Source organism: Candoia aspera, chromosome 2 (assembly GCF_035149785.1).
Source record: "Candoia aspera isolate rCanAsp1 chromosome 2, rCanAsp1.hap2, whole genome shotgun sequence".
NCBI lineage: Eukaryota > Metazoa > Chordata > Lepidosauria > Squamata > Boidae > Candoia > Candoia aspera.
This window is the reverse complement of record NC_086154.1, coordinates 71,316,186-71,460,364: the sequence shown is the minus strand read 5'-3', so window position 1 is coordinate 71,460,364 and position 144,179 is coordinate 71,316,186. Positions and strand designations below refer to the sequence as shown.

Sequence of the window (144,179 nt, the reverse complement as noted above, 5' to 3'; positions counted from 1 at the left end):
TGGCGGGCTATCTAGCCACGCCTCCGCGGCATCTCTCTCCTAATAATGAAGGGAGCGTCGTCTCGTTGGTCTCCGCTTGAATCTATTACTTCTATTCCTGCCTTAATACGCCTTTCGTCGGCAATTATTGGTTATTGCAGGCATCAATCCTGCTCATCGGACTCATGCTTCCCGTAACGCAATTGGGCTATTTCCTTGCCTTTCTGGAAGCTCTCCGCCCTCTTTTTTCTTCTGACCTATCGGTTTCCGAATTGGGAACTTGGCCGAAGGCTGATTGGATATGGGTATGCAATGGGGTTAGGCTGCGCGACGGGTATATTTACCCGGCGGCTGAGCACGCTGTTGCGTGAGGTGCTTCCCGTCTCTCGTCGTGCCCGTGTGTCTGGTTCGGAGTGAAATCTCCTTTCGTCCAGCTCCGCCTCGCCCTCAGGTTGGTTTGGGAGGGTAGGCCGGGTCACGTCCTTCAGGGGGCTGTAAATCCCTCCATCGTCACCGTCGCCATAGACGCGCGGGGCCCGAGCGGCGGTGGCTGCGGTCCTCCTCGCCCTTCCTCGCTCCCGGTTCGGGCTCTCTCAAACTCTGCGGCCTTATTTCGGTTCCAGAGCGGGGCGGCGGAGGGAGATTCCGCAGACTGCTTCGGCCGTCCGCTCAAAGCGGGTAGGAGGCTTGTGCGGTGGCGGCTGACGGCCAAAGGGTATCAAAGTCTGCCTGTCGGCGTTGGACTTCATGAGTGGCGGAATCGTGGGGTGGGAGGGCCGGCAGCGAGCGAGCCTTCTGTATCTTCCCTTTTGTAGTGGGGGAATACATGCCTGGGGTAGTGGATTGGCGGCGTTAACAGGCCCTGCCGACCAAGGGATGTGAAGGACGGGAGGGTCGGCCTGACGCACGCGCGCGGCTGGGAGGACCGTGCTTTTATGCTGATGGGGGCGACTGTAAGGCCGCCCGGAGCGGTGGTTATCAGTGCCAAATCTCGCTTCTCCCTGCTCCCTTCTTGCGCCCTGAGAGAGAGAAAGGTGGCCCCGCGCTCTGAATAGCTCAGTAAGAAGGTACCTGAGCGTGTCTGAAAAGCGCGGCGGGCCTGCCAGGGGAGGAAACGGGACGCCAAAGCCTCCGCGGCCCTTCTCGTGCGCCTTCCGATAAAATGGACTAAAATCCGCGACTCCTTGCCGCCTTCGGCGATGGAGGGGCTGGAGAGTACTAAAGTGAAAGAGGCGTGAGGAGCCGCTCCTTTTATCGTAGCAGAAATAACTGCATACAGAGGACAATGGTGTCCTTCAATTCCGAAGAAAAAAAAGGAGGCATTGGTAAAGCGAGCTGCGCTACAAAGTGAGCTGAGGTTGCAGCTTTATTGTCCTCCTCAGGCATACAGCCGCGAGCTTTGTCTATCGTCTTGCGGGTGATACTTTAATTGCACGAGCAGCAGAACTAGGCTGGAAAATAAAAACTCACAATTTTGTTGAAGTGGTAATAACCAGTCCTCCCCCTTCTCTTGGGAAATGTTCGTTAGGGCTGTTTGTGTGCAGATATGTATTCATTGAGACATGCACAAAATATGTGCATATTAAGCTTTAAATCATATGCATGAATTTTCAAGTACTTTTGAGCCTTTCATCTTTTCCCTGTCAGTGAGTTCTACTCTTATACAAAAAGTCTTAATAGGAATTGTTTACATATTCACCTGGCAATAGAAATATGTGGTGAACATTGTAACTAATATGTAAACTGTGTCAAGTGGGACTTTTACAATCTATTGCTGAGTATTTTAGGGTAGCCATGTTTCCAGTCAGGGCTATTTTTGTCAGCAGCAGCATTACATTTAGGAAGTGTAGATGAATCTACTAAGTTTTAGGTACATGACTGCTTCATAACTTGCTGTTAGGACATTATTTGGAAGCCACAAAGGTTGTGCATTGAATGTAGTTCTACTATTAAAGTCAATTGCACAGTTTCTTTTGGGAATGTTAGTTATGCTACCCTAAGTTAAAGACTCGATGAAATGTCCTAATGGCTATTTTGATCTTTGTGCTGATGTTACATACTAGTAACACAAGTGATTCTTGGAGCTTGACATGACAGTACTTCTACATCCTCTTCTAAACAACTGTGCTCGAGTAGAATTTTATTCTAACTGCATATGGAAAATTGAGTCTTTTCTTTGCTTTTCATGCCTTATAATATTCCTGTTATAAGGCATGTTCTAAATATTATTGTGCCATACAACTTTTTTTCACAGAAAAGTTCCTGTGAAGCTTAAAAAGACTTTTTTTTTTAAACGATGAGAAGGCTAAATTTTATAGGCAATTAAGATAGGCAGCCAAGGGGAAAAAAATCTAGCTTGACTTTCTCTTGCTGGGTTTGGCAAAATGATTTTAGTAGTGACAAGCATTGCGCAGCAAACTATCTTTTTCTTACCCTTCCTAACTTGAAACCACGGAATAATTAGTATGAAGGGAACAGAAGAAAAGTTTTCATGCATCTCCTTGTGATGCAGTGCTTTCTAAGTGTACCTCATTTAGCTTTCCACTGAGAACAAGTTTTAAAAGAGCAATGATGCTCTAAATTATCCTTTATTAACTTGCAGTAGAAAAATGTTGGGTTAAAATTTCCATCTCCAGCTGGTTTAGGACCTGCTCTAAACTAACACTTTTTTTTCCCCTTGAATGTTTAAGATAGGGGCCTATGTAGTAGCTTCTTTAGGAGTATCCGTGGAAAGCTAGCAGTACCAAATGGTATGGAATTTATATCCCTCTCCATGCTAGCAAGGAGTTTTACTGTGAATTTCTAAATGTTGGAGTGTGTTGCTAAATCACATTCTCTTATTTGTGTATGTATTGTATATATAACCAAGGGAAGGCCATGGACAGGCCATTTCTATGGAGACAGTGACCGTGTGTGTAGTGGGAGTAGAAGAGTTCATGGTGGAGAAACTGCCATTTCTTAGATCATGTTGAGTTTATTCTACTGAGGATGTAAAGGAAAGAGCTTTTCCTTTCCTGACATTTCTCTTCCTTTGATAGCAGGTAGAAGGAGCAGCTTCAGTAATTTCTTCCTTTCTGGGGTTATATTGCAAAATTTTTATCAGAGCAGTGACTGCAGAGATGGAGACTTCTGCTTCCAGTCTAAGGACTTCCATAGCAGATTTGCCTCACCAGTGGTTTAACCCTATAGCTGTTGATAACTCCTAAGATCTCAGAGTAAAAATTAGCTGAATTTACCTTAATAATGCATTTTAAGAATATCCCCATTTGCAAAAAGGAGGGTGTTTCACAGGGATGGAATATATTCTCCAGACATAACTCTTAGCACCCCGGTGGTCAGTGGAGAAGGATGCTGGGAGTTTGATACAGGTTGCTAAGGTTGCTCAATTCATAGTTAAACACAGACTGGATATTAAGCGGTGATGTAAGAGGTTATGCACAAATATAATCATAGTTGAATAAAATCCAGAAAGTACTAGAGAGTGTAAGTTAGATTGTCATCCATGTATAAGTACTGGCTATTTGAAAAGGCTAAAATTAATTGGTGTTACCTAAAATGGAAAAGGGTATTATCATTGGTATCAGATGTTAACATTACTCTGGAATATCTGTATGTTAACTGTGCACTTTTAGTGGTAAATATAAAAAGTCATAAGAATGAACACATTGTACCTTGAAAACATGCTAATAGTAGTTGTGATTTGCTAGACTTTGAATTAGCTCATCAGTGTTACTGTCTAATTCACAGATATCAGCATGAATTCTTTGTGGGGGTCCCACAGGGTTCGGTGTTCTTCTCCTATTCAAAAACTACACAAAGCTGTTGGGTGCGATCATCCATTGCCATGGGGTGAGGCATCATCAGTATGCTGATGATACCCAGTTATACCTTTCTGCCCCTGATGAATTAAGCAATGCTGTTGATGTCCTGTCCCAGTGCCTGGAGGCTATAGGGGCCTGGTTGGGGAAAAAACGGGCTTCAACTGAATCCTGGAAAGACTGAATGGCTCTGGTTTCGGGGACCTCCAATTCAGGGACTATGCCATCTTTGGCACAGGGTGGGATTGCACTGGCCCACACAGACTCCGTCTGCAATCTGGGTGTCCTAGACTCGCGACTCCTGCTCAAAGAGCAGGTGGCAGTCGTGGCTAGGAGGGCCTTTGCACAGCTTCATGTTGTGTGCAGTTGTGCCCATTCCTGGATTGGGAGGCTCCACTCATGGTCACTCATGTGGTCACCTCCCAGATGGATTACTGTAATGTACTCTACAAGGGGCTGCCCTTGAAGAGTATCCTGAAGCTTCAGCTGATGCAAATGTGGTAGTGTGGGTGTTATGCATGCCCATAGAACAGCACACGTTATACCTCTGCTCTGCAAGCTGTATTGGTTGCCATTTGCTTCCTATTCAAGGTGCTGGTTTTGACCTTTAAAGCCCTTCATGCCATGGAGCTGGGCTATTTGAATCCCTGGTTACCTCTGCCTGTCCCATCAGGTCCAACAGAAGAGGTATGTTGCAGGTCCTGTTTACAAAAGAATTACATCTGGCAGGACCCAGGAGGTGGGCCTTTTCTGCTGTGGCACCCACCTTGTGGAACATAATTTCCCCCAAGGTGAGACTGGCCCCATCCTTAATATCCTTCTGGAAGTTGTGTCAACAGGCTTGGGGATCTCCAGGAAATGGCAAATTAGTGAGGTAGCTGCATTGTCTATAACACCAAACCCTCTGTTAATAGTAACACCGATCAATGTTTTTAATTACAGATTTTTAAAAAATATTTATTTTATGCTTTGTCTTTACAATGCCCAGAGTCACGTTTTGTGAGATGGATGGCTATATAAATATGATGAAATAAATAAATGAGGCAATTAATGCTGGTTATGCAAGTTTTATTCTTTATTTCTATGTCCTGCACTCTTCCTTTTGAGTTCCCTGCATGCTATTGAGAATTCTTATGCTGAGGAAGGAACAGATATAGGACTCAATCCATTTCCATCAGTCCTTGTAGGGAACACAAATCTTCTACAGTTTGCTTCATCAAAAAAATCATTGCATGTATGATGGTTTCCTTTATAATAGCTCAGAGACCTATAAGTTTGAATAGGTTGGGTGATGATATTGATAACTGTAATGCACTCTACAAGGGGCTGCCCTTGAAGAGTATCGTGATTGATACAGGCTCATCCATGAATTTAGTAGCTTAATAAGTATTTGAAGCTAACTTTTCAAATATCTTACTAGCTATAACTTTTCTCACATAAAAGGTTTTATATGAATACCTAGTAATAAAAGCAAAATCAGGATAAAAACAGACATACACACTGTACTTCTCAGTTTAGTAAAACTTTCAAGGAAAATTATGCTAGCTTTCACAGCACAATTTCATATTTTCTCATACTATCTGAATCCAAGTTTCAGAAGTTGTCAACGGCTAAGAATAGGGTCTCTTAAAGAGCGAGGTGATGTGAAATTGTAGAAATGGACAGATTTGTAGTAGTTATATAGTAATCCCAATCCCCTTCATGCCTCCAAAATTAGAAGAAAAACTGTGGGTTGTTAAACATCTGTGAAGTCAGTGTTCAGGAACAGTATTGACCATATGGAGCAATGCTGACAAATCCTATCATAAAGTGATTCCATATACTGCTTAGCTATGACAATCTTCAATTGGAAGCTGGTCTTCCCTTTTCACAGAGTTCTTTCTGTAAGGTCAAGATGCAATGCCACCATTAGGGAAATAGGCTAAAAATTATGAGAGAGTTCATGGAGCTCTTGAAGATTTCTTTTAAAAAGTTGAGATTTGTTCGCTGGTTCAATTGCGGGTCAAGCATACAGCTTGGTTGTCTGTTAAAAAGTGCAAACATGTGCCTACTACATTGGATTTTCTTTTGTAATTTTCAGTGAAAATGTAACTTAAGTATGAGGATCAGAGTACTTAACTCTTCTGCTTTGGCCATCAATATACCAGCTGAACAGCATTTTTTATTTGAGTCTGACATTCAGAGATATATATGTGCTTTAATACCTTTCATTAAATGAGATTCCAAATAGGGTTAGGAACTCCTGTATTCAACTTTAGGGTTTGTGCACTTCTTTTAATAGTTATAGACCATGAAGGCAGAGAGAAGCTCCTTTTGGTTATGCATTGTGAAAGACGTTGTAGGAAGAGGGCCATGTTAATCTACAGTAGCCAAAACCAGAAGCATGGTAGCACCTTTTCAAGCCTATTGGTGATATTTTTTTGTCATCTGGACCCAATGGAAAACAATCTCTGACCAAATTCCATCAGAACTCGACAATTTCACCCCATCACCTCAGCCTTAACCTATCTTCAGAAAAGCTTAACTACCTTTATGTCTTAGCAAAACTACACAATGGACACATAAACACCATGTTATACAGAAAACATGTAGATTGCCATGTATATCAACATGTTTCTGGCTTCCATGCAAAATATACTACAAAATAGATAGAGTATATGCTACAACCACATTTGTTCTGACCCACTTGACAGAGATGCTCAACTGATGGAATTAAATCAAATGTTCAGAATTATCCAACCAATGAGATCAATAGGCAAAGCCAAATTGATTCTGAGGGGGGACTGTTAAAAGACAAAATGGAACACTGTTGGTTATTGCCTACAGCACACAGCTCAAGCCATTCAAATGCATTATTAATAGGCTACAATTCATACCAGACAATGAAACTGCACTTTCTTAGGCACCGGGAAACAGGCCCATACTTGTATACAGACAACCATCCAACCAACCAATTTGAAGCAGATTATCACAAGCAACAGGTAAAATAGAACAGTGGTGCTAACATGGGAGTCAGACCTTGCAACCAATACAGATGTCTGCCTTGCTCCCACATTGACACCAACGGTGCTATCGTAGGCCCCAGCAACTTCACACATAAGATTAGAGGAATCTTTACATGCTCTTCCTCCAAGGTGATACATGCCATCATCTCCTAGGAACGTTTCTCTGGATTCTGTGTCAGACAAGCAGGCCAGACTATCCACAATTAATGAGCAAAAGTTTGGCATCGGGACTTAAAACAAGGATAAAGTTTTATCAGATTATTTTAACCTCTGAGGACACTCCATTGCAGATCTCAAAGTAGTGTTTTGGTACAAAGAAACTACCAGCACAACAGAACAGGATGCTGAACTCACAAATGTCAAAAGGTTTCAGGCCATCTCCGAAGGTCTCAACAAACACAGTAGGTTTTGAACACAGTACAATCTGCCTCATATATAACCTGCATCTGAATAACAAGCCTGTCTTTGCTCCTGCCTCCCTGCCTGCTACCTACTGCATCCCAGTTTAAACCCTACATCAGTCTAACCACCGCATACATCTGAAAAAGCTGTAGTTCATGAAAATTTGTTCCTTTTTACAAAATGTATTGGTCTGGAAAAAGTGCAACTAGATTCTGACATTGTGAAAAAGAGAACAACCTTTGAATGAAGTTGAAGAAAATGCAGGGTCAGGTTTATTGCGATCTTCCATTTTTCTCTCCTGCTGTTGGCAAATGTATTATACAGCATGCATCACATTCCTCCTTGCTGGATGATAAAATCTCTTAGCAGCTTATGAAAACTATTTCACAGTTTTAAAAATGTGACAACAAAAAAACATTGCATGCCAGACTGAAATAAGTTCTTTCTATTAATCTGCTGGCTTGAAGAATAATAATGTTTCAAATGACCTTCTATTGGGAGACAGTTTACAGTAAGATGTTACAGGTAAAAGAATTATCTATTTAGTCACCCCTCATCTAGTGATGAGAATACCTGCAGATTATGTGTATGAAGCTGAATTCCCTGGAATCTTCTGGAACATTTTACTCTAGATGTAAAAGGCAGATGATCCATTTCTTCTAGTTCCTAGATAGTTGGTGCCTGAGTATGGTCTTATTTTTATTATACTGTTAAGGTAATAAGCTTATACTTATTTTCCAGTTACAAATATTGGAATTTCTGATAGATTTGTCAATTTCATGGTTCTGTGTTAATAATTCTTTGATAATAGCTGGCATCTGGACTACCCGTGGGTGAGACTATAGATTTTCTTGCTGAAGGGAAAGAATCAGATTTTGTTTTTATGCCCATGCAGTACTGAGTTATGAAGCACTAAGGAAAATAGTGCTAGAAGCTGAAGACAAGATGTGTGAAAGCTACCATGTCCCATTTTCCCTCTCAGTAATGTTCCTGATTATTGAGGGGGAGAATGGGACAAGGTAGCTTTCACAAAATGGAGATTGGGCAAAGTAGCTTTCATCTACTCTGTCCCTTCCACAAATAGAAACAGTAGATTGGTTCTGACCTGATTAATTTTAAGTGTCCTAATTGGTTTGGAAAGTGACATGAAATATATTGCTTCAAATAAATGAAAAACCAAGCATAAAGAAAGGCACTTTTCCCCAGGATAGCTTCAGTTGCCAATACTGAATGTGTGTTATAGTGGCTTTTCAACATTTCTGTTAAGAGGCATTCTAGAATCATTCTAATTCGACCAAGTGGGAAGCAGGTAGATGAATTCTCAGTAACCTTGTTGGCTGCACTGCCTCAAAGACATGCAACTCCTGGTCCTCGTTGTCAATCATTTTGTGAGAGTGCCCACAATATGCTCTTCACTTTCCAGAGAGACTCCCTTCCCCCCAAAATCAGCATTAACGTTTACCATGAAACACTTGCTTTCATTTCTTTAGGAGCTCAGCAGCCTGGTGGTCTCCAGGTCTGCTGAGTTACAATTGATAAGTTGCAATAGGTAAAGCTGGGATAAAGTATGATGCAAATCCTCTTCTGTGGTAGGTAACCAATATCCAGATCAGAAGTCTTTGTACTGAATGGTAGTATAGTGCCCTTGTTTCCAAATTGTTTATAAATCAATTTAGATATTTTAGAGATGATGGATCCTGCAGCCCAACTTTAGATAAACTTATCTCTTAAGTTGATGAAATAGGTTAGAATTCTGTTTACTAAGTTGAACATAGCATTATGCTGTAGAAATGTTTAAGGTGATAGAGTTTGATTTAGTTCATAAACCTTTCAATTATATGGATTCCATTCTCACAGCACAGTTTATATACTAGATACCATGTATTTCCTTCCTGCATGTGTTTAAATTCCCCAAAGTGGATTTATATGTAAACAGGAAGTGTCACTGGTGGGGCCACCACTTATTAAGCTTTGAAGTTCTGCCACTGTTCAACCATAGTACAGGTGGTCCTTGCTTGACGACCACTTGTTCAGCAACTGTCCTGTTCAGACTAAGCCCCAGACAGGGTCTCAAATAATATTCTTTATTAATAACTATTTACAATAAGTAAGTCCTTGATATGTGAGACTGGGTTAAGCAAGCCCAACTGCTCTACTTGGTCCAACTGGAACACACAGGCTGGAGGCAACAGTTCTCGAACTGGAACAGTACTGGAACAACGCTGACACTGAATCTCTGACTCACTGGATCTGGGATCAGGACTACGAACAACAGGGAGGGATGAATGGAAGACTTGGATCAGGACTTGAACTCAGAGCAAGGTTAGACTTGGCTGGGGGTTCTAGGCTAGGCTGGGTACTCTGATCTGAAGGCTGGAAGACAAGGCTTGAAACTGGAGCAAGGCTGGACTCGTCTGGAAGCCCCGGACTAGGCTGGATTCTCTGGACTGGAGACTTGGAGCGAGGCTTGGAACTTGGAACTAGGCTGGACTTGGCTGGAAGCCCCGGACTAAGCTGGCAACCAGATCCTGAACACTATAGGCATGAAATTCCTGAATACAACGGAGCATACGAGGTACGGGTGTGAAGGACTGAAGGCAAATGGCGGTGCTGGAATGTCAAGGCTTGCCCACGCTGCTGAGGAGATCATGGAGTTTCACGGCTGGAAGCAAGGCAAAGGCTGCTGGGCACGGCTGACGCTGGTTCCTTGCTGGCAGCAGATGCAGGACTCAATTCGTCTTCGGAGTGGAGCTTGAACACTGGTTCCTCTTCGGCCACAGACGCTGATTCCGACACTGTAAGGACTCTTTTCCCGAAGCTGCAGGCTTAGAGGGTCGGTTCTCTCCGGCAGCTCACTCTCTGCACAGCTGCCTTTTATCCTGATCTTTGGCACGCTTCATTCAATGAAGTTAAATACCATAGCAAAGGCAGACTTGTCTACATTAACTATTTATTCTGGTCAACATTGCCTTGTTTGGGCCTTTGATAATAGGTCTGGACTTCTTTGTTTACACACAATAACAGACTGCATCAGATCAGTTCAGACATAGAAGCCAGATCCAGCAGCAGATCCAGTTTTCAGCTTGTCCTATCCAAATCTGTTCTTGTAATATTGTTACAGGACCTAGTAATACAAGTATCAGGGACTGAAATATTTTCTCATTTTCTAAGATGATAATGTTTCTGTATTGCTGCTGAAAATACTGCATGTATACAGTATGTAGTTCAACCAGGCTTGAGGAAGTATTATTTTATATTGTAAGAACTGTCTGGTTTCTACACAAAAGAGTAAATGGATAACAGCTTGAAATGGCACTATCCAAAAACAAAGGAATAATACTTCAGCTCTTTAGAATGCTATCATTGACTTCAGGATTGACGCCCTTAAGATAGCTAATACAGAATTCATTTGGAATATTAATGTTTCTCCTGCATTGTTTGTTTATTCAATTTATATGGCCTGCCCATCTCACTTGTGTGACCCTGGGTGGCTCATGAAGTTAAAAACAAGCATACTTACATACATGTATGCAGACACACAATAGTAACAGAAACTAGCAAAAAAAATTAAAGCAATTAAAAGCAATTAACCATAAATTGTAAAATGCAGGAGAGTACCAACCAACAGTTTATGAACAATATAGCCATCTCACCAACTCCATACCCCTATGGGATCCCCAGGCCTGATGACAGAACCATGTCTTCAGGGTCCTCTGAAAGGCCAAAGGGGTGGGGCCAATCTAATCTCGGGGTGGGGGGGGGAATGATGTTCCAGAAGGTGGGTGCTATGGCAGAAAAGGCTCTCCGCCTGGGTCCTGTCAGATGAAACTCCCTAAGAGATGGGACCCATAGTATATCCCTTCTGCTGTACCTGATGAGATGGGTAGATGTAACCAGGGAGAGGTGGTCCCTCAAGTAACCTGGCTCCAAGGTATTCAAAAGAATGCTATGTTGTTTTCTTATACTACTTATATTAATCAGCTTATCTGTGGATGAATACCTGTAGCTGTTTCACTCACTGGTATAATAGGCAATTTTCTTACACTCACCTGCTTGTATTTCATTACCCCTTGACTTTTGCTAGTTCTTTTGCAGCTGTGTATGTGTTCTATAGGCAAAATCATCAGGTTGATCTTTCCTGTGACTGATGAAGTAATTGTGGTTCACAAAAGTTTATGGAATGAGAAATGTATTGGTGTTTGAGTTGCCACAAGAGTTTAAGTGTTTTTGATGTAGCTGTTTCACATAGTTATCCCTCTAATATTTTATCCAGATTAATAAACATGTAAATGTTTAAGTCTTTTCATCTGAGCAGATTATATTTTACAAAGGATATTTTTGTTCTGGTGACAACCATTTCCATGTGATTTTGAGATTGGCTAACCTATTGCAGATAGTCCTTGCCTGTCTGCAATAGATTATTGCTCGTTTAAAGACAGTTCAGAGATACGATGGGGCTAAAAAGAGTTACTTATGATTCGTCCTCGAAGTTACAACCCCCACAGTCATGTGATCACGATTTGGGCGCTTGGCAACCAGCTCGCATTTATGACTGTTTGCAATATCCCGTGGTCACATGATTGCAATTTGTGACCTTCCCAGCCGGCTTCCAACTTGAAAAATCAATCGGAAACAATGGATTTGTTTTACAACTGTCACAATTTGCTTTATGACCACAGTGATTTGCTTTACGGCCACCACAAAAATGGTTGTAAAATCAGGTCCGGTCATGTGGTGCCTTGCTTAATGACCGCATCGCTTAGGGACTGAAATTCTGGTCCCTACTGTGATTGTTGAGTGAGGACTACCTGTATGTTAGTAGCATATCTGTTCAACCTCATGAACAATGTTTTATATCTGCTAGAGCAGCCTTTCTCAACCTTTTGACCCTGGAGGAACCCTTGAAATATTTTTCAGGCCTTGGGGAACCCCTGCACATTCAGGCTCAAATATTGGCTAGAAGTTACCAAATTATTATATTTGTTTCATGGGTAGTCCAGTATATATGCATTAACAGTGTTCTTAAACTAAAAATAAAGAATGAGATGTACCTCTTTAGTGTGGAGTTGCCCGAATTTGATTTTTTTTTAAAAAAAATAAACCATGATCTCCCGGGGAACCCCTAGTGACCTCTCGCGGAACCCTAGGGCTCCATAGAACCCTGGTCGAGAAACCTTGTGCTAGAGGTATATTAATATTTTAAGTAGATAATGTTTGGCAAGCTGGATCAGATACAAGTTTAATGAAACCATATTTCAAAGAATAAGCCTGATTACTTACATTTTGATTTAGTGAGTAGGCATTAAAGAAATGAGTAACTTACAAGTTTGGTGACAGTACTGAGGCAGAATTTTGCTATAGTTTTTTATTTTTCATTTTTTAATTCTTACTTAAATTTATTATAACCACTCAACTCCAATGGACTCTGGGCGATGTACAATCCCACTCTCCAAAATTCATGAAAACAGCTAAAACATCTTGTTGATAGAAGGGTCCTGCAGATAGAAGTGTAGAAAACAGTAAAGGCCAGCAGAGTGATCACTTTGGCAAGGCTTGGCTACCTCAGGTCTCTGATAGATACTAGGCACTGTTTTACTTCTTCGGCAAGGTAACTTCGATCAAGATATTGATAGAAGTGAAGCATCTGTCCAGGTCTTTTCATAAGGCTTTATTTTGTGTGTTCCACAGTTGGGATTGATGAGACAATTCTAGTTCCTCTTGAAGGAAGAGGAAAAAATTGAAATAAGGATTTGGGTTATTGCTTGTAGGTAAAGGTAAAATGAGACCTTTTGTCACTTTCATACATATGCCGTTGAGTGTATTGGAAGAACTTGGAGGGTGGTGACTTTTTCCTTTCATATGAGATCTTTCTGGAAGCTAGACATAACATATCTCTCATGCTGAATCTGCAAAGCCAGTACAGGCTGAGCCTTTTTGCGTGCTTAGGGATCCTAAGGATTGCCTGAGAGGAAGGAAATCAAATAAATACGTTTGTATGCCTGGATGACACTGAGTTTTTGGATAATTTATAATGTATGAAATAAAGTAATGAATTAGTTTAGGTAAACTTCACTTGCAAGATATTGGGGGCGGTGTTCAGATTTTCTTGAAGATTTTGGCCTTCAGTTTTCAGTTGACCAAAGAAATGGTGATGGAGAAGCCAAGTCCCCTGCTGGTTGGGCGGGAGTTCGTGAGACAGTATTATACTCTGCTGAATCAAGCACCAGACTACTTGCACAGGTACTGTTTTTGACTTGTTCTCCTGTTTGGTATTGGCACATGCCCATACACCCTTAATGCTTCATTCCTCTTTTTCTTAAACCAGCTCCTCACCCTTACCCTTACATTACCTTTTAGCAATTTGCCTGCTATATTAAATTACCCCTTGAAATTTGGTGTTATGCAAGCAGATTTCTTAACTACATTCCTTCATCTGTGGCACCTCAAAATACGCTCTGAACGATTGTATAATTCTTTGAGATAGGTTTTGAAAGGAACACAAACTGCCCTACTCCCTTCTATCACTTCCATCAAGAAAGATACTATATTGCATTTTAGACCCACAGTTTTAAGTAGTAAGATGCCTTTTTAGAAACTCCATATTCCTGAATTCCCCCCAGCATTATACCAAGGTAGGGATGGGGAGAAATTGTTTTCATATTTGAATACTAACCAGCCTATTTTGCATTTTCTTAACCAACCAACCAACCAACCAACCAACCAACCAACCAACCAACCATTCATTCATTCATTCATTCATTCATTCATTCATTCATTCATTCATTCATTCTGTCCCTGCCCATCTCCTCCCATTGGGGGACTCTCGGTGGAATATAGAGATCAGAAGGAAGCTATCCCTTGGTTTTTTGCATCTCTGTTTTTGATGAACTTGATGAAAAATACATTAGGAGAAACTCATAAATAATAATTGCATATGTTAGGAAATATGTATACAGTCATGTCATTTACATGCATTTCTTCATGTCAGGATAAAACCATATCAATTTTTTTAGCCATTTTCAATAGCTTATTTGAAATTGAAGTGGTATCTGGATGAAGCAAACTTGCAGCTTGCTTTTTGAAGTCTGGCTGTGTTTTGACAGAGCAAAACTTGAAATAGGTGTTCTAGTGGAACAAAACTCAAGATGTGCCAAGAGTTCTGGCCATATGAAACAATGGGAACTTGAAAAAATCCCTTTCTTTGTTTTTCATTTCAGTCACAAAATAGGTGGAATGGCAGACCATGCTGCCCAATTGACTAATTATGTTTTAAAAAACATTTTTGAAAATAGACTAATCCCTATTTAAAACAAACAAAGAGAAATGTCATTGTGCTCTCACCTGATGATGAAAAATCAGTTAATTAAGATTAGAATCTGTTACCAGAGACCCTGGAGCTTCTTTTCTTTTCATTAAAGAAACCTTGAGGTACACAGGACAAAGAAAAGAAACTCTAGTGTAGCATTCCTTTCAATTAGTAGCTCTCTTAGTCTGAAGGTTTCCCTTCCATTCCTATGAAGTATGTATGTATATATTAATTTGTTTTAAATTCATCACCTTATGGGCAGTATTCCCCACTGACTTCAGCAAGATTAAGCTACAGAGTTTTGGGTAGGTTGGGAATTGCACTCTGTTTCCTTGGCACAAGCCAAGGAAAACTAAACTATGTTGCTCTGTGCTGATGTTTTTGTTTACACATGCAAGTGGCTGTTGAATTTTTTTTTTAAAAGAATGGTGGCTGCTATTGCCTCTTAATTAGGTGACTACATTACAACACATAATAGCAAGTTACAGGAACTTGAAAAGAATGCTCATGTAACTGAAAACCAGGAAACCAGCCCAAACTAACAGATTGCATTTATAAATACATCCCCATTATTTTAGACTACAATTCCCACAACTCCTTTCTATTAGCTTTGCTAGAGTTGATGAGATTTGTAAGCTACTGCATTTTAAATTATATAAATAGTATTCAGACAAATTTTCTGCAGAAGAACTGGAGACTTTAGATGCTAAACAACTTAAATGAGAGCAGTTAACTGAACATATATAGAGGAGATATACTTATAGTGAAACTAGTGATTTAAATAAAACCTGGTTTCCCCCAAGTTTTAGTCTGTTCATCTTTCTATCTGTCTGTTTATATTTTTAGTCTTTTACTGTGACAAGCCTGAAATAATACCAAAATTCCTTCTGTATTTCTTACATCTGGGAGGTGAAGGATTGATCCTTACTAATACCCATTGCAGAAATTGGTTTGGTAAATTATTGTTTATCCATGGATCCAAATTAAACAGAAGCCTAAATCTCTTGTTTAAGGCCTATAGATAAAATGTTGTGAAAATGCATATGGTAGATTGAAATTGTATGTAAGTACACCGTTAATAAATTGTTGTCTCACAGATTTTATGGAAAGAATTCTTCATATGTTCATGGTGGCTTGGATTCAAATGGAAAACCAGCAGATGCCGTTCATGGACAATCTGTAAGCATTTGTAAAACCATTATGTAAAATGTCTAGAAAAAGTACTTCAAACCTGGAAATGGATTTTTAGAGTGGGATAGGGGGATCAGGAACTCCTGTTTGATTACTGTGCCCGCCAATAACAAGATGATACAAATTATTCTGCATTCTTAGGCTTAAAGTAACAGTATAGTCCCTGTGTATCTCTTAATTTTTGTTATGTTACTCTAATTAGGTACTGTGTACTTTTCAGGGAGCCAGTTGTACTTTACACTGCTGTAGAGAATGAATTTTGGATATGGTGCCAGAAATACTTAAATGTTTAAATAGGAAAGCTTAGTGAAACTAGATTTTTTTGTAAAAGAGGCTTGGGTTAACAAAAAGATAAATTGGATTTATTACTCCTTTTTTTTTAAAAAAAAATACTCTTTATTGTGTCCTATGATACTTGAATCTAAGATGCATAAAATCTTCTGTTTAGTTTTAGAAGTTTTGTTTGGTCCATATATGGAACAAAATGGGGCAGGAGTGATTGGGAGGGGATAGGAGCAGGAAAAAGCCAAAGTTTAGAGTCTTCCTTGAAAAGTATATGGGCCTTGGAAGTGGCTGTAGAAGAGGAAGGAAGTGGTGAAGGGAAGGTGCTGGGAGCTTGTTTCTTAGTGCAGAGGCTATCACAATAAGGAACGAGCGCACAGGACAGTACACTAGTTGTGATGCCTAAGGGGTGGGAGGGAGAGGAAGATGCTGGGAAAATGCACAGGAGGAGGAGAGAGTAGGGGTGATGTGTCTAGTTTTCCAGTGTTTGCTTTACTGCTCTCTGAGATTTTTTATCGATTTTGTTTCACGTGAAACCTGGAATATCAAAATGCGCTGCATTTTTTCTGCTGGGCTACTATGAATCTAAATGGTTCAGCAGAACTTCCAGAGCTCGATGGTTTGTTTTCGATTTGCAGCAAAACATATTTCCTGTTATGCGCATATCCCTACTTGCATTTCCTTTCTGAGAATCTCTTATTTACTATCCCAGTGTATTTTTCATTCTCTCCATTTTATTCTTCAGGATATCCACAAGAAGGTGTTGTCACTGAACTTTAAGGATTGCCGCACAAAGATCCGCCACGTGGATGCTCATGCCACTATTAATGACGGCGTTGTTGTACAGGTCATGGGTGAGCTCTCCAATAACACTCAGCCAATGCGGAGATTCATGCAGACTTTTGTCCTTGCTCCTGAGGTATGTAGCCGAGGAAATACTTATCTATATATTTGTGTATTGAAGACAGTTCTGGGTTATTGTAAGACTTTTTTGCCACAAAATCTGGCTCTAATATGTTGTAGATAAGACATCTCAGTATCTGGCTTTTGCTGGCCAAACCAAAAACATACAGTGACCCCAGGACACCTTTTACAGGGTGAAGTACAAGAGAGAAGTAGGGAATGAAAGAAATTAGAGGCATGATTTAGGGAAAAAGGAAATAAAATTAACTAACTCTGGTTAATTCTACTGTTCACTGGATGCCTTCATACTTTATCCTTGAAAATCATCTTTGCATTCTTCCATCAAGTCTGTATACCAATTCACACACTACCTTTTGTTCTTTATATTATTGGTACGTCTTTCTGAGTATTTCATCAATTCATTAGTTGAACTCTAACATTCTTGTTCTTTCTTTTCTACTCAGGTAGTCTTTGTATATATGTTTTGCACTTGATACCCATTCAATTCTTTTTCCAAACATCCATTCCTTGAAACAGACTGCATACCATTGCTACTTTTCTGCTAGCATCTGCAAGTCTTAAAATTTCTGTTTTCCCATCTTTAGTAAACATTACCTTAAGGTACATAAGTTTAGTTATTCTAACTTTTAACATGTACATATAACTTGTAGCTACTATTTTTATTCAGAAATACATGAAACAACCAAAGGACATCACATACCCTTATTTTATTCAGCTATGTAATTGGCAGTTGCCTGGTTGCGATTTGTAGCTGGAGTCAAAGTGACAAATTATCTAGCCAGTTCCCTCTGCCAAATTTTAGGACAGAATTGCTGTACCGCCAAGCTGAATACTGTGGTGGTGGTGTTTGCTCACTGCTCTGGTACCCCTTCCCCATCCTGCCTGATGTGATCTTCTGTCATTCACATGCCAAATCCACACATCTGACTCAGCCATCTCACATGCACTGTCCCCCAAATATGAGGTGTAGATCCTCAGAAATGAAGTGCATAGCTCCCTCTAGGACCAACCTTGGAAATGTCTAGCTTTTATCTCCTCTTCAGGAAAGAGTTCCTTCCTGTTCTGGTGCTGGGAACCTGGTGATCCTAGTGGCAGCATTCTTGCATAGTCAGGTGCAGGTGAAGTATCTGCACATAGATGAAGCAGATTGCTCAGTCGTTTCATGAGCACATGGCACCCATATTTTAACGTTTTTCTAGTTACACCATCTAACTAGACCCCCCCCCCCTTTAATATACTATTTGATTTCCTGCAGAAGTTTTTTTTAATGCATTTTAACTCATTCAGCCTTTTCCCTTCATTCCACAATCCTTTTTCATACCTCCCATTGTTATGAAATTCCATATACTTTTATAGCTCTCTGTGATATAATTCTTTTTAGTCTGTTCCAAACAGCTTCCGCAAATCTTTTTTCCTTTCGTCTGCTTCAATTCTGTTGGGAGATAAATCTGTCATCTAATACTTTTTCATACTTTCTCTTACTCATACTTCTAGTCATCTTTCTTTCATTTTGTTTCTTTTTTTCACTTACTCCTTTTCTTCCATATTCAGTTTTTCCCAAGATCCACTCCTGACATTACAAAATAATGATCTGCCCCACATTCAGAACCTCTCTAGCTCTTCTGTCTTTCAGCACTGAGATAATTATCTCAGTGTTTTATCATAAAAAGCCAACCATGTTTTTAGATTTTGATTCCTTTATTTGCCATGTGAATGCACAAATAAACTTGTGCTTAAACTATGTGTTTGAAACAAAGAGTCCTATTACTATTCATTCAGGAAAAACATAGAACTATCACCAACTTAGAAATTCTTATTTTCATATGCATCCAGAAAAAAATGCTTTGACATTAATTCATACTTCCTGATGTATATTTGAGCCTTTTCATTCATAGTTAAATCTATAGGTTCATGCCCATGCATGTATTCACAGCCCTGCTTCACAAGATTGCACCACCTTCATTTAGACCTACTTCCTTGTTGTTTCTCTTAGTTTCACATGCTTTTTTCTTTATTTCTTAGTTCATGATGTTGTTTATTTTTCAGCATGCAATCTTTCTTATGCCTCAGTTGTCACCAGATGGACCCATAAATATTGATCTCCACTCCCATTATGTTGTTGATCAGTTGAACTTTTCCCAACACGTTTTAGTAAGAAAAGAATAGACTAGGTTATTAACCTTAGTTGTATCCCTGCCACATACAGCTTTCCCTGCTATTGGTCATTTTGGGCACATTTTGTCCATATGTCAGGTATAACAAGAACTTGATTCTGTACATGTTATGACTGTTTAGGGACTGTATTGTAACCTAACATACTATTGGTCACATCTCATCAACCAAGAATGTCCTGACCACTCAAGATGCCTCCTTTTCAGCACAGTCCTACAAATCTTGAAGGAAGTACTGTTATATTCAACAGTTGCAGTTCTTGAGATTTTGTTAATTTCTTACCATGTGTGATCTGTAGGTCAGGACTGAGTTATCTTCCCTTTCCAGCTGCAGACCTTAGGTGTTAGTACAAAATAATTGTACTATCTAGCTGACATGCTTGGAACACTTTGGCTGACTACTGTATATGTGGAGTCAATCTTCTTTAATGAGGCAGGTATATCACTATCATCACAAGAGGTCAAAAACATATTTGCCATAATAAAGACAATTAGCAGAAATCTCTCTGCTCTGAACTTGCTATGAAGCTGAAAATATTCAAGTATTAAAGAGATAAAATACATATTTGGTTCCTTTTCCAGGTGAAATAGGCACTAATGTTTTAGTTTGTAATTTTTTTTCTGTGATGCTTGTGTAGACTTCAGTGTTAGATTGGTATTTAATTGCCTTTATATCCTGGTTTTTCTCCAGAAGCCTAAGGTCCCCGGGAGGGTTCTTTCCTTTCCAAGGACTGGACACACCACAGCGTAGAAGATAACTGTACTTTATTGTAGCGCACACCTTCTCCAACAATAGGCTGTTCCCCTGGGTTAACTCCACCCTCCTAGACTTTAAAAGGTGATGTAGTCATGTAAATAAGTCTTTGATGCTCAGTTCTTACAACAGGTAAAAGTCTTATGGTTTGTGAAGTGGCATACAGCCTTTTCCTTCCTCCAAAAGTTCTTGCATTTGTTGGGATTAGGTGCTGCCTCAGTGTGGTTGCTCTTTTTCTGATTGCTAGCGAGCTCCAGGCTCTGCTCTTAAGCAGTGTTCCTTTTAAACACTCCAGCTGAGCTCCCAAGACAAGCTCCAGGCAGGATTCAAACCACAATGGGATGCTTTTTGTAGTTTGTGGTGCTGGCCTATAATAGTTGTAAATGCCGAGATGCTTCCTTGTCTGCTTGCTGTTTTCTCCTTATCTTCTTTTCTCCTACACCCCACCCCCGTGCTACCTTTTCCTTTTGTGGGCTAAGGGTACGGGTGAGGTGAGACTGCCTATGGATGTTGGCTGTTGGGCTGTAACTGGTACACAAGCTGAAGCTGGGCAAAGGCCCTCCTGGACCCAGCTTCCACCTGTTGTTCCAGCCGGAGCTGCAAATTCAGGAGGACCCCCCAAGTTTCAGACTTGTTCTTGCATGGGCACTATTTTCCCATCTAGAGGCTGGAGCCACCTATGTCTTGTTACAATCCAATTTTAGCTTAATTTCTCTAACCCAGTCGCTTACAGATGCTAGATGTCAGGCAGGACAGAGCTCAAGAGCATCACCAGCAAAACCTGGAGTAAAGCTGAGCGTTATCATCATACTGATGGTAGTGAACCCCAAAACAATGGATGATTTTCTCAGTGGCTTCATATAAATGTTAAATAGTAGTGGGGAGAGGACCGACCCCGAGGGACTCCACAAAAGGGAACAGCCACCAACCTCTCCTCTCCGGTTGCCAGCTAGAACTGTCTACTGAGGAAGGAGCAGAACTACTATAAAACAGGGTCTCTAATCCCCAGCCCCCAGAGTCTGTCCAGACTTTGAGAGTCTTTTCAGGACCGGGGTAGGTGCACTATCCCATCCAGATTTTAACAGAGATCTTCCATGTATGCAACAAAAACTGTCCCTGTCCCGTGCCCGGACCTGAACCCTAACTGGGAAGGCCCACACAATCTGTATTATTTAGGTTACTCTGTATTTGATTTCTCACTGCCATCTTAACAACTGTAGCTAAAAAGGAACATTGGAGATTGGCCAATAGTTACCTAATATCTCTTGACTCTAGGGAGGGCCTCTTAAGGTGGGGACATACCATAGTCGTCTTCAAGGCTGCTGACAACCATTTACTTCTGTAAAGAGGAATTAACAATATCCTGAATCTCCAGAACTACCCTCCCTCAGGCTGCTCAAAGAACCAGGAGGGGCAAGGGTTTGGGCCACAGGTGACAGAGGACATCTTAGAAAATACTCTGTTTACTTTCTCAGAAGTCACAGATGAGAAAGTATCCAAGATAATCCAGGAAGACATTGCCCCAGTCACCACACTAGACCCTGCCTAATTGAAATCAAGACTTGAGTGAATCTGAGTGACTTTACTGGCAGTATACTGTGCAAACTGGCTGCCAGTTAAAACTGGACGAGGAAGGATCTGACCATGACAAATGGTCATAATACCCTCCATATCTAGATCACACAAAAAACTGCCTCTAAGCAAAAACAACATCTAGTATGTCTGTAGTACCTGTGTGTGTGCCAGGTCTTGAGATTACCTGAAGCAAGGTCATGTTGCTATGCCGGTCATGAATTCCTGGGCTTCTCACTGTGTGGAAGTTAAAGTCCTTCGACACAATAGAAGGAGGAACTCAGTCTAGGCACCAGGTCCAGGAGCCAGGAAGGATCCAGAAGGGCAGTAAAGCTGCTGATACATCAAGAGAATCCCAAGCTTATCCCTGTGGCCCAGCTATAAATGGAAAAGCATTTACTTCCTGCCACTTTGGTAACAGTGACTGTGGTCATTAATACATCAGTATACCTCCCCCAAACCCCAGGGTGATGCAGGATCCAAAACCTGGCTGGGCAGATTTTTGAAAGGGGGATCTGTCTGTCTGTCTGTCTGTCTGTCTGTCTCTCTCTCTCTCTCTCTCTCTCTCTCTCTCTCTCTCTCTCAAATTCGTCACCACCCATCTCCTCCCACCGGAGATATCCCTTCCCCTGCTGTTGCATGGTTTTGGTAATAAATGCTAAGGACAGCCTGTTCATCCACAAGTTGTGAATGGCAACAGCTTTATTATAGACAGATCTGGCGTTTATCAGGTACTTTTGCCAAGCTGATCACCAGGTTCCTGGGATGGGGTTACTGGGTTGGAAGAGGAGATCTCCCTTCCCCTTGAATGGTTTACCTGGTACTTCTAAAAAATAAATGAAGTCAATAATGTTGAATTAAAGAGTACATTTGATTTAAGGATGCATTCTAGAGTGCAAATGTATGGTAATTCTTAAACTTCCATTAAAAGATTCAATAAGGAGGGATGTGAATCCATACAAAATTGGTTTATTGTTACTCAGATGAACTGAAGTTTTGGTATAGATCATGATGCATAACAAATATTTTAGATTCTGAATTACTTGAATAATACTACAGATAATACAGTTTAGGAGAGTTTTTGCTATCTAGCTAGTGAAAAACTTAACAGTCCTTTAATGAGGTCAACTAGTTGTATAAGACATATCCCTCATAACTAATAGTACAAGGAGAAACAATTAACTTGTGATTATAAAGTAATATTAACTATAATTTAGTAGCATTTAAATGCAAAAGGAGTCAAATTTAATTTTTATCTTGGCTCAAGTCCAGCATTCTCAAACTTTTTGCAGTTGTGGATCACTAAATATTTGTTTGAAAATGTAGGGACTGCCCAATTGAACATCCCCTCCTTACGTTTTTGTCATTAAGAAATTGAGAATTGGCATTTTTTTTTTTGCAAAGAAGGCAATGATTATAGTTGCATTTGTGTATGCCTTTCCATTCTTTCCATTTTTTGAAGACCTTTTAAAACTAAATTTTGTATCAAACGTTTTAATCCAGAATTTAGTATGTAGTTACCATTTTAACTATTTTATGTATCCTATGCCATAACAACTCTTAGTAAAACTTGCAGGTCTTGAGTGTTTTTCAGTACAAATCTCTCAAATACTAAAGGGCTAGGGATGAGTGGGCCTCTGGACCCATGAAACCCTGTTTTTAAGATATTCATTGTTGTATGTTTTATTTTCCTGAAGAATCTGTATAACGACCAAGTAGCAACAGTAAGAACAGACCACGGAACAACGGACTGGTTTAAGATTGGGAAAGGAGTACGGCAGGGCTGTATGCTCTCACCCTACCTATTCAACTTGCACGCAGAACACATCATGCGACATGCTGGGCTTGAGGAATCCAAGGCTGGAGTTAAAATCGCTGGAGGAAACATTAACAATCTCAGATATGTAGATGATACCACTTTGATGGCTGAAAGCGAAGAGGAGCTGAGGAGCCTTATGATGAAGGTGAAAGAAGAAAGTGCAAAAGCTGGCTTGCAGCTAAACCTCAAAAAAACCAAGATTATGGCAACCAGCTTGATTGATAACTGGCAAATAGAGGGAGAAAATGTAGAAGCAGTGAAAGACTTTGTATTTCTAGGTGCGAAGATTACTGCAGATGCTGACTGCAGTCAGGAAATCAGAAGACGCTTAATCCTTGGGAGAAGAGCAATGACAAATCTCGATAAAATAGTTAAGAGCAGAGACATCACACTGACAACAAAGGTCCGCATTGTTAAAGCAATGGTGTTCCCCGTAGTAACACATGGCTGCGAGAGCTGGACCATAAGGAAGGCTGAGCGAAGGAAGATCAATGCTTTTGAACTGTGGTGTTGGAGGAAAATTCTGAGAGTGCCCTGGACTGCCAGAAGATCAAACTAGTCCATCCTCCAGGAAATAAAGCCAGACTGCTCACTTGAGGGAATGATATTCAAGGCAAAACTGAAATACTTTGGCCACACAATGAGAAGACAGGACACCCTGGAGAAGATGCTGATGCTAGGGAGAGTGGAGGGCAAAAGGAAGAGGGGCCGACCAAGGGCAAGGTGGACGGATGATATTCTAGAGGTGACGGACTCGTCCCTGGGGGAGCTGGGGGTGTTGAGGACCGACAGGAAGCTCTGGCGTGGGCTGGTCCATGAAGTCACGAAGAGTCGGAAGCGACTGAATGAATAAACAACAAATGTTTTATTTGTACTTTTCCTTCTTGGTTGCTCATACAGATGACTCTTCTGCTTAGAACAGTAGGTGTAGATTTGGAGTCAGTAACTGCAGCTGAGACTGTTACCTGTATTGCCACTTGTATGCATCATTGAATTGGTTTCCAGACATTAATCTGTGTTTTCAAGTCAACTGGCTGACCATGAACATGGAGAAGTAGGGACAGAGGCAGTGAACAGGCTCTGGTCTGGCTGGCTGAAGGGTGGTGAATGTTAAAAGGTGGCGATGAACCGTCTGGATGGAGTTTTGCAAATCACTGGTGGTTCACAGATCAAAGCATCGCCACTCTAACCGCCACTACTTTGGAGTGCTTTTCCTATTGCCATTTGCAGCATGTCATTCAAAGGCCAAGTGCAATACTTAGACGAGAAAAACTTGCATATTCCTGGTATATATTCAGTGTTGAAATATTTAATATAGTATGTATTATAAATAGGTAATCTGAAACTTCCGTGTTGGAACGTCTAGCGTTAGTGATTGGTGATTATGATTATACGTTTTGTAAATCCATAAGTTGATGCTTATTGGTGCTCTGTTGTTATTTTGAAATTCTCTTTGAAAAGTAGTTGCACATATATGTTATCTCTGTAAGTTTGCATAGCATTTCATGGCTTGTTTCCTTTTTCTTTTTTCTCAGTTTATTGCATATATTCCAGCAATATATTTCTAACTGATAATGATTTTGAGCTTTACTTTGTTGTTACAACAGTTCTTGCAAATGCCTTTTGTCAGCATTTATGCATTAGAAATGTCTTATGTGCATTAATAAAAGGGTTTTTTTTTCATAAATGAAGTCTCTAAATGGCTTACAATAGTAGACCATAAATCTCTTACAGAGATGATGTGAGTAGAAAACAGATAACAGTCCCTTTTATTAAAAGTAAGAGCAACTGCCAATTTAGCTTTCTTTTGGACTCCTTATTTATAGCCATAGTTATGAGCAGAAGGATTATCCTGCTTTCTGACTGAGTTTGAAATTTTAATCTTCAAATGTTTACTACCTGTAATACCATGATGAATAGTTGAAATAATGTAAAAGAAAATGGTAACTTCTCTGGTATCAGTTACATCAAGGATGCCCAGAAAAGCTGGGCAGTACAGAAATTATGCCCATGGCTTTTCTTGCAGGCATACAGTATAGTAGAAAAGTGTATAAAATACCAGGTCAATATAGATATATCACAACATTGAACTGAAGGAATATCAGGTTTTATATGGATTAAATTGTAAGAGAGCAGGCATTGCTTATCCCTATGCCAAGCAGATTAGGAATATCTGATCCTCAGAACTGGACTTGCATGCTATTCTTCGTGGGCCAGGGTCAGAGATTTTTTTGATTCTCAGCTTAATGGTATTGAACTGTAATACTAAATAGTGTGTCTGTCCCCAGAAGTAAGAGCATTCCCTTTTCTCTTCTGATCATTGAGATCTATAACCATATTTTGTTTGGTGTAGCATTTGAGAGAGTTCAGGAATTAATGGGCAGCAATGGAAGTGTCGCCCTGTATTTTCTGAATGGCACATGTAGGCAAAGCTGTTTGGAACTAAAACTCCAGTAAATGGTTTTATGCTAGCAAATCAAAACCGAATATAATAGGTGGTGAGCACATTGCTGAATTTTATTTTTCACATTGTATCGTTTACAGGGATCAGTTGCAAACAAGTTTTATGTCCATAATGACATCTTTCGCTATCAGGATGAAGTTTTTGGTGACTTGAATGCTGAACCTCCAGAGGGTAAGTTCCATAGCCTAAATTCTCTGCTTCTGACAGCAGGACTTTTTTTTCTTCTCTAAATAGTGAAATGGTCAAATTGTGACTTACCTGCATAATTTGAATAATAGAAAGAGAAGATCTCTTTCAAACTGAGTTTGAGTCCTGATGATTTGGTGAACTTTTCCATGTGGTTTACATGGTAGCATTATAGAAGTGATTGGCTTCTGGTGATTTTACTTTTCAGCCTAGTCTAGTCTACAGCCCTTGCATCCTTTCGTGTCTCCTTACAAGCATTAACAGTGTGTGACTCTGCTTAGGTATGAGGTCCAACTGCAGCACCTGTTGAAATTTCCAAAGAGGAAGCAGAACTAAATTCACAATAGCAGTAATCTGCAAAAAGACATCAGCCAGAAAAAGGATAATGCTACCCATATCTTGGAGAGATCTCCTAAAAAAAAACCCCTGAAAATCTGAGCTTTATACTTCTTCCTTTGATCAGAAAGAAATTCCGTTTTTCAGTACTTGCATACTACACTGAAAACAAGGAGTTGTTTAGAAACCTATTGATTTCAACAGAATAGACTTTTAACTTACAACTGCAGATTTCATTGCAATCAGATGCCATGCTGTGTTTGTCTATTATTGGAATTAGCGAGTTAGCCAAATTTGGTTTACCTCTATTTAGCTGTCAGGTATTTCTAAAGTCAAGTTGCAAGAAAGCTAATTGTTAGAAACTGAGTTATCATTAGAAATGCTTTCTTGATCGAAGGAGTGTTGTTTTACATTGTAGTTTCAGACCTTTCCTTTACATTATTGCTGACCTAGTCTGATTATTGCTGCAAGCCCGATGGAGAAATTGATGGAAGCTGTATACAGTTTGAAGTAATACTAGGAAAAGGGTAACGATCTTGAAGGGATGGCTTCTTCAGTTACTGCTGAGTTCAGTTTCTACTGATGGGTTTGGCATCTTCAGTTACTGATGAGTTCAGCTTCTATTTCTTAAACTGGTTATTCAGTAAATAGCCAAACATTGATGGTAGGGATATGCAAAACTTTGTGCATAGGACAGTTGGTTTTGGGTGTTCTTTGTTCAGGTTAAAACAAACATTTTGGTCCATCCATGGAATGAAACTGCTTTTTCAGGCAGAAATGATTTATGGTGAGGGAAGTTAGGAAAAAGCCAAGGACATTGGCAGCTCAGGGGAGGGAAGGAAGGCTCTGGACGATCAGGATGGGTGGACTGGTGGGATATACCATACCATTCTGGGAGTTGAGTCAGAAGGAAAGTTGCTAGGAAGAATATGAATGAGAAGATCGATGGGATGTGCCTTGCTAAGACATCAGTGGCTATGACTGGGGGAAGCAGGGGGAGGAAAGCACTGGACGGATGGGGTGGGTGGCCAGTGTATAGGCATGTGGAGGAGGAGTGGGGAGAGGGGACAACATGCACTAGCCTTTCCTTGCTCCCTCCAAGCTCCCTCCAGATTTTGCTTTGGCTGGAAACCAGAACAACCCCAGATACTACCATTTTGTCTTTGCTGAACCATAGGCAATCCCAAGCAGTTTGACAAGAGCTTCTGGAATGTGATGGTTTATTTCAGGTCAGAAACCAAACCTCTTTCCCGTTTGTGCATCTGGCCACATGATTGTGAAAGGAAACAAATTGTAGAATGTATATATACCTTATAAGCCATGAAACATTGAATGAACATTGTGCACTGTCCTTTGTATTTGTACAAAGTAGGATACTAAGTTTTTTTCTCCCCCACCAGAATCTGAGGAAGAGGCAGAAGAGCCTGAGGAAAGGCAACAGACTCCAGAGGCAGTAGCTGATGATTCAGCAGCTTACTATGAACAGTCTGTCAGGTAGGTCAGCACGTGCCCAACACTCCAGTTACCTTGTCTTTTCTTACTCTAGCTGAACTAAGAATCCAGTTCTCAGAACATCCAGCCTAATCTCACTTTTGTTTAAAAGCAGCCTTCCACAGCTCTGCAGAAAGATAACAGAAGTCCACTGTTAACTTCTAGAGTCCAATTTTCACCATTCAGCAATAACTGTAACCCTGTTCTTAGCACATTTAAAAGCCAATCAGTTCTTCCCATTTTTAGAAATAATGTATTTGGAAGTCATATTTTGTACATGTAGTTCAAGGAAGAGAATGAATTAATATATTTTCTTTAATGGTGGGGGGTATTGCTGACTTCATCCAAGAAACATTTTTGCATATCAGTATAGACTGGAAGGTTTTATAAATAACCAGTGTAGAGCTTAAAAATAGTTAAGATTCTGTTGTTGAACTGTGTAGGCAAATTGCTGCCCATAATGAAAAGATCTTTCCATCAGCAGCAATGACTTGGAGGAACAGTTAGAAGAACCAGTTGTAGAACCAGAACCAGAACCAGAAGCTGAGCCTGAACAAGAGCCTGAAGCAGAAGTTCAAGAAGAAAAACCTGACCTAGCGGTAGAAGAAGCGGCTCCTGAGGAGGCTGTTGAGAAGAGTCCTTCTCCAGTCCCTGCAGATCCAGCACCTGCTGTGCAAGAAGACTCTAGAGTAATATAAGAATTTTCTCTATGCTGTCCTTTTACAAGCTTATTCCTTTTCTTCCTTTTTTTTTAACCTCCTCTTTTGCAACAAGATCCTGCAAATTATTTTTCTGGCTTCTAGTTCCCTAAAATTGCACCACCAAATTAATTATTGTTAAACCTGTTGTTAATTACTGTTAATGTCACTGTGTCACCCCCAGTCTAATAATGACCTTAGGGTAAAGTGAGAATTATATGATAGTTATAAGATATTTCATTTATACCTTATTGAGGAAATGGCAGTATCTCCATAGAAGGCCAGTGGCAGAGATACCATATTTGTGGCAACCAACCAAAGCGACGCAGTGGTGAGAGAAAGTTTGTGAACCATGTAGAGCTACCTGCAATCCCAGTACTGTGACCTACAGTGTGATATGAGCTTTATCTGAGTCCTATTTGCAGATAAGAGATTCGGTATTTGCATCAAAATATATGATTTAGCTATGCAATAGCAAAGCATTGCAAGGTAACTTTATGCATTAAGATATTCAGTAGGCAAAATAATGATCTTTGTTCTGTCTTGTCAATTGCCAGTACTAAAAACCAATTATTTTTAGGGCACAAGTTTCCTTCCTAACTGCTGAGAGAATTTGAAGGAAAACTTTAAATGGTGACAAATATTAAACACTGAGTATATACTTGTCACGTAAATAAATGTGACTATGTGCCAGCAGAATTGAAAAGGTGATAGAAATTGAGATGGCAGCTTTGAAGAGTGTAGGCATCTTTTATAGTTAGTAAAACTTTTTTTTTTTTTAAAGACATCTTCATGGGCATCTGTGACTAGTAAGAATCTACCACCCAGTGGAGCAGTTCCAGTATCAGGCATACCACCTCATGTTGTCAAATTGCCTACATCACAGGTAGGAACCACTCAACAAATTCAGGCAAGAGTAGTCAACAGTTTAATGCAGTCTATAGATGCCATGAATTTGCAATTAATTTGAATTTTAGCACTAGGTAATTACTGTTTATGGAGTGTTCAGCATGTGTGGGATCCAGTAATGATTCATCTTATTCTCAGTTACCAGTTGTAAAAGAAATGGCATGGCATCTTCTATGCAGTTTGTTCATTGAAATAATTTATTCTATAGTATTCTGACAGCAGTTTGAATTTCTGTACATATTGTGATTGCATGAGTTTTGCTTAATGTCTCATTGCTCCTCCTGCTATTAATGTTAGTTCCTTAAAATTAGCTTTATTTGAACATTTCAAGCATATTCATCTGTTTGTTTTGCTCCAATAATATTCAGCCTCCTGTTCAAAAGGTCTATGAGGCAATGTACAATATTTGAAATGCAATATTAAGAGAAGCAGCAGCAACAATGGATATCATATCCATTATATTGGCTCTCCCACCCCCAGTAACTTTAGCCTCTTCCTAAAATTACTGAGGAGAAAATATGATTAAGGAGAATGAGAATGGTCATTTTTGAGTTAAAAATACTAGGCTCTAGAGGGCTTGCTCCTAACTATATACTTTGAGTATAATTATCTCCCAGCCAGATTATTTGGACATGTTTTCTATTCTGCTTCAACCCTCATGATTTTGTGGAGGTGCTGCCACATTAAACTTGAAAGATTAAAATACAACTGAATTGCTGTTCTTACCAGAAATGGATAAAAAGTATTGTAGGAAGGAAGCACTTCTCAACAGTGCTTCCAATCCAGTTTAATTTTTCAGGTTCCGGCAGCAAGTGTTTCAAGTGAGAAGGATTAATTTTCTTCATCCCAACTTGGAAGCTTGTTTTCCCTCTTTTCCTATGGTTCCTGGTGGTTTCAGCCGGAATAACTTTAATTTTGCCTGGCTTCTGTACTCTCTCATTTGTGCTGGTACGTTTTGCAGCCCCGTCCTGAATCTAAGCCTGAATCCCAAACTCCACCACAGAGGCCTCAGCGGGACCAGAGGGTGAGGGAGCAACGGACAAACATCCCTCCACAAAGAGGCCCTAGAACAAGTAAGAAAATAAAACATTGTGCTTGGTTTCAGTATATTGGAGAATTGTATGGTGATGATACTGTATGGTTTCTCAAATGGAGTTCAATATTGAAACAGAAGAATTCAAACATCCCAGCTGCTGTAGTTAGGTTCAAAAATACAGGAATGTTTCTTTCTTTCTTTCCCTCCCTTCCTCCCTCCCTTCCTTCCTTTTTTTGGAATAAATTTTATTAGATTTAAAGAGAAAAATAAAAACTACAAAAAACAAAAAACTACAAGGAGAAGAAGAAGAAAAACTAAGAAAGTGCAAGAACACAAAAGATTTTTTTTTTCAATTTTACAAAAAGATGTGGCTTCCGACTTTAAACAGCAAGAATATACCAAAATTTCAACTATCAATCTCTTACTCTATATTAAAACCAAAACACCACATTATTTTTATAATTCATTCCACTTTAACACTTAATAAAAATCACTAAGTACAGTTACTCCTCCCCCTTACATTGAAATAAAGAAAAGAAAAATTCATATAAACGTTAACTGTCTTTCTCCCTTCCAAAAAAATAAAACACATTAATCCATTCCTACTACTATTCTATACATTTTTGTCTACTATAATAATCAAATTAAAAAGCTTCAGTTATCAACTATTATACTTAATACTATAGCTGTTTTAATAATAATAACCAGATAAACATTCTTTAACCCTAATACAACAGTTTTAGTAATTATAATCTCGATAAGCCCATAAAAAACCAAGACAGTAAATCCAAATCTTTTAAGGCAAATAGCATCAGTCAAATCCTTAAAGCAAACCAAATAAAAAATTTTCAACCCCTATCCCACTTCATAGTAAACCAAAGCAGTTACATATCCCCACAGTATGGACAAAGCTTTCCTTTTAAAAAAATCAATCAGTCCAACTGCCCCCCTCAAAGATTCCAGGTTCTTTTCATGGGATTCCACCAGGGGGTCAATTTTACATATGCCTTGTGAATCACTCTCTTCCTTGGTTTTCTCCAAGTTCTTTATCCAGTCTTCATCCAGCATCTCGATAATAGTTCCAATCTCAGTCTTAAAAAAAAAAAGTGTTTATTCTTAAATTCTTCAATTTCATCCACCACATCCCCAACATGAAAGCACATTTTAGATCTCATATTTTCCACAATGTCCTGGATGTCTTGCATAAAAGCACAGTGAAAGTCAGAAAAAATCTGCTTAAAATCCTGGTGAAAATCAGAAAAGATCTGTTTAAGGTCCTCCATGTCTCACACAGTAAGTTATGGCACCCCTTAGGAGCTTGTTTGCAAGTCGGCAGCTTGTTTACAAGAAGTGAGAATAAATGGAACGTTCTCAAGAGAAAGTGAACAGAAAACTGAAGGTTCAGATCAGCTGATTCAACATGTAGGAAAATGCTAATATCTTCAAATTTAACAAATATTAGCAGGAGGACAATTTCTTAGTCTTAATCTTTGTTTCCTTTGAAAGGAAAATGAAATCCAAAGCTTAAAAAGATTTTTTTTTTAATTAAGTAAACCCAAAAATAATGTTAGGCACCAAGAGAGCTAGCTTCTCCTCACTGTAGAAGGCCTCTCTTGGGATACATATACTTTTAAAAAAAAAATACAAATTGGTGATTGAGAAGTGGGGTGGCTGGACTTAGTGTCCCTTTAAGGTTATAGCACAGCTTGGAAATGATGAAATCCTGCAGCTCCCAGCTGATCTTACCAGGCCAATGTGAAGCTCAGTTTGCAATCTTCTGGCTACAATCAGCCGTTTGGAGGACAAATGAGATGATTCCAGCAATTCTCCTTATTCCGAATAACGTTTTCGGGCTTCAGGAAGACCTACCTGAGCCCGAAAAAAGTCACCACGCTGTCAGTTCCGCCTGCTGAGCCAGTGGGCACAGCCGTTCAGTCCACCATTCCCACTGGAAGCCCACAAGAATGTTTCTTAAGAGTTGGAAAGAATATGAGACTGAATTATTATATGGGCATTTCCTTCTACTTTGAAGGCCTTGGTAAGATGCCATGTGCATGTTAATAATGGAGCCTCTTATTCCTCTTATAGGAATAACTTGCTCAATTCTTGCATCCTATTTGGAATTTTATTTACCTAATGATTTCAGCATTTTTTACTGCAAACAAAGATTAAGAAAGATGCTCATTCATTTTCTTCTAAATCATGATACCATTATGCCATAATTATCTTATCATTTATTTAAGTACGGGAAGGAGAACAGGGTGACATGGAAACTAGACGGATTGTGAGGTACCCAGATAGTCACCAGCTCTTTGTTGGGAACCTTCCTCATGACGTTGATAAGTCGGAACTAAAGGACTTCTTTCAAAGTAAGCTGTGAACATTGCTTTTCTATTGGTTGGAGTTTTGTATTGGTGGCAGTTTAAAAGTACATGCTTATTTGCACAGAACAGTCTAATGTATGATCAAAGAACTTGGAAACTCTCTTGCAGGTTATGGAAATGTTGTAGAACTACGTATCAACAGTGGAGGAAAACTCCCTAACTTTGGATTTGTGGTGTTTGATGATCCAGAACCAGTTCAGAAGATCCTCGGCAATAGGGTACATTAAATTCAAATTAATAATCTTTAAGTGATACAGGCCATGATGTTGGCAAATGATTGCTGAATTGGAATTAACAAGAGTGGTACATGGCTACCATTATTAGATTGTTATTGTATTAATTTGTAGTAATCGTTTAAAATAATTATCAAATAAATCTAATTCTCTAGTCATTCTGAAGGATTTTTTTAAAAATGCTATTGTGTTATCTTACACACTAGTCTATTTTGGAACTTTTTGAAACTAGTAGTAAAAATAAATAAATGTAGAGTTGCAGTTAAACCTCAAAAAAATCAAGATTATGGCAACTAGCTTGATTGATAACTGGCAAATAGAGGGAGAAAACATAGAGGCAGTGACAGATTTTATATTTCTAGGCGCAAAGATTACTGCAGATGCTGACTGCAGCCAGGAAATCAGAAGACGTTTAATTCTTGGGAGGAGAGCAATGACAAATCTCGATAGAATAGTTAAGAGCGGAGATATCACACTGACAACAAAGGTCCACATAGTTGAAGCAGTGGTATTCCCCGTAGTAACTTATGGTTGCAAGAGCTGGACCATAAGGAAGGCTGAGAGAAGGAAGATCGATGCTTTTGAACTGTGGTGTTGGAGGAAAATTCTGAGAGTGCCTTGGACTGCCAGAAGATCAAACCAGTCCATCCTCCAGGAAATAAAGCCAGACTGCTCGCTCGAGGGAATGAAATAGGCAAAACTGAAGTACTCTGGCCACATAATGAGAAGACAGGACACCCTGGAGAAGATGCTGACGCTAGGGAGAGTGGAGGGCAAAAGGAAGAGGGGCCAACCAAGGGCAAGGTGGATGGATGATATTCTAGAGGTGACGGACTCGTCCCTGGGGGAGCTGGGGGTGTTGAGGACCAACAGGAAGCTCTGGCGTGGGCTGGTCCATGAAGTCACGAAGAGTCGGAAGCAACTGAACGGATAAACAACAAAGTAAATATGGGGATAGTTCACTGCTTGAATGAATAATTGTGAATAGCTGGATCAGTTGGACCCCATGGATAAAGTGGTTCTCTTGGATTTTCAGGAAGCCCTGTAGGACAAAACAAGGAATGCAATAGCCCTTCTCCCCCAAACAACACCTCTATGATATGTTGGAATGAGAACAATCTGATGGGCAGGGGAGTATCCAGTGTTCTTACGGCTCTATACAGGAGCTTAATGAGTAATCCCAACTTGTGGAAAAGTACATGGAGTGTGGAGTGGTTTGAATTCACAGAAACACATATACCTATTTCAAACAGGTGCTGGGATCCCCAGCATTATCTTTTAACCTTTTGAAAGATTAAATGAATTAGGCTGCAATCCTTTGCTCACCAAAAAGAGATCATGGTGAATATAGTGAGTCTTACTTTTGAGTAGACCTGGATTGCCCTTCTGTTGTTGATTGTTCTGAATGGCTTTTTTCCTCTATTGTTTTCACTTAATGATTTTTCTCTTGCAGCCGATCATGTTCAGAGGAGAAGTGCGCTTGAATGTAGAAGAGAAAAAAACAAGAGCAGCCAGGGAGGGTGATCGCCGAGACAACAGACCCCGTGGGCCTGGTGGCACCCGTGGGGGGCTGGGAGGTGGGATCCGAGGCCCTCCACGTGGAGGAATGTCTCAGAAACCAGGATTTGGCTCTGGAAGGGGCATCGGGCAACGCCAGTGATTAATGGATGATGAGAGGAGACAAACCCTTCTTCCTGCAGATTTGTGAATTTCAGCCTTGGGTATCTTGGAATGTGGCCCTACCCTGTTATAGACTGCTACGTTTGATACAATTTTGGCTCATTTTGTTTGTGTTTGGTTTTGTGATTTTTCTTCCTTGTCCTTGTCCCAGATTCCAGCTTTGTGGAACAATATTTCAGGAAAAGATGGATTTTAGAAAGAATTACCAAATCCTTGCTCGCTCGCTGCAGACATATGGACTGGATATATATATATTTTTTTGGTACCAGTGATTTTTCCTAATGGAAGTGTGGCGCTTTTCTTTTTTTCTTACTGACATGAAGTGCGCTTTAGTCAGTGGAATTATCCTTTTCACCTGCATGTGTTCCGGAGCCTATAGGAAAATCTAGCACCTGACAAACATTTCAAGGGCAGGGAAATCCGTATGTATACCCCTTGGGAGGTGTGGGTCATAGGACCTGTTCAACCCCAGTCCGGAGATGTTGCTGTTTGAAAATCGACGTTACCCTTTTTTTTTCTTTTTTCCCCCTTTTTTGTGGCGTAAAAGTGGAATAAAGGGTATTCATAGAATATTTTCTTTTGGTACATGATCACGAAAAGGAATTCTCACTACTGTTTTACCACTTACAAGGATTGTGGGATAGGTTTTAAATGTCTAGAACTTGACTCTTTAAAACACTCTTCCTGAACTTGTAAAAAAATTTTATTGAAATAGGGACTTTTTTCATGTTTAGTTTGTATTTGTATTAAAACAGAAAATTGTTGTGCCTTCTATTTATCTCTCATTCCAGTCTTGGCAAATCGTTAAAAAATAAAAAAAAAGTATAGATTTGCTTTATTCAGTTTTGGAGTATGTTGAAATCTTTCACAATATTTGTTTTTTGACCCCTTCTCATTGTCATATGTTTTTATAGTTGCACAGTTTTGTTTTTAATAGCCTTATATATTTGTGTAATGCTTTTGAGGAGTTTCAGAGGCCCAGCTATGTATTGACACTGTCATTAACTCTGAAGTGAGTGCCTTCCACAACTACATGACTGTGGGAAATGAAATCAGAAATCTTTATAATATGCACATGTTCAATTTATAAAGTATGTTGCTATGTGTTAATACTTACCATTGGCTTTAAAGTGCCGTTCTAATAAGGAGGAAACTATAAAGCCCAATTTCTGATAATACCCATTTTTCACTGTGATTATATTCATGGCATTTGATAAGCTATGAGACATAATGTCTTTGCTGAATGTATATAAAAGAAAATAAAACATCATTGCAGCTGTGGGAGTGCCTCATAGTCTTCTCCACAATATATTAAAATCATCACAGTGTGTGCAGGGCTTCTAGAAAAACAACTGCAGTACCTATTTCGAAGTAGTATGGCTCTGGTGGAACCATATTAAATTAGAATACAGCTGAACATTGTTGATGGGCCATCATACTAAAAGAATTTTAAAATTTGAACAATTTTTATTGAGGTGGTGACACAGCTGTGACATGCTGCAGTTGAACTTAGTTGTATTGGTATTCTGTAGTTGATAATGGGGACAAATTAACTTTTGATAAAATTAGTTTTAAACTTAGATTTGTAACTTGAGGCTTTTGGGAATTTATGATTTAAATATGCTTAACAGGTTGATTAGCTATCATGAATCATGCTACAGCATTTTGCCATGGACTGAAATTCGCTCCTTGAATGTCCCATTTCAGTTAAGTAAATTGCATTTGGTATATTTTGTCTTTAGACATAGTGGCAGTATAAATGAAAACAAAATTCTATCCAGCCTTCTGTTGCAATGAGCAATTAGCATTTGGAAAGTCCATAAGCAAGGCTTGAGTATTCCCTAGCAAGTAGCATTTAGAAACATACCATTTATGATAATTGAGGGGAAAAGCCTTTAGATTAATAGCTACTTACGGCTTTTATTCTCCACTGATTTATTCTATGATTGTATGCTATGTGAATACTTGTGTCAAGTCCTAGAATCACTGTACATGTGGAAGAGACTTCACACTGTGAATTATTTTAAACAGGGCTGATATCCCTCCCTTTCCTGCCTCCCCCGCCCAAGTAGTTTCACATTCTAACATTTCCTTGTATGGTATTTGTGCTTTCCTTGATCATTATGCTTGCCTTTTTTTGCATCTTTTCTGGTTCTACAATAATACTGTAATCTGTATGGACTAGATGTGTTCAGTGTGATTCAATCTGGTCTTTTTCCTGTAGCCACAGATTGGCTTACCTTTTATTGTGCATTCTACCACAAATATATTTACTGCCAATATCTCTCAGCTAATGCTGTATTAAATATGAATAGTCTTGCTTACATTTGGGCAGTATTACTGTGCATTCCTAGGGTTTGGAAATAACTTCTAGAGGTGTTTTGCTGCCAGTTATCCCAACCAATGTATTAAATTTGGAGTTGACTGTTAACTTGATCACTCATTGCTAGGTCCTAATTTCAGATCACTTATGAACAGAGTATAAAGGCATCCCTGTTCAAGCTGTTTTTGAGTTACATTGGCTACCTTCCTATCTTTCAAGAATAGAGACAAGAATAGTTCAAAAGAATTGTTTCATTGTCTTTTGGATTTCTTTGTTTTATCATTTGTCCAAAAAAAGCCAAAAACCAACCCTATACTTTAGCTCTTTATATTGTTTGTAGAAGTTCCTGAGATCCTTACTGGAAACTAACCAGTTTTGCCAAAGTATCTGCCTTATATGATAAGTAATGAAGGCAGGCAAAATATGCAGTTTTTCTGCAATCTCCTTATTAAATGTTTGCTTATCCAATAATAAAATTACCATTCTAGCCAGGTTGCTTTCTTCTGATGTGTTTAAAGATCTGATGAACTGTTCTCAGCATTTTTTTGCATCCATTCTGAGTTTCCATTTATTTGGTCAGTTTAATTTCTTTTTCTGGTTTCAGCAAAAACTGTCCAGGTTTTGAAGAAAGCTTTTAATACCTATGCCAATTAGTAATTTTCTGTATACATATAAATGAAATGTGATTTTTGTTTTCTTTCCAGCAGTTCAATAACACTTGCATCTAGTAGTAGCTCTGAATTGCACTTAGAATTTAAAGTTTAAGTCATCTTTATGCTGATAGTTTTTAGAAACTCCTTTGTACATTGATGTTTATCCAGTGCTTGTGATATTAATTGAAGTTATTTTTTCTGCAGTGCCTTCTCTTTTGGTTATCTCCCTGATCTCATTTTAGATCATCCTGAGCATTTGGGTCAGGAGAAAGAAACCATATCCCCGGTATTAAATTATTTTGAGATCAGTGATGCAGTATTTCTTCAGATATGCATGTATTTTTAGAGATTTCTAGGTTTTATACAGTGTACAGAACAAATTCCTTTCTGCAATCCATTCTTTGATTTTCTGGGGTTAGAATTTCACTCAGGATTGCCATATCCACTAGTTATTTCCCTTCTACAGTTTGTTATGTCCAGACTTCCAGCATTTGGTCTAGTGGTTAAGAAAACAGGCGAGAAACCTGGAGACTCTGAGTCCTAGTCCTGCCTTAGGCATGAAAGCCGGCAGGGTGACCTTGGGCCAGTTGTGTGCGCTCGGCCCAACTCACCTCACACGGTTGTTATGGGGAAAGTAGGAAGAGGGAAGAGTTTTAGGTATGTGCATCGCCTTGAGTTATTTATAAAAATAATAAAGGGATAAAAAATAAATAAGTTCAAAAGTGGTTCTCTACTAGAATGCTGCAGCCTCTGGCTTGCATTATGCCAGTGAACGGTTTCCAACAAGACTTAATTGAAGCTATCAAAACCTATTCACTGTCCTTTAAGGATTTGGCTTAAGCTGGATGCTCCCCCAAAATTACTGCATTCTTCCCAAAATCAGCTTAGAAACTCTTGTTTTTCATCTGAGCCATCAGCAGCGTAATCCTATTTTGGTTCCGTCTTGTGTTTGTATAAGCCTGTCTTCCCTACCATGCCTGATGTATGCTAGCCCTTCCTACATCCCTTTTTTGTTCAAGTCTTGTATGGGAAGTACTTCAGATTGGTTAGTTGACTCAATGAAACAGATATTAAAGAGGTGTTTTTTTCCTCCAGATTTTCAAGTCCTACACAATAGCATTTCCTTATGCTTAATCCAAATCCTACCATGTCCACAAATCTATGAATAGTTTTATCCCATTTGACTTGTCCACAGCTGTAAGCTCCCCTATTCTCTGAAGGCATATTGATACAAGAGTTATCTGTTAATCATCTAAGGAATGGCTACCTTCTAAATGATCACTTTCTCAAAATGATACCTTAAATCAGGAATGGTCAACTTACATTGCTTAAATGTAGATATAATTTCTGTTGGCTTCAAGAATGCAGAGGACATGGTGTTATAATATCTTGGGTGGGGGTTATTTGAAAGCATTGAACCATTTGGTGAGGGTGTTTTTAAGGAGCTGAAGACGCAAAGTGGGTTTTGTGGTTTACTTTTTAGTTTTTTTTAAGTGGTATTTAAGAGAAAGCTGGAAATAGCATTTTTATATAACCCCAAATCAGCATTTTGCCATGCAATTTCAGCCATGCTAGCTGGTACTCTAAGGCATGGCATGCTGTTTATAGACTGTAGGTTTTTTTCTCCTGTTTTAGACTCTTGTTTCATGTGGTAGAAGTGCAGTCAGCCCTGGTGTATGAGATACAGCTACCATCTCAGCCTCTCTCAGCTGTCTTGGCCTCAGCTTGTTGCTAGGGCTATGGAAAGCATTTGTCTGTTTGCAAAGAGTATCAGCACAAGGGATGCACTTCTTAAGGGAGAAAAGCCTTTGGAAAGCTTGTGCCAGTGCTTTGAAGGCTTAATATGTGCACATAGGGCCAGCTTTCCAACTCTTAGTTTGCAAGGTACTTACAGTCTATTATCATCTGCTGCTGAGACTGATGGCAAAATGTCTGATTTGGGTCAGTACAGCTCATGGCGCAAAATCCCCAGATAAAGGATGGACCTGCGTGCCCATGTCATCCTTAGAGCTCTGCAAACATGCAGTCATAAAAGAAGTTCAGCCCTGTCTTCCCTTTGACTTCACCCTGAAGGTATCCTGAGGTTCACTGACTAGTCTGGAAGCTGAGTTGTGGTTTCTGAGTAGTAGTGCAGTCAAAAAGGATTTTAAAATCAGATTTAAAAAAATGCAGCACAAACCCAGGGTGGTGTCAACTCACTCAACAAATGCTCTTTGGAAAAGCTTGGCTTTCAGCATTTTCTGAAGATGCTGGCAATGGTGCATGTTTAATCTCTCTTGAGAAGCTGTTCCAGAGAAATAGTGCCACCTCCAAAAATCAGAGCCTTTGGGCCTCAGCTCTGTTCCATTTTTGGAATTGGGGAATTACCACCTCCCAGGAAGAATGAATCCGGTTAGTCAATACTTGGGCTGTTGCATTTTTGACCAGCTGTTCCTTTGGGTGATTTTCAAAGGCAGCCATTTTGTAATATATTACATTATTTTATCTGTGTCAAACATTTTTAGAAAGGATTCATACATAGGAAAATAATTTGAAAACAAAACTGGTTCATAGATAATTATGCTAAGCACAAAGTATTCAGTATTGCTAAATATTTTATATTCTATGAATAAAATACAAGAGTGCAGCCATGTTGGGTATATTGTAATGGTATGTAGTGGTAAGGACATGAGTTACTGTTGTCAGTGTTGCTCCAGATAGTGCTGCAACTGATACACCCATTGGATTTGAGCAAAGGTCTTCCTGGCCATAAGCTGCCCATTCAACAGTAGCCATAAGTCCACAAAGGCTTCTTCCCTGGGCACCTGGGATAGCAGCATAAAGCAAGATGTTACCAGCACATTGATGCTACTGCACTATGAACTGATGGATGACCTATCTATGCAGCTTCATCTAAAAGTTAAAAAATGGGCAGGATGAAACCCTCTGCATCCCACATGGGACTTGCCACAAAGTTCATCTCCCTGACAACTGTCCGCTGAGGAAGGAGTAGAATAACTAAAACTCTTCCCAACCTTACAGATGGTCCAAAAGGATATTGTGACTGATGGTATCACAGAGAGCCAAGAAGGACTCTGGGGGCACACTCCATCCAGGTCCTGGCAAAGGTCATTGATGAGTAATCAGTGCTATTTCTGTTCTGTGCCTAACACTGTCTGAATGAGCTCTGGGTAATCCACTACTTTGAAGGCACTCCATAGTTGTCACAAGTAGCTAGATCTAGGGAAGACCTTGTAAGATATCTTTCAAGGTGGCAAGCATCATCCCTTCCGAAAGGACCCAATCACCAGTCCTCAAGCCCCATATAGGAGCTAGGAAGGGTATGGGTCCAGTCTACAGGAGGTCATCCTATAGAACGTTATCCACTCCATGAGAGTGCAACAGGCCAAAAGGAGGCACAGATAGCATAGCTGGATGTCACCTGCTTTAACACAAGATTTCACTTAACGCTGAATGAAGATTTACCTAAATTACACAGCAATCCGTTCCAAAGGTAATTCTAATCCATGCAGGTCTCCTTAGAAGGCTCCCATGAGATCTCCTGGGATTTCCAAGAAAGCATAAGTAGTGCTGCAGGCTAAAGGTGCTTTGTCAAGAATGGAAGGTGCCTAGTTCTTCCTCTGCTGGATGTCTGGGCATCCACATATCTCCAGCACACTTCTCCCAGCTGCTCTGGATTCCAGATCTCTTATATGTAACATAGGTTTACTGGTCTTCCAGAAAATTGCTAAACTCATTTTCAGCTGAAAGGTGGCCAAAGCCTCCATCCCATGCCCATAATTGTCCCAGCTTGCCCACCATGTATTAAGGACAGTGGTTGCTTTTACCATTGCTGGTGATGTTGGATAGGAGGAGAAACAGCCAGGAGAATACACCAACCACTGCCCTTAACATTAAAACAAGAACAGGAGCAGTTGCAACCTCATCAGTGAGACAGAGCGGCGCTTGGCAGTTTGGGCAGTGCAAATTATGTCAGCATATTTTTCTGCTGACTCAAGGATTCATTAATGCTTATCAATGAAACAAAACGAATATTTTGGATTCAGGCACTGGAGCAAATTAGAAAATAGGTGGTTCAGTCTAGAGTGAATTGGGCCGTTTCTAAAGCTCTAGATTTGGTCCTCGATATGAATGTTGTAGTTAGTGTACATCTCTGCTGCCAACACAAACTAGCTGAATTATCTGAAAAGTAATGTTATTTTGTGTGGCATGGGGAACACCATCAAGAGATTCTCTAAGCAATGGAGGCTTTAGCAAATGGCTCTAAATGTCTACACGTTGGTTGAAAATTTCAGGAATAGAAGTCTTTAAAAAATGGAAGATGAGAAAGGGTGATCTACTTGACACAAAGCAAAAATAATTTGTATAATTGGCTTTTAGGTGCTTCCATTACCAATTATGTTACATGCTAATACCAAAATGTGAATTCAGGTATGGAAACATTTCTTTAGATCACAGAAGCAAGGAATTTGGAGGGGGTTGTGTAGAATTTAAATCTTTAAAGTACTAGCATAGTAGTTCAGGTGTTGACCTTTGACCAGAGCCAGCTGGGGTCACTATTTATAGAGCTCACTTTGGAATAGTCATTCTCTCTCCACCTCCTTGCAAAAGGTTGTTTGGGGGGATAAAATGAGGGGAAACCTCTAAGTATGCCATTTCAAGCTCTCAAGAGAAAAGCTGGGATATGGGTGTAAAAAACATGCATGGAGTTCCACTTCTACCCAGTGATATTGTGATGCCTATGTGATCATTTTAACATAATTGTACCTTGTAACAGATTCCTATGCCTACTTCTCTCATCAGCATCAGCTGGTCAGGATAGCTTTGTCCCCATGTCTTGCTGAAATTCCATGTTTTATTTTTAAAAGCTTATATGGGAAAGATTATGTAAGCATTAGAAACAAGTTATAAATGGTTAGTCTTAAACTTGTTGCCTTAGGAAAGGGAGGAAGAAGCAGGTGGTTTTCATTCTTAAACTACAGCACAGACTGATTTTGTATTTGTGCTGGGCCTATCATATCAGCTTATTCATATGTAAAAGCTTAGAAAATGTTTTCAGCTTCCCCTTTTCATAAAAAATTAGGTTCTGAGAGGAAGAAGGACTCTCCAGTTGAGTTTTCATTTACTGTAGGATCTGTTTTCTGAAAAGAATCAGTTGTGGTCAATCTAGATGAATTCTAGGAAAATGATTGTTATTCATAGTTCTGTGCATTACTTGGGAATCTTAACAAAGAAGGGTGTTAACATTATTTTAAATGTAGCAGTGTAATTAAATCTTGGTATTTTGATATTCATATTTTTGAAGATGACTTTGTAATATAGTATTAATGCAATGTAATGCGATTTTGACTGTAGTTAGAACCCAGTTGATGTGATTTATTATTTTAAACAATCTTGAGTGGGCTAAAATAATTGCATTTAGGCTGGAGCTGAAATCTTATTTAGGCAGAGCTAATTAAATCATAGGATGCGCCTGAGGAATTTGTTGAGTGTTTGCTCTTCTATATCAAATCCTAGGTCACAGATTTTATTGGTGTCATTGTGTCATTCAAGAGACTCTATCCTTCATATCGCCATCTGCAAGTTTAACAAATTAAGCAATCATTTCTGGCTTAAGCATTTTAAGTTTCTATATCTAATGAACTGTCCAATATACTGCATATAATCTGACTGCGCTATTCTGGAAGGTACTGAAAATATATTGAGGGCTTTGTAGAACTGAAAATGGATTCTTGTATTAAAGGAAGAAACTTATTGTGGTGCAAGACATTAACCATGTTACTGTAGAAAAATATATTACATTCAACGAATGGGATGTAATTAGAGTTGATGAGAGGAAGCAATTGAAGACCCTTAGGGTTTACATGTGGTGATGGATTAACAATACATGTAAATGCATCCCAAAGCATCTCAACCCTTGTGAAGGTCTGGATTAGATTACTTGGAAAGATTTGCTTTTAGAGACTTCATAAAAAACATGTATTTTTCAACAAGAGAGGACCAGCTTCCAATGGAGCAATATAGTGATTCAGTCTGTGCCGTGTATGGGCTGTAGGAGCTCTGCCTGTTGTCTGACCAAAGTCCGCATCTGTGTCAGGTCTTCACTAGATCTTTTCCCAGGCAATGTGACGTGGATGTCACAAACCATAGTCTTCTATAAGATTCATATAATGACACTGTTTCCTTCAGACATTCACTGACATTTTTGGATGTTACAGTGGTAGAATTGTATTTTTAACCTCACCATCTGTTTGATGGCTGCCTTTAAATCAGCCTGATAACTGGCTGCTAAGTTGCTCTCTGGAGCTGGAGAAATCAAAGCACCGAACTCCTATCACACTGGTTGCCTATTTAAAGGACAGTTTTTGAGATTTTTAAATTGGAAAAAGCCAGCCCATCTAAGATTGACCTGAGAGAGAGAGAGAGGGACTATTCTCTAAAGAAATTAGGATGGGTAGGTGGCAGGTACACATCATACTTCGATGCTGCTGCTGCTGCAGCAGATATGAAGCTCACCTGACCATCCCTGTAGGAACCCATCAGGGTCCTTCTCTTTTCATCTGAAGGAGATTCCTTTTAAAATCTGGTATCCACTGGATTTGTGTCGCCTTTGTCTTTACAAATCGCTGCATTTTAAGCATTCTGTACAGTGGATGCTTTTTCTTTCTTTAATGCAGTATACTCTGATGAAATTAACTGGAAAGAAGCACATAAATAACTGAAGTTTTCCCTTAATTAGCCACCTTTTGTAAGAAAACGGCACAATACTTACGACAGTTCTGATGGGAACATTGGTTATGAACTACCTGTTCAGGCAATTGATGCAGAAATGAATACTTGAGAACATATTTATGAACTTCACAACAACAATGTAAGAAAGAAAGAGATGAACTGTCACAGCTACTGTCACAGCTAACTTTGGATACCTTCCTATAGTAACACACTACCAAAACAAAATGTCAGAAAATGTTTATTTTTATTTTTAATTGGAATTGGCATGAATGTATGGTTGAATAAATATACTTCTATATACACTTAACAGAAATTTACATCCCATCTTCAGACTGCTGAAATAGATATTTTTCCCTCTTAAAATTTATTTTTACAAGCCAAAAAAATAATTTGCAGTTGACTTCTGAAAGTATTTTTTCCTGTGTTCATGCAAGCTGTACTTCATATATGTTACAGTTTTATCATGATGTAGAAATGCTTACTCTTAAGGAAACAGTTGCTTTGCACTCTGGATCCGATATAGTAAAACACATCCTTAATGGAGCATTAAGGCCATACCAATGGATACATAAATACAAATTTCACATAGAAAAGACAGGGCAGTTCCTCACTCCTTAAAAAACAATGGGCAGAATCTCTTTCTCAAATACTGCATTTCACATTTTTGGAAGGTCTGTCAGTTGAGGAAATTCCTCCTAAAGTGCATGTCTTCATACTATTGTAGCTTAAATGACACTATTGGCATTTAAAAAAGAAAGCAAAACAAATCTTCCCCACTGGATGAGATTGATTGCTAGTCCCATAGTAGTTATTATAAGAGGCAAGGTTTCTAGTATCAGCACTGTTGAGTCTCTGCTCATCTCTAACAAATTAAGCTTTATTATTTTTTGTTTTGTTTTTGTTTTAGTTTAGTAAAGGCTGCTTTCCACACACCCAGTGGCATAGGAGTAGTCTGGGTGAGCATGTAAATATGGATAGATGAACTGCAGTATGGGTAGGTCAATTACATGCATATACTTATGGATGGATGGATCAATTACTCTGTCTAATAGTCTTCTACATAGGAAAGATCTACATAATATTCTCAACCAATACTGTACAGTTGTTTGTTTTGCAGTATGGTATCACTCATGGGGAAAGAGTAGGTCTCATTTTACTACACGTGCAAGTGTGAAGGAGGCATATTGACAGTCAAACTAGAGATTTGAAGTTTGCCACAAGAGCAGTTGGCCACAACTAGTTGCCTTCATGGTATCAGCCACAGCTCTTTTAGCCTCTGTGACACATGCACTAACAATGCAGAGTCATGTGCTACTAGTATTTCTTCAGTAGCATGTGCCCATTCTTCGTGATCAGTAAACTGAATTTGCTTTTTCATGATTAAAATGAATTATCTATAATCCAAACATTGGTGCTATGAATTGATAAAATAAAATGTGGCATTCAGCAACAAGGTTGCCATTGAAAGATCTTTTGGACTATTTCCCACATTTAGCTAATTTTTACATGCAATGTGTGACATATGCCTTGTCTCCAAATCTGAAAAGATCCTCCCTAAAACCACCAATCTGATGCTTACATAAACAGCCTAACTTGATTTGTTCTATGCTACTGAAAACAGCTTCTGGATGAATATTTATTCTGTTTCAAATATCCCCCCACCCCAATTTTCCCTCACTAAATACAGAAATAAAAGTTGGCAAGAGCTACAATCAGGCTAAACATAGTAAAATAAACTCTTTCTGGAAGTCTATTACATGGCCACACAGGACAGTGTAAATGAGATGGCTGAATTTGAAAGTAATGATGTTTGATGTTCACCTGAAGAGGTTAAAACACAGGGTTGAACTCTATGGCTTCTTCACAGGTGAAGAGAGGGTTTCCCAATTCCAATGGATTATCTTAAAGTTGGTCTAAGACATTGTTCAACCAAGAGTGAGTTCTCTCAGTACAGAAACTGAGAGCATCTTCTACCACCCTTAACTGCAACAGGCACATCAGATAGACCAATGTTTTTCAACCTTGGCAACTTTAAGATGTGTGGACATGCTGGCTGGGGAATTCTGGGAGTTGAAGTCCACACATCTTAAAGTTGCCAAGGTTGAAAAACACTGAGATAGACAATACACACAACTTTGTTCTCCCTCTCCTCTTAGCGTCTTCTGCCTGAGCCAGCTCTGAAATAAGGGCTCCATTTGCACAATAGTGGCATCAGGCTTCAATTAGCTTTCCTGCTGCAGCCCTCTGCATGCCATGCTATGACAATCCCAAGGGCCCCTTAATGTTCAGTGCCTTTAAAAATGACAAAGGCAGTTACAAGGAACCCCATTTTACATTAACAGTTTCTTTTGGCTTTCATCCTCCAACCCAGGATTAGCAGCCTTGCAGAATATCATTGAACTATGTTATTTAATGTGTGTGTTAGTGGTCTGTACTGCAGATCATATAATTTGGCTTTTTGTGGTACAGTTTCTGTGGATTTGAATTGAATGTTATTCAAGCCAGTGGCAATTCTATATCTTGCATAGTCAGATGCCACAGACTGCTAGGCTGGTTGGACCTTTCCAAGTTCTATTATGTGCTCAACAATCATTGAGTTCTAAATTCTAACCTGCTGTATATTTTTGTTAAAATTCATTGATGTTTCATCATTTAATCTTTATCATGCCACAGTTCCTGGTGAATATTTTGGATATAGGTGCCAACAACAATTAAAATTTAGAGGAGAAAAAAATGGACAAATAAATCAGTTTCTCAAAATCTGAAAATTAGGGCCTAAAATTTTTGATCACCATATCCTTCATAAATTTCCTAGGAAATAATGAATCACTGAGGAAGTTTGTTGTTTGCAACTATTCTAAATAAATGTGAAGAGTCATTCACAGGTAGCCAGGATGATGCCAAAATGACGTATGTGTCATGAAAACAACGCGAATTCTGCATACTGGTGTCACAGAGTTGCATACAAATATGTAAGAGGCAGAGTTTGCATCACAATGTCACAACACACTTTCAGTGTGGACACCCATGAAAGGGGTTTTAAGCAGTTGACTGGAAGCGATTCGTTCTTCAAGCAATGGTTGTCTCAAATGAAGAACAACCCCAAAGATTTCTCCAAAAAGCTTTTCTGGGCCATAACTGAACAGAATAAGTATTACATGCTGTTTCCTGACCTGAATATAAAGCAGAAAACAAATATTTAAATCTAAATCAAGCCATGAACCTCCTGACAATGCAACTCTATGCTTATCTATATCTATCTAAATTCAGTGGTGATTACTTCCAGACAAGCAAATAAAGGAATTCAGTTGTAATTCCTTTTCATTTTAGAACAACTAGTAAATCAGACTGGATTGTCACTAGAAAATACACACAGAGGGGATCCATTGTGATAAGATCTATACCAACTTAGTGCCATCCATATTCAATCTCCAGAACATCCACTGGACTCATTCAGTGTCTATTTTAAACTAAATGAGACGATCTGTAGCAGGCTAGAGTCTGATATATTGAAGGAATAAAATTCAAGAAATTCTATAATGAAATTCTATAATGAAAACTGAAAATTGAAAACATGAAAATAAAGAATATATGAACTAACTATTCAAAATAAAATTCCTTTGGTCCATTAGTAGCTACGCTGCTGAAAGAGCTGAATCTGAAGAAAGCCATTAAACACATGATTTGATTCTTCATATAGCAAAAACAAGGCAGTTTTTATAAGACACATTTCAGAGGTAAGTTTAAGCAGCAAGGAAATCCAGTACCAACACATCTCATTATCAACTGTATGTAGCTACATAACCACCACCACCCCAAAAAATCTGGGAGTGAAGTATTCAAGTATTACTTGAATTGGAAAAGCAGGCGTACCAGCTGACATACCAGAAAGATTTACAATTAAAAATGTATAATATCTTATTGGATATAGTAGATCTAGTAAAAGGTAGGCTTAAAAACAAATGGAGCAGCCTAGTACAGAATTATGGAATGCATCAATTCATCTTCAGTATACGATAGTGTTGAGGATCACGAGGATCAATAAAAATGGACCAGTGTTGTCATTATACATAGCCAGGAATAAGCTTTATATGTGGTAATAATTCCTTTAAAAAATGGGAGAACATGAATCTACTTATAAACACTATATTGGGAGATAAGCTTCTTATGGTTGCTCTAGTAATGCTGCAATGGCATATTAAAAATGAATACATTTAAAGCATCAGGAACAAATATGTAACTTACTAACTACTACATAGAGCTAAAAGGTCCTGTAATATGCAGATTACACAGATGATTCAGCATATGTTTAAATAAGGTAAAAGGGAGGTTTAATTTTCATGACAGCTGGACTCCATAATTGCATGGAGATGGCAAAGACTATCATCATTGATTAATTCGTTTATGAAATAGCAAATAATGGAGTAACATTAAAGTAATTATAGGGAAGGGCTTTGCGGTTTCCTTTGGGTATGCATAATAGATAAAATGTATTTATTCAGTAGCTATGAATAGCATTTTCTAACTGTTGACTGCTGGATTCGCTTGTATATTCTGAACACATATTGATTTACTAATTTACAAATGATATTTATGTTACATCTAATTATGTTATTTTGGTAATTCATGATATGGATAACAAAATAGCAGATGGAGATGTTCAGTTGTACTAATACAGCATTAATAATGAAGTCAGCATTAAAGAAAGAAAAAGCTGATGAAATTAAAACACCAAGCTGTATAGTCATTTATAATAAAGGAATCTTGGGTTTGGGAAAAAGAAGAAAAAAACACTGGCCTCATAATCTTTCTTCGTTCCCCTCAGTGACTATTTTTAGTTACTCTCCAAGAAGGGCAAGTCTCCAGTTTAGAGATTCATCTCATATATCTAATAAATGTGTTACTAAAATATACCAATCTTCTCCCCCTCCCCCTCCCCCAATATACAGGCAATTTCCCTACTTATATAGTCAGACACTGCCTTTGGTGTGAGTATATCTGTCAGCCCTTCAAGGTAGACCAGACTAGGAAACACTACTTTTATTATAAGGTTATAGTAACAGAATCTTGCAAGTCTGAATGTGCTCCCCCCCTCCCTCCCTTTATCTTCATGAGAACTAGGGAGGGTCATGTCTGAGATGCTTACTCAGGTTACAGCTCTGGCCTCAGCCTCACAAGTCTTTTGTCTGACCATTGTTTTGGTTGCGGCTCTTCCTCCTGTTCCTCAAGGTTATTCCCTCTTCCCATTACAATATCATCTTTTTGGTTAGACAAGTTAAATGTGACATGGAGAGATGAGACTCAGCTTCTTCTCCCCAGAAGAAACCAAAGAAAGAAGTCATGGTTAATTTTAGTTTATGAATCGTTCTATTCTCCGTTGCTTCTTGGTGCATGGTTGTCAGAAGGCAGGGAAAAGGGACAGGAACTTTCCAGCCACACACACACAGCTGTTCTCTATTTACACTCTATTTAAAATATATAATGACCTTAGCTCAACAAACGGTACATATACAACTCTATATGGACAATGTCAAATGGAGCTTTCCACAGTGGCTCATATGTTTCGCTCCCTCCCTCCTTTACACAGCTTCTTTCTGTGCTTTTGCATCTTCTGGGCTCTCTTCTGTTCTAGGGAGGAGAAGGCGAAGTGGGAGAAATAACTCTTTTCTGGGCTTCTTGGGTTTCAGCACCTTCATCAAGCTGTCTTTGCTGACCTCTGGTCTGTTCTTCAAAAACTGTGGTCTTTTCCACCAGCCAGTTCACTCAGCAGATCACTCTTTCAGGTCCTTCCTGCTTCTCCCTGTCTATGTGACACTGAGCCTGCTTTTGACCCACGGGGGGTGGGGGACTTGAACCTTGAGACCACTGTATCATTCCAAGTCCACTGGGGCAACTTGCCCTGTCATGGTGACACCGGAGTCCTATCTTTGCATGTTATGCTAAACTTTGCTACCAAGCCACAGGTCAACTCATTGTTCTGTGAACACTTACAGTGTTTGAGTCCTGTGAAATGGCAAGCTGCAAGGAAGGTTCTGTAGATTAGAATAAAATAGTTTCTCCTGAGAAAACTAACCTGGTTTTCTCCAAATGTTTGCTTATCCATGTATCAATTGTTTGATCCTCTCTTGCTTAAAAAAAAAAAAAGTTGTGCAGATTGTTTAAGTCCCCAAGAAACACCATATGGAATCTTTTCTAAAAAAGATATTATTTTTGAGAAACATGACTGGCTTGAATATCGATTGAGTAAATTGCGGCCTCATATTGCCTTAAGGTGGAGATTTTTTAATAGGAACAACAGAAAACCAAATAGAATACGGTGCAGCGTTCCATGGAGGAAAAGGTTTGTCCGTCATGTTCTGTTAAGATGTTTTTAGAAACAACAGCTTCTTCTCAGCTATTCTGTTGACTATTCTCTGCAGGCAGCAGCAGCAGCAGCCCAGATGTCTTCTCCTGATCCAATAAAGCACAATTTCTCCATTCCTTTAAGGAAGCATATTAACAAGATCTCCGTAGAAAGCTAACAGAGCAACTGGTACCATCACCTTACTTTCTTGCCAATTTCAAGGGCCATTATTGACAAAGTGTTGATCAAATGAGATATAATACAGTTTCACTGCTCCATCTAAATTCTTTTTGTTTGCTGTCAAAATTTTGGGTCTCTGCTTGTGCCAAAGGTGCAAGCAATGAATTAGATGCCTCCTTTATTTAATGTGATTGGTTCTCCAAAATGTCAGTTTGATGGAAAAGAAGGGTCCCAATAAATATGGCATTTAAACAGATATATCTGAGTCTCAAATAATTGTATAAAGGATGTTTAAATGCATATCTGAGATGTAAAATTTACCATCTTTGCTATTTTTCCTGTAGGTCTGTCCCTACACAGAAGATGCTTTTAAACCATAATTCTGGTAGCAAAATCTTCCAAAGCTTTCATGGAAATAGGAATGAAGCAAATCCAATAAGGTGGAATAAGAGTGAATGATTTATTAATAACAAATTATGATAAGCCTTTCAGAGTATCTGTACTAACACTGATGCCTATGAAATAGATGGAACCACTGCCCATTCCTCCCCTCCCCACTCCAGTGCTAGCATCTCTTGTATCACCAAGCCATTGTTGGGATGACATAAAGCCTGCCCACATTACTATTATATTGGCATAACAATGGTTGGATGATGCCAGAAGATGCTATAAATCATTTGTGGGGATCCTGTCTGACTTCTCAAATTTGATACCTTTGAAATGCTTTGGAATGTAAATCTTATCATTCCCAGCTTTGTAGTAAAACCAGGTTCCAGTTACCAAATTTGTTCCATTATCCTTATCTGTCTTTCCAACAAGTAGGTCCAATTTGGTCTCCCTTTCCAATTCCTTAGGAAATTGCTCAACATTATTTCACAAAAAGGGTAGAACAGGCTGCAAAGGAGGACCAAAAAAAAATCAATTGGCTAACAAAGAGTGATTGCATTCAAGTGCTGAGTCTCTGTGCTCTGCCTTCTAAGTTTAGCTTGAGGGGAAAATGCCTTGAGCAAACCTGATCAGTGGGATGCAGGCAATAATAGGCTAAGACAATCCAAAGAGTTTGTCTAAGCTAGGAGTGTTGGGAATCTCCAGTTATGTAGCAGATTTATGTACTAAATGTGTGGTCTCATAAAAATAAGCATCTTATGTTGCAGTGGTTGCTTGTACCTAACATGTGTTTCTGCCCTTTTTCATGGAAAAAAGAAAAAACCCAAAGAGCAAAAGAAAAATGGAGTCTTTGATCTTCAAATCTGGATATTTAGAAGTGGAAATTAAAGTGTAATGATTTGGTGACCTCCAATAAGGAACGGAAGTTACTCTATCAGATGAAGGTTTACATGTAATTGCACATATGCATAATTTAAATATTTTATTCTTCCTGTTTGTCTTTTTTTCCCCCTTCCCTTCTATTGAAATTAAAATTTGACCTCCTAGGGAAACCTTTGTCTTATGGTGGGTAAAGTGCTATGTACTTTCTAATGCTACATGTATTTGGATCTCCATCTTCACTGGAGAATATCAACCTGATTCCGTTTGCTTCCAAGTCTGAAATGGGGTTTACAGCATGATCTTAACCTTAACAAAAATGGACAGAGAAACACAACACGTTAGTTTCAGAGGTAATCTAGTTTAAAAAATTACATTGGCAAAATTACTAAATCCCTGGATTAAAAGGTCTTGGGTATTATAAAGCATCCTGGCATGTCAGCTTAAATAAAGGTAGAGGGGGAAATGGATGGGAAAGGAAAGTTTTCAGAAGTGCCAGAAGAATAATTATGAATGGTGGTTCAGGTTAGGTAAAACAATCCTGTTCACACTTCAGAGTAATCCCACCAAACTCTAACTTTCTTATGAGTGGACATGCTTGCCAATGAGTGTTACTGTTTTTTAAGGGACATTGTTTAGACAATAATGTATATTGCTTCACTTAGTTCAAATTATGGCCTTGCTGTTTTTGGAGGCTATCCTGTTCATTCTGTGAAGCAGAGCTCGAGCTGTGCCAAAAAATCCTTACTCTGATGTCACCACATGGTAAAAATATTATTATTATTATTATTATTATTATTGTTATTATTATTATTATGTCAATTACAAAAGGCAGCTTTACTTGGAACAGCTTACATCCTGTGACGATACCTTTAATATTATTAAACAACAACATCTGCCTATCCCGGGTCCTTGGCAGGGACTCGATAGGTGGACAAAAATGCCAAATCCAGTCTAAACATCTGGCTGACTGTGAGATCAATCATCATAATAATAGTAATTAGAAGATGATAGTATGTACTCCATCCTTCTGCATTATGACTGGATGGTACTTTATATAAGGATGCAATAACTTTCCATAGGGATGTTGTTTGGAGTGAACTTTAGTAGAATTTGACCCTGTAGCGATCATATATGATATGTACACAAGATTCAGATCTAGCAACAGCCTAACTTGTGCTTCTTTTTCCTTTATGCATTTTCAAGCAAGATTTTTTAAAACCCTCTTCAAATATTCTAATGGAAGTCTATCTCTTAAAAATGGGGCAGGGAGAGAGAAAAACATCAAGAACAGAAGATTATTGCTTTTTTTCAACCTTGAAGGTTTTAAAGTAGGAATTGGATAAATGGTTATTTCTTAACTATTGGTGCTGGCAAAATTCTCTCTGTAATCCATAGCAGAATCTGAATATATTGGATGCATTCTCCTGCTATTGTGTGCAATACCTCTGCCAGGTGGTATCTAGCAGGGAGAAGGCTACTTGTTAAAACTAAACTAAAGCTAATGTTTGGCAGGAAAAAAAATGTGTCATAACTGTCCTGATGTCAAGATACTATGAACCTGAATACTCTGAAATGAAACAAACTTGCTGTTCTTTGACCAAACAATAACAAATTACTTCCAAGTCTTCAGAGCTTTTTCTGTGGACACTGCATCCCATTCTCCATTCCTCTGTTGCTTCCATAGCCTAACCAGCTCCAGTTATCCACTTCTCCCTCCTCCCCAACTTGAAAGGATGCCTTCCCTACCTAGACCTGCAATTCTAAATAAGACAGTTGGCAAATATAGGAGATTGGCAATCTTGATCCTGACTCAGCCTCTTTCCCTGAAAACTGGGTAGTACATTTTGGTCAGCTTCACTTTCCTTCCTCAAATCCAAAACTATCATTCCTGGAATTTAGACAGGTCTCTGATCCTAATAACTTTTTGTGGTACTGCTCCAACATGTAGACTGGTGTCCTTCTATAGGTTGGACTACAGTTCTCATTGTGGTGGAGTGATGACAAACAATGATGATAATTTTTATATAATTTATACCTTGCCCAATTTCATACACGCTGGGTAGCTCTTTTAAAATCACCATTAAAAACGGTCAATAAAAAGAACAAATATTGAAAAGAGCATAATCCCAGGTCCCCAAGCCCAGCAAAACAGCAATGTTTTACCTCCTTCCTAAATTCTACAAATGTGGGGCCATCTGGACCACCACAGAAACAGTCTACCTCTGAGCCCTTCCTCCTCAAATGTGCCAGTGGGAGGGTCCCCGAGCATCATTTTCTGGACTGAGCACACAAGGCAGGCTGACTCTGTTTGAAGAAGACAATCCTGTAGGTAGCCAAGCAGGCTATATCGGTCAAACATACTGGCAGCCAATGTAGTGGTCATAGTCAAAGTGTAACACTGCTGAAGCAGCCCTCATTTGCTAGAGTGTGGACTGCTGCATTTTGCACTAGCTGAAGCTTCTGAAACTCCATGGAAGCCCCAAGAATAGCATGTTGCAGGAATATAATCTCGAGGTCATGGGATCTGAGTTTGCCTTCAAATGTATCTGGAGGATGCCAGCCTGAGGAAGACTGATGTTTATACTCCTGCTATTGGCACACCAATATTATTCTATGGATTTAAAAAAAACAACATTTTATTTAAAACCTATGCAGTGTGGGGTATGTGAGACTCCTTTCATTTTTAAGGCTAATTCAGTTTAGCAGGGAGAAGTTCCTTCCCTCCTGTCTTCCACCTGCACTGCTGACTCTCTAATTGTTCCTTGAAATTTACAAATATAATAAAAGAGTGCAATGAGGAGAGGAAGGTCAATAAAAGAAGAGGTCATGAAAAAAGAGTGAGCACACACACAGGCACACTATCTTTATGGTCTAGAGCCTTGTTATTAGTTATTCAGATTGGTTCTGAAATGTGTACAGGAGGGTTCTACCCCATCTAATTTTAAGCTCTTCAGAATTTCTCCATGTAGGAACATAGAAATTCAGGCACTCAGTACTGACTTTGGAGACCTGACTTTGAGATGAAGAACCTATAAACAATCTGTGGCCTTGGCCAGGTTCCCATCTCTTTTCCCGATTCCCCAAATGATCACTGAGCAGCTGGAAGGCAGAGAACAGATCTCTGTTGCCCTGCTCTCAGCAGTGGAGAAATTGCAGCTAAGTAAAAAGTAGTTGGAGATAGGTATGTCTATGTGTGTGCATGTTAAAAATAGATATGTGCACAGTATATGATGTGTGTGAACAGATGTATATGCCAACTCACTAGATCAACCCAAGAGATTTCAAAAGATCACCTGTGCCCCAAACTCAAGCTAGTTCCCAATGGCATAGGGAAGGGCTAATCCCAAGGAGTGGTACATGAACAGCTGTTTCTAGTGTCCTTCTACTCCATTGTATCAGTTCAAGGTATTCAAATGACAGCTGGATCCAACTATCCAGGACTGGCAGAGCGCTTGACTTGAAAAAAGTTATAGAAACCGTTCAGGGCAGTATAAGCCCTTGGCCCTGGGAGCTAGAGATGCAGGATTATACACCTTGAAAACTTATTTCTAAGAGAACTTGAACTGCTTCATTTGGAATATGATAAGCCATAAACACAGAAATGTAAATACCACTTATTAGGGAGAGAGAAGGAACCTCCAGCTAAACAACAACAAATAATAATAATAGCTGAATAATCATTTCTATTCAGTACTGTTCTGAAAGTTGACAGATAAAAATAAAAATCGCTATAATGATATTTCAAAACAATGATGTAGCTTCATAAATGAAGTGGGAATATGCTGATTCATTTCTGCACTTTTTAACTAGGTATTGCTTTAAATGCCCATTCTTCAAATTGTGAAAAATAGTTCTTCATACATTGTAGAGCATCTAATCCTGCTATGTGAAACAAAGAAGGATTATAGCTTCTTTGGAACAGAAAAGGGTGAGTGTCCAAAAAGGCCATATCATTTTTTAAATAGTAAGCAAGCTGTAGCTTCCAATGAAATTAGAAATAAATTCAATCTCTAAGCCAAGATCCCATGAAGATGTTCCTCATTTTTTTTTTAAAAGATCACTGTATGATAGCCTAGTTAGGTATACTGTAAACTAAGAAATATTAAGGATGAACATTCACTCCCAAATCCTGTACAGTTCAGATAACAATTTGTTCCTAGTAATTAAAACAATACTTGGGCTTGGTGCTTTTTATTAAAACCATGTGCCAGTTGTAGCAGCTGATTGATCTTGGAAGCCATGGCTTTGGTTAGTACTCAAAAAACATTCCAGAAAGAATGTTCCATAACACTGTAACAGAACACTTAACAAATCACTTCTGTAATACTGTTAAGAAAACACATTCATGATGTCACCAGGGGTTAAGCTTGACTTGAAGGAAACTTCATTTACTTCAGGTATGTGGATATTGTGCCTTCCCCACTGGCATTCTCCAGATCTTTTGGGACTTCAGATTCCAAGGCTATGCTGGCTGGGAATCCTAGTTCTAACACATCTGGAAGGGATCCCAGGCTTGGGAAGGCTGTCTTCTGGAGCAAATCTTTTTCTCCCCATCTGCCAGCCCTGTGCAACAATTTTGCCTGGTATTAACCTGTTTTACTGAGGCCAGTGGTGGCAGGTATGAGTGTTAACTGCTGCTGTCTTGGTGGGGGAACTAAGCTTGAACCGTGAATATGATCCTTAGGTCTGATTCCGTGTACATTTCTCTAGAGCACAGGATTTGGATGCAAACCTCAAAATGTTCATGAGATTGGAAAAAATGATGCACTGATATAATCTTAGTTAATGGGGAGCAACCGTTCAGGGTCACAAGGAAAGTAGTAGGCTTTAGATGGCCCTATGTGACGCATTCATCATAATCCAAGAACATTTGGCAAAGTGATATTAAGAATGTCTTTTGGTCTGTTATAAATACAGAAAATTACACACTGGTTTCATCAAAAAGGGCAATGGCTCATGATAGATTACATCATAGATCCCTCCTGAAGCTATCCTTTTGCAAAAAATGCAAAGCCAAAGAATAGGATTTGACTATAGCTTGACACTACCTTAACTACCTCCTTCCTCCAGATTGAGAAATCAGCTAGGGGAATGCAAACCCACCCTGACTAGTCTGAATTTAGAGCAGGCAAGCAGCTGTGCAAGCCATTATTTAATGGATCTTGGCCTGTAACGTCTGTTCCAAAGTGAATCCAGAGCCCATGTAAATAAAGAGAAAAAAAGCAGCAGCCATCGAACAGGGGTGGGGTGAGGAGCAGAGGGAAAAGAGGAGAGACAATAGCTGTTCAGTCTGCTCCGGTGCCATGCAGGGCAGGTAGGAGAATTCCTCCATCTGCTCTGTAACTTCAAACAAGAACAAGATGCCAAGTGTGCTCCTGCTGAGCAGAGCATACATTTGGCACAACAGGCCCCTTGGTGCTGCAGGGGGTTAAACAAGCAAGCTCAACCCACTGGCAGCTGTGGGACTGAGACAAGGCACAGAATTACAGACTTTGGATCGGAACTGTGGTTCTCCTATGATGCTTTAAATTCCAAAGGGGTCTGTGTGCCTGTCTATCTGTATGCAGGCTTTCTGTGGAAGCTTTGCAAATGAAAAAGAAGGAAGCGTCCCAGTGGAAGGACTTAGCATGAAAGACAAAGATCTGCTAATGCTATTACATTACTTTACAATCTGTCTTCATCGGCTTCTAAGGGCACAAAGATCACAGACATTTAAAAGCCACCATTCCTCAAATCTTGGCCATGCCCCCCCAAAGTTTCAGCAATCTAAGCCTCAATTATTAATGATCTAAACTGGTTTTAGATCATTAGTCCCAAGTTTCTGTGGTTTTGGGGTAAGAAGGTGCCAGTGGGTTTTTCTCAGCATATTTTGTGCCTTGTGCAAAAAAAAAAAAAAAAGGAAGTTAGACAAAAGTCTTTTAAGAATGTACAAAGTGCTTGCTAGTGCATAACTTCAACCAACCAACAACCAACCAACCAACCTTAAAGAGGGGAAGGGACTTTCAGGATAAACATTGTAATTTCCAGACAACACATTTCCTAAATTTAGAAAAGTGATGCTTACAGACTGCACCTAAATTAGCAAGAATAGAAGATTGCAGCCAGTATATTTGTGTCTGTATGGATGGGTGAGTGAGTGGGTAAGTGTGTTTACTAGCCAGATGCTGTTATGGGAAGTGACATTGAGCATTAGGAAGTGGTATTAGTGAATCCTTCCAACCAATGTCATTTTATGGCAAAGTTACTGGGATTTAAAATTGATATATCAAAACAGAAAGGGTGATTTTCCCCTTGACTGGATTAGAAATTACACTTCTAGCTTGGGAACCTGAAATATAGGGGAAAAATACTTGGCCTTGTTTCTAATCTTATGGAACAGCATTCTATTTTATTCAACAATTTTGATGTTCTGACTAGTATGTATGGACCTCAGGCTATTTGAGTAACTATGCTATACTGTGCTTGAGGGTTTGTAAAGGAATCCTAAGTGTAAGCAGTTGTGTATAGCTATTTGGAGCCTTAAAGACTATTGTCCCTGGAGATAAAGCTACAAGTGAAATTTGTTTAAACTTTCTGAATCTTCCTCCTGTCCACTTGTATCAGTCCTGACCAAAAAGTACCATTTTTCACAACAGCCTTTCTTTGTTAGAACTACAATTCTCAGTTCCTAGTCAGCTTGGCTAATGCCTGGGAATTTTTGAAGTCAACAGATACGATATCATCAGTTTTTTTTAGTCTGTTCAATTGTGTCTGATTCTCAGAGACTGCCTGGACAAGTCCCTGCAGTTTTCTTGGCCAGGTTTTTCAGAAGTGGTTTGCCATTGCCTCCTTCTTAGGGCTGAGAGAAAGTAACTGGGCCAAGGTCAGCCAGCTGGCTTTGTGCCTAAAATGAGACTAGAACTCACAGTCTCCCAGTTTCTAGCCTGATGCCTTAACCCCTACACCAAACTAACTCTCATCATCAAGTTAGGGAAGACTAGTTAAATGGAAGTTATCAGAACGTCTATAAGTGTACCTCCATAAACCAGCTGGAAGTTCAGGTATATAATATATGGAGATATTTTTTTAATTAGAATGATTTCTTTGGAGTCCTTGGTGCTCTCTGAGCTTGGTGCTCTCTGAACTAATAACGTCTTTCAAAACCATAGATTGGCTGGCCAATAATTATGCAATAAAAGCTGGGATTTATTTGCTTTATTACAGATGGCCACAGTTCTAGAAATGCTTGGTACTGTAAATCAATTAAATCAAATGCTTTGTGAAAATCTTTACCCAATATTTCTCTAAGAATGCCATAATTATGACAGCTGTGACAAACACTATATTTAACTGAGGTTTTCTCTAGCAAACACAAAATATGGACATCATTTATAATATACATCTTAACTGAACCATATGTAATTTAGATTCCAGGCATATAAATCAGTGCTTAAAGGTGCCATATATAATTTATATTCCAAGCAAATAAACATGAGTTTAAAGGTACATGTAAATCTAGAGATCTATAGACCCATCTGGATGTATCTGTGATGTCCTCACTTTATTTGCTATGGAAAAACTGTGGCATTGCTTATAGAAGTTATATGTTGTTCAGCTGCCTTAACCTGGGAGACAGTAATGTGCTGATCTGGGCATGATGCTCTAGCATTGGAATATGGGCTGATTGTCTTTCTACTTGTTTACTCTCAATCTCCCTTTTTAAAAATAACTTTCTAAAGTGCAAATATTGGGAAATTAGTTATACATATCCATATATATATGCTACTTACACACACACACAAACACACACACACACACACACACACAAACTCTTCCTTCCTCTTTCAGCTCATCCATCACCACCTGGAACCTGAAGCATACTGCTACTATTAAGGGCTTCAATGTCAGTTTCAACGTTTCCTGTGGAGCTGGTCAGTTCCCCAGTTCATGTAAACTTTGATGACTGTTTCACCTCCTCTGCAATGTCACATTAATCAAACTTCCTCCCCAGTAGGGAGGAGAAAACACTCACAAATGCAAAATTGCAGAAGAGTTCAGAAAAATCTCATTTGTGTCTTACTAGCCATGAAAGCTCATTGCAGCACCAAAGAGAATTACAAAAATATAGTTGGGTTAGCAATCCCACTTGAATATTACTAATGCTATGAAATGTCAGAAAATAATGATTATCTTTTTTATCTATCACTATATATATCATTCTTTCCCATAACCCTCCCCAGATTTTCTAATTAAAATTAATTTTCTGTTTTTTTTTCCTATTTACATACACTCACATAATTTCTCCCTCTCACCTAATGTGCAGAGATAAATACCTCTTTTATGTGGGTTTAAGTTTTTAAGTTTAAAGCCTTAATTCTCATAGTAGCTACTTGCTTTTTGTTCCCATCACTTGAAGAAATATGGCAAGATTCTTAAAAATTACTTATATTTTTGAAGTATTGTATCATGATAGTGATCTTGGGAAATCCAACATAAGTCAGTAGGAATGAGTTGTAACTGGGCATCCATGTTTGAAAGACCCTTCTCTACCTTTAGCAATTTAACAGATACAACCAACTTTTTACATTTTCCCCCATTTTTTTGTCTTTTTAAAAAAGAGACTATAGATCATAATTTTAGATATATGCCATGGAATGATTTTAGCATTCTTATTTGCATCACTCTCCAAAGGAAGGGTTTTTTGAGTTGCAAAGTGACTGCTTTCCAATGTGCAGCACTTCCCAGACCCTTCCAGGGGAGTTTGATCTTCCTTTCTTTTAAAATCCCTCAAGACAACTCATTCCATCTTCAGACTATGCACGAGCAGCATGGGGTCAGTTTACCATTACCGCTTTCTCTCTGTTTTGCTACTTTCCCTTTTCCTCTAGGTGCTTGCTAGAATTGGTATGGCCTTATAGAGCAAGAGTCTGGTTTAAGCATAATTGCAATCTTTTTGGCACATGGAATCACGAATTGTTCCATTGGCTTTAGAATCTAAGCTGTTAATAGGCTAAAAAAAGGATTTCGGTTTTGTTTTTGCATTATAGTTAAGCATGAATATATATTTAATATATTACACTGCTTGGACTGCTGCCTTAGCAATCCTAAACTTCCTTACACTGTAAAATAGATTGCCTTCCTTATAATTTCCCCACCTCAAGGTTTTCGAAAGCTTTCTTCCCATTGCCCACCCCCCCTAGTATCCCTCAGTTCATATAATATTTTTAAAAGTCACCCACTTTTTAAAATAGATATTGCCACATTCTTAAATTCATGCATCACTGCATTGCTATTGCACATGGTGTGTATAGAGTAACCATTTATCTTGCCTTCACCATCATCTATCCAGTTGGAAATCTGCATACAACCCCCCCCATTCATGGCTTGTGTACATCTTCCCTTCGGACAATCTTGTAGATGATCCAGTAGAAAATGTTGAAGATGAGGAAAGCCATGGGGAAGCCAATTCGTGAGATCTTGTCTATTTTCTTGGCTCGCTGGATGAAAAGCTTGCGCATCTCCTCAGGAGATTTGGAAGGGGGTGGTGCTGGGTTGGCTGTATTGTTGTTGTTGGCTCCTTTGACTGAGATGCCATCCTTGGCTTGCAGGCAGGCAGGTCCCATCCCATAGGCAGAAAAATTGAACCTGCCTTCTCCAGTGTCATCCTCCTGAAATATATTAAACATAGGGCTCTACTTAAAAATAAGATATAGACAGTGCACCCTGGCTATAAGGCTCACTGCCAGGAACTGGGGACATGCATCACCACAATGCCTTGCACATGAGGAACAACCCTTCCTTGGAGAGATCAGCCTTATAGATGGGTGCAGTTGAATGCACAGATGCAAAGCAGGGGATCCATTTGCCACAAGAATCCTTTGGTTTCCTTAACCAGATATCCCCTGTTTTGCTTCTGCCCCTCCTCCCCATCCAGACCTTCTTTATATTTGGCTTGCCCAGAAGGAGGGGGCTCCATGGAACTCTTCCACTCAAAGTCATTCCATAAATACTGTTATAGAGTTGCATGGACTTTTAGCAGAAAGGCTCATGGTTTAAAAGATATATATACATACACGTACACACACACATGCACATACACACTAACACAAGAATAGTTAATTTAATGGTGAAACTGTATTCCCTCCCCTCCCCTCCCCTCCGGAGCTTCTTGAGGATTTCCTTTTCCATTTTGCTTTCTTCCAGTCTAAAACTGAGTGAGGCACTTTTGGGGTGACTAGTGAATGTGCTTAATTTTTTGAAGTGAAGGGGCAGAGGCACCAAGGTTTGCAATAAAAAGATAAGAAGAGCAGGCCCATATCATGCATGGAAGCAGGGCTGGGATTTGAACTTTTCCCATTTCTTTGGGGTCCATGGGTGGGCATTCTTTTGTTTTTCAGAGCAGTATCCAGACTATTCTCTCTGGATAAGTCTATAATGCCAGGAAAGTGGAAAGAGAGGAAGATGATGACCAGCAGCAAGGTGGATGGACTTGATAACAGTGACAATTGGAAAACCTGAAGGACCAGGTTGGGGAGAGAGAGTCCTGGAGAAAATCTATTTTTGTCATAAGGGTTGACACTGACTTGAGGACACCTAATCAATCAAGACCACTTTAGTAGTGATGTCACCTTTTATTATTCATATTTTCTACCTCAAAACAGCAGGAAACTGTCCCACTGGTTTTGAGCAATCTTACCAGTTGAAATTCAGCTGCAAATTTAGAGGGAATCTGGGGGCCACAGGCCGTCCTCCCCAGGTTTACGAGAGTTAAGTTCATTGAATTGTAATCAGAGGACTTCTGTGAGGAAGTGTGTAGGGAAGGCAGCAATTCCTTGCTATATAGTGATTCAAGAAAAATAAACCAACAATAATTCCTAGGACTGTCAGGCAAACAATGATTATTATAGGAGAATGAAGATGTAAATATAATTACACAGAAGCTAGGAGTGAATAAGAGAGACAGCACATATTCCAAACAATAAGAACAATTCTGAACAGTTTCAAGGTTTTGGTGAAGTACAGATCATGAGAACATAGGAGGAGATACTTGTCACTGTATACAGACAGTAGATTTAGTTCTCTTCCTTCTCCTTGTGCTGATTTTTTTTTGGTATTAAAATTATTCATGGATTTCTGCCATTTTTTGCAGACCCCATCAAGAGTGATGTATTATCTCTGTTTCACAGGTGGAGTTGCCGGGAAGGAGCTATTTGCTAAATCCAAGAAAAATAGCCAAGTAACCAGTGGGTTTGAGTTAGGCACCGGAAGGGTTGCTTTATAAAGAATACTGAGCAACTCCACCCGTTCCTGCCTTAGATATAAGCTTCTATGTTTTAGGTTGTTCAAATAGCAATAACTGCATGTTGGAATATATACACATTAATATTCACAATGAAATATGATTTTTCCAAATTAAAAGTCTGTAGCAAGTCAGAATTAAAAATGTCCTTATTTCTTAATGAACACAGCCATCAGTTAACCCCTCCTGTGGACTTTACTTCTGAGCAGTATAGCCAGACTTTTAGAGCCAGTTTGGCCTAGTGGTTAAGGCAATGGGCTAGAATCCAGGAGCCTGAGAGTTCTAGTCCTGCCTGAGGCATGAAAGCCGGCTGGGTGACCTTGGGCCAGTCACTCTCTCTCAGCCCAACTCACCTCACAGGGTTGTTGCTGTGGGGAAAATAGGAAGCGGAAGGAGTATTAGGTAAGTTTGCCGCCTTGAGTTATTTATAATAATAATAAAGGTGGGATAGAAAATAAATAAAATAAAAAAATAAATACATGGTTCTTTTGAAGCTTTTCTTTGTAGAATATCTTTTAAGAATGGCCCTGCTTTTCCTATTGCATAGTATGGATAATTGTACAGCCACAAATTTACAGCATGGATGTATGAATGTTGTTGAGAGCACATTGGAAGCTTGAACAAATAATGCTGTATGAAGCTTTGAATAATCTAACAGCTGCAAGGCATGGGGCTTACCTGAAAAATCCTGTCCATTGCTCAGAAGTAGATAGGTTTGTGAACCCCTATCAATATCCTGTTGGCTTCCTGATCCTTCTGGTGCTAGCACTCTCAAGAGCCAACGGCAAACTAATGGAACCTCTTCTTTATCTACATGTTCTCTCCCTTTACACAGCTTCACACCAACACAATGCAAGGAACTGTGGTTGATATTTTCATTCATTTGTTTCAACTGTCAAATGTCTTAAAGATGGGATTCAAAGAACTGTTTGAGGCACATTTAAGTACTGGAACACAGACTGGTTTGGAAAGATTCCCAAATATCAAAAAGTGATTTGTTATTCAGCCACAAAAGTTAAGACTCTGTAGTTGCCCAGCATTGGGTGATGCAAAAAATTTCCTGAAATGTTCTCTTGGACATCTAATATTTTTAGTGCTTCTCAGAGTCCTATACTTGTTTCTGGTACATTTGAAGAAAATGTTATCAGTGTTATCATTAACATTTTCTATCATGTTTTGTACTCTCCCCAACCCTGTTGGTTAACCACAATGGCACTGAACATTCAAATGGTAGGGGGAAAAAAAATCACACTTTTTAATATTTAAAATAGTATTCTCAATTTCTAGGAATGGTTCCTTTGTTCTACCATTTCTCTTCTTAGGGAAATGGTGGAAAAGGTGAACTGATACTGAGAAACTGAGTAAAACAGAAAAATTACAACAGGCTGCCTGTCCTCCTGAACTAACATTCTACACTGTGTGCACACCTGTAGGAAACTTCCAAGTACTTCAGTAGGTCTGTGGTATACGTTTTCCTTTGAAGTATTTCCATGCATGTACAATATGTGTCCCCAATCAAAATTAAGGTAGAAGGAAGTCAGGAGTTCATCAAACTATTATTTCTTCAATTTTGTTATCAATCCAGAAAAAATATTCCAGTTTATTAAACGGGCATACTGTATTTAGATTATGGTGACACAGGAAAATGCAGGTTATCAAATTATGAAGTGACTTTTGCTATTTTAATTTATGAGATAATGTGGTGAAAATTACCACCTACTGAAAAGTGAAGTGGGGAGTTAAGAAAAGGGAGGGGAGGAGACTTGGTGCTTTCTAAAAGGGATTTTTCAAATGCATTGCCTACCCTTCATACCTTCAGATACTGAAGCTGAAGCTCAAATACTTTGGCCACCTAATGGGAAGAGAGGACTCACTGGAACAGACCCTGATGCTGGGAAAGACTGAAGGCAAAAGGAGAAGGGGACGGCAGAGGACGAGGTGGTTAGGTAGCATCACCAGTGCAATGAACATGAATCTGAATAAACTCCAGGAGACGGTGGAGGACAGGAAGGCCTGGCGTGCTATGGGCCATGGGGTCACGAAGGGTCAGACATGACTTAACGACTCAACAACAACAACCCTTCATACTATGTAAAATAAAACAAAACCCTTTGCTCTTGCCAGCAGGGGGCAGTAGCACAAAACAAGAAATGTATACAGCCTTGGATGGAAATCTGCATTTTTAACTGCACCAGAGCAAGGCTTCCTTAACTTGTCACAGGCATAGTAGATGAACTCAATGAAGCTCGAACGTTCTGGATTGAGACTATGGGACAGTCTCACTGGGGACTTTATCACTGCAACCCACTGTAACAATGAATTACCCCTCAACTTTCTAAGCTCCACTTGTGATGTTCTGCAAAGGGAAAATGATCTGGTGGTCCAGTTCAGTGGCTTCTTGCCCAGTCTTCCATTGCCAGCATTTATATTGGATCAAGAGGCAGGGCTTTTTCTGTGGAGCAGCATGACCTGGCTCTGAAAGCCTCAGCTAATCAGGGAGATATACATGCTCTTGTAATAGCCTGCTAGGGAGCCTACCCATTTCTCCAGGGTTAGCCTGCTCAGAAGGTTCCCAAAAATAAAAAAGGAGAGGACCTCAACATGATATTGTCAATTAACAGGGGTCTTTAATGGAACCGTAAATGGTCCCCTGTAAAAACCCTCCTTGGGAGTTCCTGAACTCTTTCTGCCTGTCACTTTTTTTTTTGCTGTTTATAAACTTGTTTGGGGTGGGCTAGTAAAGCTGTTGCCTTAATATGAATTTTAGAAGTTGGGGTATTGAATTACACTGGATGACAGCATTTCTCAAGAGCTTGAGAGATGTTGCCTTATCAAAAATGGGTGGGGCCCCTGATGATTTCACTGATGTCCCATATTATGTTTTTCAGCATCATCCTGAGGCATGCTGCTACTTTTGCTTTCTGGCATTGGTGCTCCTCTCTCTCTCTTTATTCTGGGAAAAGGAAGAGAGCATATGAAAAAAGGAGATGTTTCCAGCAAGGAACATTTGCTTATTGGAATATTCATTGTGGCTATTCTACAATTGTGTGAAGAGTATGTTCTCTCTCTCTCTCTCTCTCTCTCTCTCTCTCTCTGTCTGTGTGAGTGTATCCATCCTGAAATCATGGGTAAGGAGGCAATGAAGGCAAAAAGCAATTGGCAGTTCAAAATGGTGTTCAGACTGCTGAAGGTGCTGAAACATTTGCTACAGATGCCTCTTCTTCACTGAAAGCCAATGTACTTTAGGAGAAGGAATGACTATAAAGCCAACTGGCTGGTAGACACCAATATCTCTCTGCCATGAAGATCAGTCGAATCATTTCGCAAAGCTTTCAGAGCAATTGGCTTGGCCTCAATTTGGGCCAAGCATCCAAAACATTCCTTTCCATTATAACGTGTTCTCATCCTACCTGGTCATTGTTATTTACAGATAGGAGTCCCATGAACATAGCTTGGCCTGAAGAAGACTTTAATACAGTATTCTCTTCCCCACGTAGGTACAATTTTTTATCTATTTGAATTTACATTTATGAATTGCCTTTCCACAAACATATTCAGTGTGAATTACAGATTCAAAGGGCACACATTTTGTGTGTGCCTGTGTTATTCTCTAGCACCAACATAACAGTCAAGTTACAAATGGTGAGCTAGATAACACACTGGGGGTGGTAAATTCATTTTGGAAGAGCTATTGGCTGACATACTGGGGACTCCAATAAAGGGATGGTGCTTCTGCTCCATCCCACAGCTTATCATAGAATGATAAGCTGTAGGATGGCAACCTTAAGTTTCTTCAGAAATTGTTTCTTCTACTTATTCTGTAACATATTTTTTATGCATGTTTAGTGAGAAATCACTTCTGAATCAAACAGAATATACTGTTGTGCCAACATCACATTACAGTTTTATTCTAATAATTTCTTCTAATAGAATACTAGTTTTCTAGCACTGGAGTCTTTTTCCAGGGGCTAGCCAAAATTAAAGTATTAGTTTCTACATTTTCACAACCCTCCCTAGGCATTCTTCAAGACTACATGACAGTTTTTTCCAAGCTTGGTGCCTTCCAGATTTGGGGTCTTCAACTCTTAAAACCTCTACTGTGTATGATCATTGCTGAGAATTCTTGATTTGGAGCTCACACATATGGATGTATATCTGGGATGTGGAGGTTTCACCTGATGATGGGTGAGAGAAGAAAAGAAGTGGCTGGTGACTTATGAAAGAAAAAAAAAAAGAATTAGCTCTTTTGGTCCCTAACAACTTACAGGAATATTTTTGGGAGAGGACTTCCAGTGGGGAAATGGCAGACTGAGCAGCTGTGCCCGCGGGTTTAGTGGGTGTTGCTGACAATGCGGCAATTTTTTGAGGGCTCAGGCAGGTTTTCCTGAAGCCCAGAAATGTTCTCTGGATAAAGGAGAACACCTGGAATCATCCCATCTGTCGTCCAGACAGCTGCTTGCAGCCAGAAGGTCACAAACAGCATTTTGTGTTCAACTGGTAAGAGCCAGCTGGGAGGTGGGGCTGTCATAATTTTCCAAGCCACACTGTAGCCCTAAAGGGACACTAAGACCAGCCATCCCATTTCTAAATCACTAAGTTTATGGTTTTTTTTAAAGTATGCATAACCTAAGAGAGGTTTTCTACAGTGAAGAGAAGCTGGCTCTCTTGGTGCTTATCGGTATTTTTGGGATTGTTGTTGTTGTTGTTTATTCGTTTAGTCGCTTCCGACTCTTCGTGACTTCATGGACCAGCCCACGCCAGAGCTTCCTGTCGGTCGTCAACACCCCCAGCTCCCCCAGGGACGAGTCCGTCACCTCTAGAATATCATCCATCCACCTTGCCCTTGGTTGGCCCCTCTTCCTTTTGCCTTCCACTCTCCCTAGCATCAGCATCTTCTCCAGGGTGTCCTGTCTTCTCTTTATGTGGCCAAAGTATTTCAGTTTTGCCTTTAATATCATTCCCTCAAGTGAGCAGTCTGGCTTTATTTCCTGGAGGATGGACTGGTTGGATCTTCTTGCAGTCCAAGGCACTCTCAGAATTTTCCTCCAACACCACAGTTCAAAAGCATCGATCTTCCTTCGCTCAGCCTTCCTTATGGTCCAGCTCTCGCAGCCATATGTTACTACAGGGAACACCATTGCTTTAACTATGCGGGCCTTTGTTGTCAGTGTGATGTCTCTGCTCTTAACTATTTTATCGAGATTTGTCATTGCTCTTCTCCCAAGGATTAAGCGTCTTCTGATTTCCTGACTGCAGTCAGCATCTGCAGTAATCTTTGCACCTAGGAATACAAAGTCTTTCACTGCTTCTACATTTTCTCCCTCTATTTGCCAGTTATCAATCAAGCTGGTTGCCATAATCTTGGTTTTTTTGAGGTTTAGCTGCAAACCAGCTTTTGCACTTTCTTCTTTCACCTTCATCATAAGGCTCCTCAGTTCGTCTTCGCTTTCAGCCATCAAAGTGGTATCATCTGCATATCTGAGATTGTTAATGTTTCTTCCAGAGATTTTAACTCCAGCCTTGGATTCCTCAAGGCCAGCTTGTCGCATGATGTGTTCTGCATACAAGTTGAATAGGTAGGGTGAGAGTATACAGCCCTGCCGTACTCCTTTCCCAATCTTAAACCAGTCTGTTGTTCCGTGGTCTGTTCTTACTGTTGCTACTTGGTCGTTATACAGATTCTTCAGGAGGCATACAAGATGACTTGGTATCCCCATACCACTAAGAACGTGCCACAATTTGTTATGGTCCACACAGTCAAAGGCTTTAGAATAGTCAATAAAACAGAAATAGATGTTTTTCTGAAACTCCCTGGCTTTTTCCATTATCCAGCGGATATTGGCAATTTGGTCTCTAGTTCCTCTGCCTTTTCTAAACCCAGCTTGTACATCTGGCAATTCTCGCTCCATGAACTGCTGAAGTCTACCTTGCAGGATCTTGAGCATTACCTTACTGGCATGTGAAATGAGTGCCACTGTTCGATAGTTTGAACATTCTTTAGTGTTTCCCTTTTTTGGTATGGGGATATAAGTTGATTTTTTCCAGTCTGATGGCCATTCTTGTGTTTTCCAAATTTGCTGGCATATAGCATGCATTACCTTGACAGCATCATCTTGCAAGATTTTGAACAGTTCAGCTGGGATGCCGTCGTCTCCTGTTGCCTTGTTATTAGCAATGCTTCTTAAGGCCCACTCAACCTCACTCTTCAGGATGTCTGGCTCTAGCTCACCGACCACACTGTCAAAGCTATCCCCGATATTGTTATCCTTCCTATACAGGTCTTCTGTATATTCTTGCCACCTTTTCTTGATCTCTTCTTCTTCTGTTAGGTCCTTGCCATCTTTGTTTTTGATCATACCCATTTTTGCCTGGAATTTACCTCCAATGTTTCTAATTTTCTGGAAGAGGTCTCTTGTCCTTCCTATTCTATTGTCTTCTTCCACTTCCATGCATTGCTTGTTTAAAAATAATTCCTTATCTCTTCTGGCTAACCTCTGGAATTTTGCATTTAATTGGGCATATCTCCCCCTATCACTGTTGCCTTTTGCTTTCCTTCTTTCTTGGGCTACTTCTAGTGTCTCAGCAGCCAGCCATTTTGCCTTCTTGGTTTTCTCTTTCTTTGGGATGTATTTTGTTGCCGCCTCCTGAACAATGCTGCCAACTTCTGTCCAGAGTTCTTCCGGGACCCTATCTACTAAGTCCAGTCCCTTAAAGCGATTCTTCACCTCCACTGCATATTCCTTAGGAATCTTAGTGAGCTCATATCTAGCTGATCTGTGGGTCTTCCCTAATCTCTTTAGTCTGATCCTAAATTGTGCAAGAAGAAGTTCGTGATCTGAACTACAGTCAGCTCCAGGCCTTGTTTTTACCGACTGTACAGATGTCCGCCACCTTTGGCTGCAAAGGATGTAATCAATCTGATTTCGGTGTTGTCCATCTGGTGAAGTCCATGTATAAAGCCGTCTCTTAGGTTGTTGGAATTTTTGGGATTACTTTTTTAAAAAATTCTTTTTTAAGTTTTGGACCTCATTTTCCTTGCAAATATAAAGGAGTACTGAGAATAAACAATTGTCTTCCTGTTATTATTTTTGTACTAAATTTGAATATATTAGCAATTTCCTACACGTTGAATCAGTTGATTTGAACCTTCAGCTTTCTGCTTCTATTTTCCTATGGGAACTGTCTGCCTATCTCACTCTTGCTTGTGTAAATACATTCTGGAGTTTTTCCATACCTTCGACTTTCGCTGGTTAAGCTCCTAGGGGGCGCCATAATCTACTGCGTGAGACATAGAAGATTTTAAACAGGTTTTTTCTGACTTCTACCAAGATTTTAAATAGCCTTTTTCTGACTTCTATTAAGCTTTTATGCAAGCTGTTCAGGACATTGTGGAAAATATGAGGTCTAAAATGTGCCATCAGGTTGGCAATGTGGTAGGTGAAACTGAGGAATTCAACAGTGATAGAAATGTTTCTTCTAAGAGTGAGATCAGGATTTCTATTGAGATGCTGGATGAAGATTGGATAATGGAGCTGGAGCAATTGAAAGGAGACAGAGATCTGCAAACAGAAAGTGAAATTGAATTTCTGGTGGAATGCCATGAAAAAGAAGGGGTCATTATGTATGGGAGGTTTTTTGAAGAGAAGCTGGAATTTTTGAGGGGGCCAGTTGGGCTGTTTGATTTTTTTAAAGAGAAAAGCTCTGTGCACATTGTGGGTATATGCAAATGCTTTGGTTTATTCTGAAGTGGGATAAGGGTTAAAGAATGTTTATTTGGATTGCTTTAAGGGCTTGACTGATGCTATTTGCTTTTAAATATTTGGATTAAGATTATTAGGGTATAAAAATATTTATTTGGATGGTTTTAAGGATTTGATTTAAGGCTACTGTTTTGAATTGTTTTTGTTTTTTTGGGTTTATTAAGATGAAGATTATTAAAACTGTTGTAATATTAAGTATAATGGCAGACAAATTATGTGCTTTTTAGTTTGATTCTTATTATAGTAGACAGAAATGTATAGAACAGTAGTAGGAAGGGAATAATTAAATAAGTGTTATCTTTTGCAGGGGGGGAAGTTGTTTTTGGAGTCTATATGAATTTTTTTTCTTTATTTTAATATAAATGGGGGAGTAAAAACTATAAAAATCTGTACCTAGTGATTTTCATAATGTGCTAAAGTGGAATGATTTATAGAAATAATGTGGTTTTGGTTTAATATAGAGTACGAGATTGATTATGGAAATTGTCATGACCACTGATGGTGAGCAGGAGGGGCCCCTATCCAGGGGGGAAAACGCATGCGTATTAGCGAGGAATTGAGCAGTCATTCAAAGAGACACAGAACAGACCCACCTTGACTTTTGGGGTTTATCTGTATGTGTCATGAGCACTGATGGTGAGCAGGAGGGGGCCTCGATCCAGGGGGAAAACGCATGTGTAGTACTGAGGAGTTAAGCAGGCATTCAAAGAGACACAGATCAGACCCGCCTTGACTCTTGGGGTTTATCTGTCTGGGTTTTTCCCACGCTTCTTCAGTTTGTTAGGGTTTTCTGTCTAATGTAGCAGTAATAAACATTAGAGACCTACTCCTCGTCTCAGCATGATTTCTGACTGTTAGGACAGTATGGGTTTTCTCACGCTTCTTCAGTTTGTTAGGATTTTCTATCTAATGTAGCAGTAATAAAACACTAGAGACTATTCCTTGTCTCAGTGTGGTTCCTGCTTGTTAGGACAGAAATTTTTGTATATCCTTGCTGTTAAAAGTTGGAAGTCACATCTTTCTGTAATTTTGAAAAAAAAAAATTATCTTATGTTTTTACACTTTTTAAGTTCTTTTTTCTTTTTTTGTAGTTATTTCTTTTTTTTGTAGCTTTTATCCTTGTCTTGAAACTTAATAAAATTCTTTAAAAAAAAAGGAATACTCTTGGGAGAGAAAGGATGTCTGCCATGACATTTAACTCCCCAAATTTTACTGAATAGAAACTCTCCTAGGCAGAAGTCTTTCCCATCAACTAATGCTTGATCCTTTAAACACAGGAGAGAAAGTCGGTAAGAAAAATGGGTAGGAAGAAAAATATGTCCTTTCCCCTATTTCTCCTCTGAAACATTTTCTATCACCTCTCAAAAGCCCTAGTTAGGCCAAACAAGACCACAACTTCCTATTCTATTCTGGTTGGAATGGGAAAAAAAAGAAATGTTAGGACTAGGATTATGCTGTAACATCTTGCTGCAGATCCCACTTCATACATGCTTCTCTTAAATATTATTTGCCATCATAAAAAGTTTGGAATGGTCAGGTCCAGAAGTGGCAGAGAGAGGAAAAGCTTTTCAAATTCATCTTGCTCAGCTTGAAGTCAGTCATTGGCAAAATACATTAAATCAGATTAATATAATAGAAAAAAAAATTAATGTAACAGGACATTTGATCTGTGAGATAGTAAGTTTCACCTACCTTTAGGATATATGAAACTGGCTCACCAGTGATGTGACTTGACAAGTGTCCTTGCCTCTCAACCAAGGAAACAAGCAGCATGGACCATGAATGATGTCATAGTATATGGAGCATTGCATACACATGAATGAGACAATTTCCTTTTCAGATATATAGATTCTTGAATTGGCAAAGTTAAAATATTTTGCTAAATTGGGAGAGCACACTGAATGTCACAGGAGCAGCAATTGAGCTGGCTGAAATATGCTTTTCATCACCCAACTTCCTCTGTCCCCAGTACTGTATATTCTCAGCCATTAGAGGTGTTTTATCCTTTATACAGTGAACAGCTTTAAAGGGTATCTGCTGACATCAGTGAGAAATTTCATATTTGAAGAAGAGTGATGGATGTCTGTAAATATACGAGTGTATTGACTGATTCTGTACTCAAGTGAATTATTTCACTGTGGCTTCCAAATACTTGCCAACAGCAGCTTGTGAGAAGCAGATCTCTCTTCAAATATTATAGTATTCATCTTGAAGACTTATAGCTGACAGGCTAAAATTATGTCTGCCAAATACAGTGGTCCCAAGATCCATTTTGATCAGGTGACCTTGTGTAGCAACCCATCTATTTCAGCTGTGCTCAACATAGAGTAGTTGTGTTGACTTACCTTGTGGTGCCTCCTTTTTCTTCTGAACCTGAGTAGTTCTTTGTGCTGCCGGGACACAAAGTTAACAGCAGCATACTCCAAAAGAGCTGAAAACACAAACAGCAGGCACACAGCCATCCAGATGTCAATGGCTTTAACATAGGACACCTGAGGGAGAAAAGCATATGCAGTTTGTTAGTAGTGTGTAATTCAAATACTTTCTACCATGATCAACACAATACAGTATATTCCAAATTCTCCAGCTGGTATTATTCAAAATGTACCACTCTGCCATTGACAGAGTGACAAAGCATTGCCCTTTGATATGAACTCTCTACTGCCCTTTCCATATAATAACTAAGCTTCAGTATGGTTAGTTGAAATAGTCACCTGTTGGCTGGATTCACACAGATTGCTATGCCATAATATGGCATATTTGCTTTTGGCTTTGTATGTTCAGAAACCCATAGTAAACTCATAGTTAAAAATTCAAGCTCAGCATTATGTCTGAACACAGACACTGTATCTGTCATTAGATTCCAAGAATCTAATAGCATGTTCAAGACCAACAAATTTATGATTGCACAAGCTTTTGTGGTATAGAGTCTGATTCATTACACAGTGATCCACATTTACACAGTTGCTTCTCAACCTGCATGACTTTGTTTTGTTTTTGTTGCAAGTGGAAAAAAAATCCCCTCCTTTCCTCTGATGTTGCTCTTGTATCTAAGACTACATTCTGTATCTAAGACTAAATCTTGTTGGAGGAAAGTTCTGAATCACATCATATAATTACTGTTTGGAAGATTGTAAGCCCCTGTTGTATCCTCAGGTGGCAGCTCCTGGCTGACCCTGTCTTGCTTTCAAAGCTAAGCAGGGTTGGGTTGGATGGGAGAGCTTCAGGATATACCAGAGTTGTAGGCTAAACTGGAAAGTAAAAAAAAATCTTGGAAGATGTGAATGGCAAACCATTTCATATTGTTACCAAGAAAACTACATGGATGTATTCATGAAGTTACTAGGAGTTGCGCTTGACTTAGTTTATTTGTAAACCACTTTGGGGAAGAGATCAGGGTACTATTAGGTCAAAATATTTATAAACACATGATGTAAGTTGGCATCTAATGTGAAACTAAAAATTTTGATAGTACAGTAAGGGAGAGAGTTCTTATCAGAGTAACATTATAAGAGTCTCCTTAGGAGATGGTTGCAGAGTAGAAAGTGAACATAAATCTGTCACTTTCCAGAGTCAGTTCTGATTCCTCATCTGCTACCTCATCTATGAAAGAACCATACATTGCTTTGCCTCTCACCCAAGAAATCGTATTTATGAGAACTTGCCAGTGAACTCAGTTTAAGAAGAGAAAACTGGTATCATAACAGGTTTGATGAATATTAATAACATATTAATCCCTTCTAAACAACATGAATCATTAATGCAATTGTTCCAAAAGTGCAATAATTGGATTGTATAATACAGTTGAAATGGATATTCAAATATTTGAAAAAAATATTCCAATGTTCATAAAACAGAGTGATTGTATTTTCTAATTTCTCTTTTTCTGTATCTGCTGAAACATTTTTTTCTGCTTTTTCCACATAACCTGTATTTAGTAGTCTCAAGGGAGCATGGCTTCAACTACAGGGGTCTCATGAGCACATATGAGAACAAATAAACAAGCAACAAACAAATTGTTCTACATCTTCCTCACCCTTACGTTTTTTCTTCTTCTGTAGTTCTAATTCATACATACATTGCAGGCTTGGGGTGATGCAGAAAGCTAGGACATTTCTGCTATTTTCCTATTGGCATTTGTTCAAGTAAGGCTAAATGCCAATTATTAAGGGAACTGAAATAATTCAACTTCTGGTGAACTAAATACACATTTCAAAACTTAAAAAGAAAAGATATGCCCATATGCTAGGTTAGGGCAGGGGATTAGGAGCTCGATAGTAAATGCCCTGAAAGTATTATCTAATCATATTAGCAATATATGAAATTTTAAAAAAATCATGCAACTTGCCTATTAATCTTTTCTACTTTATTATTTATTTATTTATTTATTCAATTTCTATAGCCACCCATCTCAACAAGTGACTCTGGCAGTGGTTTTTCTAAAGTTCCCAACAGAGGTCTATCATATGCTCCCATTCCTTTGAACTGCTGATACCAATTTTCTGAACTACACCCCAACACAGAGAGTTCCACATTGGCTCTTTATGAGGATAATTTGTTACCTTGGGCAAGGATGCTCGAGAACCAGAACTCTGTGTAGTCATTGTGAGAACTGTAGTGATACCCAGACCGACTCGGGCAGGTGCAGCATCCATGTTGATCCAGAAAGAGATCCAGGAAAGTATTACAATCAGCAGGCTGGGTATATACATCTGGATCAAGTAGTAACCCATCTGTCTCTCCAGATGGAAACGGGCTTCTATGCAGGTAAATTTGCCTAGGAATTACAGGAATCTTCATTAAAAAGTGAATCTTAAGGGAGACCCACTATGGGCAAATTTCTTTCTTGGTAGGAGATAATCCCCTTTGTGATGATCATGTTTTTCTTAAGCCTGGGCATACATTCAGGGCTGTGCCACATACGACATTTCTGTGGGATCCATCTTAACATGCATTAGTTCTGGGAAAGTTTGTTCTTTAGTATTAGACAAGTTTTATTCTTAATTCTAAGTTCTTTTATTCTCAATAAAAGAATATTTTTCCAGAAGGTACCTGGAATAATATATATTTATATAACCAAGGTGAATAGACTGAGGGTGAGAAAACTGAACATCATAATCTAAGCATAATATAGGTCCAACATGTTTAAGAAACGAAACAGAAAAATCTAAACTCCCATAGAATTCACATAGAAAAAGGTAGCCTGTTCAGAAGAAAAACTAAGTCTTTGTAACATAGCAGCCTGCTGTAGTGATGCTCCCCTTGAGCTATTGCTAACTCTGTGGGAGATGGCTGGTTGAAAAGGCCAAATGAGAATCTTGCTCTCTTGATTATTTCCATAGAGAAATGCTTAATGTGCATCTGCCATCACTAACCTGTGTTGTAATGTTTTGTGCAATAGCGCAAGTCCTTTTCTTCCTTCAGGATGAACTGAGGTAGGGTTAATCCCTCAGCAATCTGCACCGCTCCTTTCTCTTGCCACTCAAATATCAGATCATTCATTGTATAACCAACTGTGGAGGCCAAAGCAGGGGGGGAAAAAAACCAGCATGGATTGGAACGTATGGTCACTGCAGATCAATGGATAACAAAATTAAGAGCAGAGGTACATACTAGTATAAAATGTTGTTTACTAAAATCACAGGCTATGGGTACTGTATACTGTGTACATAGGGCTGGTAAAGTCCACACTAAAACGGAAAAACTCAGCAACTACAGCTTGTTCTCTCCTCTGTTTACCCAATATACAGGAGTGTATAACATTTTCTAGGCCAAAGGAAACACTTAGTTTTTTAGTGACATGCCAGAGGCCACAGTTCAAAGAACTGTGGATGAGGCCAGGACAAAACCGAAATTGGTTTTGTTTAATGTTATAGCCATGCATCTAATAATTTTCTCATTCTGTCATATTACAACTTGATAATAACTTCTGGAGGTCTCAGAGGTTGTACTAAGGCTTTTGGGGGTCACACCTGCCCTCATCCCCCAGGTGTTGCACAGAAGACATAGTTGGTTCTGATGCTTCTACTCTTTCTCCTTCCTTGCAGTTTTTCTTTGGTAACTTAGCTGAAAATACGATGCAGCACGTGTGTGAGTATCCATACTTGCTCACATGTAGAGTGGCAACTTTTTAGAGGAGAAACTTCAAGACTCACAGCTCTCTAGTTGCATAATACACGTCTGGACATCCATAGGAAAGTTCTTTAGATCCATGGGGCAAGCCAGGGTCAGGGTGATTCTGTGAAGTGAAGAGAGAAGAGACTCAGTTCTAGACATTTCTAGCTGAGGAATAACAGGCCAGTGTCAATGTTACGTTGAGATATGTAGGTCAGTCTTAGGCCTAGTGAGAAAGGAAAATATACTAGTCTAGGTATTTATTTATTTAATTAATTTGTCCCCACCCCTCTCCTCCCAGTGGGGGACTCTGGGCGGTTTACAATAAACCGTATACTAGTCTGATACTGAAAATATGGCTTGGTTCCATTTCCTCTTCACTATCGTCATTTCTTATGACTGCTTCATTTTTATCTTCCCTTCCATAAATAAATACCTACCCAAGTAGAATGGCTAGGAAGAATCTAAGCTAGAATAGCTGAACGTGTATGAGAGTGGGCTCTCAGCTGCCAGATAATTAGAAAACAGTCACCATGTACTAACAAAAACCAGGGTTACCATGGCTGAAAAGGGGAAAAGTTGATTTTCTACCACAAGAGCACTATGCCCAATTCCTAGCTATGGCTTAACCTGTAGAAGGTTTGAAATATCTCTACAAACTGGTTAACCCAGCTCTGTGGAAGATGCTATAGGTCCCCAATCCTTCAAAAGGTGGGGGATATATGGCTGGGTTAACCAGGGCCGCAACTAGGAGGGGGCAACTGGGGCATCTACCCCAGGCGCTGTGCTGGTGGGGCGCCAGAATGAGTGCCGGGTGTGTGTGTGTGCCAAAATGGGTGTGGAGTCCATGTTTGCCCCGGGTGACACAGACCCTAGTTGCGGCCCTGGGATTAACATAAAATTTAGGAAGAACTACTGACACGTTGTCTGCTAAATCTTTCAATTTGTCCACATTTCAACTAACACAAGTCTTGCTTCACTGTATACTTTTCAGATAGCATTAATATGAGAACACATATTGATGTGTTCACTCTCACCTTTCTGAGTGAAACAAGAAATGGAAGGTCACCTTTGGTGGTAGTTGCTTTAATAGCTACCTCTTGTTAGTTGGAAAGCATTTCAAATGGCTGTATAAATTAAAGCTTTAAATTCCCAAAGCTCTGGGCTATGTGCTTTGGTGAATGCTATGCTGTCTGGTGTTTAATGTTTGAACTGAAGCTCTCTCTCTCTCTTTTTTTTTTTTGTCTGTATTACAATATTGTTTATTTTGTTCCTTGGCTCCAGCAGAACACTTGCAGCATGAGCCAGGAGTCCCAGTGGGAATGGCCCCTTTGCATTGTGGGATTGTACCTCCAGGCTTCAGCAATCTGGAGTGTGCAAACAGAACCCAAGTTCACAGAAAAGTGTCAGTCGGGTCTTCGCTGCACTTAACAAGGAAAGTACATGTTCTTAATTGCATTCTTTCAGGAAAGGACAAAGTCAGGTTTGGAGGTGGCTAGAATGGATTATTTCTAAATTAAAATGAGTTCACTTCCTGCAGTTCACATATCATAAATCTGAAATCCAATGACCCAGAAATTACTATGTTGAGAAACAGTGGTGGTGGGGGGAAGCCGGATCTATCTGGTTCTAATATGCGATTTGTCATTTCTTACTTAGAAATCTCCTGAATGCAAAGGAGAGTGAGCTCGAACATCTTTTAGACTTTAACGTGCCAGTGCAGGGAAGATCGATTTATGCATTCTCCAGCTGTGCTGCATCGTCAGAGAATTCCTTCAGTATGGGACAGAAATGGTCTTCGTCTGCCTTGCATGGTTGATTATTTCAGTAGTGTAATTTACTGAAGTGTCAGCTTATAAAGCAACAGGACATACTTGTAATTTTGTAATTCTAAAGACCTAATTAATCTATACTTGCTGAGTGTGAATATGGCTACAAATCTCTACATACATACTTAGGTAAATATCATTGAACCTAATAGTCCTTTTCTTTCTAAGTAGATATGCATGTGGCTGTGGGTTTGTTATAAATGTAAGAAGTACGTCGCAGGATCAGACCAATGCTGGTTCCAGAGCTGATTTATTTATAAAACTTCCTGCTGGTACAGGAAGGAGGGAGGGGTCTTCAGTGTACAACTGTATCCAAGTCTGCCTACGTTTTAATACATATCCACAACTTTGTTGCATTGATGCGACAAATAAGAGCACTTAATTATACTGAACAATGACTGAGAAAAGTTTTGGAGCTGAGTGGTACATTGGCTAAATGGGATTCCTCTTTTATAAAGGAAGTAAAGAAAAATGCATTTTCAGTTTGCTTATAAGCAGATACTCTAAGCTAGTTAAATCTTGATAACCTGATTATAATAAATTATAATTATCTTACATTATTCTATCCCTTTGCAATATACTTCAAAATAAATGCATTCAATCTTTGCTTCAGAAATAAAAGTTGGCTAGTTTTTGAAGGTACATAAGGGACCATGAGCATCAAGCTTGATTCCATATCTTATTTAGGACAGGATAAACTATTCTTCTTATTTAGAAAAGGAAACTGATACCTGATACTGTATAGGACATTGCCATTTTTGGAGATCCGCAGGAGTTTATTATCTGTTGTAATCTCATGAAAGTGAGCCCCTTTCTCATTAGCAAAGAACAGATCTGGTTTCCAGATGGAATCCAACATGGATGGGTCCAAATCTAGGGCATCATCTGGATATTCATTGTATGCCAGCCTGGGATCATTCCACTGCTGCCGTAAGAAAATATTCACTCTGTAATCCTGCATTAAAGAAAGAAAAGCAAAAGGACTGGTGAATGCCCAAAGAAAGTTGCATGAAAAAACTGTAATCCACAAAGCTCAGTGCAGCATGAAGGATAGCGAAAGACTGCTTAGGGTGAATGAACAACCCCCCACATATTAGGTCTTCACTACCACCAGGCTCCTGCTTTTCTTCTGTGAGTTTCCCTGCTGGTGATATTTCACAGCGGACTGTATTTATTTTTAACTCTGTAGCCAGGAGGTTTAGCACAGGGCAAACAGCTATAGTCCACAGCACCTGCTTCATGTGGAAATATTCAGGCCGTTCTATGGCAAGCCAGTTCTGTGGTGCATCCAAGCGAAGAAAACATTATTCAGACTCATGTACTGATCAAACATCCTCTTTCAGGATGCATCATTGTGCTAATGATAATGTGTTAAAGATGCATAATGGTGCTAGAAAGGACTATTTCATGCAACCCTTAAGTGTAACAGACCTTAAGTACAATAATTTCTAAAGATTTCTTTGAAGTGTGCAACTTTAAATTCACTATATAATTTTACATCTTCACAACACCTTTATGAAATAGTTGCCATTAATCCTATCTTTTCTATGGGATGGACTTTCTACAATCAAGAAAAGGATAAGACACTGAAGAGGGAAATGACTGACTTGCAGAAAGAATTAGCTGCTTGGCCAAAACCTCTCTGAGCAAAGACTAGCATGGACAAGCACTGATCTGTCCCATGCTGAGAAAGTTAAATTCTTCTCCTCCCAACCAGAAGTCCCTTTCTCCCTACAGAAATTCCTCTGCTCTGCCTGCAGTGAACAAAGCTTTCCCAGAGAAAGTGAAGTTGAAAATTCTGACCTCCCTAAGTTTTATCAAAATTTAACTGGGGTATACTTTTTGGCTTCAGCAAAGGATCGTTACCTTGTCATGGTGCTGGAGCTTGAGCACCTCAGTGATGACATGAGCTAAACTGTGAAGGGCCACCCAAGACGGGAAGGTCATGACAGAGAGGTCAGACTAAAGGCGATCCCTGGGGAAGGTAATGGCAACCCACCCCAGTATTCTTGCCGTGAAAACTAAATGGATCAGTACAACCAGAGATATGTCGGTATACCATCGGAAGATGAGACCCCCAGGTCGGAAGATGGTCAAAATGCTACTGGGGAGGAACAGAGGATGAGCTCAACTAGCCCCAGACGTGATGGCGCAGCTAGCTCAAAGCCAAAAGGATGGCTAGTGGCCGACGGTGCTGGTGGTGAACGGCGAATCCGATGTTCTAAGGATCAACACACCATTGGAACCTGGAATGTAAGATCTATGAGCCAGGGCAAACTGGATGTGGTTATTGGTGAGATGTCAAGATTAAAGATAGACATTCTAGGCGTCAGTGAACTGAAATGGACTGGAATGGGCCACTTCACATCAAATGACCACCAAATCTACTACTGTGGACAAGAGGACCACAGAAGAAATGGAGTAGCCTTCCTAATTAATAGTAAAGTGGATAAAGCAGTGCTCGGATACAATCCAAAAAACGATAGAATGATCTCAATTCGAATTCAGGGCAAGCCATCTAACATCACAGTGATCCAAATATACGCCCCAACCACAGATGCTGAAGAAGCTGAAGTAGAGCAGTTCTATGAGGATCTGCAGCACCTACTGGATGACATGCCTAAAAGAGATGTTATTTTCATCACGGGAGACTGGAATGCTAAGGTGGGCAGTCAAATGACACCTGGAATTACAGGTAAGCATGGCCTGGGAAAACAAAACAAAGCAGGACATAGGCTGATAGAATTTTGCCAAGACAACTCGATGTGCATAACAAACACTCTCTTCCAGCAACCTAAGATACAGCTTTATACATGGACTTCACCAGATGGACAACACCGAAACCAGATTGACTACATCCTTTGCAGCCAAAGGTGGCAGACATCTATACAGTCGGTAAAAACAAGACCTGGAGCTGACTGTAGTTCAGATCACAAACTTCTTCTTGCACAATTTAGGATCAGACTAAAGAGATTAGGGAAGACCCACAGATCAGCTAGATATGAGTTCACTAATATTCCTAAGGAATATGCAGTGGAGGTGAAGAATAGATTTAAGGGACTGGACTTAGTAGATAGGGTCCCAGAAGAACTATGGGCAGAAGTCCGCAACATTGTTCAGGAGGCGGCAACAAAATACATCCCAAAGAAAGAGAAAACCAAGAAGGCAAAGTGGCTGTCTGCTGAGACACTAGAAGTAGCCCAAGAAAGAAGGAAAGCAAAAGGCAACAGTGATAGGGGGAGATATGCCCAATTAAACGCAAAATTCCAGAGGTTAGCCAGAAGAGATAAGGAATTATTTTTAAACAAGCAATGCGCAGAAGAGGAAGAAGACAATAGAATAGGAAGGACAAGAGACCTCTTCCAGAAAATTAGAAACATCAGAGGTAAATTCCAGGCAAAAATGGGTATGATCAAAAACAAATGGCAAGGACCTAACAGAAGAAGAAGAGATCAAGAAAAGGTGGCAAGAATATACAGAAGACCTGTATAGGAAGGATAACAGTATCGGGGATAGCTTTGACGGTGTGGTCAGTGAGCTAGAGCCAGACATCCTGAAGAGTGAGGTTGAATGGGCCTTAAGAAGCATTTCTAATAACAAGGCAGCAGGAGACGATGGCATCCCAGCTGAACTGTTCAAAATCTTGCAAGATGATGCTGTCAAGGTAATGCATGCTATATGCCAGCAAATTTGGAAAACACAAGAATGGCCATCAGACTGGAAAAAATCAACTTATATCCCCATACCAAAAAAGGGAAACACGAAAGAATGTTCAAACTATCGAACAGTGGCACTCATTTCACATGCCAGTAAGGTAATGTTCAAGATCCTGCAAGGTAGACTTCAGCAATTCATGGAGCGAGAATTGCCAGATGCACAAGCTGGGTTTAGAAAAGGCAGAGGAACTAGGGACCAAATTGCCAATATCCTCTGGATAATGGAAAAAGCCAGGGAGTTTCAGAAAAACATCTATTTCTGTTTTATTGACTATTCTAAAGCCTTTGACTGTGTGGACCATAACAAATTGTGGCAAGTTCTTAGCGGTATGGGGATACCAAGTCATCTTGTATGCCTCCTGAAGAATCTGTATAACGACCAAGTAGCAACAGTAAGAACAGACCACGGAACAACGGACTGGTTTAAGATTGGGAAAGGAGTACGGCAGGGCTGTATACTCTCACCCTACCTATTCAACTTGTATGCAGAACACATCATGCGACAAGCTGGGCTTGAGGAATCCAAGGCTGGAGTTAAAATCTCTGGAAGAAACATTAACAATCTCAGATATGCAGATGATATCATTTTGATGGCTGAAAGTGAAGAGGAACTGAGGAGCCTTATGATGAAGGTGAAAGAAGAAAGTGCAAAAGCTGGCTTGCAGCTAAACCTCAAAAAAACCAAGATTATGGCAACCAGCTTGATTGATAACTGGCAAATAGAGGGAGAAAATGTAGAAGCAGTGAAAGGCTTTGTATTTCTAGGTGCGAAGATTACTGCAGATGCTGACTGCAGTCAGGAAATCAGAAGACACTTAATCCTTGGGAGAAGAGCAATGACAAATCTCGATAAAATAGTTAAGAGCAGAGACATCACACTGACAACAAAGGTCCGCATAGTTAAAGCAATGGTGTTCCCTGTAGTAACATATGGCTGCGAGAGCTGGACCATAAGGAAGGCTGAGAGAAGGAAGATCAATGCTTTTGAACTGTGGTGTTGGAGGCAAATTCTGAGAGTGCCTTGGACTGCCAGAAGATCAAACCAGTCCATCCTCCAGGAAATAAAGCCAGACTGCTCACTTGAGGGAATGATATTCAAGGCAAAACTGAAATACTTTGGTCACACAATGAGAAGACAGGACACCCTGGAGAAGATGCTGATGCTAGGGAGAGTGGAGGGCAAAAGGAAGAGGGGCCGACCAAGGGCAAGGTGGATGGATGATATTCTAGAGGTGATGGACTCGTCCCTGGGGGAGCTGGGGGTGTTGACGACCGACAGGAAGCTCTGGCGTGGGCTGGTCCATGAAGTCACGAAGAGTCAGAAGCGACTAAACGAATAAACAACAACAACAACACTTTTTGACTGTTGACATTCATCTGGGAGTTTTGGCAATTCTATATCAGGCTGCTGCTGATCCTGACTATTTGAATGAATTCTCATTCTTGTTTGCACTTCTCCCTATGAATCCCATCTGGTGCAATACAGGACAATTCAATTCAGAGACACTGATTTGGCCAATACTATCAACTACTCACTGTTACTAATAATTTTAGACATGACCCCTGTTTGGAAGAAGACAAGCCCACAGCATTAACTTTTGGGAAGCTGCCTACTATAGATAAACTATTTACTCTAATTAGCTATGGCTCATTGTGTTTCAGAACAGATCTTTTCCAGTTTTTAAAAATGAGAGATAACAACAACAACAACAACAACAACAAGTAGAGGTATCAAAAACGTAATGGAGGAAATTATTAAATCAAAACCTATGCTTTGGCCCTAAATCACTTCCCCTTTCTGAAGATGTATGAGCAGGAGCTTTAAGCTACGTGGAGCTTCCAAATTCAGAGGTAGTATGTGACTGAATTTCAGGTGCTGGGAGGAAAAAGGTGTGTGGGGGGGTATCATGTTCTCAAAAGCATTTGGGTGGTCAGTGTGTGGAACATTCTGTTACATTTGATAGAAGCATTTAGACTCAGCCTGTCATAGCTTCTGTGGATGAGCCTCTGTCCAAGGTTAAAACAAAATGAGGACTCTGATGATCAGAAGTATGCTAGGAAGACCAGAGCCTTCCTGTGTGGTGTCTGGCAGTTGAATCTGATCCATGGAAGCACAAGAGAACTTGTAAGGAAAGATCCTTTAGGAATAGCAAGTCTAGCCAGGAGTCAGGTCTTGCCCCATAATGTTAGTTCCAAATTAGCACTAGGGGAGTTTGGCTGGAGGTTCTGATAACACAGACAGAAAAGACCTGGGTACAAATTGTGAATGCTTTGGTATATTACTGCTCACAAATTGTTACTCAGTTCTTTTTCTAGACTTGATTTGTGGCTGGCTCTTGGAAGACTATATTTTTTGTTTGTTGGCTGAGATTAATCACCAGCAGCATAGCTTCCTGCATTGTTGCTTACTCATGCTGCTTACCCTGGTTGTCAAATGAACAGCTACTATGGTTATCTATGTACCTGTGCCTCCTATCTGCCTCTGCCTCTCTGTTTGCCACTATAATCTAGATCTGAGCCTGATTTAGCTGTGTAAAGTAACAAATAGAGAGTTGTGGCACATTTGGATGACATAAGAATCATAACTTCTGCTTAGTCACAAAGATGCCTGATCGCCCCATCTGGTCCTGCCCTTTGTTCCATGGCATGGCCTCTCCAATGGCTGCTGTTGGCTTGTTTAAGATGCAGCTAGAGAACTCACTAGTTTATGGGGTTCTTCCATCCAGCTGCAAAACCAGACAGTGCTACAAATTTTATAGGCTTGTTCCATAATTTAATTGGAGCTTGCCTCACCTGCTCCACTGAGATTGATGTCTGCTTCATAATCTCATGTCTTTACAACTCCCTTGAGCATCTCCAAGCCAGGTGAAGCCATCCTCTTTTTTCCTGGACAATAGGTGGCATCTTTGGCTTCCTTTGTCTGGCCAGGAACTCCCCTCTGCCATCTGTCCCTTTCCTCCTCAGCCTCAGAGGAGAAAAGAAGCAGGTGGCATTTAATAAACAAAAGAGGCAATAAAATCTCACAGTCCCTTCCTTCGTTTGCATTTTCGATGGGCCTGAGGAATGCCAGATCGTAAACCAATTTCACTGCCCTTGACCCAATTAATTGTTAGGATTAGGATTTATGTTTTTTATTTAGTGCATCTCTTATTTGAGAGGACTGAGACAGTGAGTCAGAAGCTGATAATAAAGGAAAGGTGTGGACAGAAACAATGATATGTGTGCTCATTGCTAACTAATATAGAACCTGCTGATTCTTTTCTTTGTCTTTGTGTAAGTCAATGGTCCTTAGAATTACTGCCTATTTGGGGAACATTTAACCTTAGTTTGTGGAGTACTAAATCAGATTGGGAAAGGGAACTTGAGACTGCTTAAGAAAAGGGTTCTCTAAGGCAGGCTTGGCAATGTATCTATACCCTGAAAACAGGGAACAAGATGATAATGGGGTGGTGAGCATGAGAACACGCTCCAGATATTTTCAGAATTAGTTTGCTTATCATTTGGCTGTTATCAAGGCTTTAGTAATTGCAATAGCAAGAGATACAGTACTGAACAAAGATGCTTCTAATGCAAACTAAGCTATGAAATTTTCCCTTCAGATTAAGCTCAGAAGCGAAATACCTGTACAAATACACAATATAAAACTATCATATATTTTAAAAAGAACTGAGCCTTTTAAAGAAATGTCCATAGGGGTAGGTCTATATTAATATGGAAGGCATTATGCAAAGGTTCTTATTTCTGGGATGTATGTTTAAACTCAGTGTGCAAATAATTTTATATTTTGTATACATCTGGCATTTCTGATAGAAGTTCAGAGTCCTCATTTCACTCTGAACAATTCTGCAGTCCTAATGGCATGGCCTAACTTCTTCCTACTGATGACTCCCCTCCTCCAGCTGAACTTGAAAATACAGGCATGAACAAAATTGTACTCCTTGCTACTTATAAGGAGGGCCACGCTCCTTCCCATGTTCTGGTTAATTAGCCATTTCTTCTTCCTGAAGGTATGATGTCTGAAAATGGTTCAGTTGCTGAAGGCAGCCAATAATGGGATCAGCCTTGTGTGCAACTAATCAGTCACACAAGTTAGAAGTCAAGAAAGAAAGATGTGGGTAAAAAACTGGAAGGATTTGGAAAATAAAAGGGTCCTGAATCTCTGCAGACAACAGCTACCTGAACAAATCAAATAAATGGAAACAACCCCCCCCTTTTTTTTTTCTGTTCATGAATATCAGTGATGGCTGCAGTCAGTGAAAATCAATGTAATTCATCTAATGGGCTGAAAGCAAAATACTGTTTTGCTTAATTAACTGCAAATGCTAAGATCTGGCAGGTTAGCCTCGTTCTTGTGCTGATTTCATGTGCAACATGAAATAAATGCATACAGGAACAATGATGCCAGGGGAACCTGGACACAGGGCTCTTCCTTCTGGCCAAATTAAAGTGCTATCCACCAGTCCTTGAACCAGCAGAAAACTACAAGTACAAAATTTGCCATTCCCACTGATGATCTCTATGCATTCTCAGGCGCAATGCTGACAAATGGTGCTGGCCTAATTTACAGCATACAAGGCATACCAAAGACAAAGACTGGTGGATTCCCTTAGTTTTGTTTTCCTCCCTTCTTGCCAAATATCAACAGCTGGTGGGAAAAGATTCACCAATTACTTTTCTTAAAGTGGAATGGGCTGGGGAAGTGAATTTTGACAGGTGGCTAGACTGGTTGGTTTGGCCATTTATTCAGATTTGCTGTGGAGAGTCCAAAGGGTTTTTGCCTCAGGGCAGCTGAGGCATGATCTGGTTCTGGAGGACATTGCAGTCCTCTTGCACTTATGATGTTACCTAGTTGGATAATGAAACATCTGCAAGCAAACAACCAAGATCAGAGGGCAAGGGCTCCACAGTTCAACCGGGAGTTACAGACATTCTCTTCTATTGGATAGACAAAATGGTGGGTGAACTGCATTTGCTTGTATCCATGGAAAAAGTTGTGTTGGGATATGGGAGAAACAACATCTTTCTGACCAAAATAGCTAAAGACTACTTAGGCTCCTTCAGGAATGGGCTGTGAATCAGATGAAGGTAACATCATGATTGAAAAAAAATATGTTGCTGTGCTTGTACCAGAATTGGATGTAGTAAATGAGGAATGGCTCATATTATTGTCTTGCATGCTGAAATAACACAAGAATGGGTTGGTTGCTTGGAGAGTTCAGTCTAAATGGAAGTTTGAGCATACTGCTTAAGGGTGAGGAGTTAAGGAATCCAGAAGAAAGAATTTAATGGGACATAGCCAATAACATTTTTTTTTCATGCAACTGTGAAATTGGGTTGTGCTTACATTTCTTTTAACCATTAAGAGTCCTTTAACAACAGTCATGCAAAGCACATGTAGAATATAAAGCTATAAGGAAAGTTGCTTCCAAACTTTGGGACATGCAGTTTTCTTGGCAAATATATCCAAATAATTTGCCATAGTCTTCTTCAGGGTTATTTTTTCAATTTTCCAATCTAGTCTACAGCCTTAGGATTTCTAGGTCGTTATCCATCTGAATACTACTTGGCTTCTTCAGAATCAGCCAAGGCTGACTATATGCTACCAGCTGCTGTGAGAAAGCCCAAATGCAATTTATAAGATGGAGATAGATTGATGATATATAGACAGACAGACATAAGTCCTAGGTACACTGAATGGCAAATAAGAGAATTTTCTTTGGAGATGAGAGCTAAACAATGCAAACAGGCTGTGGGAAATCCATTTTAATATGCAGCCCTGATTGATTCCCATATAAGCAGTAGAAAATGGAGGAGAAATTGACTAGAATTCTACCTATTCTCTTCTATTCAGCAGAGGACCAGTCGGCCTGCAAGGTGCTAGGGTGCCTGGCCATTTTTCAAGCAATTGGCTGAAAATGGAATGGCTCATAGGAGGCAGAACAGGCAAGAGTTCTTACCCATAGGTGGCTAGACAGCCCAGATACTCAGACATTGCAAAAGAAAAGACAAACTTTGATCCTGTTTCAAATAAACTGATGAAGAGCCAGGAAAAAAGACAACTCAGATCTTGAAATGATCTGATCAGCCAGTTTCAGTGCCAAATCTAAACTGGTCCAAAATCATACTCTGGCAGTTCCCAGAGGCTCAGTGTCTCCTCAATTCAGCTGAAAACTGTCATTTTCACTTTAGACCTATCCTGCAGCATGAAAAAGTCAAGGCTAGATGGGCACAGCTGAAGCAGATACTCCCATCTCTTTTATATCCTTCAGCACAATCATGAAGAAGACTTACTGTATGTCTATGCTGAATATTGTTGTGCCTTAGAGTGTGAAAAGTAGCGCATGGGTGGCAGAGAGATACGTTCCAAATCACTTCTTCACACATTGGGTGCCTGTTTGTATTTTATATTTTATAAAAGTGATGCTACGATGATTTGTGCTCTCCCACAAACATAGGTTTTTAAAAAAAAAAAAACTACTCAAAGCAAGCTACCAAAAACTGAGGTTTGGGATTCTGTAAGGTGGCAGGGTTTTAGTTTGCTGCTGCTTATCTTTCAAGAGTTCTGTTTGCTTCGGCTATCCGATGGGACGTACCTCCACTTAACTCAACCTATGTATTTGCAGCTGTAGTAGAAAGTAGCAATAATTTCCCAGGCATTGCAAAGAAAATGTCAAGAAGCCTTCACGGGAGACCAAATCAAGGTAAGGATTCTGCCCTTAAACTTTCTTATTATTCTAGAAAGTTGGACTATTACATTTTTAATATTTCCTGTTTACCAAAACACTTTATTTGATTGTGAAATAATATGACTCCTAACCATTACTTTCAGTGAATTCTCATCCAGGTTCTACTTTCTTGAGTTCTCCCAGTGACCCTTTTTAGCAGCAGCAGTTGTACTGCAGTTGCCTAAAGAGTAATATTATGGACGACTTCAATCTATTTAAAGAAAAGTTACCCATAATATATCTGTAGATCACAAAGTCATCCATAATATTTATAGATCACATAAGGGCATTAGAGAATGAGGATCCCAAATGTCAATACATGGTCATTAAAAGTTACTTTTAAAGGTCTTTTAATTACTTCAGACTGAATATTACTAACTTTATGTGATCCCCATCTCTTTACATGATGAATGTATTAACATCTTTTTCAGCCTGACTTTCTGCTGCTCAACTTTAGAATGATAAAGATTTGCAACAACAGCAATAGTAGAGACACAGTAGGATTCCAGTGGTGAAAGTTTGGAATACTTTGGTAACGTAAAAAACAATGATCACTCAAGCTGAGCTCAGTACTTAGCGATTGCATCTTTGACATTGCCTTCTTCTGGGAGTTTTTGTTAGAACTTCCCAGTCCAGCCTACAGCCTTGAGATTCCCCATGGTCTCCTATCCAAGTACTATTTATTTATTTTTTATTTATTAGTCAAATTTATATAACTGCCCATCTCACAAGAAGTGACTCCGGGCAGCGTACAATAATAAAATAAAAACAATCCATATATAAAAACAAGCAATTAAAAATATAAAAAGTCAACATTAAAAAATAGAGGTTAATTAACACTAGAATATATACAAACCCCAGGCAGAGAGAGAATGGGTAGATCCACCTAATAGTGGAGCCACACACCAACATGGCTCTCCTCCTACAATGCCTAAAGAGGAGGTCTGTAAAGTCAAGATTGTGTGCTTGCTGGTTGATGAGTAGCACACAAATAGCAAATAGCAATAAGGCAAGCAAGGTAGAACTTGGATAGTGCTGGACTGCAGGGAGGCTGGACCTATTAGACTAGTCCGCCCCCAGCGACTGATGGACCCAGATGGGTTTCAGGGGGAGCTGCAGGTTGTTCCTGTTGGTCTGCTGTATGGTCTCTCTGAAGCCTTGGTTGCCACTTGGAACAAGAGAGTGGCTGAGGTGTTGGATCAGATCATCCCCGTGCAACCTCTCCTCTCTCAGGGATCCTGTTACTCACTATGGTTTATGGAAGAATTGAGGGACATGAAATGAGACAAGAGACATCTAGCATTGCTGGCACAACTAAGGATGATCTCGACCAAACATGGGTTGGAGCCACTATTAAGGCTTACCTTGTGGCAGTAAGGGTGGCAAAGTGGCAATACTTCTCTGCCCTTATTGCATCTGCAGACTGCCACCCCACAGCCCTGTTTTGGGTGACACGAGCCCTTTTGGGTAAAGGGGGCCTGGGGAACCTTTTGCAGGAGTTTGTGGAGGAATTTGCTCAGCATCTGTTGGACAAAATCGCTTGGATTTGCTTGCAGTTACCCAGTTATTTGGGAATGGTTTGAACTTGTTGGACCTGAGGAAGTAGACAGTGTCCTTAGGACTGTGCGCTCAGTTGCCTTCAGCTTCCACTCAAATCACTAGGTGGTGGTTAATTGCCTTTTACCAGTGACAAATATCTAAATTGATTAGTCAGGCATCCAAAGACAATAAAGCTACCCTTAATAATATATGAAGGGTTTTTTCCATACTTGTCTGGCTTTGGTGCCATGCATTGGGTGGTAATAATAACAAATAGTAATAGTAATAAGAATGCCCATGATTCCTAATCTCATAGTTAGAACCCAAATCATCAGAAAATATGCAGTCTAAAGACTGATATTTGTTGATGAATAGATAATAACAGAAGATGGGGTGGGGGAGTGGCAGAATAGTATTGACAAGCACTTTTGTCCTAACCTGAGCAAAAAACCATGCTCAGACAAGGAATTAGTCTCTAGTGTTTATTAACTGCTCTAGTAGACAAAAATCCTACCAAACTGAAGGAGCGTGGGAAACCCAGACAGATAAACCCCAAAACTCAAGGTGTGTTTGCTCTGAGTTTCTTTGAAGGACAGTTCAAAGCCTCTAAACTACACATGCATTTTCCCCCCTGGATAGGGGCCCCCTCCTGCTCACCATCCGTACTCATGACAACTTAGCTGTATTTTCCAAAGCATAGCTATGGTTGACTTAGTAGTTGAGATTCACTTCATTGCAGTAGGTATGGGCCACCATTTGGGTTGTTAAAGCAAACCACCTAGCAACTGACCAGCACCAAATATCTACATATTGGTCCCTAAGTACATCTGATACACAGTACTGTAAATGCATATTGATATGGTACTACATTAAGATCTTTAAGGTACCTTTGCCTTTGAAAATCTATTCCAAATAAATTTCCCTCCTTAAAAACTAGATGGATGGATGGATAAATGGATAGATAGAGTTCTACTCCTTTCTCTGTTGCTTCTTATTTTGTGAATTTCACCATTGGAACCCTTATCCTCAAAAGTTCTATGTATCTTTTGTGTAATTTGCCCTCTTATCTTCCCTAATGTTTGAGGAAACTGATCTGCTTGCTAGAATTCCTCTTCCTCAGATCTCCTGATAATCTCTTTCTCATATTGATGGTCTTTGTGCTCTATACAGCATTTATTATTCTCTTTTGTAATGGTGAACTCATTAGACCCTTACATGTTGATGTAACGATACCTATCACTTTGTGTGATTCAAAAAGATGGTCTCTAGCATCCTTAAGTGTCAACTTTAATGTCTTATGTGTGAATTAAAATTCCCTATACTGGCATTTTAATAATCTTTCTAAATAAAAAAAGGAAATTATAATAAGTATGTAAATTTGACCCCAAGAGGATCAGTATTTGTACAGTGATCCCAAAACTAAAGCAGAGTCATCAAACTCTGTTGCCTATATCTGCTCAGAAAGCCAGCTCTTCATTTTTCTACATGAAATTCCCAAATGACCTGATAATGCAATTTTCCACTTCAAAATAAGTCTTCCAGAATGCTAAAACATTTCAGTACGGCTTCTTTTTCCATGGCCAAAACTGGCATTTTCTACTCCTTAATGAAAAGCTGTGTTTCAGTTAAAAACAAATATTAAAGTGGGGAAAATTTCCTTCCAAAAATGATAACACCACCAGCTTCATGGTCTGATGATATAAATCCTTTTGATTCCTGCCTTCCTCTTTATACTTTAAATAAGGGATGGCATGGAACTTTATGTGTTAGTGTGGGTGCCACTCCCAAATTGGTGTCCAATGCTAGTATATTGACCATATGAACAATTACCATCATGTCCCTCTGCCCAGCTGAAATCATGGCACAGAATGTTATTAGCAGGCAGTATATAACGGATATAGTATATAGTGTAAAGGACATGGATTAGCTGTGTTTGTATTAACTTGAATGCACCCTGAAAACACTGAATCTGCAGCATTCTTTGAAATTGGAGTTTTCTAGTTTTGCCTGGGTAATGAAACAAATTACAGGACATGACTATAAACCAGGAGATTTCTCATGCTGATCTGTGAAGTAGCATAGCTTCTAAAGCAACAAAGAACACAGCTTAATCTGCTGCTGAGTGGAGAGGTTGATTTCCTTCTGCTTCTAGTTAAAAGTGTTGGCTTCATCCTCTCAGCAAAAATACAGCCAGCTTGGGACTCATTGGTGACCAAAGGGAAAAAGAGCATATGGGAACTGGGAGTCAACAACATATTTTAAGCATATAATACTGTAAGTAAAATGTCTATGTTGTCTTGTGAAGTGGATATCCTTTGCATAGATAACATGTTTCATTCTACTTACCATTGTTGTTTCTGCAATAGAACCAAAGCTGTTGATAAAAATATTGCAGCTCACGTTCACTGGTGGACCTGCAAAACAAGTAAAGGCTGATGGAATCTGTTGTGTGTCAACCTGTCAAAGTAGACTATTACAGTTGAATCAAAGTCTTTTACTGAATCCATTGCCTTAGTAAGCTACAATGTCAAGAAATCTTTCATTTGGTAACATTCCTCTACTTCCTTATCCTAGGTCAGTTTTGTTGTTTTGTGTAAGTACCCAACTGCAACCATTTGGGAAGACTTTGCCCACTGTCTTCCAACAAATTTGTCAGAATGCATAGAAGAAGACGGTCATTGGGTCTCTGCTTCCAATTCTGGAGTGACCAGTGGCGATTTGTACATAAAGTCTACACACTTATAATCTGTGCACACAACCCTAGTGTATGGAGATTGAGTATAGGAACCACAGTGTAATTAATTTTCTCATTTATACATTTAATTTTTACAGTTGGAAGATGATACAGTATAAAAAGAGGTTAGATTTAGAGCTTGTAGATGGTGAGGAAGGCAGATGTGATTTTAATGTGACAGAAGAGGGAACATATTAAGAGTCATTGTATACGAGATGGGTGGCAGAGAAATTTGACAAATAAATAAATGTAGGAAGTAAATATATTAACTCTATTTCTTAGAGTCATAGAATTTTAGAGTTGGATGTATCTCAGAGGTCATCTAGTTCAGTGGAGGGCCTACTAAGGCATTTTGGATAGAAGGACTTCTATCTGAACACCTCCAGTGAAAGAGAACATACCACTTCATGAGACAGCCTATTCTACTGGTTGACAGCTCCTACTGTCAGGAATTTTCTTCTAGTATTTAAACTTAATTAAAATTAAAAGAAGTTACTGGCTTTTTTCCCTTGGCCCCACTTTCTTTCTTTCTTTCTTTCTTTCTTTCTTTCTTTCTTTCTTTCTTTCTTTCTTTCTTTATTTATTTATTTGTTTGTCAAATTTGTCACCGCCTATCTCCTCTGACCGGAGGGACTCTGGGAAGTTTACAATATAGAATAAATATACAATAAAAATTCGAATAAATATATGATAAAATACTAATAAAATCCCATTAAAACTAAAACACTTTAATTAATTGCATTGTTCCCTCCTAGTTTTTGGAGATATGCCCCTAGCATGCCATTTAAAGACTAAGGGTGATCCTTAGGTAAAAGTAGTTCTGCACAGAAGGCTTGATATGACATACAGATTTATTTTTCTTACATTGTAATGATTGCCATTGTTTTCTTATAAATTTGGGGTTCTCCACCTGATTAGGACTTGATTTGATCCAACAGGATATAGGAAGCATGTTGCACTGAGTTGTATCTTCCTTCACATTCACTGATCCTTGTTTCTTTTTTCAGACTAACCTTCATTTGAGGACAGGAAGAATCAATGAACAAATTGGGCCCATTTCCCTGGAGTAACATTATCTAAATCCCTCCAGCTCCTTGACTTTAGATTACAAAGACCCCGTGGACAAAAGGATTCAGAAAACCCCACATGTCCTTTCCAATAAAAGACTAACAAAGGGCATCCAAGCTGGGAAGCAGCTGAAAAGGGCCCAAGAGAAATGACAATTCGAGTCAGAAGCTTGAATGTCTAGTAACTGAAATGATCAGAAATGTGCTGTGCTGAGATTCGCTTGATTTCCTTTTTGTTTTAGTCTCTGTTATTACTTGGCTGTCTACCTTGGAAAGATGACAGAATTAAACAAGCCAGCAAACCTAGCCCAAATACAAATAAATCTTTGCAAATAGCAGTGGCAGACTGCAACATTCAGTAAGGATAATGTATCAATCTATATTCAGGACCAGGATATGGCTGACTGAACATGAAGGGGAAAAGGGTGAGCACAGATCTGTCCGGCTTCAAAGGGCTTGCCAGGAAACAGCTCCAGCTGATTGTCTAGACACACTGGGTTCCTTTAGGATTCCTTGACAGAATCAAAGGGACGGTTCACACCTGCATGCCAGTCAATGGATTTCTCTATATTTGATCCCTCTATATTTGAATCCCATATGACCACGTGGTTACTGCAGGAAAAGCTTATCTAATGCCAGGCTAGAAAAGGCTCTGACAAGGCCTGTTGTTTTAGGGGCAATTCTAAGAGAATGCTAGTTTGGGAAGAAATCCCAGTGATATCAAGTTTGACTTGGGTTCAAATCAAGAGTGTGATGTGCTCCTCATTTGCTACAGAATCAGCCTCATTTTGATGTGATTGAGATTCTTGTGGACTCTTTATAATAGCCAGAGACATTTGCAAGGGTGTGTGTGTGTCTGTGTCTATGTGAAAAATGAGAAGATGGGGGTTGCAATCATGCAATTAAAGCCCCAACCCTTTTTTACATGCATCATGTGTGCTTATAAGAAAGTGACAGGGCCTTGATCTCATGGTCTTGAGCACAATCTTGACATGTTTGACCTCCTTCCCTTGTAGAAACCCCAGGCATGAATTTCAATACTTTCTATGGTTTCAGCATTCAGTTGGCAGTTTGAGTTCCCTCTGATCAGGATGAGGTTTTTTAAGAACTTCCCAAATTTAATTTGTTATCTTTCATTTTGCTCTTCTCTGTTTGAATTTCATGCAACTAGGGTTATGTGCATAGGCAGTAAGGAATTGGGTGGAGAATAGTTGGGAGGTGAGGGCAAATGATGTGGGCTGGATAAGTCAATCAGTGGAGGAGCAGAGAGATGCTTTCTCCATTCTTCCTTCCCTCAAAGGATGGTGGATTGGCCTATTGTGGTGCTGCTTCTGAGTAACAGGTTTATTCACAATAGGATATCTTGTATCCACAATGTATTTGCAGATGAAGGGGCAGAGCAGTGTGTACAAAAGAACCCTGTATGAAGTGGAAAGAGCCTTTCACAAAGTTGCTCACTCAGGTATAGGGAACAGCATCACCATTAACAGAAGGCCAAGAAAGAGCAGAAGATGATGATGAAGGAGACTGAATGATCTGCTTGGTGGTAAGCCACAGAATCCAAATGTGTAAGAAATAATAGAAATGCAGAGCTGATGAGGGAAAGTGCATGAGAAAAGTTCTATCATTTTTTAAAGTGCTCTTTAGTGTGATTCTCTGTAATAAAAGGCAAAGAAGGAGAGAGCTTATCTATGTTAGAGGCTAGATGCTGGAAATATCATGCCAGCTAGAGGTACAAGGGGTGAATACCCAAGGCAGTTTTAACTGAATTAGTGTTAAACAGACTCCCAGAATATTTTGACACAACTATTGTGAATGCTCTAGACGTGAGGGAGGATTCAAACTTACATTTTGTAACAATACATTCAGAAGAATTTAATAGATGGAAAGGTACTAGCAAGTTGTATTTAACATCAAGCAAAGAGGTAAAGGATGTTAATTCTGCAGCAGTCCTAAGCACGTGCCATCTGACTACTCCCAAATAAAGGAATTGTGTGAAAACTGATTGCTGTAAAGCTGTATTCAAGAAAGGACAACACATCCAGGAACAACAGAAACAACACAGGCAACAGAGTGATAAAGCAGGGAGACAGAAACGTCATCTTGACACAGAGAAGATTTCTAGAACTAACAAAAAATCATTATGAAAGAATCTGCACTAACCTGGGGAAGCCAGTAATTTAATTAAGGAAGGGGAGAGATTCACTGAATTGGGCATGGATTGCAAAACTCCCATTTATCTAGCAGACGGAAGACAAATCTTTTTTAAAGGCAGAATGTCTCTAAGACTACAGGGAAACTGGAAGGAGAGGGGAATTAACCAGCAGTGTATTTGAAGTGATTTATGTAAATGAGAAGGCTAAAACTGCAAAATAGTACCCATATAAGAAGTTTGAGTTTGTGGTATAGAAGATAGGTAATATTGTAGACATCGGAGTGTAGTATCTTAACCTGAGAATCCAGTGGGACTGAGCAACAGACCCTTGTGGAATAGATGTGGAAAGGAAGGCAAAGGAAAACCAATTCCTCTTCTTCAGCATAAAGAAAATCAATGCACTCCCTAGAGAGTGCTATCTTCACAGTGCTATCCATGGATCCATGATGCCTGCAACCGCAGAAGGAACAAATATCTATTGACCTTTATTATTGATTTCTCCAGAGATATATTCACTTACTTGATCAGTGAACTGATCCACCAATTTCTGCTTTACATAGCTGGCTATTCCATCAGATTCCTTGTTTCACTGCCTAGGTTATATTTGCTTCTTTCCAGTCCTGCAGCATCTATAAGGCACCCTTGTTTACTCAAGAAATGAAAAGTATCTTGCACAGCAAGTAAATTAGATACATCAGAGCATAGTAGCTTGCCTATTTTGTGGCCTTGAGAGTTGTAAAGTGACCACTGCTCTGTCTACCAGCAGCCATTGGGCAGCACTTTTCTCTGAAGGCTTAGGAATGACAACATCTGGATCATGGGGATGCTAAATTAGAACACACAAAGTCCTCCTCTGGCAAGCTGTTTAGGCAATTTGAGGAGAACATTGATTCTATTCAGTCTGACCTTGATGCCATTATTGATTTAGATTCCCCAGTAGCAACAGATGCATCTAGTCAGACAAAGACAGCCCCCTTCAGCATTATATTTGAATCCAACACATTTGGGCTGCTTTAAGACCTAACTGTTAGTCCAAGACTACATGTGTAAAATGAAATCATATGCATTCAGCATAATTTCAGCTCATATGAATTTGATATAATTACATCCAAAATTCTCTTTTTTCCTTTCTCCTTTGTCTTCTCTTAAAGAGACTAGCCTTTTTTTATTGCCATGCATGTCCCCCACCCCACTTTCCTGTCCAATCAAGCTACACTAATGAACTGATGTCACATTGTTCAAGAAAGCTTTGACAATAGTATAGTGTTCATTTTAGCTACAGGCTACAAGGCCTTGAGATTTAGCATAACTAATGATTTTCTTTAAGTCTCTGAGATCCCGCAGATGTGAACAAGAACTAATATGTCTCACTGCTTTTGTCTGGCAAGACATACACAGTAAATAAACTTCACCATGCTTCAGTGTTTTTACTAAGTGTGGCTATTTGAAAGTGATTGTCTCTGGACTCAAAGAGCTGCATCAGTTATAATACGGGAAGCGTTCCTGTTCTTTTCCCCAATACTGATATAAATTCTATTCTTCTGATTTTGAATTGCCAGTTGAACTGCCTCTACATGCTTCGCACTTTAGGCTGTCTGTATGCTGTCATGTTAAATAAGGGAAAGAACTAGAATGTGACTCCGACCTGAAAGTCCTTCCTATTAAGCTCCCTTTACAGCTGACTAGGAGCTGTGAAGAACCAGAACTCTATGATCCCTGCACATACAGTACATCACAGGTCCAGCCTGCCTTAATGTTTCCTCCCATCATTGATTCTTGGAACTGTAGATAAGGTATCAAATGAAATAGTACTGTCAAGGCAGATTTAATCAATGCACAATTACTAAGATTCTGTGGATGAATGAAGAAGCCATGATAGTTTAAACTGGTAACTGAAGTAACACAGTTTGGTTGGTCAGAAAAGCTCTGTAATATATACAACTATATCTTTTATCAAAAAACAGCTGCAGCTAAAAGTATCCACAATATCAACTTTATTTCCATCAGATTAATAAATTAATATTAAAACAATTCAAGTGCATTGATAAAGGGTTCCCACACTGGTGCTTAGGAGTGCCAATTTGCCCGCACACATCTGTTCCCCACCTTCTTATTATTTTTTTGCATTAAAAAAATAAAATGAAATTTTAAAAAATGAGAAGCAGACAAAACATTGTAAGGCCAAGTTTCTGTCTTGCATATGACAACATATTTATACACTCCTATCTATCATGTCTCTTAGATTTCTCTTTTGCAAGCTAAAAACATGACCAGGTCCTTTAAGCATCACTTGTAGGACATGGTTTATAGATTCTTTACCATCCTGGTAGCTTTTCTATATTATGTCTTTTAAAATGTGGTTCCAGAAATAGAGTACAGTACTCCATGTGTATGGAAGAATTATCTGAATCCCACCACAAGTGCTTCTATGAAAAAGCAAGATCTGGGAAATTGAAGATTTATATTTGAAGATACATATTTTTCTAGCTGGAATTGAGTGAATATGGATTGTGTCATCTTATTCTATTTATTTACCTTCTTCCTGGGACTGTTATCATATATTTAGGTACCATGGTAATCAGCTATCTGCTCTTTGCTCAAACCCTGAATCTCTTTGAAATTATTTGAAAACTAGTAATTTTTAAATGATGGAATTATGTAAACTGGAGTAGTATCTTAGACCATTTTTACCAGGTAGTGTAAAAAGATGTAAGATTTGCACAAAACTTTAATAGGCTAGTTTATATCAAAATATGGAATAATTTAGAAATAATCATGATGTATTTAAGTATTACAGAAGGCAAAACTAGTCAACCCATTGTCTATTCAAACCATAAATATATGTAATAAATTATTTTATTGTGTCCTTTCTATTGATCAAAGAAAAGACACTGGAGTCAGGAGCAGTTTTTTTTCTGATGCTTGCTTTACTGAAACCTCTGGAAGAACTAATGTCATTGAGTGCAAGACTTGCAACATATACAGGCAGGCCAAGGTAATCAAGTAAGAATATAAGATCACAAGTATGCTTAATCAATAATAACAATAATAACCCAATATACTACAAATTTTCTTCCACATAAATAATTCCAAGGTGGTAGTTCAGAGTTACAGTTAATTGGAGATGGTTGTAAAACATACATACACACAGAGCATGGTAAATTTCTCAGACTTTTCACACTTTTCTTTTAGAAAATGATAAACAAAGAACAAGTTTGAAAACTTAATTGAAAAACAAACCATCTCCCCCAAATTAATTTCCCAATTTTCATCCAAATCGTGCTTTAAAACCTGATTGATTATCCTTCAATTAACAACTCCATCAATACTCATTACCTCCATTACATTCAATTTAATAAAGTGATACAGTATTTCCAATGGCATGAGGTAAAAAAAAAATCATTGGATGAGGGGCAAGTTGTGGAAGAGGTAAGGCCTGGAGAGTCAGAGAAAAGAGGTAGAGAAAAAGGGTAATGAAGAAGCATAGAAAGGAGAGTAGAAATGGAGGTAGGGAGGAAAGAAGGAAAAGAACAGTGGAAGACAAAGTGGGGGGGATTTGCAATCTGGCACTGGGGGTAAGACAAGGACTGAATGGAACAAGGATTGGATGAGATAGGAAAGAGAAAGGGACGAGAATGTGAAGGCTAAAGGGATGGAAGGATGGTTCTATCCCTTTCTCTACTGTGTAGTTTCTATGTAGTGTAAACTGTGTTTCCAATAAAAGAGAATGTATGTAGCTTGAACTGTGGAGTCCTTGGTGCCCTCTGAGCTTGTTGTTTTCTTGCAGACATTTCATTACCCAACTAGGTAACATCACCATTGCTGATGATATTACCTAGTTGGGTAATGAAACATCTGCAAGCAAACAAACAAGCTCAGAGAGCACCAAGGACTCCAAACTATGTTTCCTCCTTCCTCCATCTCCTCATGTAGAACAGAGCAACTTACAATATTTCTCTTATAGCCAGATAGAGACACATAGCTCAGGGGATACACAAAGATACAAATTATGACCATAATTTTATTCATATTCATAGAAGGAATGCTGCAGAGGAGAATAGAAATAGTTTTGGGGATCAGCTTTTTGTAGTCATTAGGTTCTTGGTTTCTGGCAAGAGGTGAGGGGAGAAAATATACCCAGGGTAAAAACAGCCCCACTTAAGCTAACTCAGTTAAACAAGAGAGTTTGTGATGACAAAATGAGGGTATCCCATTGGTAAGAGATCATAATGGAATTTTTCTGTGGTGGTCCTGCATCTTTGGAATGCTTTCCCTAAAAAATGTAGAGCCACATCAGTGCAAATTTTTAAAAGAACTCTGGAAGCCTAAACAAAAGTCAGTCTGCTGATGTGATCTGTCATAAGAATATTTTTGACTTGTCATTTTTTATTAATTAAGAGAAGAAATTGCTTGTATGGTTCTGTGATAATCGTATATTTCATTCTAATGTTCTAATATTTAGTATTTTATCTGCAATCTGCTTTCTGACCACAACAATCTCTCTTATTCAAAGCTTACACTGGCAAGACAAAAAGAGGAAGAAAGAGGAGAATTCTTCCTTTTTTTCCTCTTATTTTTCATTAATTTTCCCCAAAGAGTTCCAGAAAATTTAGATTTTGTGTTGCGCAACATCAGTAATTGTACCACTGGAAGAACATTTTGCAGCCTCCTGGAGGAAGCTTGTAAAGGTGGGTATCCCTCCCTCCCTCCCTTTTGTCTTCTTCTCACTTCCTACATAATTCTGTCTGCATTCTGGAACTACACTGAAGAAATGTGTAGAGTAGTATACTCTCTCTTTAAGTTTTATTGTAGGTATGTTTTTATGTTAATGAGAGCTGCCTTACCCAAGCGGTGTGGCTCGCTTAGGTCATTTGAGAACAGGTGCTATGCACTCTCTTTAAAAACATATAATGGTTGCCTGTTTTAAGACAAAGCAACTCAAAGATGTGAACATCCTATGATGCATCTCCTCCTCCCTGCAGAAAGAAAGAAAGAAAGAAAGAAAGAAACTGACCAACTCCGTGGAGTCATGATTTTATTTTCATTTGACTATAAACCATTAAACTGCCTCAGTGACTTATTGACCCATTCATTTGAATGATATGCCCAGAGGTGTATAACTCCAAGCTCTGAAAAGCTTCTTCTATGACTTTCATATGAATTGGATACTGATTTATTTGTGACAGATGAAGTCAGTAAACTGCCCCCATGGGGAGTTCATTGAAATAAATCTGAAATTAAATTATCTTGAATAAAATTACAATGCAGCGGCTTTCAGCAGAAGGGTAATGTACAGTATATATTTCATTAAATATTAAAGCGTAATTTCTTTGGTGTATATGTGCCAATGTGGGAAAAGGTTTCTCTAGTTTATTGAGTTTTTTTGGGCCCTGTATAGATTTTTCTCATAGGATCTGATAAATTTTCTTCATAAGGCACCCAAATGCCTTTTTATCATAACTATGAATTTTCAAAGATAGGACAATACCGACCAAGCTGAACTTGGAAGACATGAATTTGAACTCCTGCAGAACTATTGATTGGTCTTGGCCTCATCTCTCAGTCTCTGTCCCTCATCTGTAGAAGGTTTCATCTCTCTCATGGGGAAAAAAATACTGTGATTTCTCTCATTAAGATCACTCCCTTTGAGAACAAACTCAGGTGGTGAGTGCTAGCTCGGTAATACTTGAGGATTTTCCTTGAGCTGCATTGTACAAGAAGCATCCTTGAGTAGTACTTCCTAGAGAGAGGCATGGTTTTCAGAACAGTTATCCCAAGTTTCTATGATTCCTTGCACTGTATGAATATGCATTTTGTAATTTTTTTAAAAATCAAAGGAACATTTAAATGCAATTTTGCTCTATTTCCTGCCTCTCCCCAGCTCCCAGTCTGGACTGATAGGGAAAGAGACAAAAAGGGCTTATGAATGACTATATGAGAAACTGACATCACAATAGGAAAATCCATCCCTCTGTCATGCCAGCAAGGGGGAGCCAATAAAACAAAATAGAAATGGAAAGTAGTATGAAGCTTTGGGGGCTACTGGATACAAGTGGAATTGTATAAGCATGTTGTGGGTGCTCTTACAAAATGGCTACTATGGGGCAGTCACCATTTCTGATTCAGTTACAATCATTGTTATAAATATAGATCTATTAAAATAAATTAGCATAGATTCCCTTGAATTATATTCTCCTGGTTCTTCTTTATCGATGCATTGCTTTTTGGTTGAGGCAATATGCATTTTCCAAGCACAGAATTAAGCACAATCTGTCTTCCCATTTATCCACAGTAGATTGGTGAAATTAAAGGAGAGTAACGGTAAATTCAACCACATGCTTGGAAGCTATAAATTATTCTCCCTGCCTGTGCCTGCAGTGCTACATATCAAAAATTCTGTTTTGCATATGAATCTACTAGATAAGTTTCTGGATTCAATTTTATAGAACATATTAACTTTCTTGTGGTTTCCCCAGAGTGTTTGTTTGCAAAGCCCCAAGAATTTATAGCTGCTTATTTTCGTCAATAGAAATAGAGTTAAGTTGCCATGTTCTGGAGTTTTACTTTAATTTCACTGAACTATTTCATTGGATTTCAGCTTAATTTTAACAATAAATTTTGTTTTTATCCTTTGTTACCTGCTGTGAGTCACTGAGATGGGCTGATTTTTACATTTAATAAAATGTGCGTGTTTGCAACTGGACTGCAGGCGTAATTGCAATGGATAATAGCACTTTGAAATTATGTGTTTAGCATACTTCATTTATTTGTTCCTCCCAGCGCTGAGAAGTGTGCATTATAAAATCAGGCCAAAAGAGCAAGCTGATCTATGTCTTACCATTTGATCTTGGGGATCCTTTTAGAAAGAGAAGAATATATTCAAGTTACAAAGGACTCAGAGGAAATGCATCTTTTGGTCCACTTTCCTATCTTAACCTCACCAGTTTGCAAAATGAATACCCCCCTCTTCCCACCCCTAGTTTGAGATATGAGAAAGAAGAAGTCTTTATAGCAAACAATCAGCAGGTGGGAGAAGTCACTGCAGACTTATCAAAGTAATGGATTCTCAGCCCACCTTGTAAACAACCTGGAAAAAAGACATTAAAAAATCTTCAGAGAGACCCTGTTGTAATGAGCTCACCAATAAAGAAGAGCTGGAGGGTTCCCATGTTAGTTATCAAGATTCAGTACTCTTAGCACCTAATTCTTGGTGTTAAAATTCATTCAAGAAAGTCCATGTCAATCTTGTTCCCTTGATTGTGCTCTGCAGTTAAGGGGCTTGTTACCAAGGAACAAATAGATAATACGTAGGAACAAAATAAACCTTGACAGAACAAGAGCACAAAATATTACTGTTTTGATGTTGCACATGTACAGAATTAAAGGCAACATGCCCATATGGCTGGTACAGAACAATAGTGGGAGGAGGCAATCACTTGTCATGTGAACTTCTCAGATACTGTACATCTGATTGGACACTGTATGGCTGTCGTATCATGGACAAAGATAGACTTATGATCTGTTATGCAGGGGTGATGTATGTTGCAGAAGAAAGCCTAAGCTGTTAGACCCTGCTGAGATGGATACCCTGTACAGGGTTTATGTCAGTATATTTTAAAAAAAAACAGTTCTAGACTGAATTCACCCTGTAGTTATGTTGAATTTGCATGACCTAGCCTTTTCTCCATGGTGCTCTATGGTGCAATGTTCATGTGCCAACCCTCAAAATGCTCACATAGTCAAAATAATTTGATGACCAGGATGTGCCATTTCAGTATATCCATCCATTCATCTCTTGAAGATTATAGCTGTCTTTGGTTTGCTGAATCAGAGTTGAATAACCACATTCCTTGCTCAACTTTAGCCATACTATTTCAAAATTTTGGGAGTTGTTAGACCTATGAGCTTTGGAAAAGCTGCTTTAGAATATGTTTTTGTTTTTGTTGCTGTTGTTATTATTATTATTTGTGACATTTATATGCTGCCTGACTCCCAGCAACTCTGAGTGGTTTACAAATTATTAAAAAAAAATTAAAACAAGAAAACAATACAAAACAAAAAAGAACACATAAGGTAGAGATAACAAACCTAGATGTGAACAAGGAAAAAGAAGAAAAGGAGCCTTCAAACTCTCTCACCAAATGCCTATGTATGAGTTATTAATCTTGCTACATTATCCTGTCCTTTGCTGTGATATTTCCCAAAGCTGGGACAACAATTTCTTGGAAATTTGAATTTTAGTACCTTTGATTGTATGGATTTAATTAATGGGACACCTAAGGAAATATCATGACTGTGTTTGGTAACCATCATAAAGAACTAGAGCATTATAAGCATCCAAGAAAAGGCAAAAGTGTGTGCGCAGAAGCAGGTTCCACCCAAGCATTCTCTAGTGACACAAATGTTAACTTGAGGTATTAAATTGGTGATAGAATAGTAGCTAGTGAAAGATATTGGCTGCTAAAGAGAGATAGGCATGTTAAGGACAATGACTGAGCTGAAAACAGGTGAGTGTATGACTGTCTTTCCCGATTGGCCACATGCCAGTCTGGGATGTAAGAAAAATTCCCAATGAGTAATAACATTTTCTGCTTTACTCAAAAACTGCAAAGTGGCTTTAGGGGAGTCCAAATTCACTTCTATCCTGGGCACCCAAGTTTTCTGGTCTTGATGAGTAACTTGACATTCATAGCTTGGTGGCTCAAAAGCTCATTGTTGCCAATCTACTACAAGTGGATGTATTAAATTGTAGAAAGCATTATTTCTATTTAGTGTTCTAGGGCAGTGAAAGTCTCAGGAAGTTTGTACTAAATATTTCCCATGGGATTGCACAGTGGTCCCTCTGTGTGGCCTGATTGATCTTGGCAATAAAAGGTGCCTTTAGACAGTATAACATCAATTGGCCAGCTTCCCCTATCAGATATGTTACTTATCAGATGAGATTTCACATTGTGTTGAAAAAGAGCTCACATCGAAAGCAGCTCTTTTGGCTGACCTTGCCTGGATGATTGTGCTGACAGAATGTAGACAGATTGTCCAAGTCTGATGGAGCTGCTGTTGCATGAATTTCAAACCTTTTCATATGGATATGAGATCATCCTGGATAAACACTGGGTTTGTTAGAAGGGCAGATGAGATGTATGCTATCTGAAAATCATTTCTTCTTTGATCTCTTAGTCCTCACTCCCCACTGCTAACTGGGAATGCTAGGGTTACACAATGGCTTATTCTTCAGGTGATGCATGAAGTGTGGAAGTAATGTATTGTGTAAGTACATAAGATTAGTTCAAGCATTGGTTTATGCACCTGTTGCAGCCAAGTGTTTGAAATATACATGTACTTGTCTTTATGACTTCCAGACTTAACAATTAGCTGTAGAAATCATAGGTATAATCCCAGCACTTCCTGCAACAAATGTAATAGAAAGTCTACTAGACTCTAATAAATTCATTCAAATTCCCCTTTGTCTCTTTGTGTGTATATACATATAGTAATGCATATGAAAATCTAAGAGATGATCATTTGTGGATAGATGTGCATGGATTTGGGTGACATGGTTTAAAATAAAATATAGTTTAAAATAAAGAGCCTTTCCAGCTGATTTATAGTGACAGCTCAGCTAAATTGCATTTTCCCCACCTTACTGTAATCCTTATACCACACAGGGAAGTTATTAAATCCATTGCAGTGATTAGGGAAGTAATTGAAATATATGCTTTGTTTTCATTTTGCAAAGAGAAAAAAATGAATTTTTAAAAGCAAAAAAATAGAAAAAAATGAAAAAGAAAAAATAATATAGTAAAGAAAAAGAAAAATATATAAATGACTTCCCCCTTCATCACAACAACTATAAACAATTATAGTAACTTATCACCTTCTCTTAAAATACAACAAAAGATCTCTTCTTCCCATATCCCATCTCTTATCTCTAAACAAATCCTTAAAGCCTTGTCATTTCAGTCCTGATGTCAGCAAAAGTCCATTAAGGGTTACCAGAAATAACAAGGTATCTATTTTAACCTTGATCAAATAAACCAATTTTATATTCTTTCCTTTTACTTCTAACAATCTTGATCTTTAGTCACTTCAAATAATGATCTAGAACTTGATTTCCTTTCATTTTTTCTTTGTCCCTTCTCACAAAATTCTTCAAAGCTTTAACAAGCCTCTTCTATAAATCCAATAGAGGAAAATTATCCAGGTCATTCTCTTGGCTTGTTATTTGTATATCGCTTTTAATTATTAAGACATCAGTTGGTTTCTTTTGTATGTCCAGTGTAACATCTTTTTCCATGTCATTCCTGTAGCCTGTCATTTTTAAATCCACTTTCAAGTCAGTCTTAATCTTATCAAGTAAAACTTGTTCCTCTTCCATAACATTTTTAAACACAGTCTACCTATAGAGGCAGACACTCTTAAAATTAACTTCTGAGTCCATTGTTCAAAAATATCCTTCAATATGTCCAATGTTAAAATATTTTCCTTCATTCTGTATTTGTAAGTTGTGGTTGAGTGTTCTTCTCTTTTAATTGTAATCTTTAGATCCTTCTAGTTCCCTCTAGTGTCAAGTTTTTTTAAGTCTTATTGTTTTTTTTTTAAGAATTCAAAACAAAAGCATTTTCCCATGGGAAGGATTCTTTATAATTAATTCCAAAATCTTATTTCAAATTTGTCTGGATCCTTAGTCTATTTGTGACTTTCTAAAATCAAAGTTTTAATCACCCTTTTGCTGTTTATTAATTTTTTTTTTTTAAAGTCCTTAAACTTGTATTTAAAACTTTTTTTTTTTGCTAAGGATTGAAGGAAACTCACCCAGTGCTGTAAAACATGTTGACCCAAAGGTTTGTAATAGCTGAAAAGCAGTTAACAACCAATTTCCAAAAGTGATTAGAAAAGGAATTGTGAGAACCCAGTGTCCTTTCAAAGGCACCGATCACAGTTTGAGCAAGCTATAAACCCACTGGAGACCATGTCTTGTGGTCTCCTCATGAGTAGCAACTGTCTGGAGCACTTGTGGGAGATTTCATGTCCTCTCCTTGTCTGGAGAGGAATCATCAAAGAGCCGGTCTACTTGCCAGCTCTTCATGCCACTGCAGTCATCAGCTTTGCTTTTCGCGGAGCTGTTTTCTGTCCACCATTTCTTCCCCAGAAGAGAAAAAAATTATTTGAAATATTTTATTTATTCAAAATGTAAGTACTATATATTTAAGGGGTGCCCAGTGGAAATGAAATCAACGTATGATAATGTGCAAATAGGGAAATGGGGTTTTAAGTCTAGAATTAAAAGTATAAAATTGATAGCAGATTTGGCAAGTTATATTCCTGGGCAAAGGGAATTTCTCTTTGATTGGATTGGAAGTTCACTGCAGTCATGCTCAGCCTGTCCCTAGGGCCCTCTCCAACAACTGGGTAAGCTTGAGTTGTGTTGAACAACAGATCCTGTTATCTACGCTAGTACATCTATCCTTAATATATTGAAATGTGAGGAATGAGGTTGACAGTAAAAGGCAGAATGCTAATATTCTGAGTTATTAAGACTTTGGCAAACACTTTCAGAGCACCTTCTGTTGAAGACAGAATACAAAACTGAACATACTCTTAGGTTGTAATCGTGTATGTGTTTTCCTGGGCATGACTCAATGAATGTAATGGAATGGAACACACTTGGTAGAGGATTTTGTTCAATCTACATTTTAAAACAAGCCCATCTAATGTTCACTTTCTATAACAATGCATGGATTTGAATATATTTATCCTTAGGATGCTCACTTTGTATCTGACAATCCACAGGCAGTAGGACAGTCCTGACTTATGACTCAAGAAACATGAAATAGATGGATCTGTCTATTCCTATTCGGTTTATTAATCATTTCCCAAATTACTTGATTTATATTCAGCTTTTCTGTTTGAATTCCTACAATTTCTGTGGTATGCTGGCTAGAATTCTCTGAACTGTGGCAGTACTTTTGGAATATACCATGTTGGGGAAGGGTGTCAGGAGGCATTTGGTAAACAGATGATAACCTGACAATTTATTTGAATTAAACATACTTCTTCCTGGAAGCAACTACTGTTTTTTTCCCCTAGAAATAGATTTTCTCCCACTTCTGGTTACAGCCTTTTTTGCTTGGACCTACATATGCAGCAACATTCAGAAATGCAGTGGTATTATGACAGTCTATGCCACAAGTGGAAAAATAACATTTTAAATGCTGTTCCCCTGCCCACCCCCCACCCCTGCCATCTTGCCTCACCTTTCCTGGCAAAGAGGAAGCTCAGGTAAAATCTTATTCTTAAAATGCTGGTTGTCTACTTTTGCAAAGCAATGTTCATGTTTTTATTGCAGACAAGTATGGAATTTCTAGGCAGCACCCCCAGTTTAAACTCTTTCAGTCTGTTTCATCACCTGTTTCTGTCTTTCAGCTACTGCTGTAAATCTAGTCTGTATCATCCACTGCATGCACTGAAAGGAGGAATGAGAATAACATGGAGTTGTTACTTGGCAGGGAATGGAGTGTAATTTTATAGTCCTACACAAAGCCGCTAATATTAATAAGCTTCTAAACCATGCTCTTATCCAAATAAAATGGAATGGAATTGGGAGGAAAGGCTGCATACCTTTAAAATTGGGCCTGATTCTGGCATCGTATCCTGATGTCCTTCCCATCAATTTATCCAGGAAATCTGAAGGGGACATAAGTTTAGGAGCGGATCGAGCTGCTGCTCCAGTTTCTTTGGAAGCGGCGAGGCTGAGCCGAAAAGAAAAGAGCAAGCAGAGATTGAATTAGTAGCCCATCTACTCTTGTTGAAATTGTATCTTTTGTCCCATGCTGTAGGATTTGGGACCTGCGTTCTTTGTAGCGAGCACACTGTTCCCATTACAAAGCCTGAGGAATACCTCTGTGAATTGTTAATGAAGTTGTTCTCTAAGTATTTGTTTGCTCAGTCCAAACATTCCTGAGCATACGGTAGACTGCTACATCAGATCGAATGAGGTAACAGCCGAGGAAAAGCCCTGCACCAGATCAGAAGTGTGAATTTTGGACTCTTATTCTAGCCGGGAAACATACTTTGAGATTGCCCACGTTCCGTTATGGAGAATCCGTTATCATGTAATTAAATGGCAAATGCCAAAGGAGAGCATAAACTATGGTGACGTTTTCTTTTTCTGGGCTCGGTCCACTTCCCTTTGCACAGCATAGTGAGGTTTCAGGGAATGAAGATTTCTAGTATCTGATTACTATTTGAGAAAGAAATGTGCTGATTTCAAGGCACCTCAGATAATCCAAGGTCTCTGTCTCCAGTCCAAACAACATAATGTTAAAAACAACATAATGAAGACTTTTAGCTTTCCATTGCTTTGCATGTGAAAAATGCTTGAACTGTAGAGTTAAAAAATATTCATTTCTAAATCCTAAACAACCAGTGAATTTAAAAAGCTTGCAATAGATAAGCTTGCTGAGCTGCTTCTGTGCAGCACTGCCTGCTGCATGCAGTTTGTGTCTATTGGTATTTGTTAATCAGCAAGGCTGTTAATCAAGCAGGTAGAGAGAAGAACAGATGCCTGGGTAGGGAAGGAAGTCTGGAAGATGGAGAGAATTGCATTCCTTTTGGTGTCACGGTTCTGTGCTTCCTTTCTTTATTTGCCATCACCTTGTGTCTTTTCATCTCTAATTCTCTCTGCAGAATATGGTTAGGTTTAGGCTTAAGTCAGCTTTGCTTTCAGATTTAGGGTTTGGGTTGGAAGGTCAACTCTGGGAATTACACTATCTTAAAAGTCAGAAATGTCTCAGGAAGGAAGTAACCCAGGATGAATTAAGCTTCAAAATCCAAACATCAACAGATTTCCCCATCTTTTACTCACTGTTAACAGTATGGAAGATGGAAAAATCTACTGAGGTTCATTTGTGAACTTTTGACAGCTCGGTGGTTGAACAGCGATGGCCGCCTCTCTCCCACCTTCCTTGCCGCTGAAACTTAGGGATTGAAACTCATGGTGCTTATGTAAATTATTAACAGAAGGACCTGCATATATTCTTATGGAAATGGCAGGTATTTTCTCATCCATGCAACAGATGATCCCTTCATCATCTATCTAGCAAATGGGGGCATAAAAGAGTCAAAGTTAAAAGGTTTTGTCATGGTACACTAGTATGAAAAATGATAGCATCTTTGTTTAGCACAATGTGTTAGCTTAGAGAATAAGTTGCGGTAGTGCCCTAAATTCAGTTACATATAACCTCTTAAATTGAGTAGATTGTGGGGGGGATGAGGAGGAGGAGGAGGAGGAACTGTCAACATCTGGTTGCCTGTATTGACTTCTTGTTCTAGTTGAGTCATACAACACACTTATGGTTTGATTATCTGAACCTAATTTTCTAGGTTCCCAAAACATCCTAAACCAGCCAAATATGACTTATGAGCTGGGTGTGATCTGCAACATCCCTTTTTTTTTTAATCCTCAGAGACTTCCCAGAATGGTGGACCAGCTTTTGCCCTTGTTTGGGGAAGGGAGGGAGCTCTTTAAAACCTGAGGCAGTTTTCCCACTGGGGGTTTAAGAGGCAAAATAAGTCCAAGGATATGTTTTCCCCAAACAGGATGGAATTCTTGATTCTGCCCACTGCAGTAACATCACAGTATCACAGACCTTGCAACCACCAGAAGCCAAACAAATTAAATATGTGTCACCTGGCCACTAGAAAAGGCCACTAATCTAAAATGTGGTTGGCTAGTTTGTAGCTGTGCAAACAGAGTCCTGGAAAGGGTAGAATGGAAGGCAAGTGCAAGGAAGAGGAGGACAGGACAGATCAGGCCAGAAGATCCAGGTGTGGGTCTCCTCCAGAGATATGAGTACCAGGAACTACTTGACAGTGCCAGATATTGTAATGAGTAAATGTGAATAAACAGGTCACACTGTCAGTCTTATTAAATGTGAAAAATGCATTCTCTTCTTAATGGCAATACTGAGAGACTGTGCTAAATAACATTTTTGTGTTTTCTTAGCTGTGACCATTTAAAAAATGTAGCAGTTCTATCTGAGCACCCCTTGTAGTGTTAAATGCCATCTCCCATTTCATCAAATGTTTATGAATCTGAATGGAAGGATGTTTGTTGGTCTGGTAGGGAGAAGCCTGGGATGCATATGTGAGAGACTGTGTTGTGTTCTTCCAGGAAAACAAATAACCCTGAAGCAAAATACTATCAGAAGGAACTTTTCTACCCCTCCCCAACTTCCATACACATCTGATCCCCAGGCTTAGAATAAAAGGTCCAGGTGTGTGAAAACACTTCTGCTATTGAAAGCAAACACAATGTGCTTGCAGATTTTCCAATTAAAACAACAACAATGAATTAACTATATAATTTTGAACATTTTTATTCAGAGGTTTATCTCATTGAGTTTGATGGCATTCACTCTCAGAAACATTAATATAGTTCTGCAGCCTAAAGAGCTTCTTATTGGGATAAAAGGATTGTCTGTACATTCTGAGATCATAGCTGATGAGTGATTTAAAGACATGAATGCCATATGAAATGGACAAGCAAATTCTACCAGACTCAAATAATAGATGCCAAAGATAATAGTCATGAATGTTAAGGAGCTTCAGTGTGAAAGCTTTGCATTTGAGTCCCTTAACATTCATGAGCATTATCTTTGACCTCTAGGAAATAATTAATGGAATAATTTTCTGCAAATGATATTGGTTGTTCCTCATCTTCTCCTTTGAACTTATTTTTCTTTCATGCCACCAATAAAACTTCTGAAAGGTGGGATTCAGGACCTGAAATGATCTGGAATCTTAAATCAGACTGTACCGCTCTTTCACAAAGAGTGCCTCCCCCTCTGGATTGACTCCATTTATTCTTCATTTACACTGATAGGTACCTCTATGGTGCATTCCACCAAGCTTCATTTCTCTAGAGGAGTCATGCATTTCCATGATCATAAAATAACAACAGTCTTTCATGGAGTCCATACTTAAACTTCAGGTCAATGGTCCTTTGAGAAGGTAGGTATTCCCAGTTACGCATAGGTCTATCTTGTTGGCTAGAGTTTTCCTACACATGTCAGTCACTCAGAAAATGCAGAACCTCTGCGTATACATGGGAATACATGTGAAGACCCATTGCTGAGAAGACTGCATTTATCTGAAATAAACTACAAATATCATTCACACACACTGTAATGGTATACGGGAATGACCCTGGGAGACAGGGGGAAGAGCCGCAGCCAGGGCAATGGTCCAATAAGAGGCAGGTGAGCCTGCAGAAGGAATGGATGGGGGTGTGGCAAACATCTCAGAAGGGACCTTCCCTACTTTCTTGGGCTGTAAAGGTGAGGGGAGAGAAATGTACTTTCAGACTTGCAAGACTCTGTTAATGCAGCCTTTCTCAACCTTTTGACCCTGGAGGAACCCTTGAAATATTTTTCAGGCCTGGGGAAACCCCTGCACATTCAGGCTCAAATATAGGCCAGAAGTTACCAAATTATTATATTTGTTTCCTGTGTAGGCCTGTATATATGCATTAACAGTGTTCTCAAATTAAAAATAAAGAATGAAACTTACCTCTTTAGTGTGGAGTTGCCTGAAGTTGAAATAATTTTTTAAATAAATCATGATCTCCCAGGGAACCCCAAGTGGCCTCTCGTGGAACCCTTAGGTTCCACGGAACCCTGGTTGAGAAACCCTGTGTTAATGTAACCTTCCAGTGAAGTAGAACTAGTACTTCTGGGTGTTCTTGTTGTCTGGACTGCCTTGCAAGCCTGACATCAATCTTGCAAATCTGAAAGTGTGTGGGTATGGTGGAACACGCATGAAAAATCTACATTGTATATTTAAGTGTATTAAGGATAGAGGAAGTGTTTGTATTTAAAAAAAGCAAATATCTTCTGTAGTTCAGTCTGGGGGAATATACTGTGGTTAGTTTAAAAATTGGTATCTGGTCTTTACAACCTCAGGAGTAAGTGGGGAGAAAGGAAATCAATAGTGGGCTATAAATCTGCATTCCAAAAAAGATTCTGCATGGAAATGAGCCGGGAGGAGAAAAAAATTCAATTTAACAGCAAATGAGTTGGTACCCAAAGAATCCTACCAGTTCAGCAATGAGATGCCAGAAAATGCAATATACTGATTTTTTTCTTATTAACCATGGGCTATAGAAAGACTATGGGGAATGAGGCAGTAAAATATAAAGAGTTTGCTTAAAAAAGAAGACAACCCAAAGTTCTTACATGCATGAGATGAAGCAAAGGGCAAGGCAAGAGCAGATATTTTTCTCCCTGTATGTATAGCATTGATTTTAGCATGCAAGGACAGTCTATGGACAGGCAATTCCCAACAGTATAGGAGCTCAAATGGTTTCCTTATGCATAGTAAAGACACTTACATGCGGCCATCTTTATCTGCAGCAAGCACGAAGCTGTCTCTAGAAAAGAGTTCCAGGATAACCAAATGAATAATAATACTGTGAACAATTTGGAATTTTTTTTAATGCCTACATTATGTAAAATATACAGGGATGTATAGATCCATGTAGAATTGGGGCAGAGAAATGCAGGCAAAATGTTTGGATTATGAAAAAAATTAAAATCAGCTGAGTTCAAGGATCTCAGCTTTACTATTAATTAATAATGTGAATTCTGTGATGACAAAAAAAACAAACACCTGGAACTCCTTAAATTAATACTATGTGGCTTATCTGACCCAGTCCTCATATGTGGGTTACCATGCTTACAATACTCGCAGGCAAATACTATTCTTTCGCTAAGGGCAGAGGGATGTAAGTCGTGTTTTATACGGAAAGAGCAGGAATGAATACACAATTTCCTTGGGTAAAAAAGGAATATCACACACACACACACACACACACACAGTACTTGTGTACGTATGTATGTGTATACATATACTGTATATATATCAATGATACAGAGGCCATCAAAACACCAGCCATACGGAACAGTCCATCATCTCTATCTTTTTCCATATCACTAAATGCATATACCCAAACTTAAGTATACTTTCTCACTGTAGCAGTTCTGAGATCAGTTTGCCAAGAAGGTAGGTAGCCAATGGTTTGAGAAGCTGCCCACCTTGTGTATCCATTGTATTGTAATCTACAGCAAGGCAGAATGTCCCTCCCCAACATTTGCATCCCCTAGCAAACTATGGATCTGTCTATTAAGACAGTTTTGGAGGGGGGGGGCAAATATCTAGAATATTGGTCTGGCTTTAAATATAATGTGGCCATAAGAAGAAAAGCCTCATGCTGCTTCAAGAAGACACCTAGCTTACTTTCTGGAACAGGAGGTCTTTGAGAAGGATGTTGTTCCCATGATAGTTACAGATGTTAAGTATTACATCAATATTTACCTTGGGATATTATGGATGTATTATCATGCTAGTCATTTCTCTCTTCCCCTGACCTAACAATTCATTTCTGAGCCCAATTGAAATAGTCATTTTTTCCCCAAATGACACTGTACATGGCTTGGAATTTGAATAACTAAGATCAGCTATGAAAACCTGACTCTAGCTACTGTATACTTTTTCCTTCTGCCTTCTTAGCAAGCTGGAAGATAGATTAGCAGTAACCATCCAGTGAATTCCACTGGAAGGGGTAAAAATATATGTCAGCTCCAGAACAGGTGTGATCCTTCCCTAACTCAGGTTATGTTGGAAAAAAAAGTGACTCAGGTTGCTGTAGAACCTGTTTTCTGCCATTTCAGTATTACACCTCTTTGTCCCTTCCAACCTTGGACAAGCATTGGATTCATTCTGTTTTCTAGTCTCACCTCACCTTGTCTGGGAGATTCAAAATAAAAACCCTGGCTCTTTGGGTACTCTCTGAAAGACCCTAGGATTATAGGTTAGCACATTTCAATTGATCAGTCAGAATTAATCAGTAGGAAAAAAACAGGTACAGGAAAGGTGAGCATATGTTTACCAAATGTTTGCCTAACATTAATGATAAAAACACTTCTAAAAACCAAGCTAAATGCAAGAAATACCATATCTACTGAAAACAGTGAGCTGTACTGGATTCTAGAAAATGCAAGTAGTAACATTACATGATTTAGTAGCCCAGGGACAAATTCAGTGCAGAAAACAAGTATTCCTTTCTTTTTTATATTACAAAAATAATGGAAGGAAACCCACTTAAATTTTTCAGCTATCCATTTCAAGCTTGAATTCACATAACTTGATAATATGATGGTTATTGTCAATAAATTTTATTTTCCATTAACAGGTATTGCTTGGGTTCATTGCTGAGAGGTATGTATGATAGGGAAGGCATAGAAGGTTTACCATCTGGTCAAATTTATAAATGACAACTACAAGCTGGGACAAGATCATGTAAAAAACCTAGGACAAAATCAATCATTTTAAAGTTCCTTGATTTCATAAAAAGGATTTAAGCACATGCTTCAGCTGTCCTCTAAAATCAGTACTTTATAAGTTCCTATCGGTCATTTCCCTGCTAGTGACTTATAAGTCAATTCTGCACTAGCAATTTATAGCATCTTCTAAAGTCACCCAACTATCATTTTTTTCCAAAAAAACAGTAATGCAGACAAGCTTTATTTCATATTAATGATGGCTGGGCTATGCTATGAAGATGCTACAAATTACTAGTGTGGAAATAACCATAATATCTTCTAGATGCATCCAACCATCATTCTTACAGAAGGCAAGGCTATATATTGCTTCAATAATAGCTGGGTGATGCTATGAAAATGCTATAAGACCTTAACATTATTTTTTATCTTTTAAAAGGCTTTAAGCCCCATTTTAAGGCAGAATTTTAACTGATTAACCAAATGACTTAGTAATGATTCCTTTTTCTCTTGGTATAAAATCTAATAATCTTTCCAGCCAACCATTCTGTTAGGAATTAGACAATTGGGAACTGTTTCAGCTGATGAGCTAATGGAATCCACTGTGCCATAATTCACCTTGTTTGACAAGAACAATAGAAATGGTGGAGTGTGACAGGAAGTAGAATACGTCATACTCTCTGATAAGTTGCTGTGCAATGCCTACTCACTACTAATTAATTTAAACACCAGTACTTATAAATCGTATGATTAATAAATAGAGAGGTGGATCCCACTAGACAGACCCCAGAAAGCAGAGAACTTGTTCCAACAAATGGTTTTTCTTCACTGAGCCCTTAAATATACCATGGCCTTTCAGAGAGTATCAACTCTCTTGTTAAGAAATGGAGCATCTTCATGCTGATGAGCAGCATTGTCACTCTTGTCATCTTTCCTCTGAATTTCAAAGAGCTTGTTGCTTCCACTTGATGTCATCTAGCTCAGTGACTGCAGCTAGTGGCTCAGAAATGTAACATTCTGATTTGGGTGTATGTTGGTTGCTGAATTTGGTTTTATTAGCAGGACTTCTGCTATCTGCACTGTGAGTCCTTTGGACTCAGTTGGATCTTCAGTATCCACTGTTGGTATTCTTGGCAAGTCCTGGCAATTTCACACATTTCTTGTCTCCAAGAACTTTTTTTCCTTCTGTATGATGCCTTTAATACATCTTAAAATGTGAATGGCAATGTGTTCTAATTAGTTCTCATTGGACTGATGCACCTGATACCTTCAGGAAACAGGGAGACATTTCAACTTTATTCAGGCATAAGTACTTAGCACATGAGTGGTGGGATTTTGCTCCAGCCTTCTTGAAATTATCACTGTTCATTGGCTTCTACCCTGGCTGAGACTCTGTGTAAGCAGGGTCTTGACATGTGTGGAAAGAAGCACATTAGCAACTGTAAGGATGTATCGGTTGATTCAATGTCATGGTATTACTTTGGAGAAAGGTGGTTAGATGAGTATTAACTTCTTCTTTTTTTCCATGTGAGTTTTTCTTAGTTTATTCACATTTGACTTCGGGAGTTGTGGGTAGAACCAGTTCCTTCCACCTCTCTTATAGCTTAGCATAATTTCAGATCAATTTGATCTTTTGTTTGCAAATACAATGACTTAAGCAGGAATACGGCAACATGAATTTATCTTGACACTCAGTTACTTTATGTAGTTTTCAGTAAAGGTAAAAGCTAAAGGTTTTTTGGGAGGAGGTTCAAAATGTAAACACAAGTGTAGTTGTGTTTTTTGATTACCTATAATAAATCAATTATTCAGAATAGTCTTTCCAACCCTGGGGCCTCTAGAAGTGTTAAACATTATTCACACTGACTGGGAATTCTGGAACTTGAGCCCATCACATCTGGAACCTCAGAGACAAGAAACTGGTTCAAGAATTTGACTGGATCTTGCCAATAATTTTGTGTGAATATTGGTGTATGTTAGAAACATACAGAACAAAAGATTTCAGGATGTCCAAATGCACATATTTGAAGATTATTAAGAAGTTAATATTAGAACTGGTCAGAATAGGAACAATTTAAATGGATTAAAAATACCAGTCTTTAGCACAGATATCACATTCCTGGACTAGAACAGATTAAAGAGCTAAGGAAATTACTTTGTGGCATTTCTGCCGTCTGGCTCCATGTAAAAAAGATGACAATAAGAATGAAATATTCAAAGTTGAAGGGTCCAATCCACTCTGAACACTTTAGGTGTTTCCTGTTTTCTTCTAAGGACTTTTGAAAAAATATTTTATGCTGAGATAAATGCCAATAACTTTAACTACTTTATAGCATCCACATGCAAATCATATGCTGTTTTTATAAATGTACGCAGTGCTATCTTACTGGATGCCACTAGTGTTTTTGGAAGGTCTGAGGTTTTTAATCCATAGGAATTGGTCTAACTGTGAGGCTTAGATAATTTTTAGGTAAGGTTGAAGCTATTTTTTCTGGTAGAAGTTATAGGTGGCAGGACAGAAAGACAAGTATATGATGTAAAATAGTAAAAATAAAAGTGTCTTATTGCTAAGACACAGTTGTCCTTTGGCCTGCTGCCAGATTAATCCTAACTCAAGGTAATTTCCATAGATTCTGGACTGTTGAGACATTATGTATATTGATATCAGCAAACTAATTGATTGTGGTGTGAGTGGCATTTGATTAAATGGACACATAACTGGCTCAGAAATCCTACTTACAGAGTGCACATCAAATTAGCATGAGGTCTCAAATGGGTACCACAGGGTTCAGACCTGAGTCTTCCACTCTTCAACATATGAAAAGATGGCTTATGAAATTTATAGACACCAAATTGGATGGGATAGCTAATACTTTAGCAGACAGAAATAAGATTCAAAATGATCTTGATAGGTTAGAGAAGTGGGCTGAAAATAATTGAATTAAATGATCTAGAGATAATTTTATAAGCCATCTCTTTATATTTTGAAGAGCACAAGACTCAGGTCTGAACCTTGTGGTACCCATTTAAGACCTCATGCTAGTTTGATAGTATTAGGAAATAAAAAAAAAATCAAGTGCACAGGAACAGGCTTGGTTGTGTGTGTGTGTGTGCATACCTTTGAGCCAGTGTTGACTCCTGGTGACTGCCTGGACAACTCTCTGCAGTTTTCTTGGCAAGATTTCAGAAGTTTTCCATTGTCTCCTTCCTAGGGCTGAGAGACAGTGACTGGCCCAAAGCTGGCTTTGTGCCTTCTATGGGACTAGAACTCACAATCCCCCAGTTTCTAGCCTGGTGCCTTAACCACTACACCAGTCAGGCTCTTGGTTCAATCATAGTACTTGTAAAACAATCTTGGAACAGTAGTTTTATAAACTGGGTATTTGTCAGCAGTGTAGTATGCCTCCAAAAAAGGGAAATGCAGTTTTAGGCTGCATGATCAAAACTATAATTTTCAAATCATTGGAAGTAATATTTCTGTGTTAGTCAGGCCCTAGACTGAGTATCAGGCCCTAATCCAGGCATCACATTTAAGAAGGATTCAGAGAAACTGAACAGTATTAGAGAAAGACAATAAGGATGATCAGAGAAAGAGGAAATGAAGGAACTGGAGAGATGACTTGAATAGGGATATGAATAACTTTAAATAGTAGGACAGGAGAGGTTTGAGACTATTGTTTCACAATCCAGAACACAGAATAATGGATTTAAATGACAGAAGAGCAGATTCCAGCAGAAAAGGCCCTAACTCTAAGAAGAGTTACTGAGAAACTGGGAAAAACAATTACCCACAGAGAAAGTAGGTTTCTACTCTTCACTGGATGTGTTCAAGTGGAGGCTAGTCAGCCAACTGTCTTGGTGGATTCATTCACCAAGCAAGGGGATGGACTTGACGGCTGGAGAATTCTGGAAGTTAAACCCCTTAAAGTTGCTGAGGTTGAGAACCACTGTCTAAATGACCCCTGTGTAATACCTGGGAATTCTATGATTCTATATTAATCTAATGTATAATCGTGGCTAGGTCTGTCAGCTGAGAATGGTTAGATCCCCCGCCCCCCAAATGTTTTTAGGTAACCAACAGAATTTGGACTTCTATTTGATTGAACCCATGTTCTGTGATATAGTATTTGAAGCCATTAGTGGACAGCTAGGACCACTGAATGGAGCAGAGCTTAACACAGCGGAGAAGCCATGCACAGAAAAAAGAATATTACCTAAAATAGCTTTAATGAGCACGTTAGAGAAATACAGGTTACTGATCTTACACACTTAGCTCTCCCAAGCATTAGACAAAGTAGGTTCAAAAAGTAAGTGAAAAGTATATCTTAGTCATTTATTTGGTCCAGTTACATCATTCGGGAGAAGATGATTTTTGTTCTTCTTCTGTCCCTAAACTTAGTTTACCCTCAGCCCTCACTGCTGCTGAAGGCTGTGTGGAAAAAGGGGGAAAAACTCCTTTTTCCTTAGGCCTACCACATGGCCCAAGATGGAGAGAGCTGCAAAGCATGCTGCATGCTCCCTTCCTAGATGGTGAAAAAGGAGGAAGAGGAAGTGAGGACTGTGGGAGGGGCAACAAACAGCTTCCTCCAGAAGCACATGGAGAATTTGCATACTCATCCACATGTTAATGAGGCATGCTGATTTGCTAATACTTCCAACAGTATTGGCCTAATGTAATCTTACTGAAAAAAATCTAAACTTTAATCTGGAATCCACAGGGGTACATCAAAGTAGGCAACTGTAATTTGCTAATATACTATTTTTCCATCTAAAAAAAAGAAAAAAGAAAACTTGTGAATAAAAAAAAACTCTTCTCACCCCTATGGGTGGTATGTGTCTTCCTCAACCTCAGGTCCTCTACCAGAGGCCTGGGAGTTTGAAGGTTCTGTGCAGTATCTTTGCTGTTCCTAGCACTACACTCTTCTGGACAGAGAGCTCTGATGTTGTTCTTGGGATCTGTTGGAGCCACTCTCCCATCTTGGAAGTCACAGCCCTGAGTGCTCCACTGGGTCCACTTTGGCCTTCACTTTCCACATCCTCTCTAGTTCCTCTTTCAGGCCCTGATACTTCTCCAGCTTCTCATACTCCTTCTTCCTGATGTTGTTGTCACTTGGCACTGCTACATCTATTATCACTGCTGTCTTCTGGTCCTTGTCTACTACCATGTTGGCTGGTTGATTGGCCAGTACCTGTCTGTCTGGATCTGCAAGTCCCACAGGATCTTAGCCCTGTTATTCTCCATGGCCTTCTGTGGAATCTCCCATCTGGACTTGGGAGGGTCTAGCCATACACCGTGCAGATGTTCCTGTACACAACGCCAGCTACTTGGTTGTGCCGTTCAGTGTATGCTGTTCCTGCCTGCATCTTATGCCCTGCCACTATGTCTTGAACTGTCTCTGAGACCTCTCTGCACAGTCTGAACCTCATGGAGGAGACAACCTGGAATACACACACACACACACACACACACACACAGGTATACTTATATACCCCCACCCACCCATTCCACACACCAACACACACACACACATACATAGACACACACAGAGACACACACACAAACATGCATATAAGCTGTATATATATTGCATTCATATGCTTTTCCAGGAAATATATTTATATTATTAATGATATATAATTTTATAAGGAATTTTATATATTTATTGTTTTATTGAGTATTCTGTTGTAAACTGCCCAGAGTCCCTCTAGTGAGAGGTGATGGGCGGTGACAAATTTGATAAACAAACAAACAAACAAACAAACCCCTACAAATTTGTTCTGTGGAGGTATGAAAAATATGCTTTGTGGATATAGGCAATGTATGTACAGAAACTAACATTTCTCAATTGGAGATAATCATTGCTATTATCTGAATGATTTTGGAATTGTACCTTAAAATGTATGATTTTTATTAAAGGCTATGGATGAAGTTCTTCCACTAAGTGGCTAATAGGAAGCTAAAAATTATACTTCGTTTATAAATTAAACAGTAAATGCTGCTGAATTTGGCATATCATTGACCTGTCCTGCACATGCCGGTGTACGTGCCAGAATCTGGACAGCAGTTCTTCTGAATATAGTAGTTACTTTTTTGACAGCTGAATATATCACAAATCAGTCAGATAAATAAATTATTCTTCTAAAAGAAGATTAATCAGGTGCATAACAAGCAAAACTCAGGATCCCCTTTCTCCAGAACATCCATATCTACAAATAGACCCAGACTACAGGAAATGAGATGAATGATACAAAGGTATTGCATAGTCTCCACTGTCAGCAAATTTCTCTTTACCAAGATTACTGATGGTTGTAATATTTCAAGTCCCATCTAATCATTCCTTCTTCTCAGTCAGATAAACAAATAATCCAGCAACAAACCAAGACGTCTACTGCTCTGATTTTAAGCATACTTATGGCCTGTTTGTTCTTACAAGTTACTTTCACATGAAGACAGTGAGAACACCAAAGGACACTGCAAAGCTGCTGGCCAGGAGGTGTTTGCTTGAAGAGGCTGTACATACAGCTGCTGCAGTTTATGTAATCCTAGTGGTTTATCTAGTCCAATAAAGCTTTTGCATGAATGCCACCTAAATATGAAAACATACAAAGGAAACTATGGAAGTCAGTAATTTAGGCAATTTACTGCCTTGCCATTATTTCAGCTTTCTCTTTAACCCTGAGTAAATTATATGGCTCCTCTTTCAAAGGTATGGAAATTATTAAGAAAGTGAGTTATTTTAATCCCCTGTATTTCCAACAGAGATCTATGCTTGGAGAACCTAAATGCTAATCTCTCATGCAGAAGTACTATTTCCAGCAGGTTGGGACTGCAAAAGATAAAATCATAGATCATGACCAATGTAGCAGCTTTCCCCCAACCTAGTTTCTTCCAGTTGCACTTATATAGCATGGCTCAAAGCATACCTGGGTAGCATAGCTATCCTGGTAGTGACAGTTCTGACCCATGAAAGTACCAGGTTGGAAGAAGCTGGTATTAAGACCTTTAGTATCATAAATGATGGAAGCTCCAGACTCATGAGATGCAAAATAAGTTCAGAGGTGCATGTCCTATGTTTTGAGAAATAGCCAGAGGAAGAATCACACAATTGCAAGAGAGATCATAAAGCTCCAGGGAGAAATCTGTGTCACATTTGTTTGCAAAGTTGCCTTAAAATGATGTTAAAATACTGGCATCCTGATCACCTCTGGGGGAATTCTTCTGAAGAATAGAACCAGCTTAAAAAATATGGAGGGAGGCAGGCTGCATAAATATAACTAATGGGCAACCTGCCTCATCTCTGGGTGGAAGGAAAGGGATCTCTGTCTCCCCCTTTGAAATATAATATCTGAGAAACAGTACTGGCTATCTTGATCTCGAAATGCTTGCAAGTGCTCTGGTTTTTGAGCCCCCTCCCCTTCCCCCCGCTTCCTATCCAGCACATGTTTTCTCTGATTTTTCCCCCTATTCCCTTATGCCTCCCAGATTTTTTTCTTCTTTCCCTTGTCTACCCTCTACCCCCGTCTAGAAGCTTGAGCCCATCCTGCCCAACCCTTTTGGGCATCTCCCATTCCCTCACATGTCTCCCCATTGTCTGCATTTTAATTCAATATTTTCAAATAACTGACAGCTTTAATCTCTAGCAGCTTCAGCTTAAACCATTCTGCATACACCTTGAAGCAAAGACTGGTGTCCACTCAAACTTTCTCCAGGGTGTTGTTTCTACATTTTGTATCAGCATTTCTTCAGACCTAGTTTGGCTTCTGCGGCATAAACAATAATAGACTTCATTTTAAAATGCATAGTTTTTAAATAAGAGATTAAATATTAAAATGGACACGTAGTCCATATTTGTATATAATTCAATTAAAACAAGCCAGACATGTTTTTAAATGCTTTGGGGTGTGATGTGTGCTGCCTTTGAATTGATAGTCTTCTGCAGATATAAAGGAGATTTTATTGCATCTGAGCTACCTTCTCTCTATTTATGTCCCCACAGCTTTAACACACACACACACACACACACACACCATGCGCATGCCTAGAGAAAATTCTATATGCCTTTGTGTCAAATCAGAAAAAAGTAACAGTATTTCACAGAGGTAAATCCTGAAAAGAAGGTGGGCAAGGGATTTGGGATGTGGTATTTGCTGACTCATATTTTAGGGGTTCATGAATGCCTGAGCCAATCTCTCTCTCTGTCTCCTGAAGAGAGTCCTCGAGGAGGCATGATGCCAAATTCTACATGAAGCATAAAGAGATGATGTCAGTTTACAGATGGTGGGGACCGTTGATGATAAATGACCCTCAAGGAGGAAGGAAATGCACAGGAATAGCACATAAATAATAATCTGCAGACCCAAAATGGAGCAAGGATCCCTCTTAAAATCACAGAGAGAATGCTTTTACAATGGATTAAGCTATTAGGGAGCATTATTTCACATTTACAGTTCAGACAGCTCATTTGGTGAATCTACACCCTGAGCAGCATGAGGATGCACACGCCGAAATGACTCAAGCAGTCTTCCTTTCCCGGCTTTAGCTGGCTGCGGCTGCTCGTCAGCCAAAAGAGGCACCAGACAAAGTCTTTGTGCACTGGAAAAAAGGGGCTCAATTGAAAAAGCCACTTGGGGCCCCCAAGAAGATGTTGGCAGATGTCCCATCACGGCAAGGCATGCCAAGGGCAGAGGGAGAGGGCAAGCTCTCTCTGATGGCAGATGTCAAATTGCCCTTGTGTGGAACGGGAACTGCTGCTGCAGGAAACCCTGGCGCAACTGAAGCCCTGGAAGAGAAAAGCACGAAGCATTGTGTTTCAGACTGCAGCAGACTGCTGTGCCAATGGAGCCTCTCATCACCCGTCGCTCCTTCCCGCTAAAGCTTCTTGGGAACGCAACAACAGCCCAAACCCAATCTGGCTGATTAAACCTGTAGGCAGGAGTAAGGTGACGGGGGCCAGATGACCCAGAGGGGGCTTAGCATCGTAGGGCTGGAGGAAGAGAGCCTGTCCATGGGAGCCAGCCTCTTGCTACAAATGGCTACAAACCGCCTGATGGTGGAGACGGGCTCTCCCAAATCCCAGGCCCACAGTTAATGCTGTCCTTTCTGTCCCATGTCACCTGAATGTGATGCTGCCACCTGGCTGTTTTCTCATTTCTCCAATGAGCACGCCCATACAGGGGAGGCATTGCTGCCATCGCCTTGATGGGATGCAAGTGGCCATGGCATTAGTTAGAAACTGGCTCCTCGGTCTTTGTTTTATTATGTGTTCATTTAGGGTGGAAATGTTGCTTTTTATACAGCTTCTATCTGAAGCCAGGCTGGCTTCCTTTCTTGTTCTTGCTCTTTAGCCTCACCATGGATGGGATCCACTTTGAATTTTACGCTCTGAAAGCTGCACATTATAGCCTGTCTACAAGTTTAATGAAAACTCTTCTGTTAAAAAAAAAAGTATAGGGAAAAATGAACTTTATTAATCAAGCCTCCTATCAGGGGCTTTCCAGAGGACTGAGCTCAAACATTATATAGGCAATTAGAAATGATCACTGTGCCATAACAGGGTCCTCACATTACAATGAACCATACAATAGCTTTTTTTTTTTCCTGGCTCAGCATGCTGTGTGAACAGCATCAGAGAATAAACCTTAGTTTGTTTTAAGACAGTAACCATTTGTTTTAAACCCACTTGGCTGTTGGCTTACTAACAACAGCGGTGGCTTAGAATAATGTGTGAACAGGATTACATTCATGATTTCCTGGCTTATTCCTGATTTAGTTTAATGCTCCTCACAAGCCTCAGAGGTGCTAAAAAAACAGAAAGAGAAGGAAACTGGGAATTGGCCCAACAAACCATGATTGCTTTTCTGGTTTGTTTCTGGCATGTTAATAAAAATAGGTTTAAAAGAAACCATGCCAAGGAGGGTTGTGTGTATGAAGCATAATGTGCTTGTCTTTACTATGGAGTGTGCATCAAATTTCCCCAGTGTAGGAGATGGACCACTTTTATAACACAATGTATGGAACGGGCATGATTAAGTGAAGTCCTGTATTGCTATTATCTTATATCATTTTTGGATAACAAATATATTTCTTTCTGTAGATTTTCCTAAGCTGTGACCTTCCAGATGTGTTGGCCATTTTTGGCTGGGGAATCATGGCAGCTGAAATCTGAAACATCTGCAGATGATAGTTGAGTATTGCTGTCTGCCATTCAGGAATTCTGGGAACTGCAGTCACTCAAATCAATAGCAAGGATTTCATTTATTGCATCCTGATATGGGTATGCCCCTTGATTTCCCCATTACTTATCTAATATTATTATGACTGTATATCTTCATTTTAATAACATATCCACATGAATGTGGCAGCTTGTAATAGATTTTGAAAATGAAAGCAGGGGAGTGTAATCATTTGTTAAAGCTGGATAAGAGCCATACTTTTTCTAAGCTATGGATTTTATCTGTCTCTCACTATATATTTGTTGAACAGATACCATTTCTAGCATACAGAATCTATTGCTGCTTTTGATTTCATGAAATCACATAGCAAATAATAACTGCATTGATATCCAATTCATCCTGTCACATATCCTTGAAATAAGACATGAACTGTAGATTTTATGGTAATATTACATTCATATTTGATTGATGTTAGAATGTACAAAACAGAAGATCTCACAGAATTATTCATCAGGCAGTGATTTAATGACATTTTGTGTGCTTTAACTAAATGGCGTAGTCCTGTCCTCAGCAACTGATGGGACAAAACAAACAAAACAGAACACAAATCTGAATGTGTGAATTAACTGATTCCTGTCCTCAGCCCATGAGCAATCTTAAAGAGATGGATCTAGCCTTTTAAATTTTCTCCAGTGTTCACAACAGAACATCCTTCTTGGGCTTCACTGGAAATTAAAATGGTGCATCCTCGCTCTCTCCCCCTACCGCTTGGGTGCTGTGCCAGCAATTAGATAATTTAGGCCCATTGATGAGGGTGGGGTGCAAAAAAAAGGCATGACACCTAATGTCTCCTCCAACCAGGCATACTGATGGACATGACTATTTTTTAAAAATGCCTTTTTTTAAAGACTAAGAACTTTTTGGGACCTTAAATCCACTTGAAGATACTTAAAAGAAGCTTTTTGTTTTGTTATTGAATTTCTCCTTGATACTTCCATAGTTTGCTCAGCCTCTTCCACCTCTAGTTGTAATATATGGAACACAAGAGGTTCTATTGTAAAAGGTCTTCAAAAGCATCATTTTAAGATTCCAGAGATCTTATTTTTATGCCTACTTTTGTTTGAACTTTTGGCAAAAAAGGGATGAAATTTGAGCAGGGGAGTGGCTTTTTGTTTGGCTTGAAGAGTCCATCAACATGAGGTCTAGTCTGATTTATTAAATTTATTTAATATATTAAATATGCCGAAGTATCTTGAAATCAAGCTAGAGAGAGCAATGTGATCCTAAAGTTTTCATCTAGAAAACTTGACCTCAGAATGTATTAACAGGAATCAGTTTTCCCTTGGGCAAATGTTCTTTTCTTACCTCCTTTCCCCCTTTGGGGCACTGAATAAATAGTGATTTTTGTAACAACACATTTTTCTTTCCACAGTAACTAGAATGGGGCATTTATAAGAAAAACATGAAAGGACCAATGTTGGGCAGGACACAACAATTATGATTTCCCATTTGCTTGTTTGCTTGTTTATGACTTTTTAAACCCGTCTTTTCATTTGAGCACAATGATAAACACATTGTTTATCAACTAACACTATCACTGAAAATGCACAAATGTAAAACTATGAAACAAAAATAGCACAATTAAAGTGCAACTGAAATGTAGCCAGAAGGGCCTTCAATTAGTATACATTCATAACCCTCTTGATTTCAAAAGAGGGTAGATTTCTGCATGTACTTTTGGAAGCTGTGTTATTAATACAAACAAATGTAGAGGGTATTTTGCCCTGGGAGAGATTAATTTGATTTCTGTGCATTTTGGGTTGCTCCCTCCAGCTTCCATCCGAAGGCACTGGGCAGTGATGAAAGGCCCTGCAAGAAACACTGTCCTTATATGTGATGCTCTTCATATCAGCAAATGCTTGCCGTTTCCCCCCTCCCTTTTATAATAATGAGGAGGATGGCATGTCTCTTTGTCTGGAAAGACACACATACACACATTTCAGGTTTCTGAGGTTCTACAAGTATAGAACCTTTATATTGTAAAGAGATTTGCAAGGCATGGGAGAGAGAAGCATTTGTTTTCCGTCAAGATGTCTTTGTACAGAGACAGTTTTACTTGCTGCCACGACAACATATTTACATGTTGTAATGCTTTAGTATTATGTGAGCAGCTTACCCAGTGCAAGATCCTGAACAAGCAACTGTCTATAGTTACACATTTTTTCTGTATTACTGAAGAACACATTCCTTACTGCTCAATTCTGCTTTTCTGAAATGTATTAGTGCTGTAATTTTGGAGAAGAAAAGTCTGGTATAGTTTGAATATGTGGGGATAGTCTTTATTTTCACAATACTCAAAAATAGTTTTAGTCAACAGAATTAGATAGGTTTTTGGCTTATTTTCTGTAGTTATTAAACTGCTGTGTTTATTTCCCCATAAGACACTGCTTTTTCTTTGTGTGTGTGTGTGTGTGCAGAGGACCTTGCTAGTATTTGCTGGTGAGATAATAATGTCAAGATAAATATAGGGGATAAAGTTTAGTGAGCACGTTTCAGGACAGCAGGACACACTAAGGTGTGTGTTCCTGGTGTATCTCTAACCACTGGCCTTGATGTGAACCATGAATTCCATGAATTCCAAATATTCAGTGATTAGTTCGTCAACAGAATACTCATTTTCCAAGACAGGACTTCTCATAATTTCACCAATAATGTTTATATATAGATGCAGGCACCAATAGGTGCACACCAGTGTAGATCATTGGAAAATGGTGGTCTATAATTTTTCAGTGGAATAGCATGTTGATACAATTTTATGCAAATTCTCTATATGACTACTCGTCCAATCTGGCAGTTATGAATGCTTGAGAGACCTATGAATATTATATGGAGAAAAATAAGAGTGGAATGAAGTAAGCTCAGTGATAGTAATCTTTACTATATATATATTTGCAGTGTTTGTCTTCTGTGCAAATGCTGGCTTCCCTTTGCAAATATATCTAAAAATGTGCAGCAAATGTAGGCTTTTATCTAACTGAATCTCAGAAAATAGAATAAAAAGTAATGGTTTAGGTATCTTACCTAATGCAAACTCCTACCCCACATACACAGCCCATTTATACTTATTATTTTTTTTGGTGCCCAATATTTTGGTATATTATAATGCTAATTTATCTAGGTTCCTTGAATCACAGCTATTGTACAAAAGTATATGAAATAGTTGCAGTCCTAGGGCACTTGGAAGTTAATTTCAAATAACCACACATAGAATTCTTTTTGCAGCTTTAAAATTCAACATGGAAAGGTAATATCTTGGGAAATAAAACCCTTTCAATTATAATTACTGGTTTGCCATTAAGGCAAATGCAGCTAAGTAATAAAGTATATTATATCATTAAAAGCAGCTAAACTTTCATTCCCAGCACAAATCAAGGCCCATATATCTAACTGGACCTATTCCCATTGAACTACACACATAACTAAAGGCTTAACTCTCTAACTATAAAAATCCAAAAATTGAAGCCTGCTGGAACTTTTATTTAGTGTTGTTTTGGATGGTAAAAGATTTGAACAAATACGTGACTTTATGCTGATGCTTTGGAATCAGCATTTGGCTCAATATCTAATATTTTAATCCTTGACGTACCATGCAGTAGGATGGAGTAGAAATCCTTATATTTCTTTTATTTATAAATTGCCATTACCTTTTATAAAGAAGCTTTGGGCATTTGCTCTGAAATGACTAATATTTAACTAAGAACTGTTCCCCAAGAAGAACTATCACTCCTTAGTGCCAAAATTTGGATTGCAGTGCAGTGTCAGGCCTGTAAGTTTCCTAGAGACACTAGAATGATTGCTGCTGGGGGAAAAAAAAGACTGGTAGATTCAGTGAACTTTTTCAGTGATTTGGTTGGCAGTTTCTATGTCTTTCAGAAGCTGAACAGGAACTGAAATAGAAATACATCATAGTTAAATGAAGTGTCCCATGAGGCTCTGTGATTAATTCAGCCATCTAGGGATAGATTCATTCCCAAGCATGGTTTGAAGAATTTCTTGGGTTTCATTTCTTGGATTGTTTGCAACATGTCAAAGGGGTTCTTAAAAGTTTTGTGGGTGAATCCTGAGAGAAGAAGCCAATGCCAAGATACAGCCTGTTGTCAGTCAGAGTATGGTTAAAGCACTGCTCTTCTATATGTTATACAAATGGTTCTTAAAATACATATTTTCTTTACTAGTAGTGCATATTATCCATAAGAGTTATTTTTTTAAAAAAGAAGACATGTATGCATTATGTTATTCTTTCATGTATTAATCATCAGTGTAAAGGGGATTCTAGTATGAAGGACAGGGCATTGGGGCATCTGTGTCAAGATGGCAGTTACACACATGTAAAAAAGGGTTAGGACTTTGATCATGTGGTCATGACAACCATCTTGACTTCATCTCTGATGAAGGGATATCACATTTCAGAACTGAAATGGCTACTCCTTGAAATGTCTAACACATTTAAAATAAGTTTCTGACAAATGTTAGGGTTTTTAGAAGGGAAGTACACCCTTTTGCTACAGAGTTAGCTAGCATTGCAGAGGGACAGTGACAAGAACAGACATTTGAAATGGAATCTCACATTTTTGTGACTCCAGTGTTTTTTTTTTAAATCAATATTTTTATAGGGGATGAAAAAAAACCTTACTCTAACTTGCTTGTCAAAGAGTAAAGGGAAACTGAGAATTGTGTATTTTCTCCCATCCCCATTAGATTGTGTTTTTGCAATAGAAACCAATAGGATATAGAAAAATATCAGCTGGTAATGAGCATATTGAACAGGTTCATCAAGCTACCAGCACATTTCAGTATACTAACCTGACAAGCCTCACTACCATTCTACTTAATACAAATCCATCCCCATAAGAAAAGCCTGATTTAGAATGTGAAAGGCAACATGGCCCCAGATAGTGCTTTTTCTGTAATTCCAGTTTTATCAATTTACCTAACTACCAAGCTAAGTTCAGGAAAGTTATTTTATTTCAGCCCCCAAAAGCAGGTGCAGACCAAATTCAATTAAATAGACTGCCCCACCTCAGAAATGGTAATTATTTTCATATAGGCACATTCCAAATTATATCCAATAAACTAGCCCTGTGAAACTATGGCTTAGATATTAGTTTCTGATTATATTTATGCTTTGCTATAATTTTTGGACACCTTGAGAATTCAGCAGATACGGAAAATGTTGCCAACTTTAAAACAATGGGTATATCAATAAACTCTTGCCTATGCACCTTGCGGACTTTTTTTTTTTAATGGAGAAACAGAATAGGATTGATTCCTTAGGAGATAGATATTTAGATGTGAGATTATATATCTATATCTATCTATCTATCTATCTATCTATCTATCTATCTATCTATTTTCACACACACATTCACACACACATACAGTATATATGCCTATGTACCTACACATATAGTAATATATTTCTGTATTATATTTTCTGCATTTAGCATACTACATTTAATGACAGAATAAAGCAAAGCTTTTGTGTATTAATAATGCCAACGTTTTGCAGGGTTATACATATGACATTGCTGGTGGACAAACCTAATGATTTGTCTAACCTAAATTAATTGGTTTATTCCCTTTCTTTTTTTTAACCTCGACATCTCATTCTAACTATATGTTGGAACTGCTTCAAGCTTTGAAGGCCAATGCAGATTGATATGTAAGCTGGTAATAAAATGTCATCTTTAAATGGCAATTTAAATAAACTGTAATTTTTTTTCAGAAGTGCTGTGAATAAAACAGAAAGAAATATTATATTGGTAATGTTATAATATTTGCAGTCACACACCAGATGCTATTTGTCCCTGTTAATTTAGTTAATTTAATGGCTTATCAGAAGACCTTATGTTTAACCAAAAGCTTAGTTTTCTTTTTTCATGTAATTTCTGGATACATTTCTCCATTCCTCTTTGATTTTTATTTTTTGCTGACTGTGTGTTGAAGTGATACTGACATTTACTCCAATCTCAAATAACTTTGCTTTGAAAAATCATTCAGTGCAGGCAATTGGATTCCTGACTAATTGCATGCTTAGTATTAAACTCTCTCTCCACAGCTCATAATAATTTCCAAATTCCATTAATTTCTTTAATCCAGTATTCTAAAATCTCAAAAGTGATTTGTGAATAAAATATAGGTTTGGATTTGGGTAGCAAGCAACATGATAAAAACTAGCAATGCCTTCTTCAGAGACATTGTTGCTTCTGGAAATTTTTGCAGAATATCTTCAAATTTCTTATGCCAGAATGACCACTTGAAAGCACCAATGCACACAGAACTGAAAGGCCTTGTTTCTATGCAGCATAGCAACACTGAAGTTGCTGCATGTGTATATATGTGTTTAGGTTAAATATGGGTACAGGAAAAGGTAAGGGCTGGTACCAAAAATGTTCAAGGAAGATAACAAATGTTGATTATCAGATGTTTTCCAAATAACTCTTCTTTGCATATGTGTTCCATAGAAAAGACAGGCAATTTATATGTCAATAAAATGAGGAGACAAGAACTGCATACTTTTTCCTACTCTCCTGTTGGCTGCCTAACTGAAGGTGAGGTATTTGCCACAAGATAAAGACCCTGTTAATATTTAGTTGACATAATTTAAAGTATCTTTTTAGAAATTTTAATAAAATTGAAACCTTATTAATGTATCATTATAAATCCTAAAACTGCCCATAGGTTACCTGCATTCCAATAATATTTGTTCATTATCCTGTATGGAGATTTGTATTGCCAGGATCAAAGAAGAGACTTGCATTTAAGATTTAGAGAATTGGGGCTAAAGCATAGGACATATTTGTTCTGAACTAAGATTGCTTTCCATACGCAAGCCACTTGAAACCTTATTGAAGTAAATAGCAACTGAGTGCAGAATTTATGCTGCATGCGTATGCTTTGAGTATGTGGATTTTCTTTGTAATATGACCCCTTACATGACTAATATGCTCCTTATTAGAGATCTAAAATATTTTATATTAGAAGATTAGGAAATGAATCATTAGGAAGCACTGATCTTGATATTATTGGAACAAAATTAATTTCCAAAAACTAAAGGGGAAGGAAGGAAGGAAGGAAGGAAGGAAGGAAGGAAGGAAGGAAGGAAGGAAGGAAGGAAGGGCAGACTGTTTTTGGAAATGTTGTTTTTGTATTTGTTTGTGGGTAATCTGTCTGTCTACTTAGATACATACAGTGATTCAGCATTCTTTATCAAACCACCAGGTTTTGCACTTGTAAAACACATGGAAGATGAAATGTTCCAGTCATGCAGAGCAAATGAAGTGTAAGATTGATGAAGCCTGCAGCTTATGAAATAAATACAGGTCCACGAATACCAACTGATGACATATCTCATTTCCACAATATAAGATTATAATGTTCATTTCCATACAGTAGCTCTTTGCCTTCTCCCTGTGTCTTTAATAGCAACTTCTGAGAGAACCATGTGGCTCCACTTCCAGTTCTGTCATATACAGTTAACAGATTAATCAGAAACATACAAAGATTTCAATCTTATATTCATTTCTCTGAATGTACATGCTATGGAAATAAATGGGGCTTATTTCTGAGTAGACATTTAGGGGCTGCATAAGTTTCTGAAAAGTGAGGAATTTGTAGTGAATCAGTACAACTTAACTTCTGGAGCCCAAGAGGAGCAATTCTAGCAATTCTCCAGATACAAAGCAATTATTTCTAAAAAAATGTCATTATAAATAGATGATTAAAGCATAATCCACACTTTTTAACTTGCAACACCACCGCCCCCCCCCCCCGGCGCCCGCCCGCAACCCTATGCTTTAAGTCAGGAAGAGAAAGATTTCACTTTGTGGTAGTTGCGTGCAATGCTCCCTGCCACCACTAGTTGTCGCTTTCTTACCAGTCTGAGTACCTGATGTTTTCAGCACTGCGGTTACAGGCAGAGAATGCAGTGCTAATTACAGCGAGTAACTCATAAAGCTGTCAAAACTCCTTCTATTCAGAATTAAACAATTAGAAACAACCAAAAATATAACTCCAACAAACAAATAAGCAAGTTGAATGAAAGGTATGAGGCGGGAATCCCAAGAGACTGGAAATGTTTTGGCAAAGAGATCTCAACCGAGGCAAGCGTACCAAATCCAGCATAGCATCTCCAACACCCAGACACCCCTAGCTCAGTGGTTTAGGAAAAAGCCTACCTGAAGAATACTATGGTCTCCCAAAGGTAGACTCCAAATGCATTGAGGTTACACATTTTTTCAGATCGGATGGATTTGTAGTCCACAAGTCAGAACAATAAATTGGCACTTAGCAACAAAATAATAATAGTAATGATAGATAAATGCCAGACTGAATAAAATGGTGGAAATTTCCTCTTTGCTAATTTTCTACACAATCCTTGTAGTTAGAGACGCGTGGGCCAGAGGAAGAAGCTGAGCTTGGACCGATGAGGCGCTGGGAATTCAGGACCCTGGACAGCAAACCGCCCCCCTCCCCCACGTTTTAGCACCTTGGAGAGAAAAAAATTGGCCTCTAAACTCCCGCGCTGCTCTCCGTGTTAAGACAGCCTTGCTCGAACGAACGGCCAGATTCCTGCAAAGAAGCGAAGAGCTCCCTTTCCTTCAGTGGAACCCCAGCGCTCCCACCGGGCGTCTGGACCACGCAGAATGCCACGAGAATAAATTGGCCATGTGGGGGGAAAGAAACCCAGGGGCTAATCTCCTCGGTCTGTCAGGGTATCCCTCAGTTATATCCAAAGGAATTCGCCATCCTCCGCATTTTGCTGCATTGTTCCGGAAATGTTGTTTTCCCGCTGGTCGATGTTTTGGTGTCCTTGATTTCTGCCTCCAGGGATCTATCCCACACGAATAAGTTATTATTGCTGCAGGGACGGTGTCCCATTGCTCATGACTAAAGCGGGGAAGGAAGCTAAGGGTAAGTTTCATGGGCTTCGATTCCCATTACGGTAGGAAAGCAAGAAAAAGCGAAAAGTCCCTCAGTTCCCCCTTCATCAGGTCCATTTTCTGCCTCGTCCTATCTTCTCCTCGACAGAACTCGCGGGATCCTGAGACTTTCCTGCTGCATTAATTTATTAAACTAAGGAGGAGGAGGGGGCTACGAGGGAGGGGGAGAGGAAAAGATTTTTTAAAAAAAAAGAACGCGAAGAAAACCCCACCGTAAGCCGGCCCCTGGAGCATCCTGGCTCCTCCCACTAGTTCCTCTCATTGGCCAGTGAGCTCGAAAAACCACATTTTGTTGTGCTTGGATCAAATGCTCGTTATTCAGCGAAGGGAGTTAACCTTTAGAGTGCTGGTGCTTTTTGTCACTTTTGGAAATCAGCGCCTTTTAAACCATCTACCACTCTCTTTTTTCCGTAACACGTCCCCTACCTAGGACAGACAAGGGCTGAGCCGGCAGCCGCAGAGCCACGCGCGCGCGTTCCTAGCCTTTCTTTGGTTCTTTCCTTTTCCTTGCTGTCTTTCCGCTGATTTTCACCGGAACGGAGTTGGGAAACTACACACAGGGAGAAAGAGGTAAGAAAGAGCTTGCCAGTTTCACTTCGCCGAACGCCTCGCGCTGAGCGTGACCATTTTTCATTTCTCAATATCAGTACCCTGAAAACACGCGGTTTCTCCAAATCCTAGAGACATTTAAAAAAAAGGGGGGGAGGGGATAAAAATCCTTGTTTTTCTTTTAGAGCACCTGAGTCTGAGAAGAACTTGAAAGTCAATCAAGTTTCTCTACATTGACCTTTAGGCACTTAATGGATCGTTCTAACGTTTTTTTAAGAAATAATTTTCGGATCAGGTGTTCGCCCTGTGCCTCTGTTCTTTGAATCCATCCCCTCAACTTGAGAAAGGAGGCAGATCCTAAGTCTGGATTTGGTTCATTTGCCACGCTTGCTTTGTGGAAATTACCTTCTCTTGTCTAGTAGTGCTTTCACACACTCTGTGCCTCAGATCCATGTTTACCTCTGTCTCTGAAAGGCAGTCCTGGAACTTGATGTACTTTTCCTCTGTGAAGCCGTTTGCACATCTGGCCATTAAATATCTGTTTAGATGTAACAAAGGCATGGTCGCTCCCTGAGATTTTTCATATCACTGAATGATATAAATGTCAGTCTGTTGTACTTGCATGTCCAAAGAGAGCCACGGTTGTTCTGAATGTACTTAGCTTTATTAGTTGGTATCCTGCTGCGTGTTTAGTCACTGATGAGTTATCCTCCACGCAGTAACATTCAAGCCTGTAACTTTCTTGACTTATTTTACGACTAAATTGAGGGGAAACAGAGAAGCCTTTGGTGGTAAGCAATATTTTTTTTCACAGCTGGATACCGACTCAGTGACAACAGCAGTGAAAAAAATTCAGCCAAAGGGGAAGAATTAAATCAGTGGGAATTAAAAGATAAGAGAGGCTGTTTTCTATTGACTGCTTATATCAAATACATAAGTAATGTAATTCATTCCTTTCCTCCTTCCTATGCATAGAATTAAACCCCAGGGAGATTAAAAATAAAGGATTTCCCCCAAATGTACTTACAACTGCAGCTCATAGCATTTTCCAGTCATGATCACATTTATATGCTTTTAGTAGTCTATTGCAGGCATGAAATGGAGCACTTCTGATTTTCCTGAATCAGAAGAGGAAGAGATTTAAATGTTAATTGCTCCTGTTCAAATCATCTGCAGTTAAGTGTTTAATGTTGGCTGGATTGAGCAATTAAGAAGTTTTCATACAAGGCGGGACATTTTTGTTTGTTTGTTTTATACTGTAGTAATTACTGCTGTAAGCTTTTTCAGTTATAGGAAAAGTGGATCTCAAGAAAAGATTCTATTTAAATTATTAGCCACCTGGTAATATAGAATACATTGTAATGCCTCCTTCTCCTCCAGGACCTTTGATTAAAAAAGGCAAAGGTATAAACCAGGAGTAAGAGAGATAATGGACACCCCTCCCCCCTTTTTAAACCTCTTTGTTTTACAAACATGCTTATCATGGACACTCAGCAGTATTTTTCAAAGCAACCAGGTATAAAATATATAGCAGATAGGCAATGGTACATGTATATTCTATGTATTCCTTTTACTATCTATCTATCTATCTATCTATCTATCTATCTATCTATCTATCTATCTATCTATCTATCATCTGTCATTCATTCCTAACACATGCATGTGGATTTCAGAGAGTATTCATGTACCTCTGTGGAAAATATGAGTGCTGAGTGAAGTAGGCAGAAATCCTTAGATGTGGATACTTGATTCAAGATACCTGAAAGCTTAAAGCAAAAAGACTCTCTTATGACATTTCGTAATACCTAGGGGCCTAAGTGCAAGGAAGCTTTGCTTTAAAAAAAAATAATAACATGATTTTAGAATGTGTGTGCCTTCAGAAGTAGAAATGTTAGTCATTTCATTTATTCACATGTTCTGTCATTTAGTTTCAATTCTTATACTGTATGTATTCTATTTTTCTCCATAATAATATACCCATTTTCATGTGATATGCAGTTTGTCTGCACGGTGATATGTGATATACTGATATGTGAGATAAGTCAGGAGGGGTAACTATCTTTCTCCCTAACCCACTCCTTCCACCCAAAAAACTTGAGTGTTGGTCACTTGAGTGTTGGTCTAGTCAATAATACCTAATGCCCAGGATCACATCTATCCTGGGCATTAGGTATTATTGCTTATTCTGAAGAGAATAAGCTCCAGTTTTCAATTTCCCTCTAAGATAATAGAGTGGCTGTATGTGATCAGTGCCCATCTAGAAGGCATCACCTAATCAATCATACACACACACACACACACACAATATATATATATATATATATATATATATATATATATATATATAAATAATATTAAATATTATATATATTAAGATTAAAGATTAAACAATCTTTAATCTTAAAATTTTGTTTTTAAAAAAATTAAAAGTACAAACTAAAAATACAGACTTTGTTCAGTGCTTGGATAGGAGACAACAAGGAAATTGTAGGGCTGTGGACTAGATGGGACACTTGAAGAAATATCTTGGAAGAAGGCAATGACAAACCACTTCTGCAATGGGGCCAGGAAAATTATATGGATGAATTCATGAAGTCACAAAGAGTTGAGCTTGAATTGTAAGAGTCCTGACATTTACTTCTTCATCAAGAGAACTGCAACATTCAGTGGCAGAGGAGTTATCATAGGGGGGTGGGGGAAACAGAGCCCAAACTCATCCTCTGTTCATTATTCCTGTATACTTCTGTTTTTGGAATCAAAATCCATGATGCAGAGGTTTGATTGCAGATGGTCTAAGGCAGGGATGAGCAAACATTTTGGCCACAAAGCTACTTGCAATGGCAGTTGGTTAAGTTAGGGCTGTACAGATCTTCATGTTTATGCACACAGAAGTAGATAATGTCATACACACAGCCCTACACACACTCTTTCCCTTCTATGCACTGGAAGAGGGCTCACTTTCCCATTTTCTCCAGAATATTATGGTGTTCCCCTATTGTCTGACCATCAGTGGTATAGGGACTCTTTAGCACTATATCACTAGGATATAATACTGCTATTAATGCTGCACACTAATGTAATATTGCACACTTATGTATGAGGCTCTAGTCCAGAAGTATAATATAGGTAGGAGAGGAAAAGAAAACATAAGGTGGTAGGAAGTTGCAGAAGGACTGACGAGGTCTTATCATCCTGCATATCCTGCAGAGATACTGTATGTTAACTGCTGGTACTTTGGGATGTTAGGACTTTATAGTTATTTGTCAGTCACCGATCTGTCTCCACTTGGATAACTCATTGAATCCAGACTTGCTGCATTTATTTATTTACTTACTTGCTTATAACATTTATATGGCTGCCCATCTTAAAACCAAAACTCTGGGCAGCTCACAGCCAAAGGATAAAACAATATGTGCAAATGGTAAAAACAATAAAACCAAAAACAGGAAAATCTGATGCCACAACCAAACTTCCCTGATGCAGCCCACAACACTCTTCTCCCACTCTAACCTCACCCTGTCCCAACCCTTGGGAGAAAAGCCAGCTCTTAAGTGCTTTCTGGAAGGTTCAAAGGGTAGGGGCCTGCTGGATCTCAAGGAGAAGGGTGTTCCATATATGCCATAAATAAAGAGGAAGCTACCAAGCAATTAGCCCAGTACAACTGATAAGCCTAGAGGAGATTCAGACAAGCTACAACTTATACAAATTATACCCTAATACTTAGTCTAAATCACACAAACCATAAGGGAAGAGGGTACATCTCTGGACATGGTCTCTCTGTAGCCAATCTGATTAGCTGGAACTTTTCTTCTGTGAATACGAGAACCAATTTAATAAGGTTCCTGGTAGGATTATCAGTGACGTATCTTCTCACAGCTTTGCCTCCTGCCGCCTACCTCTTTGCTCTGTCTCTGTCTCTTCCTCCTCATCCTTTCTCTTACCTCCTTTTCACAACCGCTGATCTCCTGCTGCTTCATTGTAAGTGCCCACTTCCTGCTTAAAAGAAAGAATCTCAATTTCATTGGTTTCACATCAGTTTTTATATGCAGTATATAAAAATATTGATGGTGAAACCAATGAGATTGAGATTCTTTCTTTGGTTGCACCAGTTGAAACTTCTGGATGGTGTTCAAGGCCAGCCCCAGGTAGAACACCATTGCAATAATCTAGCCATGTGGTGACAAGGGCATGAATGACTATGAGTAAAGCCTTCTGATCCAGTTGGATGTGACCTGAACCAAGGACTCTGGCATATTCCTCTTGGAATAAGCCAGATAAAGAGGGCAAGGGTAAAATAGCCAGTCTGGTCTAGTGGTAGTTGTATGTATGTATTTATTGATTAGTCAAATTGACCTTATCAATGGTATTGTGGTTAAGGCACCAGGCTAGAATAGAGGAGACTGTGAGTTCTAGTCCCGCCTTGGGCATGAAAGCCAGCTGGGCAACTTTGGGCCAGTCACTCCCTCTCAGCCCAGCTCACCTCCCAGGGTGGTGGTTGTGGGGAAAACAGGAGGAGGAAGGAGTATTAGGTATGTTCACTGCCTTGAGTTATTTATAAAATAATAAAGGTGAGATAAAAAAATCTAAAAAAAAAATAGAACCACTGTAGGAATGACTTTCAGTTGGAAATTATAGTGACAGTTTATTATATTCAGGCACATGTACTTTTGAGTTTGTTCTATAGTACCAGCTTTCTGGCTACTAGTTGGTTTGCTTTGTTTTCACTTCATGCATGAGTCTTATCGTCCAACCAAAGCTTGTCTTATGAATCTGAATAAGTGTAGTCAGGGATATAGTTTAGTGATGAACAGAATACAACTTAGATGAAGGCTCTGTAGAATCTGTTGGGAAGGGCAAGTTGGAAAGTGGATGCATTCAAAGATCCTACATAAAAGACTAAAACCATGGACTTTTTCAAAGTAAGCTGGTTCTTTCATAAAACTGCTAGGTTTAATTTCACTTTATTTAATAGGAGAGCTGCAGCTGAATTTGGAGTAAGGAGCTACATAGAAAGTTCGTGCATGCATGCTGTTGTGGATGAAAACTATCTACAATGTTCAGCTTTTATACTATTCTATACTATATGATTGAGACAGATATATACTATAGCTGATGTAAGACCGCTTAATATATTCCCAGGTATCTTTATTAATGTGAGTGGGTAATGAAGTTTCTATGTTATTACTTCCAGATCCAAAAGCCATAATATGACAGGTTTGCAAAATGTGGAGTTGAAGAGCAGGTGGGATATGGAATTTTTTCTTTTGCCATATAAGATTCTTAGACATACTATGGTAAGTGTGAGGAAAGTTAATGTTATAATAAAACAAAAGAGACAGAGAAAACAATCATGAGGCTTTAAAAAAAATTAAGTTGGGAGACTCATACCATTACAGGGTAATTTTAAAACTTTAAGACAGAATTTTGAATTTTCTTTCAAACATATGACAATTACATGCTTTCTTAAAAGCAGTGCTCTGGTTTTGAATGAACATCCAAGGAATTTGGAATGGCTTTTAGCAACTTCTGCACCACTAGATCGGATGTCAGACTGATGGCTGAAGTTTGATATATTGGAGAGGGATGTCAGAGGAAGGTGGTGGTTAACAAACCACAAATTGACTTAGGATGAAAGTTGAGGCTACTGCTAAAAGCATAATTTCATTTCTACAAACTGTTATTTCCTGAACAGCACAGGATTGTTTCTTATGTAAGAGGATACCAAAGATCATAAAGACTAGGGGAGTATTTACATATACTGGGGAATATTTTCTCTTGCAGCAGTTCTAGCCATGTGCAGATTTTCTAGCAAGGATGCTTTCAGCATAGACATTCTAATTGTGCCTTGCAACTTCAATAAAAATTCTAGCCACAGACTAAACTATATGCCTCATTAGTGTCATGTTTTCCCCACATGCAAAAAGTCTTAATTGTGCCTAGCAGGCAAAGCTTTGAAGGTAGGGTAGCATTGATACAAAATCAAGGAAGAAAGCATTGCTGTTAATGGACCTCCAGTCCCCATGTACTAGGTAAGATGTCCCATCACCACATTTGAATGCTACAAATGGTTGCTCCTTCTCAATTCTGAAAAGAAAGTGGGGAAACAATGTACTGATCAATTAGTTAATGAGTGGCCCATGATCAAGGTCTTTGAATGCTGCATAGGCATTTGAATTCTATTATTTGGACCAAGGAGCACATTTAAATTAGTTTTACTTGCAAATTTAAATTTCTTTTTACATTTTGAGGGTAAGAGGTTGGCACTGGTTGGCATGCTTAATAATGACAAGGCACTGCAATGCAAAGAAGCACATGCCTCATACCCTCTTCAACAATTTCACTACATTTCAGAAATTCTTCCTACTGCTTTCCCTCTGCTGGATATCAATTGGCAGGGACAAGGAAAAATAGGCTTCTTCATGGCCCTCATATGAAAGAATTTATCCCCAGAGCTGTCTGAGTGGTCCTGTCACTGCCTGCATTTTAAGTAGATATTGATACTGTTTTCTAAAACACTTTTAACAAATTCCTCTGGTTGATTTTTGTGCTCTTCTGTTTTTGATGCATTTATTGCTGTTTGTGCTTTGTATTCTTTTGTTGTGATTTTTAATTTTAAATATAGTAATTGCCTTGTATTGGTTTGAGAATTTAGCAATAAAATAAAATAAAATAAAATAAAATAAAATAAAATAAAATAAAATAAAATAAAATAAAATAAAATAAAATAAAATAAAATAAAATAAAATAAAATGGATGGATAAATAGGAATAAAGGAAGCTCATGACATAGGATTAATAACTGGAGCAAACTTTATCCAGTGTTGTGCCTTGTCCTTTATGTACACTGGACTATAATCTCCATCACACCTAGCCATTCTTCAACTTTACAGGATCCAGATATATAAGACTACAATTCTCATAATCCCCACGTATGGTCAATGAGTATACTAGCAGGTTATGGGAATTGTTGAACATATTCTGAAAGGTATAGGGTTGCAGAAGGTTGGTGAATAGGACTGTATCTTGGAGTCAACATTCTCTCTTTTCCATCTTCATGATTTCCTGTCATTATAACTGCCCAATGAATCTGTTTATCTGCTAGATTTCTATCCTGTTTTCTTCTAGAACATCAAGGTATCATAGGATAATATTCTCTCGTCCAAGGTTATAATCATAACAGCAATCTCATCAGTGATCTTAAGGTTGAGAGGTGGTGATCAATTTATGAACTCTCGTGATGAGTATGAACCTCAACCTATAACAACCTCCATTGCCATAATCCAGCACTGTAACCATTAGACCACATGGGTTCCAATCAGCTCATCGCACAAATCAAACCAAAATTCAAAAAGTGCTTTTGTGCATAAAAACAACATAGTTACCACTAACATTTGAACAATACTGATTCTGGAAATTATTCTTCCTTAAACCTCAGCATTCAGATATATACTGAATACTGCTTCTTTTCTTGTGGACTTGGTTTAAGTAGCAAAATCCCAGTGTAAGCTTTTGTCAGATACCTGTTGGCCAACCTAGGAAGTTAACATTGAGGGGAATGAATTACTAGTAAAGGGTAGCAAAGAGGGAAGCAGTTAAGCTTCCCTGCGTGCCCTTTTTTTCTTTCAATTCATTCCCTTCCAAGTGTTCCTTGTGTAGGAGTGGTGGCTGGCTTGCACTGCACTGCACTGCACAAAGAGTCATAAAACCTGTAGTCTGATATATTGCAGGAGGATGAGAAAATCTACAAATATGTGAAGGCATTACCCCAACATCTGATACACATGGTTTTTCAAGGCAGGAGAGGATCATAAGAGGTTCAGAAAGAACAAGGTAGGGCCTAAAATAAAAGGTTGCAATGAGAACTTAGAAACGGAGCCTGGTGGTAATCTTTGTCTCATTTCCTCCTACAGCCTTACATTCTTTTTCGAGTATCTGCCAATAATGAATCCACATTCCAGGTCTGCTGAGTATCCTCAGTTCAGACTGGACTGGTGTGCTTTTTTCCTCATCAGCATTTTTGCTCTCCATACATATGGATATAGATTCTCCTCTTCTAGTACTG

The 144,179-nt window shown here is 39.0% G+C and overlaps 2 protein-coding genes across 5 annotated transcripts; one reads left to right on the top strand and one right to left on the bottom strand.

The window, feature by feature from the left end:
* Positions 1 to 313: 313 nt before the first annotated feature.
* Positions 314 to 37,660, top strand: G3BP1 (G3BP stress granule assembly factor 1). 4 transcript variants are annotated; one of them, XM_063292170.1, is made up of 12 exons: positions 314 to 430; positions 13,331 to 13,444; positions 15,608 to 15,689; positions 16,729 to 16,902; positions 25,768 to 25,858; positions 27,610 to 27,703; positions 28,185 to 28,389; positions 29,183 to 29,284; positions 30,269 to 30,380; positions 32,587 to 32,712; positions 32,836 to 32,945; positions 34,414 to 37,660. In XM_063292170.1, exons 2-12 carry the CDS (start codon positions 13,350 to 13,352, stop codon positions 34,618 to 34,620), a joined length of 1,398 nt encoding a protein of 465 aa, XP_063148240.1. In that variant the 5' UTR covers positions 314 to 430; positions 13,331 to 13,349; the 3' UTR covers positions 34,621 to 37,660. The 4 variants fall into 4 exon arrangements, with proteins under 4 accessions (XP_063148240.1, XP_063148238.1, XP_063148239.1 ...); XM_063292168.1 differs by having other exon boundaries at positions 32,815 to 32,945; XM_063292169.1 differs by having other exon boundaries at positions 28,182 to 28,389.
* A 23,836-nt stretch (positions 37,661 to 61,496) lies between these two features.
* On the bottom strand, positions 61,497 to 136,679 carry GLRA1 (glycine receptor alpha 1). The gene is made up of 10 exons (XM_063292872.1): positions 136,524 to 136,679; positions 110,953 to 111,152; positions 109,676 to 109,806; positions 93,448 to 93,515; positions 79,853 to 80,076; positions 77,334 to 77,416; positions 76,554 to 76,691; positions 75,741 to 75,955; positions 73,524 to 73,670; positions 61,497 to 61,787 (listed from the first exon to the last, which is right to left on the bottom strand). Exons 1-10 carry the CDS (start codon positions 136,677 to 136,679, stop codon positions 61,497 to 61,499), a joined length of 1,653 nt encoding a protein of 550 aa, XP_063148942.1.
* Positions 136,680 to 144,179: the final 7,500 nt, after the last annotated feature.

Coding starts and splice junctions, on each gene's coding strand:
- G3BP1 (XM_063292167.1), top strand. CDS start 13,350: ATGGTGATGGAGAAGCCAAGTCCCCTGCTGGTTGGGCGGGAGTTCGTG. Junction 16,903..25,767: donor CTTTTGTCCTTGCTCCTGAG/GTATGTAGCCGA, acceptor TATCGTTTACAG/GGATCAGTTGCAAACAAGTT. Junction 25,859..27,609: donor GAATGCTGAACCTCCAGAGG/GTAAGTTCCATA, acceptor CTCCCCCACCAG/AATCTGAGGAAGAGGCAGAA.
- GLRA1 (XM_063292872.1), bottom strand. CDS start 136,679: ATGCCTTTGTTACATCTAAACAGATATTTAATGGCCAGATGTGCAAAC. Junction 109,807..110,952: donor AAGTTCACAAATGAACCTCA/GTAGATTTTTCC, acceptor TTTTCGGCTCAG/CCTCGCCGCTTCCAAAGAAA. Junction 61,788..73,523: donor GAAAAAGGAGGCACCACAAG/GTAAGTCAACAC, acceptor AATATATTTCAG/GAGGATGACACTGGAGAAGG.